The sequence below is a fragment of the Oncorhynchus clarkii genome, chromosome 5, assembly GCF_045791955.1.
Source record: "Oncorhynchus clarkii lewisi isolate Uvic-CL-2024 chromosome 5, UVic_Ocla_1.0, whole genome shotgun sequence".
Taxonomy (NCBI): domain Eukaryota; kingdom Metazoa; phylum Chordata; class Actinopteri; order Salmoniformes; family Salmonidae; genus Oncorhynchus; species Oncorhynchus clarkii.
Genome location: NC_092151.1, coordinates 50,711,964 through 50,827,368, shown reverse-complemented (window position 1 = coordinate 50,827,368; position 115,405 = coordinate 50,711,964). Strand labels below are relative to the sequence as shown.

Genomic DNA, 115,405 nt, shown 5'->3' with positions numbered 1-115,405 from the left:
GCAAGAGAAGGACACCACCTTACTAGGACCACCTAGTAAGGTGGTGAGGATCTGGGAGGAGTTGGGCGAGGCAGAGACAAACAGGGGTCTTGGATTGTTGTCTCGAGGGTCTCTGATCCTCCATAGGTTGCTGTTCTGATCCCCACTCTCACCCTCCCCGCATCCCTTCCCTCCACATCCCCTCTCATTCCCTGTCTTGTTCTCTATATCACCCCCTGTGGCCACAGGGTGTAGCTTTGGCAGTTAAATAGGTGCATCCTGGGATACCAAGCAGGACACATGAGGTGGGCAGTTGATGGGGGGAGGTCAAAGGTTGAGAGGCTTTGGATGTGACCCTGTTAACCGCCTTGGCCTTACCCCTCTTGGGCTTGGAGGACATATTGGGGAGGGTGAAGCCAACCTCCAGCACTGTGTCACCCACCCTGGTCTGGAATGAAGCCCTTAGGCCCAGGCAGTGCCTGTATGCTGCCCTCCTCTGCCTCAGCCTCACCCAGCACTTTATCTGGCTGTACAGTGCCTTCAGAATGTGTTCACACCGCTTGACTTTCCCCCAAAAAAATTGTGTTACAGCCTGAATTTAAAATGGCTAAAACTTAGATTTTTTTGGTCACTGGCCTAAACACAATACCCCATAATTCCAAAGTGGAATTAGATAAAATGAGAAAACTATAGAAGCTGAAATGTCTTCAGTGAATAAGTACTCAACCCCTTTGTTATGACAAGCCTAAATAAGTTCAGAGGTATAAATGTGCTTAACAAGTCAAATAATAAGCTGCATGGACTCACTCTGTGTGCAATAACAGTGTTTAACTTCATCTCTGTACCCCACACATACAATTATCTGTAAGGTCCCTCAGTCGAGCAGTGAATTTAAACCACAGATTCAACCACAAAGACCAGGGAGGTTTTGAAATGTCTCACAAGAAGGACACCTATTGGTAGATGGGTAAAAAAAAAAGCTGACATTGAATATCCACACATGCTAGAGGGAACTCCTCAGGGATTCCTGATCCTTGGGATCCCTGCAGGCCAGGTTCAAGACACTACTGGTGATGAAGAGCTTGAAGATGAGGAGCTGGCTGTGCTCAGTTGCAGCAATCGCGGGACACTTAGCAGCATCGGAGTGAGCCGTTTGGGTTCAACATTCGCGGTAAGGATGGACCCTCACTGGCCCCTCTCCAGTAGCCAGCAGGCCAGGTTCAGGTGGCCAAGAGACGCAGCGATGTAAAGCGCCACTCGGAGTTGAAACTTCTTAGTAATAATACAAGGAGCCAAGGGGAACAGGATTGTATGATAGTGCTGCGTGTAGATGTGTATACTGACCTCATCACAGGTCTCTCCTTAGGAAGGTGACGTTGGATGGTCAGCTTGTGTCCCAGGAAGCAGCCTCGAAGGAACTCCGCCCCCCATCCCAGGTGTCCAACCGTAGAGTAGCACCTAGGAGACAGGAACATACAGTATGATAGGCTAATCACAGGATAATCAATATATACAGTATGCAGATTGTCCCACTGGTTGCCATGAACCAAGAATCTGTACTATATGTACTAAATAATCCTCCATCAACAGAACATCTTAATTATTATGTGGATTATAATGAATCTAAAAGGGAAAATAAAGTCTGAAATTTCAGAAATGTTTGAGTATTTTGTCTGTCTATTTCACTGGCATGAACTCCAATGCAACGTATTTTGTAATAACTATTTTGCAATTTCAAAATACAAAATCCTTTTCTATACCATTTTTAAACACGGCTCACAATTTTGTGGCCCCTAACCCCAAATGTACTGCATTGGTGTCAGAAGTGTGATGGCACTATGTTGATATTAAAGCGTCTGTTAAATGACCAAAAAGTTATGTGAAAAAATGAACACATTGGGTATTATGCTAATGATCTCCATCCTCAAACAAGGCCACATTTGACTATAATACAAATGATTTAGACAATAAGCATTTGTGCCATTTTTGATTGAAATTGGTTCAGTGGGTACTGAGGGAACATAGGGCTGAGGGAACATACAGTTGAAGTCGAAAGTTTACATACACTTAGGTTGGAGTCATTAAAACTCGTTTTTCAACCACTCCACAAATTTCTTGTAAACAAACTATAGTTTTGGCAAGTCAGTTAGGACATCTACTTTGTGCATGACACAAGTAATTTTTCCATCAATTGTTTACAGACCAATTATTTCACTTATAATTCACTGTATCACAATTCCAGTGGGTCAGAAGTTTGCATACACTAAGTTGACTGTGCCTTTAAACAGCATGGAAAATTCCAGAAAATTATGTCATGGCTTTTGAAGCTTCTGATAGGCTAATTGACATCATTTGAGCCAATTGGAGGTGTACCTGTGTGTGTATTTCAAGGCCTACCTTCAAACTCAGTGCCTCTTTGACCTCAATCCTATAGAAAATTTGTGGGCAGAACTGAAAAAGCATGTGCGAGCAAGGAGGCCTACAAACCTGACTCAGTTACAGCAGCTCTGTCAGGAGGAATGGGCCAAAATTCACCCAACTTATTGTGGGAAGCTTGTGGAAGGCTACCCAAGTCGTTTGATCCAAGTTAAACAATTTAAAGGCAATGCTACCAAATACTAATTGAGTGTATGTATCTTCTGACCCACTGGGAATGTGATGAAAGAAATAAAAGATGAAATAAATTTTCTCTACTATTATTCTGACATTTCACATTCTTCAAATAAAGTGGTGATCCAAACTGACCTTAGACAGGGAATTGTTATTAAATGTCAGGAATTGTGAAAAACTGAGTTTAAATGTATTTGGATAAGGTGCATGTAAACTTCCAACCTCAAATGTAGGTCTTCTGGAATATAGGGCCCAGGGAACATAGGTTGAGGGATTATAGCGCCCAGGGAACATAGGGCTGAGGAAAATCCTCTCCTTCCATTCTATAGGTAACTGCCAAAATAAAGAAAACACTTGAGTGAATGAGGGATACGAAGTATATTGAAAGCATGCAGTGCTTCCACACAGGAAGTTCCAGACACTTGAAGAATCTATGCCGAGGCAGTTTGTGGTGGTCCAATGCCCTATTAAGACACTTTATGTTGGTATTTTCTTTATTTTGTCAGTTACCTGTAGCAGCAGGCTACACAAAGAATGGAACAGTTGGATAGGTGAAAAAGGAATATAACGTTAACGGATAAAGTCTGGAATAACTCAATTTCATGTGTACAACATCTAAAGAACTGCATCACTATACTGAGAGCTTTGCCGTTTCAAAAATACGCATTTGGTTGTAGGATTACAGGTTTGGATCTGGCAAGAATAAACTGATCCTTGATCTGTGCCTATGGGCAATTTCTACCTAGTGCCCCTATTACCAAAGAAGAGATAATGTTTGCAATTGAGAATCTGCAAAATGGTACGGCCCCAAGGATGTCGTTGGATATGTCATTTTAGGCAAATTGTTTTTTAAAAGGGTCAGATCCTTGACGCTAGAAACAAATCAGAGGTCCGTGCAATATGAGCTTGTGATCTCCGCCATCTTGTGGCTCAAATTCATATCACTGTTGTGCTGTATTGAGCTTTACTCTATCAAATTGAACCGGGTGCTAACTACTCTGGGTGCCAAGATTAAATTGTAAAAAAAAAAAACTGAAAACAAATGAATATGTATTTCAAGGAGCCAATAGGGTATACGGCCTCTTTTACAACTACTGTTCAGCGAACACCAGACTGAGGTAAAAGCAGTTACATGGGGAAAGGTCTTATGACTATATGGGTGTTGGGTACAAGGACAATGCTGCATTGGGCCACATTCCAGCTCTATCCCTGGGCAACCATACCCTACTATAGACTTCTACTCTAGTCAACCAGCAAGTGAGAGAGACAGACAGGTCTGGCATTGACTCTTTCAATGATGGGATGTGAACGTAAGGAGTAAAGCACAGAGCACGGAGTCCAAGATAGAGGCATAATAATGAAAGAGGGGTGTTAAAAGTGTAATTCGCTACATGCTAACTATAGTTTTGTTACAATTTACAGTTTGAACTAAAAATATAAACAAAAGCCCATGATGGTTAAATTTGCACTTTGTTATGTAACCACTCATCTGTTTGAAAACCTTTCACAGATCTTGTGTAACAGAGTAAGTTCTGTTCCTGAACTGACCTGGTATCGAACCCGGGACCCTCTGCAAAACAATACTTCATACTCACAAAGCAGTGTTCTTACTAAGCAATTGCTCTACCATAACCATGGTCTTGGTTGAGCAAGGGCAACGTTACTTCAAGTCTCAAGGTTGACTTTGACAGCAAGTGAAGCAGATAGTATGGTAAGGTCACTGTTTAAAGCAATAACCAGTACACTATTTGTAGTTGTATTTATTAAGGATCCCTATTAGCTGTTGCCAAGACAGCAGCTACTCTTCCTGGGGTCCAGCAACATTAAGACAGTTATGTGCAATTTTAAATATTACATGACATTACATTTCATAACACTTTTCACAACACATTACATGTGTTCCCTCAGGCCACTACTCTACTACCACATATTGACAATACAAAATCCATGTGTACGTGTGTGTAGAGTGCGTGTCTTATCATGTGTATGTGTGGGCATGCAAGAACCCTTTTCACAGAGGGTTCAACCTGGAACCCTAATGGCTTTGTCAAAGGGTTCTTCCATGGGCAAGCTGAAGAACTCTTTGGAACCCTTTTTTCTAAGAGTGTACAATTCATGTGACTTAACAAATTTAAATCAATTATGGGGTGAATGATTGATCAAATACACCTTTCTCATTCATTAGTGGCCATTTACAAGGATTTATATGTATATCTGTCTGTTGTAATGTGGCTAGAGTTATATGCCTGGCTGGTACCTTTAGTAGGCAGCGGATGGCACTGCCAGGGGTGATGCCCATGTCGGTCAGGGCCCAGCTGTCCTGAAGGATGGCATCCGTTCCAGGAAGTGCCTCGCCTGCTTGTCATCTGACAGTTGTACATGGAAGTAATCCTGCCAGAGAAGGATGGAGTGTCCCGTACAATCAGAGAAAGAGGGCTCAATACTGATGGAATAGTAATGGAGGGTGTCCCACACATACAGAGCCATTATGGAGGGTGTTCCACTCAGACACAGGTCAATGGATGGTGTGCCATACAGAGAGAGCCATAATTGGAAAAGATTACACTGGTGTACAATAGTAAAATAGACAACTAAATCTACATAAACATCATTGATCATCATCATTTCAATCCCCATCACATAACCATGCCTCCTACTGTAAGCACTACTCACATAGGGCCCGATTCCGACTTAGGAAACTACGCATTTCTTACGTACGCCTTTCATACGTACTTCTCAGTAGTTGGTATTCAGACTTACCTTATGAAGGTGTGTAACGGCCTTTGCAGACGTGATTCCCTTGTGTGAGCTGAATAAATGTAATTCAACCTTTGACACCTTTCCACTTTCTGGCCAACAGATTTTGTTGTGGAGTTTTCATTCAATAGGGTTTTCAGTACATTTATCTTAAGCCATCCCTCTAAATACGGTGTACCTCTAATTAGAATTTTGTTGACAGACTAGAAGACATCGAAAGAACGGGTTCAGAAAATAGAGATCAATGAAAAAAAGACATCTAAATATATGCATATTCTTCTCAGTTTCAACACCAACTGGTAGATTTAAAAATACTCTGATCTTGTAGATTATTTAGGCAAATTATAGGGTTAGCAAAGTATTAAACAGGGTTGGAGAGCCTTTACGCACAAAATATTTGATGAATAAAAAATAGTGATTTGAGTGATTCTGAAAATTGCCGCATTCAGTTTGTTAACCCATTGTATTTTTGGAAATGAGTTTATATAGAATTATGATAGGGAGAATATTGTACAATAGTAGGCTATACACTCAAAAGGCCACTCTAAAATGTGCAGTTTTGTCACACAACACAACACCACACATCTCAAGTTCTGCGGGAGTGTGCAATTGGAATGCTGACTGCAGGAATGTCCACCAGAGCTGTTGACCAAAAAATGTTGTGTTCATTTCTCTACCATAAGACGCCTCAAACGTTGTTTTAGAGAATTTGGCAGTACGTCCAACTGGCCTCACAACCGCAGACTACGTGTAACCACTCCAGCTCAGGACCTCCACATCTGGCTTCTTTACCTGCGGGATTGTCTGAGACCAGTCACCCAGAAAGCTAATTAAACTGTGGGTTTGCACAACCAAATCATTTCTGTCAGAAACGGCCTGAGTGATGCTCATCTGCCTGCTCGTTGTCCTCACCTACAGATCGGTGTGCACATGCTCACCTTGGATGGCCAATGGTACGCTGGAAAAGTGGGCTCTTCACGGAAGAATCCCGGGATTTAACTCTACCAGGCAGATGGCGACATGTGGGCAACATGTGGGAAAGTGGTTTGTCAACGTTGTGAACAGAGTGCCCCATGGTGGCAGTGGGGTTATGATATGGGCAGGCATAAGCTATGGAATTTGAACAATTTGATGGCAATTTGACTGCACAGAGGTACCGTGACGAGGTCCTGAGGCCCCTTGTCATATCATTCACCCGTCGCCGTCATCTCATGTTTCAGCATGGTAATGCACGGCCCCATGACGCAAGGATCTGTACACAATTCCTGGAAGCTGAAAATGTCCCTGTCCTTCCATAGCATGCATACTCACCAGACATGTCACCAATTGAGTATGTTTGGGATGCTCTGGATTGAGATTTTCAACAGTGTGTTCCAGTTCCCGCCAATATCTAACAACTTCTCACAGCCATTGAAGAGGAGTGGGACAACATTTCACAGGCCACAATCAACAGCCTGATCAATTCTATGCGAAGGAGATGCTGGATGAGGAAAATGGTGGTCACACCAGATATTGACTGATTTTCTAATCGACCACGCCTGTACCTTTTTTTCTGTATGTGGACATGATTGCAGTATATTGTAGTAATTACTGTAGTGTTTTTGAAGACATTACTGTAGCATTTAGTTACTATAGTGTTTTTGTTTTATTATCTTTGACATAGAAGTGGGGGCTTTCTCCTTAAGGAAACCTACTGGTCAAATACTAAAAGAGCAAATTTTCCATAACCTGTAGGTAGGTAGGTAGGACTGGAGTCTGAACGGATATTTCAGCGCTTCTGCACTTTTCAATAACCTTTATGGAACATCATGAAGAACAAGGAACACACCAGGCAGGTCCGAGATACTGTTGTGAAGAAGTTTAAAGCCGGATTTGGATACAAAAAGATTTCCCAAGCTTTAAACATCCCAAGGAGCACTGTGCAAGCGATAATATTGAAATGGAAGGAGTATCAGACCACTGCAAATCTACCAAGACCTGGCCGTCCCTCTAAACTTTCAGCTCATACAAGGAGAAGACTGATCAGAGATGCAGCCAAGAGGCCCATGATCACTCTGGATGAACTGCAGAGATCTACAGCTGAGGTGGGAGACTCTGTCCATAGGACAACAATCAGTCGTATATTGCACAAATCTGGCCTTTATGGAAGAGTGGCAAGAAGAAAGCCATTTCTTAAAGATATCCATAAAAAGTGTTGTTTAAAGTTTGCCACAAGCCACCTGGGAGACACACCAAACATGTGGAAGAAGGTGCTCTGGTCAGATGAAACCAAAATTGAACTTTTTGGCAACAATGCAAAACGTTATGTTTGGCGTAAAAGCAACACAGCTGAACACACCATCCCCACTGTCAAACATGGTGGTGGCAGCATCATGGTTTGGGCCTGCTTTTCTTCAGCAGGGACAGGGAAGATGGTTAAAATTGATGGGAAGATGGATGGAGCCAAATACAGGACCATTCTGGAAGAAAACCTGATGGAGTCTGCAAAAGACCTGAGACTGGGACGGAGATTTGTCTTCCAACAAGACAATGATCCAAAACATAAAGCAAAATCTACAATGGAATGGTTCAAAAATAAACATATCCAGGTGTTAGAATGGCCAAGTTAAAGTCCAGACCTGAATCCAATCGAGAATCTGTGGAAAGAACTGAAAACAGCTGTTCACAAATGCTCTCCATCCAACCTCACTGAGCTCGAGCTGTTTTGCAAGGAGGAATGGGAAAAAATGTCAGTCTCTCGATGTGCAAAACTGATAGAGACATACCCCAAGCGACTTACAGCTGTAATCGCAGCAAAAGGTGGCGCTACAATGTATTAACTTAAGGGTGCTGAATAATTTTGCATGCCCAATTTTTCAGTTTTTGATTTTGAGTTTGAAATATCCAATAAATGTCATTCCACTTCATGATTGTGTCCCACTTGTTGTTGATTCTTCACAAAAAAATACATTTATGTTTGAAGCCTGAAATGTGGCAAAAGGTCGCAAAGTTCAAGGGGGCCGAATACTTTCGCAAGGCACTGTACATCCAGATACGGTTAGAAAACAATGCATTTGGTGGACTCGGTAAGAGTCTATTGTCCTGTTGATAGCCCATCGAGGTTGGATAGGATGATAGAATGATAGAATTGTTCAACAAGCGTTTTGTACTCATGAATTCATATTTCATTAATCTTGGCTTAACAAGTCCGTATAATTCACCCTGTTACTGTCACGTCCTGACCTTAGTTCCTTTTTTATGTCTCTATTTTAACGAATCATCCAGCGATCATACACTGTTTACCAGGGGGCAGGTCTACCGACATTAAGGCTAATCTGAAGATGGTGCTGGCTAAAGCTAAAACTGGCGAGTGTAGAGAGAATAGAGATATTGTTATCCACGTCGGCACCAACGATGTTAGGATGAAACAGTCAGAGATCACCAAGCGCAAATAGCTTCAGTGTGTAAATCAGCTAGAAAGATGTGTCGGCATCGAGTAATTGTCTCTGGCCCCCTCCCAGTTAGGGGGAGTGATGAGCTCTACAGCAGAGTCTCACAACTCAATCGCTGGTTGAAAACTGTTTTCTGCCCCTCCCAAAAGATAGAATTTGTACATAATTGGCCCTCTTTCTGGGACTCACCCACAAACAGGACCAAGCCTGACCTGCTGAGGAGTGACGGACTCCATCCTAGCTGGAGGGGTACTCTCATCTTATCTACCAACATAGACAGGGCTCTAACTCCTCTAGCTCCACAATGAAATAGGGTGCAGGCCAGGCAGCAGGCTGTTAGCCAGCCTGCCAGCATAGTGGGGTCTGCCACTAGCACAGTCAGTGTAGTCAGCTCAGCTATCCCCATTGAGACCGTGTCTGTGCCTCGACCTAGGTTGGGCAAAACTAAACATGGCGGTGTTCGCCTTAGCAATCTCACTAGGATAAAGACCACCTCCATTCCTGTCATTATTGAAAGAGATCATGATACCTCACATCTCAAAATAGGGCTACTTAATGTTAGATCCCTTACTTCAAAGGCAATTATAGTCAATGAACTAATCACTGATCACAATCTTGATGTGATTGGCCTGACTGAAACATGGCTTAAGCCTGATGAATTTACTGTGTTAAATGAGGCCTCACCTCCTGGCTACACTAGTGCATCCCGCAAAGGCGGAGGTGTTGCTAACATTTACGATAGCAAATTTCAATTTACAAAAAAAATAAAATGACGTTTTCGACTTTTGAGCTTCTAGTCATGAAATCTATGCAGCCTACTCAATCACTTTTTATAGCTACTGTTTACAGACCTCCTGGGCCATATACAGCGTTCCTCATTGAGTTCCCTGAATTCCCATCGGACCTTGCAGTCATAGCAGATAATATTTGGATCTTTGGTGACTTTAATGTTCACATGGAGAAGTCCACAGACCCACTCCAAAAGGCTTTCGGAGCCATCATCGACTCAGTGGGTTTTGTCCAACATGTCTCTGGACCCACTCACTGTCACAGTCATACTCTGGACCTAGTTTTGTCCCATGGAATAAATGTTGTGGATCTTAATGTTTTTCCTCATAATCCTGGACTATCGGACCACCATTTTATTACGTTTGCAATTGCAACAAATAATCTGCTCAGACCCCAACCAAGGAACATCAAAAGTCGTGCTATAAATTCACAGACAACACAAAGATTCCTTGATGTCCTTCCAGATTCCCTCTGTCTACCCAAGGACGCCAGAGGACAAAAATCAGTTAACCACCTAACTGAGGAACTCAATTTAACCTTGCGCAATACCCTAGATGCAGTTGCACCCCTAAAAACTAAAAACATTTCTCATAAGAAACTAGCTCCCTGGTACACAGAAAATACCCGAGCTCTGAAGCAAGCTTCCAGAAAATTGGAACGGAAATGACGCAACACCAAACTGGAAGTCTTCCGACTAGCTTGGAAAGACAGTACTGTGCAGTACCGAAGAGCCCTTACTGCTGCTAGATCATCCTATTTTTCCAACTTAATTGAGGAAAATAAGAACAATCCAAAATTCCTTTTTGATATTGTCGCTATGCTAACTAAAAAGCAGCATTCTCCAAGAGAGGATGGCTTTCACTTCAGCAGTGATAAATTCATGAACTTCTTTGAGGAAAAGATCATGATTATTAGAAAGCAAATTACGGACTCCTCTTTAAATCTGCGTATTCCTTCAAAGCTCAGTTGTCCTGAGTCTGCACAACTCTGCCAGCACCTAGGATCAAGAGAGACGCTCAAGTGTTTTAGTACTATATCTCTTCACACAATGATGAAAATAATCATGGCCTCTAAACCTTCAAGCTGCATACTGGACCCTACTCCAACTAAACTACTGAAAGAGCTGCTTCCTGTGCTTGGCCCTCCTATGTTGAACATAATAAACGGCTCTCTATCCACCGGATGTGTACCAAACTCACTAAAAGTGGCAGTAATAAAGCCTCTCTTGAAAAAGCCAAACCTTGACCCAGAAAATATTTTAAAAAACTAATCGGCCTATATCGAATCTTCCATTCCTCTCAAAAATTTTAGAAAAGGCTGTTGCGCAGCAACTCACTGCCTTCCTGAAGACAAACAATGTATACAAAATGCTTCAGTCTGGTTTTAGACCCCATCATAGCACTGAGACTGCACTTGTTAGGGTGGTAAATGACCTTTTAATGGCATCAGACCGAGGCTCTGCATCTGTCCTCGTGCTCCTAGACGTTAGTGCTGCTTTTGATACCATCGATCACCACATTCTTTTGGAGAGATTGGAAACCCAAATTGGTCTAAATCAAATCAAATGTATTTATATAGCCCTTCGTACGTCAGCTGATATCTCAAAGTGCTGTACAGAAACCCAGCCTAAAACCCCAAACAGCAAGCAATGCAGGTGTAGTAGCACGGTGGCTAGGAAAAACTCCCTAGAAAGGCCAAAACCTAGGAAGAAACCTAGAGAGAAACCAGGCTATGTGGGGTGGCCAGTCCTCTTCTGGCTGTGCCGGGTGGAGATTATAACAGAACATGGCCAAGATGTTCAAATGTTCATAAATGACCAGCATGGTCGAATAATAATAAGACAGAACAGTTGAAACTGGAGCAGCAGCACGGCCAGGTGGACTGGGGGCTTTGAGATATCAGCTGATGTACGAATTTGCTTTGATTTTAGTTTGGTCAGTGTGTGAGTTGGGGTGGGCATTCTACGTTTTGTGTTCTATGTTTTCTATTTCTATGTGTTTGGCCTGGTATGGTTCCCAATCAGAGGCAGCTGGCAATCGTTGTCTATGATTGAGAACCATACTTAGGCAGCCTGTTTTCCCACTATGGGTGTGGGTAGTTATTTTCTGTTTAGTGTTTTTGTTGCACCTTGCAAAACTGTTTGTTTGTCGGTTTGTTGTTTTGTTCAGTATTCATTCTTTATTAAATTATTACGAATACGTACCACGCTGCACTTTGGTCCTCTTCTCCTTCTCCCGACGACAATCGTTACAGTTACAATACATTCACTCCATTACAATAAGCTGCCATGTCTTTTAACATTTAACGCTTTACACCATCATTTGATAATTTCCTCATTATTCAGTTGAGGTATTAATCTTTAATTGATGTCGGAGATGCACGGTGCCAAACGCTGCATAAATGTTTTACATGTGACTATGACTATCAACGTGTAACTGTTTTAATCATTGCGGACTGTCGCCTACATTTGACATAGCAAAGATTGTTCAGAAGTCAGTGATATAGGGAAACTGGTTGACAATTACATTGGTAGATGTTTTTATGATTTTTTATTGCTTTTCACAGATGGATTCAAGGACCCAGATAGTGAACGCACAGGAGCGGGTGTTTACAATTCTGAATTTGGTATACAAATATGTAGAAGACTAACAGATGAACTGTCAACATACTCAATTGAACTGTTGCCGATAGTAGTTGCCCTCCAGTGGGTGGAGGATGTACAACCTATTAGAATTATAGTGTGCTCAGATTCTCTGTCTGTATTGAAAAGTTTATCATCAGGTAAATCTAATAGGAATGATCTACTATTGGAGGTATTAATGTTATTATGGAGAATTGAGACGGAGAAGTAGTGAGATTCTGCTGGGTCCCAGCACATTTGGGTGTTGAAGGGAATGAAATTGTAGACCAGTTAGCCAAAAGAGCTTTGAAACTAAATAATATTGATATTAATGTTCCACTGGGTAAAGGTGAGGCCAAATGTAAAGTTAGAGCCATTTGGATATGTGCAACCAGAGGAAAAGAAACTGCAACTGAAAAAAAACCTCTACACCTCCTTTACGCCACACACAGAGACTCTACCCCACCCTCCATTTGGTAAATCTGACCATACTTATATACTCCTGATTCCTTCTTACAAGCAAACACTAAAGCAGGAAGTACCAGTGACTTGCTCAATACGGAAGTGGTCAGATGACACAGATGCTATGCTACAGGACTGTTTTGCTAGCACAGACTGTAATATGTTCCGGGATTCATCCAATGGTATTGTGGAGTATACCACCTCAGTCACCGGCTTCATCATCAAATGTCGTCCCCACAGTGACCATACGTACATATCCCAACCAGAAGCCATGGATTAAGTCAACATCCGCAACGAGCTAAAAGCTGCTGCTTTCAATGAGCGGGACACTAATCCGGACACTTATAAGAAATCCCGCTATGCCCTCAGACGAACCATCAAACAGGCAAAGCGTCAATACAGGACTAAGATTGAATCCTACTACACCGGCTCTGACGCTTGTCAGATGTGTCAGGGCTTGCAAACTTTTATGGACTACAAAGGGAAACCCAGCCACGAGCTGCCCAGTGATGTGAGCCTACCAGACGAGCTAAATGCCTTATGTGCTCGTGTCGAGGCAAGCAACACTGAAGCATGCATGAGAGCACCAGCTGTTCCGGACAACTGTGTGGTCACACTCTCTGAAGCCGTTGTGAGCAAGACCTTTAAACAAGTCAACATTCACAAAGCTGCGGGGCCAGACGGATTACCAGGACGTGTACTCAAATGATGCACGGACCAACTGGCAAGTGTCTTAACTGACATTTTTTTTTTTTTCCCTTTTTCTCCACAATTTCGTGGTGTCCAATTGCTGTAGTAGCTACTATCTTGTCTCATCGCTACAACTCCCTGAAGCCTGAAAGGCTGGTCATGGCTCACATCAACACCATCATGCCGGAAACTCTAGAACCACTCCAATTTGCATACCGCCCCAACAGATCCACAGATGACGCAATCTTAATCGCACTCCACACTGCCCTTTTCCCACCTGGACAAAAGGAATACCTATGTGAGAAAACTGTTCATTGACTACAGCTCAGCGTTCAACACCATGTTGCCCACAAAACTCATCACTAAGCTAAGGACCCTGGGACTAAACACCTCCCTCTGCAACTGGACCCTAGACTTCCTGACGGGCAGCCTCCAGGTGGTAAGGGTATGCAACAACACATCTGCCAAGCTGATCCTCAACACTGGGGGCCCTCAGGGGTGTGTGCTTAGTCCCATCCTGTACTCCCTGTTCACCCACAACTGCATGGCCAAGCATGACTGATCACCGACAACGATGAGACAGACTATGGGGAGGAGGTCAGAGACCTGGCAGTGTGGTTCCAGGACAACAACCTCTCCTTCAATGTGAGCAAGAGAAAAGGGCTGATCGTGGACAATAGGAAAAGGAGGGATGTCCTTGTCCCATCCCACTCTAGCGACTCCTGTGGCGGGCTGGGCGCATTCACAGTGACTTTGGTCGCCAGTTGTACGGTGTTTGCTCTGACACATTGGTGCGTCTGGCTTCCGGGTTAAGGGAGCAGTGTGTAAAGAAGCAGTGCGGCTTGGCAGGGCCGTGTTTCGACCTTTGTCTCTCCAGAGTCCATACGGAAGTTGCAGCGATGGGACAAGACTGTAAACTACCAATTGGATATCACGACATTGGGAAGAAACAGGGGTAAAAAGTACAACAACAACAACAACAAAAATTCTACAGCTGCACCACCGAGAGCATCTTGACCACTTGCATTACTGCCTGGTATGGCAACTGCTCGGTATCTGACCATAAGGCGCTACAGAGGGTAGTGCGTACGGCCCAGTACATCATTGCGGCCAAGCTTCCTGCCATCCAGGACCTACAGTTGAAGTCGAAGGTTTACATACACCTTAGCCAACTACATTTAAACTCAGTTTTCACAATTCCTGACATTTAAACCTAGTAAAAATGCGCTGTCTTAGGTCAGTTACCACTGTATTTTAAGAATGTAAAATGTCAGAATAATAGTCGAGAATTATTTATTTCAGCTTTTATTTCTTTCATCACATTTACAGTGGGACAGAAGTTTACATACACTCAATTAGTATTTGATAGCATTACCCTTAAATTGTTTAACTTGGGTCAAACATTTCAGGGAGCCTTCCACAAGCTTCCCACAATAAATTGGGTGAATTTTGGCCTGTTCCTCCTGACAGAGCTGGTGTAACTGCGTCAGGTTGGTAAGGCCTCCTTGCTTGCACACGCTTTTTCAGTTCTGCCCACAAATGTTCTATAGGATTGAGGTCAGGGCTTTGTGATGGTCACTCCAATACCTTGACTTTGTTGTCCTTAAACCATTTTGCCATAACTTTGGAAGTACGCTTGGGGTCATTGTCCATTTGGAAGACCCATTTGCGACCAAGCTTGAACTTCCTGACTGATGTCTTGAGATGTTGCTTCAATATATCCACATCATTTTACTGCCTCATGATGCCATCTATTTCGTGAAGTGCACCAGCCCCTCCTGCAGCAAAGTTAAACTGTGATTTACCACACACTCCAGCACAGCTGGTGACGATATGCACCTTTAACTTTTGTTTGCGGACCACCATTATATCATAGAAGAAGAACAAGAAGAGGAAGCTAGCTAGGGATTATTGTTGACATTCTGTCGTACTGACATGTCTAACTAACGGAATTAAATTATTGGAAATTATTGCGATTCTATTGATAGATAGTAAATAATTGTAATATCCATATTAGTAGCATCTTTTTTTTTTTAAACAGATGATTCGGTCTGATTTAAAGGTAAGGATCCACTATCTAGCTAACTGTTATAGCATTTGTAGCTAGCGTTGGTTGCTAGCTAACGTTAGCAACGCAAACAATGCTTGTGGCTAGACTCGAGGCATGTCATAATGTAACGTTAGCCAGTAAAGATTTCCGACCCGTACGCTTGTTTATAGCTGCATTGGGGTCGGGTAGATTTCCTGTTTAGATTAAGACACCACGGAGTCGGCGCGAGATATGACTCGGAAAACGTCATTTGAGAAATAGCCTTCTCATCCCTGGATTACAATTTGCAAATTGGGATAGTGGGACAATTCTGTGTACAACACGATTTCTCATCCCTGGATTGAGGTACGTTTTGTGAGCCACATCTCACGCCATCTCTGCAGTTTTTTAAACTAAGGAAGTATGTTAAGCAAGTGTAGGGTCAGAATATATTCTGGCTTCAAATGTAACAGTTGCCTAATTGTATTTTAGCGTGCTAATAATGGCAGTTTGCTTCATTGGGTATGTTTAGAAGGCTTGCAATAGTTTGCGAAACAGGGTTGGACCAGATTTTCCACTTTGCCACAGTGTTTATGTTAGCAAGATAGAGGATTTGTGACTAGCATAACATTAGCTCGTAAATTCTCACTTGCCAAATGAAGATCACCAAAAACAAATTATAGTTTGGCTAACTAAATAGGTTGTCATCCAAGAAGGCCATGTGCAGTGTTGGGGTTAAAGCGTTACAGTAATAATATAACTTAGTTATTGTTCCAGTTTGAGTAATAACACGGATTTAAAAAAATTATACTTTTATCATTCCCTTCCTATTACAGTTATTGTGATATTTGTGATTAATATTCCCTCTCTGTTGGAGCAATATTTTATCCCCTTGCCCCAGATTCTAATTGTTTTCGTCCTCACCAAGTTCCTGATTACTCAGGCACGCACTACTAGTGAGGGAGATGAAAAATGGCAGAAGCATCGAAAACATTGACTTTAACAGCATGGAAGTACTCCCATTACTTCGATTTGGTAGGACAAAGTGACAAGAATATTACTGTAAACTGTGCCCAGGTGAGAAACTACTTGAAACACAACTTCCAATCTCTTGAAGCACCTGTAAAGGCAACACGCCAACACATAATTTATAGCGAAAGACGCCTGAGACCTGACCACTGTTGCTGAAGATGATTGTAGGCCTACCTCATCCAAACAGTTAAGGCTTGATTTTAATCTTTCAGTAGGACAGGCTGTAACCCTTGGAGAGCTGAACAAGCTTGTAACTGGGTATGTAGTAGAGGAAATGCTGCCCTTATCCATGTTATTTTAAGCTACTTGTGCTGGTGTATAGGCCTACATAATTTTGACATTGTTTAAATTGAGTGAGGATATGCAATGTTTTGGAGTGTAACGCAAAAGTTATAACGAGTAGTGTATCAAATTACTTTTCCCAGGGAGTAATATGCAAAGGTATTATAAACTGGGTGGTTCGAGGACAGAATGCTGATTGGCTGACAGCTGTGGTATATCAGACCGTATACCACAGGTATGACAAAACATTTATTTTTACTGTTCTGTTTACATTGGTAACCAGTTGATAATAGCAATAAGGCACCTCGGGGGTTTTGTGATATATTGCCAATGGCTGTGTCCAGGCACGTAAATATGTTTGTTTTTTTGTTCAGATCTAAGTTGATTAAAACACAAGAACTACAGTTATATTATGCGTCTAGCCAAAAAAATAAACCTGATGAATAGCAATGATCAGTTTTTTAAAATAACTTTAGGGGAGATTAATATAAATCTAATTTTACATAAGAAATTACAGTTTATACATTTTAACATTTTGGAAATGAATTGAAATAGATTATTTAAGAGGTCGGCTTATTTGTAACACCCATGGGATAAAAGGAAAGACAAAGTACGAAAGGCAGGGCCTGAAGTTATTTATAAGACTTCATACTAAGTCTTTTCTCAATACTCTTTTGATGAAGATTTTAAACATGCATCTTGGTCTGATGTGTATAAGGAGCAGAATCCAGATGCATGGAGCATTTGTAAAATTATTCTTGCCAATTGTTGACAAACAGTCTCTCAACAGGTGCATAACTGTGAGAACTGTTAGAGAGCCCCCTGGATCGATGATGAATTGAAAAATTGTATGGTTCAAAGAAATTATGCTAAAAATGTGGCAAACAGGTCAGGCTGCTCAGCTGATTGGTTGAAATACTGTCAATTGAGAAATGTTGTGAAAATACTTTGGAGCATCTTAAATTATATTATGGGCAGAAAACCCAATTAATCTCCATCGTTCATTAAAGTTAATGGGTCATTTATAACAAAACCTTTTGATATAGCTAAAATCTCAATGATTATTTCACAGGTAAAGTAGACAAACTGAGAAGTGAAATGACATTGAACTGTGAACCATCATATTTGCGTATTGAAGATCTAATAATGAAAGAGGGATTGTGTTGAATTTGTCCAAGTTTGTGTGGAACAGGTGGAAAAACTATTGTTATCCATCAGTAATATACAGTAAGCTACCAGGTATAGACAACCTAGATGGGAAACTATTGAGAATGGTAGCAGGCTATTACCACCCCTATTTTCCATGCATTTAACTAACATCTAAAGGAGTGTGTGTGTTCACAGGCGTGGAAGGAAGCTGAAATAATTTCACAATCTAAAAATAGTAAAGCATCCTTTTCTGTCTCTAACAGCCAACCAACCAGTTTTCTGCCTGTTCTTAGTAAATTGATGGAGAAAGTTGTGTTTAAAAAAAAATGCAGTGCTATTTTTCGAAGAAGTTAACTGCTGACTTTCATCATGCATATAGGGAAGGGCTCTCAACTTGTATTGCACTGACTCAGATGACTGATGATTGGCTAAATAAATGGTTAATAAGATGATACCAGTTGCTCAGGAGGGAAAGGGGAAGTCAGATGTGTGGAAGACATTTGATGTTGTTATGGAAACTACTGGGGATCAAGAAAAAGGAGGGTATAGGAGCAAGTGCTGCATGCTTATTGTGTGCCGAACAGGTGTTGTTAGTTTACACAATAATTTTTTGGGGACCATTTGGAACAGTGCAAACGACACTAAATAAATTATAAGTGTACCAGAGAGTCTGTTCTATTGAAAATAAAATAAAAACATATATATAAATCCATTACAGCAAAGACTTTAAAAAAAGTTCCATGCATTTGTGAATTGCCGTTTTATTTATTGTTTAGGCTAATTTTCAAAAGCTCTCTTTGTAATTTCAATTTAAAGCAAAAATGCTGGATTGCATTTCAAAGCAATAATTACTTGTATGCTGTGTGATGACATGAACGAATGATTGACTGATTGATTGATTGATACAGTAGTCTATATATTGAAATCTAGACCTAAGTAAGTTACGGTATTAAGACTAAACAGGACACACTCTTAGGCCTACAGCTCGATGGTGGTTATACAAGGCTACGACTATAATAGTTATATAGTTGCCATGGCGCCCTAGTTGCAGCCTAAGCACAGAGCTCCTGTAAATGTGTAGATATTTTAAATGTTTTTAATTGTTTTTTTAATCAGCTATTTTGTTTTTGATAACATTGAGATTTTATTGCATTTAGCTGGCGTTTGAGCGTATTTTAACTGACAGGTTAACACTTAGGCTTGGCTAGCTAGCTTTTGTTTAAAAAATGCATCTGGACAGTACAATCTTTTTTGTTTCACTTGGCTGCCAATTCCTGATCCTTTGAGAACATCATTTTAGGAGTCGCTCATGCTGCCAAACATACCCACGTAAAACTGACTATCCTACCGATCCAACACTCTACTCAGCAAATTGGATGTAGTCTATCACAGTGCCATCTGTTTTGTAACCAAAGCCCCATATACTACCCACCACTGCGACCTGTATGCTCTCGTTGGCTGGCCCCCGCTTCATATTCGTCGCCCAACCCACTGGCTCCAGGTCATCTATAAATCTTTGCTTGGTAAAGCCCCGCCTTATCTCAGCTCACTGGTCACCATAGCAGCACCCACCCGACACATGTGCTCCAGCAGGTATGTCTCACTAGTCACCCCCAAAGCCAATTCCTCCTTTGGCCGGCTTACCTACCAGTTCTCTGCTGCCAATGACTGGTACGAACTGCAAAAATCACTGAAGCTGGAGACTCATATCTCACTCACTAAATTTAAGCACCAGCTGTCAGAGCAGCTCACAGATTACTGCACCTGTACATAGCCCATCTGTAAATAGCCGATCCAACTACCTCATTCCCCATACTATTATTTATTTGATTTATATTCCTTTGCACCCCAGTATCTCTACTTGCACACTCATCTTCTGCACATCTATCACGCCAATGTTTAATTACTATATTGTCATTATTTTGCCACTATGGCCTATTTATTTTACATTCGGTACCCATTAAATCCAATCCAGACTTTTCAAATATTTTATAATAAAAAGTGTAGCTCCCTCCAGTAACCACAAGCACAACTGTTCCATGATTTTAACTGGCAGTTTTATTCTGTAGTTTTAGTCAGAAATGTCACCTTCCGTGAGAACTATAAAGTAAATGACAATACAGTTAAGCACACTCTTACAACTTTCTTGTCTTATGAGTAACTTATTAGCTTGATGTAACTCTGAAGTGCTTACATACATAAAAACAGTTTAGCCAGAGGTATAACAGTATCAGATTAAACGCATGAATAAAGAAAATACCTCATTGGCTGCTTATTACAGAAGGGAGGAAATCAAAAACACCACACTTCTTATTCCTGGCATGAATTCACGCTTCATCCTTAATTATTATAATGTTACCATCCTAACATAGACGCTTCAACCTTTACGAACTACACTCGAAGACACAAAAAACCTAGCTAATACAGTGTGGGATTGCCGTCATTCCAAAAGTGTGTTGCTACGATAATAATCCTCGTTACAACAGTTCATAGCCACGTAGTTCCGCTTGTCTTACCATTCCCCCCGCATAGTGAACACGTAAACAATTCAAACAAAAAACAACAGACTGACAGGTTAATTGTCAGTTACAAAAAGTAAAGTCGTACAACTTCACATGAGATACATTTTCCATTTTAGCTTCACTTTTCCTATAAAAATATGGCAGTATATGTTAGAAATGTCTAATCCTTCCAATTGTTACATGACTGTTCAGAATCTGCAGAATATAACGATCCAATAGGCTGAATTAAGGTGTCGTTAAATTATTTGCTCCATCACACAAACGCATAAAAGTACACACACCAACAGAATAAAGAATGTTTATTCAAATGGTCATTAATTGATAGAAAAGCTAAAACCAACTACATACTCTGGCAGTGTGCAGTATTAATGACCAGTAAGCTCAGACAATATCCATAATGACTATAAAAAGTACGAACACTTCAAGACCCTATGGTCAGATGTCTTTTCCTAAAGGCGGCATGGTAAGTAATGGAATTGAAGTTTCTGGGTGTGTAGGAATAATAAATAGTGTTGCTGTGGACACTGGATAATCTGGCTAACACACACACACATATTTAACATAGCTGTGATACTGCACTTATGTTACTCAGTTCAGGTAGCATTCAATGTCCTGCGTTTGTGTTAACCATGGCAGCCAGTATTGCAAATAAAGACATTCGTAGAACCATAATCAACCTCTTTCTGTGGATCCTTTCCCCTTAATGTAATTTTCATGTCAGCCAGGCCAATCTTTTAATATAAATACATTTTATTTGACGCTTTAGTTGAGCAAAATAAGTAGTGTTGCTCGGTTGACAAGGCAATTGAAAGAGTGCCTGAGTCGTGCAGAAAAATATCAATGCTTTATCCTCAAGAGAGAACAAGTTGTTGTTTCCCTGCTACCTACAGTATGGCTGCTACTCAGAAATGCTATAGCCTAACAGTAAATTAATATATGACATAAACTGCAATTATAAACCTGTCTCCAGTATAACGTTACATACACAGACAGACCCACTGTGGATCTTTGTAAAATAAATCTGTATGAAAAGGCATCCCAGGTCTGTTTTGTCAACGGGCACAACTTTGACCCTTTTCAGGAAACTAGGCGTATGTTACGGGTCACTACTTCACAGGAGAGCCATTTGAACGTAAACTTATTTTTATTTATCAAAATTGTTTTTTGGGCAGAAATGCCTTCTGTAAATACGAATACAATTGTTAAATTATGAGCCTAGTTAGTTTAGCCACAGAAAAAGGGAGCAACCTTCCCACTAGCCATGATTGGCTGAGATAATGAGTGGGATGCCAAGATTTGTCTGCCATATAGCACGCTTCTGTCTATTTGAGCTGGTCAGTATGTGTAGGTAATCCTGTCTAATGCGACTTTAAAATGTTTTTTTATTTTTATTGTGTAGTAAAACGTAACAAAAGACTTCTATGTAAGTGTCCATTTCAATAGAATGTCACTGCAAAAACTGTTTCAGAGCACTCGTCTGAGTGGGACAGAGCGCAGAATACCTGATTAATTTGCCAATGCTCAACACCCGTTGAATACGGCTGGTGTCAGTAAACGTCGGCAAAAAAGCATAATTAAATTGTTGCGAGGAGCACAGTTAGTCACCAACACTCTGGATAACATAAAAACAGCCTAACTAGTTCTGCTAGAGTGAGTAAAATGGTCAGAGTTTGGGTGGGGGCTAAAGCTTAAGATGATTCTCATGGGATTGCACACGGTCAGTGTGAACCAGAGTGACTTGACACAACAACGGGCCAAGCAAGCTGTACCAACAAAACGGAAACAACACAGGACGTCTTATTTAACGAAAGGGGTTGCAGTCTGCAGTGAAGTGTTCATCCATGTATACAGGTAAGAGTCTAGCTACAGTTTCAGATATTATACGTTTCTAATTTTGTCAAAGTTGTTTTCATTGCAAGTTAAAGTTTACTGTTAGCTAGCTAGCTGACGTTAGATGGCTGGCTCGCAAGCTAACATTCCGTTTATGGTCTGTGTGTAGTAATGTTATCTCAGAATGCCATTTCGCATTACTAGTTATAGCCTAACTAGCTAACATTGAACCTGTTTGGTTAACCTTTTAGCTAGCTATGACAATCGGTTTGTATTGCTAGTACTCTATGGATTAGGATTATGGTTAATTGTTTAGCTTGCATGTCTAAACAAAAGACTCCACTTCGCCAGATGATTACATGACCCATCAAGTTAGCCAGGTGTGACTGACGGTGATTACGGCTATCTATTGTATAATGCCAAAATATTTGTATCTGGAATTTGTCTTTCAGCATCAGTAGAACACGCCTGACTCTCCTCCACCAGTCATACAAGGAGAATGGTCTAATGCCACCCATCAAAAAGAGATCTGGTCCAAGCAAGCACAGGTTACAGCTGAAGCATGAGGACTTGCAGCAAGTTGTGAACTTCATCAACAACTACGCAGAGGACAATGCAATAGTATTACCAGGATGCCACCCAGGACGCAAACGTTGGAAAGCTGCTGACATCCCATGTGACAAAAGCAGTGACGTGGCGTCTCTACACGGAATCGATGACAACACTTGGTATGTTGTATAATTTCTCTCCAACATGATTGGCACTACTTTTATTGATCTCACAATCTTTTTTGTTGTTTCCTGTTTTACAGCGTCGGTGCTCTGGAGCCTGGTGTTGTCACCAAGGAGCGTTCGTACTCCGTCGGGAACAGGTTTCAGCTGCTGAGCAACGCTGACATCCTTCCTCCCATAGATGGTCTCCCTGTACAAGCACCACCTGGACTGGACACAGCTAGACAAACTTATCTTTTTGAGAAGATCAGGAAGTTTTGTAACTAAGAGGCTATTGTCATCACACGCCCTGCACCAAAGTCAAGGGCAGGACAGAATCGGGCTCTCCGAATATAGATTCCCTTGTTCATGCGTGGTTCGGACGGATTCCCAGTCATCAGCACTATCTGCAGTGCCTCTATTCAAATGACTGTGATAAGAAGAATGGCGCCGGAGAGGATGGTTGATGTTTTACGTGCTCCTAACCAACTGTGTTATCTTGTTCGTCTTTTTGCATTGTTTGTAACTTATTTTGTACATAATGTTTCTGCTACCATTTCTTATGACCGAAAATAACTTCTGGACATCAAAACAGCGATTACTCACCACAAACTGGTAGAAGCTTTATCCTTTAACGAGTTCCAACGAGAATGAAATACTTCTTTCCCGGGAACGGGCCCAAATCCCCGTCATTTGCATGAAGAGAAGGGAAAAAGGGGGGCGGAGGCTGCCTCCTGAGAATTCGTAGGCGAGCGAGTAAAACCCCACTACCATCTGTTATATTGGCCAACGTGCAATCATTGGAGTAAACATTTTTATGACCTACGAGCAAGATTAAACTACCAACAGGACATTAAAAACTGTAATATCTTATGTTTCACCGAGTCGTGGCTGAACGACGGCATGAACAACATGCAGCTGGTGGGTTTTACACTGTTTCGGCAGGATAAAACAGCGGCCTCTGGTAAGACAAGGGGTGGGGTTCTATGTATATTTGTAAACAACAGCTGTTTCACAATATCTCATGAGAAGCTGTAGACCACACTATCTACCAGGAGAGTTTTCATCTGTATTTTTCGTAGCTGTCTACATACCACCACAGACCGATGCTGGCACTAAGACCACACTCAATGAGCTGTATACCGCCATAAGCAAACAGGAAAACGCTCATCCAGAGGCAGCGCTCCTAGTGGCCGGGGACTTTAATGCAGGGAAACTTAAACAGTTTCACCAAATTTCCACCAGCATGTTAAATGTGCAACCAGAGGAAAACAACTCTAGACCACCTATACTCCACATACAGAGACGAGTACAAAGCTCTCCCTCGCCCGACATTTGGCAAATCTGACCATAATTCTATCCTGATTCCTGGTTACAAGCAAAAATTAAAGCAGGAAGCAGCAGTGACTCAGTCAATAAGAAAGTGGTCAGATGAAGCAGATGCTAAGCTACAGGACTGGTTTGCTAACACAGACTGGAATATGTTCTGGGATTCTTCCAATGGCATTGAGGAGTACACCACATCAGTCACTGGCTTCATCAATAAGTGCATCGATGATGTCGTCCCCACAGTGACTATACGTACATATCCCACCCAAGAGTCATGGATTACAGGCAACATCCGCACTGAGCTAAAGGGTAGAGCTGCCCCTTTCAAGGAGTGGGACACGGAAGCTTATAAGAAATCCAGCTATGCCCTCCGACGAACCGTCAAACAGGCAAAGCGTCAATACAGGACTGAGATCGAATCCTACTACACCGGCTCCGACGCTCATCAGATGTGGCAGGGATTGCAAACTATTACAGACTACAAAGGGAAGCACAGCCGAGGGCTGCCCAGTGACACAAGCTTACCAGACGAGCTAAATTACTTCTATGCTCGCTTCAAGGCAAGTAACGCTGAAACATGCATGAGAGCATCAGCTGTTCCAGACGACTGTGTGATCACGCTCCTCGCAGCTGATGTGAGTAAGAACAGGTCAACATTCACAAGACGGATTACCAGGACGTGTACTCCGAGCATGCGCAGACCAACTGGCAAGTGTCTTCACTGACATTTTCAACCTCTCTCTGTCTAAGTCTGTAATACCTACATGTTTCAAGCAGACCACCATAGTCCCTGTGCCCATGAACACTAAGGTAACCTGCCTAAATGACTACCAACCCGTAGCACTCACGTCTGTAGCCATGAAGTGCACACTATTATCCCAGAAATCCTAGACCCACTCCAATTTGCATACCACCCTAACAGGTCCACAGATGATGCGATCTCTTGCACTCCACATTGCCCTTTCCCACCTGACAAAAGGAACACCTATGTGGGAATGCTATTCATTGACTACTACACCTGAGACTTAACACCTCCCTCTGCAACTGGACTTCCTGATGGGCCACCCCAGGTGGTAAGGGTTAGTAACAACACATCTGCCACGCTGATCCTCAACACGTGGGCCCCTCGTGTGTGTGCTTTGTCCCCTCTTTTACTCCCTGTTCACTCATGACTGCACGGCCAGGGACGACTCAAGCACCATCATTAAGTTTGCCAATGACACAACCGTGGTAGGCCTGATCAACGACGAGACGGCCTATAGGGGAGGAGGTCAGGGACCTGGCCGTGTGGTGCCAGACAACAACCTCTCCCTCAACGTGATGAAGAAAAAGGAGATGATTGTGGACTACAGGAGGAGGACCGAGCACGCCCCATTCGGCATCGATGGGGCTGTAGTGGAGCAGGTTGAGAGTTTCAAGTTCCTTGGTGTCCACATCACCAACAAACTAACATGGTCCAAGCACACCTAGACAGTCATGAAGAGGGCACGACAAAACCTATTCCCCCTCAGGATACTGAAAAGATTTGGCATGGTTCCTCAGATTCTCAAAAGGTTCTATAGCTGCACCATCAAGAGCATCCTGACTGGTTGCATCACTGGCTGGTTTGCCAACTGCTCGGCCTCCGACCGCAAGGCACTACAGAGAGTAGTGTGTACAGCCCAGTACATCACCGGGGCCAAGCTTCCTGTCATCCAGGACCTCTATACCAGGCAGTGTCAGAGGAAGGCCCTAAAAATTGTCAGACTCCAGCCACCCTAGTCATAGACTGTTCTCTCTGCTACCGGAGCGCCAAGTCGAGGTCCAAAAAGCTTCTTAACAGCTTCTACCCCCAAGCCATAAGACTCCTGAACAGCTAATCAAAGGGCTACCCAGACTCCTCTTTTACGCTGCTACTCTCTGCATAGTTACTTTAACTCTACCTACATGTACATATTACCTCAACTAACTGGTGCCCCCGCACATTGACCCCCTTAATATAGCCTCGTTATTTTACTGCTGCTCCTTTAGTTGTTACTTTTATTTCTTATTTTTATTTTTGTGTTTTTTTATTTATTTGTTTTTTTTTTAACTACATTGTTGGTTAGGCCTTTTAAGTAAGCTTTTCACTAAGTTCTATCTACCTACCTGTTGTATTCAGCGCATGTGACAAATAACATTAGATTTGTTTGATGTTAATAGTTACCAATTAATACTTAACAAATGGTAGGACATTTCTGTTCTGTTTAATTCTGCGTTTCTGTAAAGAGATGGTTTCCTGCAGTTAGTCTGGGCTTATGGTCAAGTAAATGCATTTTGCTAGAGATAGCTTGGGCTGACAATGACTTGGTGATAATTACCTAAAGTTGGCATTCTATAGACAAGATGTGGTATGTGTGTGACCCGAGATAGCCTGGAAGAGTTTAGAACAATGCCTCATTGTCTGACCATCCTGGCATCTGGGAAACTAAGCCGGGTTGGAAGAATAACAATATCCTCTGTAGATAACCAGGTGATGAACAAGGTGGCTTATGGGAGTTGGAACCAGCCTGACTAAGCATTTTTAGGTCCTATATAACATCCATTTTTTTCCCATTATCAGTTAAGCACTCGGCAACACGTGTGGGGTCGACGGTTTCATTATTGCAATAATGAATTGATTAAATAAAAATGATTGTTTTTCAAGAAATGACTGTCTCTCTCAATACTGAATACTGATGAATACTGATGATTCTCCTAACACACATTGCTGCTACTATTATATATATTTTTATCCTGCTGCTCAGGGACTTTACCCCTGATGGTATGCTTATAACTAACTACCTCATCTATCACTGATATTGTTCTTGTACATACTGTATATTATTTTCTTTATATTGACACTGTTTCTGATATTGCTACTATGCAAGTAAGCATTTGGCTGTACCATTTACACCTTCTGTAGAGACCCATCCACTTAGCAAGATGTGGCTGGGGGTTATAGCATTTATTTCACATTACCCATCAATTTAGACAAGTGTGTCTGGGTAAGCGTGATCTATACTTATAAAATATTTTATCTGGACACTTTGTTTACCTGGAATTTTTCCTTATTGTAGGCTACTACCTTCACCACTTTTAGTCTTAATCTTTACTACACTACTCTCTGTTTAGCACATGACCTCACATGTGAATCCTTAAAGAGATGGGTGTGAACAATGCTGAATGGATGTAGATAAAGGAGAGCTCTCCAGTAGGTACCAAAACTTTAAAATGCCATTTTCTCAAAAGTGAGGTTACAAGTTTATCAAACTTCAAAGCAGAATTACTTTCTCATTGTTTCTCAAATGCAGTGGATGAGATTCCAGTTTGTAGCTTTGTGTCTCAGCTTTTATCCAATGTAAAAAACACAATTTCAAATTTTCCTACATACCACCGAATCAAGGCGGTCGGTCACAATTTATTCGAAACACTGGAAGTAACCAGATAATCCAAAGAATTTAGGTAGTTAACAATGCCCCCCCCCTCAGGCAGAATATTTTCTCATGCGAACTGTCTGCGACACGTTTACCTGTTTGCTACTCTACAATATTTAACTTATCAAGTCGAAGACAAAATTAACTGCAATACACTTGTCTCAAATATATTAGCATAACTACACAGAGCCACCATAAAATGAGGCCTATCTCCGTATTAAAATGTGTCCCAGTGCAACATGCCTTGATCCGTCCCACTGGACGTGGTTTATGGAGCGCTCTTTGAAATAGATGGATTGGCTGACAACGTCTCAAAGGATGCACTCGCATCAATGTGACCGGAGTACACAAGGGGGCGCCAAAAAGGCAAAAACCCCATTGGGCATTTTTTACCAAAATGCTTACAAAATTAGCACATCTCAAGAGGCTGCTAGCTACATATGCTAATGAGATGAAAATAAACGAATTGCAAAGACAGGCAATACAGCTCATAAAGTTATACATATATAGAAGCTACTGAATGTCATGTCATTTTTGGTCATCAAATCAAATCAAATGTATTTATATAGCCCTTCGTACATCAGCTGATATCTCAAAGTGCTGTACAGAAACCCAGCCTAAGACCCCAAACAGCAAGCAATGCAGGTGTAGAAGCACGGTGGCTAGGAAAAACTCCCTAGAGTTTGGACATTTACAAGCGACTGTGAACGAGAGACATACAAATGAAAAAAGTTTTGACATGCTTGTCTGAAGGAAGAGCAGTACTGGCTCTGGAGCAGCATGTGTAGGATACAGTTGCTAGTGCAACGGACCTGCCTGCTCTGCTCAGAGAAGAGGGAAGAGGAGAAGGCTGTGGAGAATGGAGAGGAGAAAAAACGTAAGGAAATCAAGATCGTGGCAGCTGTACAAATATACCGCCAAAGACAAATTTTATGTCAATGCTAATATGCCAAAAAATGTGTACAGTTGAAGTCGGAAGTTTACATACACTTAGGTTGGAGTCATTAACTCGTTTTTCAACCACTCCCCAAATGTCTTGTTACAAACTATATTTTTGGCAAATCGGTTAGGACATCTACTTTGTGCATGACACAAGTCATTTTTCCAACAATTGTTTACAGACAGATTATTTCACTTATAATTCACTGTATCACAATTCCAGTGGGTCAGAAGTTCACATACACTAAGTTGACTGTGCCTTTAAACAGCTTGGGAAATTCCAGAAAATGATGTCATGGCTTTAGAAGCTTCTGATAGGCTAATTGACATCATTTGAGTCAATTTGAGATGTACCTGTGGGTGTATTTTAAGGCCTACCTTCAAACGCCTCTTTGCTTGACATCATGGGAAAATCCAAAGAAATCAGATAAGACCTCCACAAGTCTGGTTCATCCTTGGGAGCAATTTCCAAATGCCTGAAGGTACCATGTTCATCTGCACAAACAAAAGTACGCAAGTATAAACACCATGGGACCATGCAGCCGTCATACCGCTCAGGAAGAAGACACGTTCTGTCTCCTAGAGATGAACGTACTTTGGTGCGAAAAGCAAAGGACCTTTTGTACCTGTTTCCTCCAGCATCTTCACAAGTATCTACAGTGCTGTGAAAAAGTATTTGCCCCCTTCCTGATTTCTTATTTTTTTGCACATTTGTCATACTTAAATGTTTCAGATCAAACAAATTGTAATATTACACAAAGAAAACCCAAGTAAACACAAATGCAGTTAAGTGATTATTTGATTAAGGGAAAAAAGCTATCCGAACCTTCATGGCCCTATGTGAAAAAGTAATTGCCTCCTAGACCTAATAACCGGTTGTGCCACACTCAGCAGCAACAACTGCAATCAAGCGTTTGCGATAACTGGCAATGAGTCTTTCACATCGCTGTGGAGGAATTTTGGCCCACTCTTCTCTGCAGAATTGTTTTAATTCAGCCACATTGGAGGGTTTGAGCATGAACCGCCTTTTTAAGGTCACGCCACAGAATCTCAATAGGATTCAAGTCCGGACTTTGACTAGGCCACTCCAAAACCTTCATTTTGTTTTTTTAAGCCATTCAGAGGTGGACTTGCTGGTGTGTTTTGGATCATTGTCCTGCTGCAGAACCCAAGTGTGCTTCAGCTTGAGGTCACGAACTGATGGCCGGACATTCTCCTTCAGGATTTTTTGGTAGAGAGCAGAATTCATGGTTCCATCAATCACAGCAAGTCGTCCAGGTCCCGAAGCAGCAAAGCAGCCCCAGACCATCACACTACCACCACCATATTTGACTTTTGGTAGGATGTTCTTTTTCTGAAATGCTGTGTTACTTTTACGCCATATGTAATGGGATGCACACCTTCCAAAAAGTTAAACTTTTGTCTTGTCAGTCCACAGAATATGTTCCCAAAAGTCTTGGGGATCATCAAGATGTGTTTTTGCCAAAAGTGAGATGAGCCTTTGTTCTTTTTGGTCAGCAGTGGTTTTCGCCTTGGAACTCTGCCATGGATGCCATTTTTGCACAGTCTTTCTTATGGTTGACTCATGAACACTGACCTTACCTGAGGCAAGTGAGGCCTGCAGTTCTTTAGATGTTGTTGTGGGTTCTTTTGTGACCTCTTGGATGAGTCGTCGCTGCGCTCTTGGGGTAATTTTGGTAGGCCGGCCACTCCTGGGAAGGTTCACCACTGTTCCAAATTTTCTCCATTTGTGGATAATGGCTCTCACCGTGGTTCGCTGGAGTCCCAAAGCTTTAGAAATGGCTTTGTAACCCTTTCCAGACTGATAGATGTCAATTACTTTGTTTCTCATCTGTTCCTGAATTTCTTTGGATCACGGCATGATGTCTTGCTTTTTGAGATCTTTTGGCCTACTTCACTTTGTCAGACAGGTTCTATTTAAGTGATTTCTTGATTCAACAGGTCTGGCAGTAATCACGCCTGGGTGTGGCTAGTGAAATTGAACTCAGCTTTCCAAAAAATGTGATTAACCACATTAAATTCATGATTTAACAAGGGGAGGCAATTACTTTTTCACATAGGGCCATGAAGGTTCGGATAGCTTTTTTCCCTTAATAAATAAAATGATCACTTATCACTTTGCATTTTGTGTTTACTTGGGTTATCTTTGTGTAATATTTAAATGTGTTTGATGATCTGAAACATTTAAGTGTGACAAATGTGCAAAAAATATAAGAAATCAAGAAGAGGGCAAGTACTTTTTCACTGCACTGTATATCCACAGTAAAACGAGTCCTATATTGACATAACCTGAAAGGTCGCTCAGCAAGGAAGAAGCCACTGCTCCAAAACCGCCATAAAAAAGCTAGACTACGGTTTGCAACTGCACATGAGGACAAAGATTGTACTTTTTGGAGAAATGTCCTCTGGTCCGATGAAACAAAAATAGAACTGTTACACGCTACAAAAGTATTTCCTCCAACGTTATAATGAAAAGGCTCCCCCCTCTGTCCCAAAACATGTTTTCTGGAGACTTGTGAGTGGAGTGCTGATGACATCGCCCACTATGCGTTTTCGGTAACCTGATTGTGTCCAGACTGAGGAGAAATCCGCACACAATGCATCCCTGACCAACTTCTGAAGTGGTCAGCCAGATCGGAACACAATCAGACCACAAAGCGACTTTTGTGCATCTAGACCAGGCCTGGGAAATGGCCAGCCCAGGGGCCATATGCGGCCCACAGAATCATGCTCAGATCACATAAAGAATTTGCGATAGTAAAGTTTTGAAAAAGTATTTGTTAATCAAATTAAAAGCCCAATGAATACTCTCCTTTGTGTAATGATTTAACTCCCACCGCTTGTGGGACATTTATTTTGAAGGCACGTATAAATAACAACTGCACAAGGACAGACAGTGACTGACAGGCTGACACACACGTCACAGTTAGTAGCTAGCTAGAAATTGCGCAAAAGTGAGTTTTTCAAAAAAATTCAAAGGAAAGTAGACAATGAATATAGGATGTTCCAGTAAGAGTGGACATTTTATTATTGAAATATATTGAGGTATCAGAGAAAGTTGTGTGCTTAATGTGCAAAGAGAGCATCGCTGTCTTGAAAGAATACAACTTGTCCTGACACTTTCAGACGAAGCATGCAGAAAAATATAAGAATATGTCTTCTGAGCAGAGGGCAAGTGCATCCAAAGAGTTGCTTTCTCAGTTGCAAAAGAATAAATGACTTTTCACAAAACTGCATTCAGCAAACAACGGAATTGCAATAGCTAGCTACTAGCTATTGCAGTTTAACTTTTTGGAAGGTGTGCGTCCCGTTACATCTGGCGTAAAAGTAACACAGCATTTCAGAAAAAGAACATCCTACAAAATTGCTAAACATAGCAAGCCATTCGCTAAGGGCAAATTGATTAAATAATGTTTCATTGACTCTGCAGTAAGACTTTGCTCCGACAAGAAAGAGCTGTTTGAAAATGTTTCCCTGTCAAGACGAACAGTGACACGGTTTGTTGAGGACATCTTAGAGAATATGGAACAACAGTTGAAAGACAGGGTAAAGGATTTCACATATTTCTCCTTGGCCCTGCATGAGAGAAGTGATGCACGTGACAAGACGCAGTTGTTGATATTCTTACGAGGCATAACCCCAGACTTTGAAATTACAGAGGAGCTTGCTTCAATGCAGTCCATGAAGAGCACAACCGCAGGGAAACATTTATTGGAGGAGGTGTGGCAAAGCTGGGACTGAGTTTTGAAAACGTATCCAGTGTGACCACTGATGGGTGCCCAAACTTGACAGCAAGAGTGATGAGAGAGCGGATACTTGCACTTTCTCTTCAGTCAGGAGTGGGACGATTTGCAGGCAGAGACAATAAATGGGTTATCAATATTTATTTCCAGAAAATGTAGTAGGCCTAAAGTATAGCCTGATCATATTAAGTTAAATTATTTGGAAAGATTACTGCACTGTGCTTCTCCACCCATGCGGAGGGTTGTTAAGGGAAGGTATATTACTGAAAACATTCAAAGTTTGCCAGTAAACTACCAGATTTTTGGTTTCTTTCAAGTTATGGGTGGAATTTATATATCTATTGGCCTTTTGATTTAAGATTATCACAGGTGTCTAATTATCCCTGGCCCTTAGTGTGTAAAATATTCAAATAAGATTGTTTTTAAAATAATAATATATATAAAAATATATATGGCATTCCAGATTTTTAAAACATCCTAAATATAAACTATCAACTAGGTGAATACCATTGGTGTTTCATATGAGGGTTTCAACATGAGATATCCTTTTTTTTTTTTTTTTACACACTTATTTATGTAAATTTCTCTTTTTTGTAAATGTTTTGGCGCCAAACTGGTGGTAGTTGTGAAAAAAAGTAAATAGTATGAAAGTTGAAAGTAAATAGTTGGAGTTCATGGAAAATTATTCCATTGTTTATTAGAAAAAAAAAATCATTAATTAGGCATTTTTTTTCTTAAATCACATGGTCTATCCACTAGAAACTAATAGACGATATGGACACAGATATAAAAATGAATACTATATATCTGAAAAAAAAGTTATTAAAGTATAAATTACCAAAGTTAACATAGATTGCCAGAAATGAGGTATTTGAACCCAGGTGGGGTGTGTTTATGTTTTCTGTTCTGTGGGAGGCTGGGAGAGCAGATGTAGGCCTACAGACAGTGACAAACCTGTGTTTCTGCGTGTGTGTACACTCTGCAGGTGTGAGAGCCGCCAGCACTGGGACAGTCCATCCGTGTGTCAGTCTGTGCAGGTGTGTGTCAGTCGACTGGCACAGCTCGGAATGCAAGATGCTGTTCTCCCTGGGGATGCTGATGCTGTCCGCCACACAGATCTACACCATCTTTACCGTGCAGCTCTTTGCCTTCCTCAACCTGCTGCCCGTCGAGGCCGACATCTCTGCCGTGAGTCCCGCAGACTGAGAGACGGACGGGCGCGTGGGTGGGCGGGCAGGCATGCATGCAGGAAGGCAGATAGACGACAGATACACAAACAGACAGACGTTGTCTACAGACATTCAGACAGACTGACTGACTGACTCACTGGTTTACAGAAAACATATTTTGTCTCTGTGCTTGGAGCTTCTAGTTATTAACACCACCAAGTAGTTCATGATACGATTTGTATTCTTATTTCTCTTTCAGTACACATTTGACAACAAAACGGGAAACTTTGATGACCTGCCTGCACGGTTTGGGTACCGGTTGCCCAGCGATGGACTCAAGGTGGGTACAACAATGGTCCATATGTTGACTGTTTACATACCCAGTCATTTCACTGCCATTGACACAAGTTAAAGTATAACCATCATCAGAATATGAACGATAAGCATGGAATCCAATTTTCGTTGCCATTTTTTCTTGAGATAGTTTTTCTGAGATGGGCATTCTAATGTAAAACTAAAAATGTGTAACAGAGTGAATTGATTATCAAAAATGATTACTAATGCATATACACTGAGTGTACAAAACATTAGGAACTCCTTCCTAATATTGACTTTAGGGCTGACCTCAATTAGTCGACTGGTCGATTGTTTGGTCATTAGGCTGTTGGTCGACTGAGATTGTTTTAGTCGAACAATAACAAATATAAATGTTTTAGTAGAGCAATAACAAATAAATATATATATAAAACAATCTCGGTCGACCAACTGCTTAACGACCAAACAATCGACCAGTCAACTAATATACAGTACCAGTCAAAAGTTTGGACACACCTATTCATTCAAGGGTTTTTCTTTATTTTACTATTTTCTACATTGTAGAATAATAGTGAAAACATCAAACTATGAAATAACACACATGGAATCATGTAGTAACCAAAAAAGTGTTAAACACCCCTTTTATATTTTTTTGGTAAACAGAATGGCAACCGTATGTTTTTCATGTTATGTTCCTCATTCTAATCGAGTGGCGTCCTCTGACTTCCACTCTTCTTAAATATAGACTGAACATCGAAACCAGCGTTTCCTGTGGAAAGTTTATGATGCGACACATGCCCATACAAACCAAGCAAAACTGGTCAAGCCAACCAAAACCAAGCCAAATTGAAGAAGCAAAACTGGTATTAGACTAGGCCCAGTTTACTTTGGGGTAGCCTAATCACTGATCTAAAAGAATAGATTGCTGTAGGTTATGCGTTGGAACCCCTGATTTCTCCTATCCAGTCATGTCAGATCTGTGACTAGTCCATGCTTTGGATGCAGGAAGGGGAGTGGCCTGGGAAAGCTGAGGGTGGTAGCTGAATTCGGCCTGCGTCTTTGGAGTGGGGCTGTGGCTATGTACACGTCTTTCCCGTGCGAAACATGGAGGGAGCTGAGGGTGAGGTTTTGACAAAGACTGGGAGCTAAGCTGGACCTAAACGGACTGACTGACTATCTCTGTGTTCTTATAGTCATCCAGTACATAATGACAGATCTCTTTAATGGTGAACTAATGCCCATTGCTCCTGACTATTTTAGGTGGTCTCTGCTTTTCTGAAAACTCGTCAAATAACTTATAAACAAAGTCGTTTTGAATAATTCTGTGCTGGTTTAAGCAAAATCATGCTGACCGATTTCCTGTCCACAGATCTACTGCCAAAATCTATACAACCAATCCATGGTGACAAGTTACACATTCCTGTAACATTACCTGTGCTTTAGTCAGTGTGTGGGTATTTTCATCCCTTGTTGTTTTTGTCCGAGCCAGTGCTTGCATTTACAAAAGGACATTTTTTGGTAGCCTACTTAGAGACTGAACCCCATGCACTCAGATTCTGGTCTGGAGCATGACTTACATTTCAGCACAGCCCAGTAGCTGCTATCTATGCCACTGTGTTAGAGCATTGGTGCTGGCACTCCCAGGATACGTCCCAAATGACACCCTATTCCCTATATAGTGCACGCTTTTGACCAGTGCCCATAAGGCTCTGGTCTAAAGTAGTGCACTACATAGGAGAAACAGCCATTTCCTCACAGCAGAGCAGAGAGAGGCCTGAATCCAGATACACTATATATCCAGAAGTATTAGAGGATTTGGCCATTTTTGCCACACCCGTTGCTGACAGTTGTCTAAAATCGAGCACACAGCTATGCAATTTCATGGACAAAGATTGGCAGTAGAATGGCCTTACTGAAGAGCTCAGTGACTTTCAACATTGCACCATAATAGGATGCCACCTTTCCATCAAATCAAATTGTATTTGTCACATGCGCCAAATACAGCAGGTGTAGTAGACCTTACCGTGAAATGCTTACTTACAAGCCCCTAAGCAACAATGCAGTTCAAGAAATAGAGTTTAGTTTATTTAGTAAATATTTTCTTAAGTAAAAAATTAAATAAAAAATTACAATAAAATTACATAACAATAATGAGGCTATATGTCACGTTCGTTGTATGGATGAGACCAAGGCGCAGCGTGATGTGAATACATCTTCTATTTTAATGAAACAAAGAACACTTCAACAAATTTACAAAACAACAAAACGAACGTGACAGCTATATAGAATAAGTGCAGACACAGGCAACTAATACATAGACAATCACCCACGAATTACCCAAGGAATATGGCTGCCTAAATATGGTTCCCAATCAGAGACAACGATAAACAGCTGCCTCTAATTGAGAACCAATCCAGGCAACCATAGACATACAAAACACCTAGACTAGTGAACAACCCCATAAACATACAAAAACCCTAGACAGGCCAAAAACACAACAAACCACCCCATGTCACACCCTGACCTAACCAAAATAATAAAGAAAACAAAGATAACTAAGGTCAGGGCGTGACACTATATTCACGTGGGGTGCCGGTACCGAGTCAATGTGCAGGCGTACAGGTTAGTCGAGGTAATTTGTAGATGTAGGGAGGGGTAAAGTGACTATGCATAGATAATAAACAGCGAGTGGCAGCAGTGTAAAAACAAAGGTGGGGGGTGTTCACTGTTAACAGTCCGGGTGGCCATTTGATTAATTGTTCAGCAGTCATATAGTTTGGGGGTAGAAGCTGTTAAGGAGCCTTTTGGACCTAGACTTGGCGCTCCAGTACCGCTTGCCGTGGGGAAGCAGACTGTTCTCTCTATGACTTGTGTGACTGGAGTCTTTTACAATTTTTTTGGGCCTTCCTCTGACACCGCCTAGTATATAGGTCCTGGCTGGCAGGAACCTTGGCCCCAGTGATGTATTACTGTACACACACATACCGTACACACTACCCTCTGCAGCACATTACGGTCGGATGCCGAGCAGTTGCCATACCAGGCGGTGATGCTCTCAATGGTGCAGGATCTGGGGATCCATGCCAAATCTTTTCAGTCTCCTTGGGGGACAAAGGTGTTATTGTGCCCCTTCACAACTGTCTTGGTGTGTTTGGACTAGAGGTCGACCGATTATGATTTTTCAACGGCAATACCGATACCGATTATTGGAGGCCCAAAAAAAGCCGATACCGATTAATCGGACAATTTCCTATATGTTTTATTTATTTGTAATAATGACAATTACAACAACATTGAATGAACACTTATTTTAACTTAATATAATACATCAATAAAATCAATTTAGCCTCAAATAAATAATGCAAAAACAAAGTGTTGGAGAAGAAAGTAAAAGTGCAATATGTGCCATGTAAGAAAGCTAACGTTTAAGTTCCTTGCTCAGAACATGGTTCCTTTTAAAATGAGTCTTCAATATTCCCAGGTAAGAAGTTTTAGGTTGTAGTTATTATAGGAATTATAGGACTATTTCTCTCTATACCATTTGTATTTCATATACCTTTGACTATTGGATGTTCTTATAGGCACTTTGGTATTGCCAGTGTAACAGTATAGCTTCCATCCCTCTCCTCGCCCCTACCTGGGCTTGAACCAGGAACACATCGACAACAGCCATCCTCGAAGCATCGTTACCCATGCAGAGCAAAGGGAATAACTACTCCAAGTCTCAGAGCGAGTGACGTTTGAAACGCTATTAGCGCGCACCCCGCTAACTAGCTAGCCATTTCACATCGGTTACACCAGCCTAATCTCGGGAGTTGATAGGCTTGAAGTCATAACCAGCGCAATGCTTGAAGCACAACGAGCACAGCTGCTGGCAAAACGCACGAAAGTGCTGTTTGAATGAATGCTTACGAGCCTGCTGGTGCCTACCATCGCTCAGTCAGACTGCTCAATCAAATCATAGACTTAATTATAACATAGTAACACACAAAAATACGAGCCTTAGGTCATTAATATGGTCAAATCCGGAAACTATCATCTCGTTTATTCTTTCAGTGAAATACGGAACCGTTCCGTGGCATCCATAAGTCTAAATATTCCTGTTACATTGCACAACCTTCAATGTTATGTCATAACTACGTAAAATAGGCGGCCCAAACTGTTGCATATACCCTGACTCTGCGTGCAATGAACGCAAGAGAAGTGACACAATTTCACCTGGTTAAAATTGCCTGCTAACCTGGATTTCTTTTAGCTAAATATGCAGGTTTAAAAATATATACTTCTGTCTATTGATTTCAAGAAAGGCATTGATGTTTATGGTTAGATACACATTGGAGCAAGGACAGTCCTTTTTCGCGAATACGCACCGCATCGATTAATGCAACGCAGGACACGCTAGATAAACTAGTAATATCATCAACCATGTGTAGTTAACTAGTGATTATGATTGATTGATTGATTGTTTTTTATAAGATAAGTTTAATGCTAGCTAGCAACTTACCTTGGCTTACTGTATTCGCGGCAGGCTCCTCGTGGAGTGCAATGAGAGGCAGGTGGTTAGAGCGTTGGACTAGTTAACTGTAAGGTTGCAAGATTGAATCCCCGAGCTGACAATGTAAAAATCTGTCATTCTGCCCCTGAACAAGGCAGTTAACCCAAGTTAGCTGACTTGCCTAGTTAAATAAAGATTAAATAAAAACTAAAAAAATTGCCAAATCGGTGTCCAAAAATACAGATTTCTGATTGTTATGAAAACTTGAAATCAGCCCCAAATAATCGGCCATCCCGATTAATCGGTCGACCTCTAGTTTGGACCATGATAGTTTGTTGGTGATGTGGACACCAAGGAATATGAAACTCTCGACCCATTCCACTACAGCTTCGTCAATGTTAATGGGGGCCTTTACGGCCATCCTTTTCCTGTAGTCCACTATCAACTCCTTTGTCTTGCTCACATTGAGGGAGAGGTTGTTTACCTGGCACCACACTGCCAGGTCTCTGACCTCCTCCCTATAGGCTGTCTCGTCGTTGTCGGTGATCAGACCTACCACTGTTGTATCGTCAACAAACCTAATGATGGTGTTGGAGTCGTGCTTGGCCACGCAGTTGTGGGTGAACCGGGAGTACAGGAGGGGATTAAGCACGCACTCCAGAGGGGCCCCATTGTTGAGGATCAGCGTGGCAGATGTGTTGTTGCCAAACCTTACCACTTGGGGGTGGCCCGTAAGGAAGTCCAAGATCCAGCTGCAGAGGGAGGTGTTTAGTCCCAGGGTCCTTAGCTTAGTGATGAGCTTTGTGGGCACTATGGTGTTGAATGCTGAGCTGTAGTCAGTGAACAGCATTCTCACATAGGTGTTCCTTTTATCCAGGTGGGAAAGGGCAGTGTGGAGTGCAATTGAGATTGCATCATCTGTGGATCTGTTGGGGTATGCGAATTGGAGTGGGTCTAGAGTTTCTGGCATGATGGTGTTGATGTAAACATTGCCAGCCTGTCAAAGCACTTAATTGTTACCAACGTGAGTGCTACTGGGCGGTAGTCATTTAGGCAGATTACCTTCACATTCTTGGACACAGGGACTATGGTGGTCTGCTTGAAACGTGGGTATTACAGACTCTGTCAGGGAGAGGTTGAAAATGTCAGGGAAGACAGTTGCCAGTTGGTCCGCACATGCTCTGAGTACACGCCCTGGTAATCCGGCTGGCCCCGCGGCCTTGTGAATGTTGGCCTCTTTAAAGGTCTTGCTCACATCGGCTACAGAGAGAGTGATCACACAGTCGTCCGGAACAGCTGGTGCTCTCATCCATACTTCAATGTTGCTTGCTTGCCGAAACAGGCATAGAATGAATTTAGCTCGTCTTGTGGCTCGTGTCACTGGGAAGCTTGCGGCTGGGTTTCCCTTTGTAGTCTGTAATACTTTTCAAGCCCTGCTGCATCCAAAGAGCATCAGAGCCGGTGTAGTAGGATTCAATCTTAGTCCTGTATTGACGCTTTGCCTGTTTTTATGGTTTGTTTGAGGGCATAGCAGGATTTCTTATAAGCGTCCAGATTAGTGTCCCGCTCCTTGAAAACGGAAGCTCTAGCCTTTAGCGCGGTGCGGATGTTGCTTGTAATCCATGGCTTCTGGTTGGGATATGTCACTGTGGGGACGACATCGTCAATGCACGTGTTGATGAAGCCGGTGACTGAGGTGTTATACTCCTCAATGCCATTGGATGAATCACGGAACATATTCCAGTAGGTGTTAGCAAATCAGTCCTGTAGTGTAGCATCCGCATCAACTGACCACTTCCGTATTGAGCGAGTCACTGGTGCTTGCTGCTTTAGTTTTTGCTTGTAAGCAGGAATCAAGAGGATAGAATTATAGTCAGATTTGCCAAATGGAGGGCGAGGGAGAGCTTTGTATGCGTCTCTGTGGATTAAAGGTGGTCTAGATTTTATTTCTCCTCTGGTTGCACATGTGACATGCTGATGGAAATTAGGTAAAACTGATTTAAGTTTACCTGCATTAAAGTCTCTGGCCACTAGGAGCGCCACTTCTGGATGAGCATTTTCTTGATTGCTAATGACTTTATAGCTTGTTGTATGCGGTCTTAGTGCCAGCATCGGTTTGTGGTGGTAAATAGACAGCAACGAATAATATAGTTTAGAACTCTCTTGGTAAATAGTGTGGTATACAGCTTATCATGACGTACACTACCTCAGGCGAGCAATACCTCGAGACCTCCTTAATATTAGGCATCGCACACCAGCTGTTATTGACAAATAGACAAGACAGCAGCTCCCCTCATCTTACCAGACATAGCTGTTCTGTCCTGCCGATTCACAGAAAACCCAGCCAACTGTATATTATCCGTGTCGTCGTTCAGCCACGACTTAGGATAGTCTCGACCATAGATCATCGAGTTTGTTTTCCAGTGATTGCACTTTGACCAATAGAACCCATAGTAAAGGCGATTTACTTACTCGCTTACGAATCCTAACAAGGAACCCCGACCTATTCCTTTGGTATCTCTACCTTTTCTTCACGGTAATGACAGGGAGTGGGCCTGTTCTCCGGAAGCAGTACATCTTTTGTGTCGGACTCGTTAAAGTAAAAATTTAGTTAAGTTCAAGGTGAGTAATCGCTGTTATGATGTCCAGAAGCTCTTTTTGGTCATAAGAGCCATTTTATGTATAAAATAAAAAGTTACAAAAATGTGAAAAAACGAAGAAAATAGCACAGTAGGCATCCCCTCCTGCCCCATTATTATTAACAAGTCACTTCATCAAATTTCTGCCCTGCTAGAGCTGCACGGGTCAACTGTAAGTGCTGTTATTGTGAAGTGGAAACGTCTAGGAGCAACAACGGCTCAGCCGCAAAGTGGAATGCCACACAAGCTCACAGAACGGGACCGCCGAGTGCTGAAGCGCGTAGTGCGTACAAATTATCTGTCCCCGGTTGCAACACTTACTTCCGTGTTCCAAACTACCTCTGGAAGCAATGTCAGCACAAGAACTGTTCGTCGGGAGCTTCATGGCCCGAGCAAGCCAAAGATCACCATGCTCAATGCCAAGCGTCGGCTGGAGTGGTGTAAAGCTCACCGCCATTTGACTCTGGAGTAGAGGTCGACCGATTAATCGTAATGGCCGATTAACAAGTTTTCATAACAATCGGAAATCGGTATTTTTGGGCACCGATTTTGCCGATTTTTATTTTTTTAAATTCTTCTTCTTCTTTTTTTTTCCTTTTATTTAACTAGGCAAGTCAGTTAAGAACACATTCTTATTTTCAATGTCCTAGGAACGGTGGGTTAACTGCCTTGTTCAGGGGCAGAATGACAGATTTTTACATTGTCAGCTCAGGGATTCAATCTTGCAACCTTACAGTTAACTAGTCCAACGCTCTAACCACCTGCCTCTCATTGCACGCCACAAGGAGCCTGCCTGTTACGCGAATGCAGTAGAAGCCAAGGTAAGTTGCTAGCTAGCAGTAAACTTATCTTATAAAAAAACAATCAGTCAATCATAATCACTAGTTATAACTACACATGGTTGAGGATATTACTAGTTTATCTAGCGTGTCCTGCGTTGCATATAATCAATGCAATGCTGGGGGATGATTTAACAAAAGCGCATTTGCGAAAAAAGCACAATCGTTTGACGACTGTACCTAACCATAAACACCAATGCCTTTCTTAAAATCAATAGACAGAAGTATATATTTTTAAACCTGCATATTTAGCTAAAAGAAATTCAGGTTAGCAGGCAATATTAACCAGGTGAAATTGTGTCACTTCTCTCGCGTCAGGGTATATGCAACAGTTTGGACAGCCTGGCTCATTGCGAACTAATTTGCCAGAATTTTACGTAATTATGACATAACATAGAAGGTTGTGCAATGTAACAAGAATATTTAGACTTAGGGATGCCACCCCTTAGATAAAATACCGAACGGTTCCGTATTTCACTGAAATAATAAACGTTTTGTTTTCGAAATTATAGTTTCCGGATTCGACCATACTAATGACCAAAGGCGCGTATTTCTGTGTGTTATGTTATAATTAAGTCTATGATTTGATAGAGCAGTCTGACTGAGCGATGGTAGGCAGCAGCAGGCTTGTAAGCATTCATTCAAACAGCACTTTAGTGCGTTTTGCCAGCAGCTCTTCGCAAGCACAGCGCTGTTTATGACTTCAAGCCTATCAACTCCCGAGATTAGGCTGGTGTAACCGATGTGAAATGGCTAGCTAGTTAGCGGGGTGCGCGCTAATAGCGTTTCAAACGTTACTCGCTCTGAGACTTGAAGTAGTTATTCCCCTTGCTCTGCAAGGGCTGCGGCTTTTGTGGAGCGATGGGTAACGCTGTTTCGAGTGTGGCTGTTTTTGCATTATTTAAACCAAATTGAACATGTTTCATTATTTATTTGAGGCTAAATAGATTTTTATTGATGTATTATATTAAGTTAAAATAAGTGTTCATTCAGTATTGTTGTAATTGTCATTATTACAAAGAAATAAATAAAAATTGGCATCTGCTTTTTTTGGTCCTCCAATAATCGATTTCGGCGTTGAAAAATCATAATCGGTCGACCTCTACTCTGGAGCAGTGGAATCTGGGTTTGGTGGATAACAGGAGAACTATACCCCAATGCATAGTGCCAACTGTAAAGTTTGGTGGAGGAGGAATAATGGTCTGGGGCTGTTTTTCACATTTTGGGCTAGGCCCCTTAGTTCCGTTGAAGGGATATATTAATGGTACAACACAAGGTGAGGTCCATACAGAAATGGTTTGTCGAGATCGGTGTGGAAGAACTTGACTGGCCTACACAGAGCCCTGCCCTCAACCCCATCGAACACCTTTGGGAAGAATTGGAACGCCGACTGCGAGCCAGACCTAATCTCCCAACACCAGTGTCTGACCTCACTAATGCTCTTGTGGCTGAAAGGAAGCAATGTTTAAACATTTAGTGGAAAGCCTACACAGAAGAGAAGAGGCTGTTATAGCAGCAAAGGGAGCACAAACTCCAAATGAATGCCTATGATTTTGGAATGAGATGTTCAACGAGCCGGTGTCCACATACTTTTGGTCATGTAGTGTACATCAGAAGTCACATGAGCTGTTTTTTGGGGGATTGAAGAGGCCTAGACATTGTCCAGTACAGTTGAAACAGTGTAGCTGCTACACCTTTGAGTGCAGTGTGTCTATGAAACCTACTCTATTACTCTGACTCTCGATTCATTTGTTTTAATCTTAACGCAGCACATGCTGGAGGCAAATTAATTATTCCTGTGTTTTCTTCTGTCGATACCAGGGAAAATCTGTGTTATGCTCTGCATTTGTGACATTTCCCACTTGGATTAGGTAGAGATATGTGAAGAAAGAAGGATATTTGAAATAATTTGAAATCTTAATCTGTGCTCGATTAAACTTTTAATCTTTTTAATCTTTTAACTTTTAATAGAACAATAGAATAGTCCCAATCTTGCATTCCAGGTAGGCTAGAGCAAACACTCAAAGTATTTGAAAGATTTCAAATAGTATTTGAACCGAAGTCTGATTAGGTATCACGACCACCGTGCAATGCCGCAGTGCAGGAGGAAGATGACTTTATTGTCCAATGTTCATGAATGGCCAAGAGATATTAGTATTTTGCTGTATCCCAAACCCTTCGAAAGACACACAGTTTGGTGAGGGTGTACAGTAGCAGAGGGCAGCCATACTACAGCACCCCTGGAGGAGGAGCAGGAGGAGGTGTTGGTGGTGGTTTAGGAGAGGGGTAAAGGCTTAATCGGTGGCATGATCTAGTCATGCTCTCCTCTAGAGTGGAAAGTCACTGAACACTGAATCACTATGCTAAAGCGAAAACCCTCCTCCGGAATTGAAATGGTTCCTCTTCTAGGTCTATATGTTTAGGGAATGATTCACCAACATTGGCCCCGGATTCAAAATCTGGAACTAACAGTTGGTTGTTGAACTTGAAGGTGTTTTATTGAATTCCTCCTCAATTATACAATGCTCTGTACGGTTGTGGTTAGGGATTTCCCTCTGGGTTTCTTTGTGGGTCCATTGCCAACAGGGGGAGCTATTGTAGCTTGTTTTGAACCATGTGAAAATGTGAGACAGTGGCATTGTCTTTGTGGAAGGTATCCAGGAATTCCTTTTGAAAACAGGAGTCCAGATAAAGTAGATAACAGCTTCCAGTGCCAGTTCTTCACCATCTCTTTGTATGAAATCAAGAATGTAACAACAAAAGCTTTTGGAGTTTCTATCCATCCTATTGAAAAGCGATGGTATGTTTTATACATTTTACTGTTTAATTTTCCATTCCTGTCATTTGGAAAGAATGGCAGCTTGCAATAGGTGTGTAGGTACCATTTAGACGTGCACACACACACACACACACACACAGACACAGACACACACACAGACACAGGTCTTTCTAATGTTCCTCCTCTTGAGGGACACCAACCAGTCTCAGCATTGTGTGCGTGTCAACGTGTACTGTGTTCACACAAAAATGAAAAGGGCTGACGATCCGGAAAGGCTGGGTCCTTTTTGAAGCGCTCTGTACTGGCACTGCTCCAGAGAGCGAACTCTAGCTCCTCCACTAAAATGAACTCATCACTTTCACAGCTGACTGTAGCTGCCGAGTCATGGGCCCACCCCCACCAAATCCCGCAGCAATTTACACCTTGTTTGTGTCCTGAATGGCACCCAATTGCCTACATAGTGCACTACTTTTAACCAGGCCCCATAGGGCAATTTTTTTGTTGTTGTTGTGAACTATAAAGGGAATATGGTGCCATTTGGGACATAGGCTTCATCTTTATCTCTGACTAGCCTACCACCCCTGACTACAATCTGACTACCATCTGCACCTGATAGGATATGAAGACGCATTACACTGGATTTAATAGTGCAAGGAAATGGGACAAATATGATAAAATCAACATATCCCCACATAACACGGTTATCATTTAATCTGGAGCTAATGAATTATGTCAGCTCTATTCATGACATTTCTGTCTGCAATGTTATGAACGTTTCACTCACTCGGGACACCTCTCCCTACATGGAAACACTTGAACAGAACCTCAGTCATTGGACAACAGCAGGCCCTCAAATTCAGGAAGTATGCTTGTGATTGGACAGTGTCTCTGTCATTCTCAGCTGGCCTGCGGGTGATTGGCTTCGGCCTTGGGCCTTCCCCTTTGGCTATGTTCTGACAGGCCGAGTCATGCCCGAGGCGGGTCCCAGACTCCCAGAGCTGTAGGACCTGCTAGGTTTCATTGATGCAGTGCTCTGTGTGGACTCCACAGTCCATGTTGGCACCGTTATTCTGTTGAAAATAGCATTCTGACACAAGTACTTTAGGTGCCAATATGGTTAGCTATCTCAAACAGTACCAGCCAAACTCTGAGCGGTCTCTGGCTTTTGGGCTGATCCTACACTCTCTGTCTTTCCCTTTTGCTCTCTCTCGCTCTCTCTCCTCTCTGTCTCTCCCGTCCTGCAGCACAGGACATCTTAGGCAACCAGAAGAACTCAATGCCAAGATATGATCTCTTGTTTGGGTTTGTTTCATCTGTGGATTTTACCGTGTATTTGATCAGTCTTAGGGAACCATTTGGAACTTAGATATCTCGTGCACTACTTTTGAACCTGTGGGCCCTGGTCAAAAGTAATGCACTAAAAAGGAATTGGGTGCCATTTGGAACATTACCTTACTACTCTCGTGGCAAGGGAGGGTTTGAATAAAGCATTATGTTTCTTAATTTAAACATAATTCTGGCTCCGTGCTGTTATTGCTGTAGTTGTAGCCATTTTGAATTGTTTAGCCTATTTCTAAATTCTTATTTCTGTGCTCTTTGTTCAGTGTCTCACTAGCCTGCAGATTCACCATTTCTCTCTAGATTCCAATGGATTTAATTTTTAGATATTTTACCTTCCAGTGGATTTTTATTTAGGTTCCAGTTTCTGCTGAGGAGAGCCAACTATGAATATGCACACCACCACACCTCTGTTTGTGGTGATGATTCTAAACTTGACCTGTTTTGTGGGTGTTGTTCAATTGAGTGATAGTCACATAACTGATGCTCTAACTGTGCTGTGATGTCACACCCACAGGGCTTTCTGATTGGTGCACGGCCCCAAAATGCCTGCGAACCCATTGACCCGCCCCCTATTCGGGACAACCTCACTGGTGCCTTCATCGTGCTCATCAAGCGCTTCGACTGCAACTTTGACATCAAGGTAGGGTGCATCGCAATCACACAAACCTCCCCATGTGGTATATAATTTGTTGCCCCGAAGTTGCTAACTACGTACACAAGATAAGACATTTTGGCATCCGTCTAATGGTTAGGGTAATCTGATCCTAGATCTGTGGTTAAAGGTAGTTCCTACCTAAAGGCTCCCTTATGGTCTATAATGAAGTTGCCTGCAATTAAAAAAATATATATATTTTATTGAACCTTTATTTAACTAAGCAAGTAAGTTAAGAACAAATTCTTATTTACAATGACGGCCTACCCCGGCCAAACCAGGACGATTGTGCGCTGCCCTATGGGACACCCTATCACAGCCGGATGTGATGCATCCTGGAATCGAACCAGGGACTCTCTTGCACTGAGATGCAGTGCTTTAGACCGCTGCGCCACTCGGGAGCCCTGAGTACTGATCCAAAGTCAGTTTCCTTTTTTACCTCCTGATGGAAATGGTTAGGGATGGGATTGGGAAAGCTGATCCTAGATCTATACTTAGGCACAACTTCTACCTCGAGCCCTTCTTACATGCAGCACCAGTACACAGGAAATAGCTGTTGCCCAGTCAGGACTTCCTGTGCTGGCACTGAACCATATCTCCCTCTTTCCAATCCCCCCTTCCCTCCCTTCGCTCATCCCCGGCTTCTCTGGTTCGTCTACTGATGTGGTGCATTAACTGGGTGCCCTCAGCAGCTCGCTGCAGAAATGCAAAAGCATTGTTGTCGTTTTAACATGGTATGGAAAATACACCTTTACCTTGCGCCAACATCACAACCAAAGAGAGAGGAGGGCAGGGTTCTTTCCCTTTATTAAGAAGGGGGAAAGCATAATTTGTTATTACCGAGTTACAACATTTTATGCATGGCAAATCCACGAAGACTTGAGTGTAGCGGAATATTAGGCCTATTTTCTTCTTCTCAGCAACAAAGGAGCCATTTCGTTTTTACGGTGCGGCACTCCGAAACGTCTCGACTCTAATGTGTCTGTCTGCGGAAAGTGTATGTGTGTGGCGTGCTCAAAGTCGAGAGGAGGAGTTGTTTTCCTAATAAATCCCAGGAGCTGTGGAGAGCACCACTCGATCCATCCAACCTTGAAGTGAGGCCGTGTGCAGCAAACAGGAGTAGAGCGAGGAAGTTAGGAATGGAGAAAGAGGGGGAAGTGGAAGGATACAAGGAGAGGGACAGTGCATTCGGAAAGTATTCAGACCCCTGGACTTTTCCACATTTTGTTACGTCACAGCCTTTTTCTAAAATTGATTAAATTGTTTTTTTTCCCCCTCATCAATCTACACACAATACCCCATAATCAGAGTTGGAGAGTAACGGATTACATTGTAATTTTTGTAATTTTTGTAATTTTTGTAAGGGATTACAAAAAAACGGTAAATATCTGTAAACAGATTACAGATACTTTTGAAAAACTAGATGATTACTTCGAGGATTACTTTTAATCCAAGCCTATGGAATTAAAGGGGGGCTTTTATTGCTCAATCTAATTAATTCTGATAAAAATAAATAAATCCATAGGTTTAATGGACACATGCTTAAACTTGTATACTTTTGATAGACATGAAGTGGCAATCTGTAGTTGCTACATCAATTTTGGGATTTATACACTTTATTTATATATACATATCTCCATGGATTCTTGAAGAATAGTTTAACTGTCACACTCCATGAGAACCCAAAATATAAGCTTGTTTTACAGTAATAACAAACAATTATTTTTATATAATGGATGGTCTGTCCTTGCATCCATAGCTCTGTCTATTTATCTGAGAGTGGTTACATTTCTCCAGGCCCATCCCTCAGCTTTTTACCAAAACAGAGGCAGGGCGACCATTTTGTTATTGTTTCATCTGTGGATTTACCCTTTAAACAGCTGCATATTATCAAGACATCAAAGTGTCACCAACAAAAAGGTCAACAATAGGCCTTTAGCAAATGCAGCATATGGCATTCATTTTTCACATGTAAATCACACTTTTCAGTAGTGCTCAAAGAATGCCATTGCTTGAGCTCCTAATTTATTTTTCAACTCCAATCAATGAGTCCAATCAGTCCTCCATGACAACAAAATCATAAACAACAGAGTAGGGCTGGATAATAAAGTCCTTAGCTTTGGGGTCATGCTCGGGTAAAACAATTTGGCTAATCTATACTTCCATATTTCCAAGTGGGGTATAACATTTATTGGAATGACTGGAATTCTGATAGGCTTTGGTTTTTTAATGTAAAGATATAATTTAATCGTATTATTATATGTAGTAGAAAGCGATGGGTTAGAAGAAGCCTACATATCCAGCCCATAAAGTCAAATTTAACATCCATATATGGCCAGCTATGTAAACTTTAACATTGATTTATCCTGCAATAGATGTCGTTCAGTTGGTAACATACATTTTTGTCTTCTACTAATGCCTCTTAAGGGGAAAGTAATCTAAAAGTAACTGAATGTAATTAGATTACGTTACTAAATTTAAGTAATCCCAAAGTTACATGGCTGATTACAATTTTGGACATGTAACTAGTAACTGTAACAGATTACATTTAGAAAGTAATTGACCCAAACCTTCCCATAATGACAAAGCAAAAACAGGTTTTTAGATTTTTTTCAAATTTAGTATTTTAAGTATTCAGACCCTTTACTCAGTACTTTGTTGAAGCACCTTTGCAGCGATTACAGATTTAAGTCTTCTTTAGGTAGGACGCTACAAGCTTGGCACACCTGTATTTGAGGAGTTTCTCCTATTTTTCACTGGAGATCCTCTCAAGCTCTATCAGGTTGAATGTGGAGCGTCACTTCACAGCTATTTTCAGGTCTCTCCAGAGATGTTAGATCGGGTTCAAGTCTGGGCTCTGGTTAGGCCACTCAAGGACATTGAGACTTGCCCCGAAACCACTCCTGCGTTGTCTTGGATTTGTGCTTAGGGTCGTTGTCCTGTTGGAAGCTGAACCTTCGCCCTAGTCTGAGGTCCTTAGCACTCAGTCTCCCATCCCCATAGCATGATGCTGACACCACTGTGCTTCACCGTAGGGATGGTGCCAGGTTTCCTCCAGACATGATGCTTGGCATTCAAACCAAAGAGTTCAGTCTTGGTTTCATCAGACTAGAGAATCTTGTTTCTCATGGTCTGGGAGTCCTTTAGATTGCCTTTTGGCAAACTCCAAGTGGGCTGTGGTGCCTTTTTACTGAGGAGTGTCTTCTGTCTGGTCCACTATAAAGGCCTGATTGGTGGAGTGCTGCAGAGATAGTTGTCCTTCTGGAAGGTTCCCCCATCTACACAGAGGAACTCTGGAGCTCTGTCAGAGTGACCATCGAGTTCTTGGTCACCTCCCTGACCAAGGCTCTTCTCTCCCGATTGCTCAGGAAGAGTCTTGGTGGTTCTAAACTTCTTCAATTTAAGAATGATGGAGGCCACTGTGTTTTTGGGGACCTTCAATGCTGCAGACATTTTTTGGTACCCTTCCCCAGATCTGTGCCTCGACACAATCCTGTCTCTGAGCTCTACGGACAATTCCTTTGACCTCATGACTTGGTTTTTGCTCGGACATGCACTGTCAACTGTGGGACCTTTATATAGACAGATGTGTGCCTTTCCAAATCATGTCCTTCAGCTGAATTTACAGGTGGACTCCAATCAAGTTGTAGAAACATTTCAAGGATGATCAATGGAAACAGGATGCACCTGAGCTTATTTTCGAGTGTCTGAATACTTATGTAAATAAGGTTTCCTTGTTATTTAATTTTAATACATTTGCAACATTTTCTAAAACCTGTGTTTGCTTTGTCATTAAGGGGTATTGTGTGTAGATTCATGAGAGAAAAAAACTATTTAATCCATCTTAGAATAAGACTGTAACGTAACAACGTGTGGAAAAAGTTGAGGGGTATGAATACTTTCCGAATGCACTATAAATGAGTGAAGAGTAGGCTAATGATAGAAGTATATATGGATTGATGGAGGGAAGAGGTGGAAGTTGGGGAGGGGGTATGAGATGTAAGGAGTAATGGATTCTATGATAGATGGAAGAGAGTGAGTGGGAGAGAATGAAAGCTAGAGGGAGATGAATTGATTTGATCTCTAGAACAGGCAGTATGGCTGTAGTGTGTGGGACTTTCTCTCCCTTGTCCCTCTCCTGCTCCATGCCTTATAAGGCCTTTCTGCATCACACACACACCACTCAGCGAGGTGTTCCCGAGGCAGGACTGAAACCGGATGCCCCCCTGCCCTCTCCAGCTCGCCATGCGTCAGCCAGAGACAAACACGCTAGCACACACACTAGGCCTGACCTCAGATCAGCCTGTTCCATGATACAAACTGAACCCCTTATCAGTCAGCATTACAGACAAACTGATCTAAGAACAGCCGATACCACACTCGGCCAGACATTGGATCACTTAAAGGGACTCTCCCACTCTTCCCTTGGACCACAGAACAGCAGATGTCAAAGGTTTACAAAGCATTAGCAGAGAGTCTGGCTCTAAGATCTGTAGAATCAGTCCTTGAATTTTAACTCCTACCTATAGTCAAACAGCACAGAGCTACCGATCCTGACTCAGGATCAGCCAGACAGATGTGTTCTCTACAGCAGTTGAGTTACCTAAGAGCTGGGGAGGGACTGGCATGCGCAAGAGACTGTGTTCAGGAAAGGGCAGGGATATAATGTACGGGGACGGACCTTAGGTTTGAGATGGGGCGTGTGTGTGTGTGTGTGAGAGAGAGAGAATGGCTTAATGTCTTACGTTGGCCTCCAGGCTTTTGATTGACCATTAATAAATCTCTAATCAAGCAGGTGGGAGGGTACAGAAAAAGGAGATCCTTAAATACACTGCTCAAAAAATAAAGGGAACACTAAAATAACACATCCTAGATCTGAATGAATGAAATATTCTTATTAAATACTTTTTTCTTTACATAGTTGAATGTGCTGACAACAAAATCACACAAAACTTATCAATGGAAATCAAATTTATAAACCCATGGAGGTCTGGATTTGGAGTCACACTCAAAATTAAAGTGGAAAACCACACTACAGGCTGATCCAACTTTGATGTAATGTCCTTAAAACAAGTCAAAATGAGGCTCAGTAGTGTGTGTGGCCTCCACGTGCCTGTATGACCTCCCTACAACGCCTGGGCATGCTCCTGATGAGGTGGTGGATGGTCTCCTGAGGGATCTCCTCCCAGACCTGGACTAAAGCATCCGCCAACTCCTGGACAGTCTGTGGTGCAACGTGGCGTTGGTGGATGGAGCGAGACATGATGTCCCAGATGTGCTCAATTGGATTCAGGTCTGGGGAACGGGCGGGCCAGTCCATAGCATCAATGTCTTCCTCTTGCAGGAACTGCTGACACACTCCAGCCACATGAGGTCTAGCATTGTCTTGCATTAAGAGAAACCCAGGGCCAACCGCACCAGCATATGGTCTCACAAGGGGTCTGAGGATCTCATCTCGGTACCTAATGGCAGTCAGGCTACCTCTGGCGAGCACATTGCGGCCCCCCAAAGAAATGCCACCCCCCACCATGACTGACCCACCGCCAAATCGGTCATGCTGGAGGATGTTGCAGGTAGCAGAATGTTCTCCACGGCGTCTCCAGACTGTCACGTCTGTCACATGTGCTCAGTGTGAACCTGCTTTCATCTGTGAAGAGCACAGGGCGCCAGTGGCGAATTTGCCATTCTTGGTGTTCTCTGGCAAATGCCAAACGTCCTGCACGGTGTTGGGCTGTAAGCACAACCCCCACCTGTGGACGTCGGGCCCTCATACCACCCTCATGGAGTCTGTTTCTGACCGTTTGAGCAGACACATGCACATTTGTGGCCTGCTGGAGGTCATTTTGCAGGGCTCTGGCAGTGCTCCTCCTGCTCCTCCTTGTACAAAGGCGGAGGTAGCGGTCCTGCTGCTGGGTTGTTGCCCTCCTACGGCCTCCTCCACATCTCCTGATGTACTGGCCTGTCTCCTGGTAGCGCCTCCATGCTCTGGACACTACGCTAACAGACACAGCAAACCTTCTTGCCACAGCTCGCATTGATGTGCCATCCTGGATGAGCTGCACTACCTGAGCCACTTGTGTGGGTTGTAGACTCCGTCTCATGCTACCACTAGAGTGAAAGCACCGCCAGCATTCAAAAGTGACCAAAACATCAGCCAGGAAGCATAGGAACTGAGAAGTGGTCTGGTCACCACCTGCAGAACCACTCCTTTATTGGGGGTGTCTTGCAGAAGTGTGATTGACTTGGAGTTACATTGTGTTGTTTAAGTGTTCCCTTTATTTTTTTGAGCAGTGTACAACCCCCGTCCACCCCCAAAGCTGTACAGCTCCCAGACTTTTAACAGAAGCTCAAATGTCAGAGAAACAAAGGAGGAATCCAGGAATCGATTTTGGCTCAAAATAGGGGAGCAGAGGGAGGTAAAAAAAAAATGGCTGGAAATGTTTCGCAGCATATGTGTTTTTTTTTGCATTGCGCTAAACAGTACCGTGTGATCAAGTGAATGAAAACGGATTGTTTCTGAGTACCATCAGACATAATGGGAGATACAGTAATGCACGCTCTGTTGAGTGTCCGGGGCTGTCTGAGAGCTTGTGAGTGTTGGGTTTGATGTGCCGGGGAAGACATGCCACTCTGTGGGAGTGTGTGGTGGTGTGGGATGGGGAGCAAGAGAGCAGGTGATCAAGTGAGGGGACTTCTAGCGTTAATGGGTGAACTGGAGAGTGTACAGTGCATTTGGAAAGTAATTCAGTCACCATCCCTTTATCCAAATGTTGTTATCTTACAGCCTTATAAGTATAATTTGCAAATAAATTCATAAAAAATCCTACAATGTGATTTTCTGGATTTTTTTTCTTCTCATTTTGTCAGTCATAGTTGAAGTGTACATATGATGAAAATTACAGGCCTCTCTCATCTTTCTAAGTGGGAGAACTTGCACAATTGGTGGCTGACTAAATTATTTTGTGCCCCACTGTACAGTTGAAGTCGGAAGTTTACATACACCTAGGTTGGAGTCATTAAAACTCGTTTTTCAACCACTCCACAAATTTCTGGTTAACAAACTATAGTTTTGGCAAGTCGGTTAGGACATCTACTTTGTGCATGACACAAGTAATTTTTCCAACAATTGTTTACAGACAGATTATTTCACTGTATCACAATTCCAGTGGGTCAAAAGTTTACATACACTATGTTGACTGTGCCTTTAAACAGCTTGGAAAATTCCAGAAAATGATGTCATGGCTTTAGAAGCTTCTGATAGGCTAATTGACATCATTGGAGTCAATTGGAAGTGCACATGTGAATGTATTTCAAGGCCTACTTTCAAATGTAGTGCCTCTTTAGTTGACATCATGGGAAAATCAAAAGAAATCAGCAAAGACCTCAGGAAAACAATTGTGGACCTCCATAAGTCTGGTTCATCCTTGGGAGCAATTTCCAAACGCCTGAAGGTACCACGTTCATCACTACAAACAATAGTACGCAAGTATAAACACCATGTGACCACGCAGCCGTCATACCACTCAGGAAGGAGACTCGTTCTGTCTCCTAGAGATGAACGTACTTTGGTGCGAAAAGTGCAAATCAATCCTAGAACAACAGCAAAGGACCTTGTGAAGATGCTGGAGGAAACGGATACAAAAGTATCTATTTCCACAGTAAAACGAGTCCTATATCGACATAACCTGAAAGGCCGCTCAGCAAGGAAGAAGCCACTGCTCCAAAACCGCCATAAAAAAAGCCAGACAAAAAAATCCAGACTACGGTTTGCAACTGCACATGGGGACACAGAATGTCCTCTGGTTTGATGAAACAAAAATTGGATCTGTTTGGCCATAATGACCATCGTTATGTTTGGAGGAAAGGGGGGGGGGCTTGCAAGTCGAAGAACACCATCCCAACCGTGAAGGACGGGGGTGGCAGCATCATGTTTTGGGGGTGCTTTGCTGCAGGAGGGACTGGTGCACTTCACAAAATAGATGGCATCACGAGGAAGTAAAATTATGTGGATATATTGAAGCAACATCTCAAGACATCAGTCAGCAAGTTAAAGCTTGGTCGCAAATGGGTCTTTCAAATGGACAATGACCCTAAGCATACTTCCAAAGTTGTGGTAAAAATGGCTTAAGACAACAAAGTCAAGGTATTGGAGTGGCCATCACACAGCCCTGACCTCAATCCTATAGAAATTTTGTTGGCAGAACTGAAAAAGCTTGTGCGAGCAAGGAGGCCTACAAGCCTGACTCAGTTACACCAACTCTGTCAGGAGGAATGGGCCAAAATTCACCCAACTTATTGTGGGAAGCTTGTGGAAGGCTACCCGAAACGTTAGAATCTACCAAATACTAATTGAGTGTATGTAACCTTCTGACCCACTGGGAATGTGATGAAAGAAATACAAGCTGAAATAGATCATTCTCTCTACTATTATTCTGACATTTCACATTCTTAAAAAGTGGCTATCCTAACTGACCTAAGACAGGGAATTTTTTACTTGGATTAAATGTAAGGAATTGTGAAAAACTGAGTTTAAATGTATTTGGCTAAGGTGTATGTAAACTTCCGACTTCAACTGTAAGTTTTCAGACCCTTTGCTATGTGACTCGAAATTGAGCTCAGGTGTATCCTGTTTCCATTGATCATCCTTGAGATGTTTCTACAACTTGATTGTTGTCCACTTGTGGTAAATTCAATTGTTTGGACATGATTTGGAAATGCACACACCTGTCTATATAAAGGTCTCACAGTTGACAGTGCATGTCAGAGCAAAAGCCAAGCCATGAGGTTGAAGGAATTGTCCATAGAGCTCTGAGACTGTATTGTGTCGGCACAGATCTGGGGAAGGGTACCAAAAAATGTCTGCAGCATTGAAGGTCCCCAAGAACACAGTGGACTCCATCATTCTTAAATTGAAGAAATTTGTAACCACCAAAACTCTTTCTAGAGCTGGCAGCCCGGCCAAACTGAGCAATCAGGCGAGAAGGGCGTTGGTCAGGGAGGTGACCAAGAACTCGATGGTCACTCGAACAGAGCTCTAGAGTTCCTCTGTGGAGATGGGACAACCTTCCAGAAGGACAACCATCACTACAGCATTCCACCAATCAGCCTTTATGGTAGTGGCCAGACCGAAGACACTGCTCAGTAAAAGGCACATAACAGCACACTTGGAGTTTGCCAAATGGCGCCTAAAGGACTCTTACCATGATAAAAAAAGATTATCTGGTCTGAATGCCCAAGTGTCACGTCTGGAGGAAACCTGGAACCATCCCTGGAACCATCCCTACGGTGAAGCATGGTGGTGGAAGTATCATGCTGTGGGGAAGTTTTTCAGAGGCATGGATTGGGAGACTAGTCAGGATCAAGGCAAAGATGAATGGAGAAAAGTATAGAGAGATCATTGATGAAAACCTGCTCCGGAGCGCTCAGGACCTCAGACTGGGCTAAGGTTCACCTTCCACCACGACAACGACACTAAGCACACAGCCAAGACAACGCAGGAGTGGCTTTGGGACAAGTTTCTCAATGTCCTTGAGTGGCCCAGCCAGAGCCCGGACTTGAACCTGATCGAACATTTCTGGAGAGACCTGAAAATAGGTGTGCAGCGACGCTCCCCATCCAACCTGACAGAGCCTGAGAGGATCTCCAGAGAAGAATGGGAGAAACTCCCCAAATACAGGGTGCCAAGCTTGTAGTGTCGTACACAAGAAGACTCGATGCTGTAATCGCTGCCGAAGGTGCTTTAAGAAAGTACTGAGTAAAGGGTTTGAATACTTATGTAAATGTCATATTTCATTTTTTATACATTCGCAAACATTTCCAATAACCTGTTTTTGCTTTGTCATTATGGGGTATTGTGTGTAGATTGATGAGGGAAAAAATCTATGTAATCAATTTTAGAATAAGGCTGTAACGTAACAAAGTGTGGAAAATGTCAAGGGGTCTGAATATTTGATGAATGCACTGTATGTGTGTGTGCGTGTGGGAGGCGAAGGGGATTCCAGCACTGCTGCTCTTTTTAGAACTCCAGCCTCCCGAGGGAGAGGGCTCGCAGCTAAAGGGGAAGTGGGGAAGAAGCGTGAGGAGGAGGAGGAGGGGGTAAGGTTAACACTTCCTGCTTTCTGGGCCTCTGAAATAGGAGAGAGAGGGAGGGGGGGGGGCTCGCTGGTGACCCATCTGACCCCAGCTGTGGGGGAAGGAGACTGGGAAGGAAACCTGACACTACACCCCTCTCCCACCCACACACACCGCCCCCCTTTCTCCGACCCCCCTCACCCCTGTCCGCCTGTGTCAAAAGAGTCCCTCCATCCTCCCTCCAGCCGGCGAACCAACCCTTTTCCTGCCACTCTCTTGACACACACACAACACATTACACACTCATACACTCTCAATATACATTCACGCTGGCACACAATGGTTGTGTTATATAATTACGTGCTCTCTCTGGTTACCGTGACACACACACACACACACACACACACACACACACACACACACACGTGTTTGCCTAATCCACAATGGCAGAGTAGCCCTGTTGTCCCTTTGTCTCCCTCTCTCATTTCATTAAACCTATAGAGAGAATGACAATGGGATTCCCCTGTAGCCTACTCTACTAGCCTGACATCTATTATGTTTTATGACAGTTTGGGACAGTTTCCCATTAACATAGAAAAGTACACACAGCCTATGTGTAGGACTAGTCTGGATCAGGGGAGCGTGAGCCAGGATGTGGCTTATCTCCTGTTGTGTCCCTGTTGTTATGTATCTGCTGTTTGGTATCAACACAGTCTGCGCTGCTGCTCTGCTCTCCTGACCTTAATGACATGTGGCCTTGTGATGTCATCTCCACGGAGTGGCGGACACACACACACTTGCACGGTTGTTTCAGTGCTGTAGTATTATCAGTTGCAAAGCCACTACTTGCAGTTTGAATAGCTCTTATCTAGTCAGAAGTCTGAACCTTGAAACCAAGCTCCACTTTGCACCAGAATCTTCCTATAAGCAAATGAGAAAGAGAGCGAGAGGGCGAGAGAGAGATGAAGAAAAGTCTAGAGAGGAATTGGCAGGGAAGGCAAAAGGTGTTAATGCAGAGTGAGCGAGAAAGGAGAGAGAGAGGGAGGGGTGGATAAAAGTAGAGGAATTGGCATGGAGGACAAGACGTTGATGCAGGGGAAGGGGGGAGAACTAAAGAAGGAGAGAGAGAGAGAGAGAAAGTGAGCGATGGCAGACTGAGCAAGTGCAAGAGAAAGAGAGTGCGAGAGAGATCAAGGAGTGTGAATCCAGCCTAGTGGAGAGAGGAACTGATGTGTAGCTGCTGTATAAACAGTAGGGGGAGGGTGATGGGGACGGAGAAAGCCTCAGTTGGAGAGGAGAGGCTGACAACTTGGTTGTTGTTTGCACCACCGTTGGAGGAGCCATGATTCAGCAGTGCTGGCTTACAACGCAGCAACACAGTAACACACACACACCCTGATGCGGCAGTAATTACTGATGCTATCGGCTGTCTCTGTCTCACCACCAAGGCTATGGATCCCACTGTTGTACCCACTGTCTCGCGTAAGGTCGTGTGGGTGTGTGTTTGACTCATTAGAGCAGTACTTAAACATTCCATATTCTTCATTTACCTTACTCTGAGAGTACTCTTTTTTTAAATAATATTATTTTAAGGGTATATCGGCTTTAATATTGCAGATAGTGTGGTGTCCATCAATGTAATTGTCTGCATCATTTCCAATCCCCCAGAATTTTTTACATTTTATTTTTTATATATACAGTATCAGTCAAAGGTTTGGAAACACCTACTCATCCTAGAGTTTTATTTTATTTGTCTATTTTCTACATTGTAGAATAATAGTGAAGGCATCACAACTATGAAATAACACATATGGAATCATGTAGTAACCAAAAAAGTAACAAAATCAAAATATATTTTAGATTCTTCAAAGTAACCACCTTTTGTCTTGATGACAACTTTGCACTCTCTTGGCATTCCAGCTTCATGAGGAATGCTTTTCCAACCGTCTTGAAGGAGTTCCCAGATATGCGGAGCACTTGTTGGCAGCTTTTCCTTCACTCTGCGGTCTTAACTCATCCCAAACCATCTCCATTGGGTTGAGGTCGGGTGATTGTGGAGGCCAGGTCATCTGATGCAGCACTCCATCACTCTCCTTCTTGGTCAAATAGCCCTTACACAGCCTGGAGATGTGTTTTGGGTAATTTTCCTGTTGAAAACCAATGATAGTCCCACTAAGCGCAAACCAGATGGGATGGCGTATCGCTGCAGAATGCTGTGGTAGCCATGCTGGTTAAGTGTGCCTTGAATTCTAAATAAATCACTGACAGTGTCACCAGCAAAGCACCTATACACCTTCACAACACCTCTCCCATGCTTCACGGGGGGAACTACACGTGGAGATCATCCGTTCACCTACTCTGCATCTCACAAAGACACAGCAGTTGGAGCCAAAAATCTCAATATTGGACTCCATTGCTCGTGTTTCTTGACCCAAGCAAGTCTCTTCTTATTATTGGTGTCCTTTAGTAGGGGTTTCTTTGCAGCAATTCGACCATGAAGGCCTGATTCACGCAGTCTCCTCTGAACATTTGATGTTGAGATGTGTCTGTTACTTGAACTCTGAAGAATTTATTTGGGCTGCAATCTGAGGCTGGTTAACGCTAATGAACTTATTCTCTGCAGCAGAGGTAACTCTGGGTCTTCCTTTCCTGTGGGGGTCCTCATGAGACCCAGTTTCTGTTACGGTGCGTGAATGAGGACCCAAAAGCGAATTAACTTAAACAGAGCTTCTTTAATTACCAAACATAGGTAGGCTCAGACGGACCGGCAGATTCCGACAGGACAAGACAAGGTTACAGGAAACATGACGACAGTCTGGTTCAGGCATGAAACACAACAAACAAGAATCCGACAAGGACAGGAGCAGAAACAGAGAGAGATATAGGGACCTAATCAGAGGGAAAAAGGGAACAGGTGGGAAAAGGGGTGACGAGGTGGTTAGGAGGAGACAAGGCACAGCTGGGGGAAAGAGGGGGAGAAAAGGTAACCTAACAACGACCAGCAGAGGGAGACAGGGTGAAGGGAAAGGACAGAGACAAGACACAACATGACAGTACATGACAGTACCCCCCCACTCACCGAGCGCCTCCTGGCGCACTCGAGGAGGAAACCTGGCGGCAACGGAGGAAATCCTCGATCAGCGCACGGTCCAGCACGTCCCGAGAGGGAACCCAACTCCTCTCCTCAGGACCGTACCCCTCCCAATCTACGAGGTACTGGTGACCACGGCCCCGAGGACGCATGTCCAAAATTCTACGGACCCTGTAGATGGGTGCGCCCTCGACAAGGATGGGGGGGGGGGGGGGGGAAGACGAGCGGGGGCGCGAAGGACGGGCTTGATGCAGGAGACATGGAAGACCGGGTGGACGCGACGAAGGTATCGCGGAAGAAGAAGTCGAACTGCGACAGGATTAATGACCCGAGAAATACGGAACGGACCAATGAACCGCGGGGTCAACTTGCGAGAAGCCGTCTTAAGGGGAAGGTTCTGAGTGGAGAGCCAAACTCTCTGACCGCGACAATATCTAGGACTCTTAGTTCTACGCTTATTAGCAGCCCTCACAGTCTGCGTCCTATAACGGCAAAGTGCAGACCTGACCTTCTTCCAGGTGCGCTCGCAACGTTGGACAAAAGCCTGAGCGGAGGGGACGCTGGACTCGGCGAACTGAGATGAGAACAGCGGAGGCTGGTACCCGAGGCTACTCTGAAAAGGAGATAGCCCGGTCGCAGACGAAGGAAGCGAGTTGTGGGCGTATTCTGCCCAGGGGAGCTGTTCTGACCAAGACGCAGGGTTGCGAAAAGAAAGACTGCGTAAGATGCGACCAATAGTCTGATTGGCCCGTTCTGCTTGACCGTTAGACTGGGGGTGAAAGCCGGAAGAGAGACTGACGGAAGCCCCAATCAAACGGCAAAACTCCCTCCAAAATTGAGACGTGAATTGCGGACCTCTGTCCGAAACGACGTCTGACGGAAGGCCATGAATTCTGAAAACATTCTCGATGATGATTTGTGCCGTCTCTTTAGCAGAAGGAAGCTTAGCAAGGGGAATGAAATGAGCCGCCTTAGAGAACCTATCGACAACCGTAAGAATAACAGTCTTCCCCGCTGACGAAGGCAGTCCGGTGACAAAATCTAAGGCGATGTGAGACCACGGTCGAGAGGGAATAGGAAGCGGCCTGAGACGGCCGGCAGGAGGAGAGTTACCGGACTTAGTCTGCGCGCAGACCGAACAAGCAGCCACGAAACGACGCGTGTCATGCTCCCGGGTGGGCCACCAAAAACGCTGGCGAATGGAAGCAAGCGTACCCCGAACGCCAGGGTGGCCGGCTAACTTGGCAGAGTGAGCCCACTGAAGAACGGCCAGACGAGTAGGAACGGGAACGAAAAGAAGGTTCCTAGGACAAGCGCGCGGCGACGGAGTGTGAGTAAGCGCTTGCTTTACCTGCCTCTCAATTCCCCAGACAGTCAACCCGACAACACGCCCCTCAGGGAGAATCCCCTCGGGGTCAGTGGAGGCTACTGAAGAACTGAAGAGACGAGACAAAGCATCAGGCTTGGTGTTCTTAGAGCCCGGACGATAAGAAATCACGAACTCGAAACGAGCGAAAAACAGCGCCCAACGCGCCTGACGCGCATTAAGTCGTTTGGCAGAACGGATGTACTCAAGGTTCCTATGGTCAGTCCAAACGACAAAAGGAACGGTCGCCCCCTCCAACCACTGTCGCCATTCGCCTAGGGCTAACCGGATGGCGAGCAGTTCGCGGTTACCCACATCATAGTTACGTTCCGACGGCGACAGGCGATGAGAAAAATACGCGCATGGGTGGACCTTGTCGTCAGAGAGGGAGCGCTGAGAAAGAATGGCTCCCACGCCCACCTCTGACGCGTCAACCTCGACAACGAACTGTCTAGAGACGTCAGGTGTAACAAGGATAGGAGCGGATGTAAAACGATTCTTGAGGAGATCAAAAGCTCCCTGGGCGGAAACGGACCACTTAAAGCACGTCTTGACAGAAGTAAGGGCTGTGAGAGGAGCTGCCACCTGACCGAAATTACGGATGAAACGACGATAGAAGTTCGCGAAGCCGAGAAAGCGCTGCAGCTCGACGCGTGACTTAGGGACGGGCCAATCAATGACAGCTTGGACCTTAGCGGGATCCATCTTAATGCCTTCAGCGGAAATAACAGAACCGAGAAATGTGACGGAGGAGGCATGAAAAGTGCACTTCTCAGCCTTCACAAAAAGACAATTCTCTAAAAGGCGCTGGAGGACACGTCGAACGTGCTGAACATGAATCTGGAGTGACGGTGAAAAAATCAGGATATCGTCAAGGTAAACGAAAACAAAGATGTTCAGCATGTCTCTCAGGACATCATTGACTAATGCCTGAAAGACAGCTGGAGCGTTAGCGAGGCCGAAAGGAAGAACCCGGTATTCAAAGTGCCCTAACGGAGTGTTAAACGCCGTCTTCCACTCGTCCCCCTCCCTGATGCGCACGAGATGGTAAGCGTTACGAAGGTCCAACTTAGTGAAAAACCTGGCTCCCTGCAGGATCTCGAAGGCTGAAGACATAAGAGGAAGCGGATAACGATTCTTCACTGTTATGTCATTCAGCCCTCGATAATCTATGCAGGGGCGCAGAGACCCGTCCTTCTTCTTGACAAAAAAAAACCCCGCTCCGGCGGGAGAGGAGGAGGGGACTATGGTACCGGCGTCAAGAGCTACAGACAAATAATCTTCGAGAGCCTTACGTTCGGGAGCCGACAGAGAGTATAGTCTACCCCGGGGGGGGGTGGTTCCCGGAAGGAGATCAATACTACAATCATACGACCGGTGTGGAGGAAGAGAGGTGGCCCTGGACCGACTGAACACCGTGCGCAGATCGTGATATTCCTCCGGCACCCCTGTCAAATCACCAGGCTCCTCCTGTGAAGAAGAGACAGAGGAAACAGGAGGGATAGCAGACATTAAACATTTCACATGACAAGAGACGTTCCAGGAGAGGATAGAATTACTAGACCAATTAATGGAAGGATTATGACAAACTAGCCAGGGATGGCCCAAAACAACAGGTGTAAAAGGTGAACGAAAAATTAAAAAAGAAATGGTTTCACTATGATTACCAGAGACAGTGAGGGTTAAAGGTAGCGTCTCACGCTGAATCCTGGGGAGAGGACTACCATCCAGGGCGAACAAGGCCGTGGGCTCCTTTAACTGTCTGAGAGGAATGTCATGTTCCCGAGCCCAGGTCTCGTCCATAAAACAGCCCTCCGCCCCAGAGTCTATTAAGGCACTGCAGGAAGCTGACGAACCGGTCCAGCGTAGATGGACCGACAAGGTAGTGCAGGATCTTGAAGGAGAGACAGGAGTAGTAGCGCTCACCAGTAGCCCTCCGCTTACTGATGAGCTCTGGCCTTTTACTGGACATGAAGTGACAAAATGACCAGCGGAACCGCAATAGAGACAGAGGCGGTTGGTGATTCTCCGTTCCCTCTCCTTAGTCGAGATGCGGATACCTCCCAGCTGCATGGGCTCAGCACCCGAGCCGGCAGAGGAAGATGGTAGTGATGCGGAGAGGGGGGCAACGGAGAACGCGAGCTCCTTTCCACGAGCTCGGTGACGAAGATCAACCCGTCGCTCAATGCGAATAGCGAGTTCAATCAAGGAATCCACGCTGGAAGGAACCTCCCGGGAGAGAATCTCATCCTTTACCTCTGCGCGGAGACCCTCCAGAAAACGAGCGAGCAAAGCCGGCTCGTTCCAGCCACTGGAGGCAGCAAGAGTGCGAAACTCAATAGAGTAGTCTGTTATGGATCGATTACCTTGACATAGGGAAGACAGGGCCCTGGAAGCCTCCTCCCCAAAAACAGATCGATCAAAAACCCGTATCATCTCCTCCTTAAAGTCCTGATACTCGTTAGTACACTCAGCCCTTGCCTCCCAGATTGCCGTGCCCCACTCACGAGCCCGTCCAATAAGGAGAGATATGACGTAGGCGACACGAGCAGTGCTCCTGGAGAAAGTGTAGGGCTGGAGAGAAAACACAATATCACACTGGGTGAGGAACGAGCGGCATTCAGTGGGCTCCCCAGAGTAACACGGCGGGTTATTGATTCTGGGCTCCGGAGATTCGAAAGCCCTGGAAGTGGCCGGTGGATCGAGGCGGAGATGGTGAACCTGTTCTGTGAGGTTGGAGACTTGGGTGGCCAGGTTCTCAACGGCATGTCGAGCAGCAGACAATTCCTGCTCGTGTCTGCCTAGCATCGCTCCCTGGATCCCGACGGCTGAGTGGAGAGGATCCGAAGTCGCTGGGTCCATTCTTGGTCGGATTCTTCTGTTACGGTGCGTGAATGAGGACCCAAAAGCGAATTAACTTAAACAGAGCTTCTTTAATTACCAAACATAGGTAGGCTCAGACGGACCGGCAGATTCCGACAGGACAAGACAAGGTTACAGGAAACATGACGACAGTCTGGTTCAGGCATGAAACACAACAAACAAGAATCCGACAAGGACAGGAGCAGAAACAGAGAGAGATATAGGGACCTAATCAGAGGGAAAAAGGGAACAGGTGGGAAAAGGGGTGACGAGGTGGTTAGGAGGAGACAAGGCACAGCTGGGGGAAAGAGGGGGAGAAAAGGTAACCTAACAACGACCAGCAGAGGGAGACAGGGTGAAGGGAAAGGACAGAGACAAGACACAACATGACAGTACATGACAGTTTCATCCTAGCGCTTGATGGTTTTTGCGACTGCACTTGAATAAACTTTCAAAGTTCTTGGCAATGTGCGGATTGACTGATCTTCACATCTTAAATTAATGATGGACTGTCATTTCCCTTTGCTTATTTGAGCTGTTCTTGCCATTAATATGGACTTGGTCTTTTACAAAATAGGGCTATGTTCTGTACACCATCCCTACCTTGTCACAACACAACTTGATTGGCTCAAACGCATTAAGAAGGAAAGAAATTAAACAAAATAACTTTTAACAAGGCACACCTGTTAATTGACATGTATTCCAGGTGACTACCTCATGAAGCTGGTTGAGAGAATGCCAAGAGTGTGTACAGCTGTCAAGGCGGCTACTTTGAAGAATCTAAAATATATTTCGATTTTTTTTAAACACTTTTTTGGTTACTACATGATTCCATATGTGTTATTTCATAGTTTTGATGTCTTCACTGTTATTCTACAATGTAGAAAATAGTACAAATAAAGAATAACCCTTGAATGAGTAGGTGTGTCCAAACCTTTGACTGTTTGTATATAAAATCTTTATTAAAATCTTTTATGTTTTATTTTCCCCTAACCCTGCCACACCTCCCCCAATTGGAGTAAACTAATGGATAACAACACTTAAGATTCTACTTCCAGCTTATACATACTATATACATTTTACTGACAGAGTATATTTTAAATTAGTTATAATTTGTTTTTAGTCCCAAACATCAGCTACCCTAAACCCCTCCCATCGGTCTCTGAAGACCATCTAGTTTTGATTTCTATTTGCAATATAAACTCAGCAAAAAAAGAAACATCCTCTCACTGTCAACTGCGTTTATTTTCAGAAAACTTAACATGTGTAAATATTTGTATGAACATATTAAGATTCAACAACTGAGACATAAACTGAACAAGTTCCACAGACATGTGACTAACAGAAATTGAATAATGTGTCCCTGAACAAAGGTGGGTCAAAATCAATAGTAACAGTCAGTATCTGGTGTGGCCACCAGCTGCATTAAGTACTGCAGTGCATCTCCTCCTCATGGACTGCACCAGATTTGCCATTTCTTGCTGTGAGATGTTACCCCACTCTTCCACCAAGGCACCTGCAAGTTCCCTGACATTTCTGGGGGGAATGGCCCTAGCCCTCACCCTCCGATACAACAGGTCCCAGACGTGCTCAATGGGATTGAGATCTGGGCTCTTCGCTGGCCATGACAGAACACTGACATTCCTGTCTTGCAGGAAATCACTCACAGAATGAGCTGTATGGCTGGTGGCATTGTCATGCTGGAGGGTCATGTCAGGATGAGCCTGCAGGAAGGGGGAGGAGGATGTCTTCCCTGTAACGCGCACAGCATTGAGATTGCCTACAATGAAAACAAGCTTAGTCCGATGATGCTGTGACACACTATCCCAGACCATGACGGACCCTCCACCTCCAAATTGATTCCGCTCCAGAGTACAGGCCTCGGTGTAACGCTCATCCCTTTGACGATAAACTCGAATCCAACCATCGCCCCTGGTGAGACAAAACCGCGACTCGTCAGTGAAGAGCACTTTTTGCCAGTCTGGTGTCTGGTCCTGTCTGGTCCAGCAACGGTGGGTTTGTGCCCATAGGTGACGTTGTTGCCGGTGATGTCTGGTGAGGACCTGCCTTCAACAGGCCTACAAGCCCTCAGTCCCGCCTCTCTCAGCCTATTGCGGACAGTCTGAGCACTGATGGAGGGATTGTGCATTCCTGGTGTAAGTCAGGTAGTTGTTGTTGCCATCCTGTACCTGTCCCGCAGGTGTGATGTTCAGATGTACCGATCCTGTGCAGGTGTTGTTACATGTGTTCTGCCACTGCGAGGACGATCAGCTGTCCGTCCTGTCTCCCTGTAGCGCTGTCTTAGGCGTCCCACAGTACGGACATTGCAATTTATTGCACTAGCCACATCTGTAGTCCTCATGCCTCCTTGCAGCATGCCTAAGGCACGTTCACGCAGATGAGCAAAGACCCTGGGCATCTTTCTTTTGGTGTTTGTCAGAGTCAGGAGAAAGGCCTCTTTAGTGTCCTAAGTTTTCATAACTGTTACCTTAATTACCTATCGTCTGTAAGATGTTAGTGTCTTAACGACCATTCCACAGGTGCATGTTCATTAATTGTTTATGGTTCATTGAACAAGCAAGGGAAACAGTGTTTAAACTCTTTACAATGAAGGTCTGTGAAGTTACTTGGATTTTTACAAATTATCTTTGAAAGACAGCGTCCTGAAAAAGGGCCGTTTCTTTTTTTGCTTAGTTTATTTTTAAACTGTGCTGTTTCACAAATGTTCTGAACCTATATATATTTTACGGACATTTTTAGTCCCTCCCTTCAGCTCCACTCAACCCCTCGCATCGATCTCTGAACACCATCCAGGTTTGATTACCATTTGCCATATATTTTTCACAAATGTGATGTTTCACAAAAGTTCTGAACCTTTATATTCTCATAGTTTCTGCAGTAGTCTGATTTTATTATACAACTTTCTGCACTCTCTGCCCTACCCATACACTGTGGCACTCCAAGGGTTAACTGTACTGCACTAGTGAGTCATGAATCTCCAGGTGGCACAGTTTATACAGCTCCATCAATCCATGACCAATGAGAGAGATGTCTGATAAGCTTCCTCTTAACTCCTCATGCCCTACCTAGCTGCTCCTGCACTGGAAAACTACAACATGTTGTAGACTCTCATGAATGCACACACACACACACACACACACACACACACACACACACACTACCACCACTGCAAATGCTCCGGTTACCTCCGCCCTTCAAAACTGATACGAGATCAGTTTTCCCTCCCCTAAGTTCAACATTAACATTACATTTGTTACACTTTCTGATTTCTGATTCTGTGTTTTTGGACTAAAACATAACCAGATAAATACCTAGGATACTGTTTTGTAGCCACATGGTATTTAAGTAATAAGTGTCAGTAAATTACTACATTTGGGAAATGATTTACTAGTGTTACCTTTTTAAATATACCATTCCATACCATTGCCTTGCCTTTTCTGCCCAGTGCTCTAATTTCTCCCTCATATGTTTTCTCATATGAGGGAGCACTGAGGCAGAAAAAGCCAGACACAATTAATGAAATTAGTGTTAATTGCAAAGTTCTGTTAAATAGGCTATCTAGTAAACTACATCTAGATCAAATTGGCATTGAAGGTTAAAAGGGTGCACATGTACGATGTATCGCTGTCAGCATGGGTTCGAATCCGGTCCACTGCTCTTTCAGCACTCTCTCTTTCCTACATTTCAGCTCTCTCTCTCTCTCTCTCTCTATCCAATACACATACAAAATACTTAAAGGGGCAGTGCAGTCAAAAACATGATTTCCTTGTTTAAAATATATATATATATTTCCACACTATAAGTTTTTTTTGCCTGGAATTTCAACCTGTTCAGGTGGGATAGAGTTTTGACATAATATCACAATCTGATCCAGGGATTTTTCTGCCATTGAAATCCTTGGGCGGGCTGGAAAGATGCTTTCAGTGTAAACTTAACTGACTGAAACAAGATTTTAAATACAGTGCCTTGCAAAAGTATTCGGCCCCCTTGAACTTTGCGACCTTTTGCCACATTTCAGGCTTCAAACATAAAGATATAAAACTGTATTTTTTTGTGAAGAATCAACAACAAGTGGGACACAATCATGAAGTGGAACAACATTTATTGGATATTTCAAAACAATTTAACAAATCAAAAACTGAAAAATTGGGCGTGCAAAATTATTCAGCCCCCTTAAGTTAATACTTTGTAGCGCCACCTTTTGCTGCGATTACAGCTGTAAGTCGCTTGGGGTATGTCTCTATCAGTTTTGCACATCGAGAGACTGAATTTTTTTCCCATTCCTCCTTGCAAAACAGCTCGAGCTCAGTGAGGTTAGATGGAGATCATTTGTGAACAGCAGTTTTCAGTTCTTTCCACAGATTCTCGATTGGATTCAGGTCTGGACTTTGACTTGGCCATTCTAACACCTGGATATGTATATTTTTTAACCATTCCATTGTAGATTTTGCTTTATGTTTTGGATCATTGTCTTGTTGGAAGACAAATCTCCGTCCCAGTCTCAGGTCTTTTGCAGACTCCATCAGGTTTTCTTCCAGAATGGTCCTGTATTTGGCTCCATCCATCTTCCCATCAATTTTAACCATCTTCCCTGTCCCTGCTGAAGAAAAGCAGGCCCAAACCATGATGCTGCCACCACCATGTTTGACAGTGGGGATGGTGTGTTCAGCTGTGTTGCTTTTACACCAAACATAACGTTTTGCATTGTTGCCAAAAAGTTCAATTTTGGTTTCATCTGACCAGAGCACCTTCTTCCACATGTTTGGTGTGTCTCCCAGGTGGCTTGTGGCAAACTTTAAACAACACTTTTTATGGATATCTTTAAGAAATGGCTTTCTTCTTGTGACTCTTCCATAAAGGCCAGATTTGTGCAATATACGACTGATTGTTGTCCTATGGACAGAGTCTCCCACCTCAGCTGTAGATCTCTGCAGTTCATCCAGAGTGATCATGGACCTCTTGGCTGCATCTCTGATCAGTCTTCTCCTTGTATGAGCTGAAAGTTTAGAGGGACGGCCAGGTCTTGGTAGATTTGCAGTGGTCTGATACTCCTTCCATTTCAATATTATCGCTTGCACAGTGCTCCTTGGGATGTTTAAAGCTTGGGAAATCTTTTTGTATCCAAATCCGGCTTTAAACTTCTTCACAACAGTATCTCGGACCTGCCTGGTGTGTTCCTTGTTCTTCATGATGCTCTCTGCGCTTTTAACGGACCTCTGAGACTATCACAGTGCAGGTGCATTTATACGGAGACTTGATTACACACAGGTGGATTGTATTTATCATCATTAGTCATTTAGGTCAACATTGGATCATTCAGAGATCCTCACTGAACTTCTGGAGAGAGTTTGCTGCACTGAAAATAAAGGGGCTGAATAATTTTGCACGACAATTTTTCAGTTTTTGATTTGTTAAAAAAGTTTGAAATATCCAATAAATGTCGTTCCCCTTCATGATTGTGTCCCACTTGTTGTTGATTCTTCACAAAAAAATACAGTTTTATATCTTTATGTTTGAAGCCTGAAATGTGGCAAAAGGTCGCAAAGTTCAAGGGGGCCGAATACTTTCGCAAGGCACTGTATGTAGAGAAGATACTGGACCTATATATTTTTTGAAAATTCCCAAAACAATGAATTTAACCGTATTGATTTTATGTTTGAGCAAAAGAACAAAGCATTAGCTCTCTGAATGTTGCCCTGTTTAAATAATTTATTTCAGCTAACGAGAGCGTTATCACACAGTCGTCCAGAACAGCTGGTGCTCTCATGCATGCTTCAGTGTTGCTTGCCTCAAAGCGAGCATAAAAGGCATTTAGCTCATCTGGTAGGCTCGCGTCACTGGGCAGCTCGCGCCTGGGTCTCCCTTTGTAGTCCATAATAGTTTGCAAGCCCTGCCACATCCGACGAGCATCAGAGCCGGAGTAGTAGGATTTAATCTTAATCCTGTATTGACGTTTTGCTTGTTTGATGGTTCATCTGAGGGCATAGCGGGATTTTAGTGTCCCGCTCCTTGAAAGCGTCAGCTCTAGCCTTTAGCTCGATGCGGATGTTGCCTGTAATCCATGGCTTCTGGTTGGGATATGTATGTACGGTCAGGCGAGCAATACTTCAATACTTCTTTAATATTAGACATCGCCACCAGCTGTTATTGACAAATAGACATACACCACCACCCCTCGTCTTACTAGACGTAGCTTCTCTGTCCTATTACCCGTGTCGTCATTCAGCCACGACTCAGTGAAACATAAGATATTACAGTTTTTAATGTCCCGTTTGTTGGATAACCTTGATCGTAGGTCATCGATTTTATTTTCCAATGATTGCACGTTGGCCAATAGAACGAATGGCAGTGGGGGTTTACTCACTCGCCTACGAATTCTCAGAATTCAAAGGCCCGACCTCCGCCCCCTTTTTCTTCATCTTTTCCTCACGCAAATGACAGAGATTTGGGCCTGTTCCCTTAGAAAGCAGTATATTCTTTGCGTCGGACTCGTTAAATTATTTTTCATTAAATAAACACTCACAGTTGTTTATTAGTCATAGAGTGATGGTTTAAAAATGTAATTAAAAAGACTGCATGGGAGCTTAAACATATTTAAATTAGTAATTTTGCTAAATTCAAAAGTTTTAGCTGACTTCACTGCACTGAAAGTCAACCTGGAAATGGGATAAAAAGCAGAGAAGAAAATAATTATTATTTTGTGAATTTGTCATTTATCGTCAACAGTCCTCAGTGCACTTAAATGTTTGTGCATGGGAGATGGCTAACAAATTTCTTTGGTGACTAACCAGTGACCACCAATAAATATTCATTGGTTGACCCAGTTACTTGTGATTTATAAATTCACACATCCATTCACAAACACACATGCTGACAGTTATCCTTTAGACTCAAAGATTTTGTTTCTGCCTATGGACCTCGGTTGAGAGGTATAGACTTCAATAAAGACACTGTCAAGCTAACTGCAATGGAAGTGCATCATTAATCATTGCTTTTGATTGTGTTACTATTTACATTTTTCAAATCTTTTTTTAAAACTCTGCATCGTTGGGAAGGGATCATAAGCAAGCGTTTTACGGTAAAGTCTACACCCCTTATATTCGTAGCATGTGACAAATATATATTTTTTTATTTGATATGATTTTTCTTCCGGGGATTACAGTAATTAACAAGCACAACAAGTGCTGTTAAATTGTGATCGAGGATGTTGTTGTTGCTCCGTCGTTAGTTTGCAGACATGTCGTGCCTTCAGTCTGGGATCAAGAAAATAGCGATTTGCTGTGTGTGGTTGTGGTTTCCATCCAAGCATGCGTGCGTATGCATGCTATCGATTTCTCAATGTGAAGGTTTGTGTCTTGGTAGTCTCTGATTTTGCACCCCCTCTTTTTTCATCTTCTTTCTCTTTCTTTCTTTCTTTCTTTCTTTCTTTCTTTCTTTCTTTCTTTCTTTCTTTCTTTCTTTCTTTCTTTCTTTCTTTCTTTCTTTCTTTCTTTCTTTCTTTCTTTCTCTCCCTCTCTCTTGTCCTGCAGTCTGAGAGGAATGCACTGAATGTCCTTATCTCTGCCCATGCAAACATTCTGTGAGCCAGTAGAGGTTGAATTCCTCTCAGATTGCAGGCAGACCACATGCTGGCTTCAGAGGTGAAGCAGCCTGAGGGGCTTCTCACGATTACACTGAAAAACAAGGACACTTAAAAACCTTAAAGAACATGAAAAAAACACGTATAAAGAATAGAAAAAACATAACCCCAAAGTCAAGCTCCTTACTTCCGCCACCATAGAGTTGTCAAAACACTAGCAGCATTCTTAGCTCAAGATATCATACCAAAACAGCGTTTTTGTAACTAACCGCCTACAGTCACAATTTTGAGTACACAAATCATCTGTTTTCTCAGTTTTTATGTTTGTGACGAATCTCCTGTTGTCACAGTAAATATAGGATTATGTAGATTCCAGTTTCTTAGCAGGGCCTCAATGTTTTTGCATTTGTCTCCTCTGTGGGGGATGACTGTTTCTCTCATAGGAGACTTTAATGCTGTGGGAATGAAGGGTATGGGGGAGAGACTGCGACAGGAATCATCTGCTGGCTCGCTAGTTCTCTGTCTCTTCTCAAAGACAGCCTCATACATATGGAGACACAAACCAGGAAGCACACACACACAGATGCGGCGCACAGACGTTCACACACAAACTCACACACAGACGTGTACACATTGTGGCCTGCGGTAGCTCTCAGAACACACAAAAATTATTTATTCCTGCGTTGACACTCGCTGTTGCAGACACATTGTAGTCATTGATGCACACACACACACACAATACACCCTCACAGGCAAATACTTGGCCTTATACAGCTTTGCACTCAACACAAACATGTGTACACTCACACACACAGAGTGCAGAAAATTCCAGTGACAAACAAAAAGGCAGCCCTGCGCTAATGTCTGCTAGCATCTCGATTCCCTCAAACAACCATCTCTTCTCTCATCCTCTTTGTCTGAATGAACAATACATTTTGTTAGCGTAGCATAGCTACAGAAAATGATACCAGAATAGAGTGTAGCCCTAGCTTAGCCTAGCCTAATCTATAGCCTTAGGTTAACGAGCACTAGGCTAATGCTAGTCCACTGTGGTGCAGTCAAGGGATGGGGACACTCTGGGCTCATAGCGAGTCAGAGAGGCAAACTGATTCCTCACCCCTATTCTTTACATAGTATCCTCTTTCCTCTGCATCATCGTCTCACTTTCACCGCCACGGCGGGGTGTAACTTTACTCCAAGAATAACACGCCTTTACCCAAATTATTTATGAGGGAACATCCTAAAAGGATTTTACGTGAAGTTGGATTTAGGCATATGATTATAACATCTAAGTGTAACATCCTTTCACTTTAGACTACACTAACATCCCTCACTTAGTCTAATTGTAAATTAAATATTTGATTTGGTCTTGATTGAATGTCAAGTTTAGGATTGACGAGAGAGGGGGAGAGAGAGAGATGCTACTAACAGCTTACTAAACAACATACACTTAGTGTTAATTTCTTAGCTACAGTATACATATTTCCCCGGTATATTACTTATGCAGCAACATACATGACATATGTTTGGACTCATCGTTGTTGTGCCGTGCTCACGTGAACAGGTAGGTGGCCCGGCTGTCCTGGTTGTGGGCAATCTTCTCAATTACTTTGTCATCAAAGTCTAGTATTCTCTGGATGAAGTCATGCTGGATTGACAGCATGGCCAATTACATTCAACTTTTTCTGGCCCATGGAGTTGCGTGTGAAGTAAAAAAAAATATTGAAAAAAATTTTTTTTTAAGGGTGTAAAAGTTTCTCTCTGACTCGACGGTTGTCATCGGATTAGTGGTGATAATGATTTTGTGAAAAGAGACCGTCTCAGACAAAGCCTTTTGCAGGTTGTTCTCTTGGAGTGATTTCAATAAAGAAAGTGACATATTTCTAGTGTGCAGCTCAGGATTCTGGTAGGGATGGACAGCACCGTTTTCATGCCGGTAGAGAGCTCCGTTTCCCACGGGCCATAGCTTGGTAGAACACTGGAGCTCTGTGGTCGTAAATGGAATGTTCATATTGGGGTAAAAGCTAGTTGTCTACCAACTTTGCCACAATTAAGTGGTCACTTTCAGAAAACCTTTCTTGCACATGAGCAGCGATTGTGTCGCATGCCTCCATCACAGGTGCAGTGTTAAGGTTTCTCTGCCCTGGTTCAGTGGCATCAACATGTCCTCTTGGCCAGTGCATCAGTTTGCTCGCCAATTTTTTTAATGTTCACCTTGAAGTTGCCGATTGCTCCGGCATTTCCTGCTGCATCAATGGTTCGTTTCTGCATTAAGTTGTACTAAACATCCACCTCTGACATGACCAAAGAAAATAACTTGAGCAGTTGCAGAAATGTGTGATCCTTAAGTTTCATGGCCAGGTCATATGCCTCACTGATGGTGATCTCATTCCAGCCAGGGGGCCAGTGCCTCATGGTCCTCCCACACAACATTGACGGTTCTGCTTTTGAAGTTCCATTGTGTATCCGGTGGCCTGGGGACCCATCTGTTCGCTGACTCCGCGAGAGTGGAGAGTCTTTTAGGTGTGAGTGAGAAAAAGGTGAAAAAGTAGGATAGGTCTGCAAAAAAACACTTTGTAAGTACACTTACTCGCCCTGCACAGAGTTGGTGAAGTGTTAGATTCTGTTGGTGTGCGTAACAGTGCACAAACTGCGCGTTTGGGTAAGTCTCCTTAAGTAGCGTTTGGACACCACGTGCATTACCACATCACCGCTGACCCATCGTAAGTTTGTGCAACCAGCTTCTCCTTCATGTTCAGTGGCGCTAGGACTTGTTTGATGGTGTTGGAGAGGCAAACACCAGTTTTGTTTGTCCTTCACCTCTACAAACTCCAAAAAGCTCACACACACTCTGTGGTCTGATAAAATGTAGCGCAGCACTATTGCCATATGTGATTTACAGGAGACAGCAGTGGTCTCGTCCTTAACTATTAAAAGCATACCCATAACATGATGCAGCCACCACTATGACTGAAAATATGGACTGTGGTTGTATTGGATTTTCCCAAAACATAACACTTTGTATTGTACAGATGCAAAAGGAGTCATACATACAATCCAAAGGTTTGTTTTGGATCGTGCTTAATGTACCCTTAAGAAGGTGTTGGTCGTCATAATGGCTTTGTAGCCAGTAATCTCCTTCACGCATGCTCTCAAAAATACACCTGAAAATGCCCTTGTGCTGACTCACAATTACCACACAATTTAATGCATGCTATAATTCTGGCAAGCACGTACCTATTCTCCTCCGATTGTTGGTTGTGAAGGACATGGCACGTCTATATGTCTAGCTGAGCCACAATGTTTGATTTTCCCAGTAATCCCAGGTTAACAGCATTGTCTACATGTGATGCACAATTCTCATGTTTTGAGAGACTTTCAGATGTTTTAAATCCTTAAACCCAGACTTGGACCACACACCCTCTCCACCGAAAAGCAGGCAGGGGAAGCAACACTCACAGTCAGCCACTGCTTCCTTCCAAACCTCTCATTGTTGAATTTGCGATTTCCGACTTGTTGTGTGACGTTTATGTCCAATGGCACAGAGACATTTTATCTCTAATTTCTCGTCATATGACAAAGATTGTAGATCGTCAAGACAGTAGATCGTCAAGTGATTCATGATGATGACTGCTTATCTAATTTGCTAGCTAAGATTTTGAAAGTATGATGTTGACATGATCAGTCCAATCACAGCTACGGGAGATCTAATGTGATTTGATGTAATTTTATATGTGGCCAATGACCTTAAGCCTTCTTGGAAGGGCACTTTTACTGTAAATCCATGGCAGCACACAAGCGGGGTTGAACTGCCTATCTCTCCAGTAGATTCTGTGGTGACGTAGTGTCCCCATGAGTGACAGAACCCTGAGCCAATCACGGCACAACCAGATAAGATTAACAACGCCTATGCTCTGTGCTTTTGCTGGCTGCTCCTCCACCACAGAAAGCACTGAGCTAGGCTGAAATCAATGCATTTTGGAGCTGCCTTACTCAAGAAATAGACTAAGTTTGTATGCTGCTTTATTACTCAAGGATTGTTTTTTTTTTTACATTGTATGCTGAACTGATATTTGACACGAATTAATGCAAGAATAACACTATAATTTAACAAAACAGGTTGGCCTCTGCTCCGCCCCACCTGCCCTGAATGATGGGTCACCACTGATTACATACAAGCTACTATGTCAAATAAGTTATTTTAGCCATTGATTTCTTTCAGAATGCGGTGTGTTAAGCTACATTACATGCTATGCAAATTCTTGCCTTTTTCTCCTTCATGTGGTGGTGTGTCCATGTAGCATGTCATTATCATTATACGCACATAGTATACAAATGCATGGACATTGACAAATATTCAACTGAACCACACACTCCCTGTCCTGAAGTGATGTCAGTTACAAAATAGTTACGGAGATAGCTGTCACAGAATGGATACAGTATAAAGATACTTAGATATTTGGGTGGGATGGGCTAGCTGAACACACACTGATCCATAGAAACCACACACACACACAATGAACACAAATGTTTTGTCTCCCGCAGGTCCTTAACGCCCAGAAGGCCGGGTACAAGGCGGCGATTGTTCACAACGTGGACTCTGATGACTTAATCAGCATGGGATCCAATGATCGTAAGTTTCCCCCCTCTTCCAATCCTTCTCTTCTGCACTGCACACACAAACACAAACACAAACGTGCAGCAACACTGCACACAGTTGTCTGTTCATGTGTCTCCTCATTCGGGGTCAATACAGCTTTGATTCCCAAATCCTGAGCCTAGAGGACCTTTCGGACTCGCTGGGGCTTAGAGATACTGCAGCAATAGCGCCAATTCCGACTCTTAATGTCGTTGTGGAGGAATGTGGTGCTCTGGTTTTCAGTACGTCGCCAAACAGTTCAACCCTGTCCAAACGGCTCGATCGGCCTGGAAATTCACAGTGCCCTATTTACAATCAAATTAAGTTTTGGGGAGGAGGGATATCTGTGCAGTTTCTCTTTTCTCAACAGGTTACTCTTCACATAGTTTGTCGCTTGTCTCCCGCCTCTTGCTCTGGGGTGTATGACTATGTATCATGAATAATCCAGACAGCACCTCATGCTGGTAATTGCTTAGGACAGATCATCCATTTGAATGGGTTCTTTTCAAACGTTGGTCAGCAAGCCATTTGTTAACTTATCAGCCATCCAAGAGATTTATGTCACCGGGGTTCTGTGAGCCCTACCAACTAGTAATATACCCACAATATGCCCACAGTCGTGCATGAGCAGAATCATATATAAGATGGTGGCACAAGTGGGCATCAGCCTCAACGCAGGGGCAGAATGGAATCATAAATCTGCGCACCAGGGGCAAATAGTCCGTTCTACTAAACTTCTTTGGGCTGGTGTCTGAATGGGACAGCAGCCCATTAGCCAAAATGGTAATTCTGCCCCAAAAAATTATGTTAAAATTTCTTAACAGACTCATTATAAAAAAAACAATACCCATTGGCCTAAAGATGGATCAGCCCACCAGGCATTTGCCCCAAATTCCCTATGCCAGTCCGTTTCATGCTCAGAGGGTCCCATAGACCCTGGAAATTACCCTATCTAACAGCTTTAAAGATCTGTGGTTCGCCATAGTTATGGTCTGTCTAAATAAAGGATTTCAGAAATGCCAGATGTTTTACTGTAGTGCCTCGACAAACATACCGTTCTTTCTATTTTTGTATCTTTCACCGATAAGTGAATCGAATCTTAATTTCTTCCTTCGAACGTGTTGTTATTTCATGATGGTTTAGATTTTATTTTATGATGGGCATCAATATGTGGCCACCTCATGTATAAATATATTTTCCTTCACTTTTCCCTTTTAGTGGATATTTTGAAACAGATTGACATTCCATCAGTGTTTGTGAGCGAAGAGACTGCCGACTCCCTGAAAAAGGACTACGCATATGACAAGGGGTGAGTCGCGGACCAAGATCTAATTTCCATGTCTATCAACATCAAGGCTAATTCAAGACGGAGACATCCAAACTGGCGTGCTCTATCCATACTGTCTAAGAATCCTGTCCAAATAAATCTGTCAGCGTTATTTAAAAAAAAAATATATATATATTTATTTATTTATTCTATGAATGCAGTGGAAAGACGACGTAAAATGATATTTTTCTCTTTGTGCTACATTACTCTGTCATAATGGCCTCAATTGACGTGCTGGCATCGTAAAGCAGATCTGCCTCATGCTGTCATCACATTCCCAGAGCTATGCAGTAACAGTAGATAATCAGGGAATTACTGTTTTTTCTTCCCACCATGCTGTCAGTAATAGACCTCTTTCTTTGCTCTGATATCAATCATACATTCGGGTTAGTACCTCTTTTGTCCTGGCATGCAGACATACCAAAATAGTACATTTCCAGTCAATTGCCTGGCAATATTGTAATGTTCTTCACAAAATGTTATTATAGAAACGTCTTATCCATTATTTCACTGTGTGAAATTACATTAGTCAGATGGGAGGGCGTTTCTGTGACAGGACGTCATGAGGTGTAAAATGAAAACGAGTCGCCTCATGTGACATGCTATAGATGATGGGCCATGTCGACACGCTCCAATCGTAAGGACTCCTTGTAGGTCACTATTGGAGTGTATCTAATTGTCAGTCATAAACACTTAATTAAATCTCCATAATGGCGCTGTTGTTGTTTTTCAGGGGTCATGTGGTTCTCATGCCGGACTTCAGCCTGCCTCTGGAATACTACCTGATCCCCTTCCTCATCATCGTGGGAATCTGCCTCATCCTCATCGTCGTTTTCATGGTAGACAAATGCACTATCTTCTCAACAATGTCAATAAAGTTTATTCATTCATTCATGTACACTGAGAATACAAAACATTAAGACCATCGGCTCTTTCCATGAAATAGACTGACCACGTAAATCAATGTGAAAGCTATGATCCCTTATTATTGTCCCTTGTTAAGTCCACTTCAACCAGTGTAGATAAAGGGGAGACAGACAGACTAAAGAATGATTTTCAAGCCCTGAGACAATGGAGACATGAATTGTGCATGAGTGCCATTCAGAGGATGAATGGTCAAGACAAAAGATTTACAATGCATTCGGAAAGTATTCGGACCCCTTGACTTTTTCCACATTTTGTTACGTTACAGCCGTATTCTACAAAAACAAATCTCATCAATACCCCATAATGACAAAGTGAAAAACAATTTTTTAGAAATTTTTACAAATGTATAAAAAATGAAGACATACCTTATTTACAGAAGTATTCGACCCTTGCTATGACACTCGACATTGATCTTAGGTGCATCCTATTTCCATTGATCATCCTTGAGATGTTTCTATAACTTGATTGGAGTCCACCTGTGGTAAATTCAATTGATTGGACATGATTTGGAAAGGCACACACCTGTCTACATAAGGTCCTGCAGTTCACAGTGCATGTCAGAGCAAAAACCAAGCCATGAGGTCGAAGGAATTGTCCGTAGCGCTCCAAGACAGGATTGTGTCAAAGTACAGATCTGGGGAAGGGTACCAAAAAATGTTTGCAGCATTGAAGGTCTCCAAGAACACAGTGGCCTCCATCATTCTTAAATGGAAGAAGTTTGGAGCCACCAAGACTCTTCCGAGAGCTGGCCATCCTGCCAAACTGAGTAACCATCTCTGCAGCATTCCACCAATCAGGCCTTTATGGTAGAGTGGCCAGACGGAAGCCACTCCTCAGTAAAAGGCAAATGACAGCCCGCTTGGACTTTGCCAAAATGCACCTAAAGGACTCTCAGACCATGAGAAACAAGATTCTCTGGTCTGATGAAACCAAGATTGAACTATTTGGCCTGAATGCCAAGCGTCACGTCTGGAGTAAACATGGCACCATCCTTACGGTGAAGCATGGTGGTGGCAGCATCATACTGTGGGGATGTTTTTCAGCGGCAGAGACTGGGAGACTAGTCAGGATCGAGGGAAGGATAAACTGAGCAAAGTACAGAGAGATCCTTGATGAAAACCTCAGGGACTCAGACTGGGGCGACGGTTCAAACAGGACAACGACCCTAAGCACACAGTCAAGACGTTTTTTTATTTTATTCTACCTTTATTTAACAAGTCAGTTAAGAACAAATTCTTATTTACAACCCCGGCCAAATCCTAACCCGGACGACACAGGGCCAATTGTGCGCTACTCTATGGGACTCCCAATCTAACCTGACAGAGCTTGAGAGTATCTGCAGAGAATTGGAGAAACTCCCCAAATACAGGTGTGCCAAGCTTTGTAGCATCATACCCAAGAAGACTCAAGGCTGTAATCGCTGCCAAAGGTGCTTCAACAAAGTACTGAGTAAAGGGTCTGAATACTTATGTAAATGTGATATTTCCGTTATTTCTTTTTAATACATTTGCAAAAATGTCTAAAAACCTGTTTTTGCTTTGTCATTATGGGGTATTGTGTGTAGATTGATGAGGAAAATGTTTTATTTAATCAACTTTAGAATAAGGTTGTATCGTAAAAAGTCAAGGGGTCTGAATACTTTCCGAATGCACTGTATATGCCTTTGAACGGGGTATGGTAGTAGGTGCCAGGTGCACTTGTTTGTGTCAAGAACTGCAACGCTGCTGGGTTTTTCACGCTCAACAGTTTCCCGTGTGTATGAAGATGATATCATCAAGCCTGCTACAACAACAAAACATTTTATTTTATTTTTTATTTAACTAGGCAACAAATAACATAGAACTTGCTCATTAGATTTGTCTGATTAGTTAAAAAGCAGTCTCAGTTACCCAAATCATCCCACTTCCCAAAGAATTGGCACAAGAACGTGATAAATGTAATTATTTTAAATGCCCATACAATTATTTTGAGTACTGGTTGTGGTATTATTTAACTGCAGAGAATACTTATTTCGGAAATAACTATCAATGAAATGGTGACGTCAGACTTTTGAAAAGAAGGTGCATGGTTGAAGTACAAGAGCGTTGCCCGGTTAAAAAAAAACTGTTGGGGTATTCATCAGGATTTTCGGGTAAGGTTAAGTGACTCACAACTCCCCAACTTACTTGACTTTTCCCTTCTCGCTCAGATCACCAAGTTTGTCCAGGGCAGACACAGGGCTCGGAGAAGCCGTCTGCGCAAGGACCAGCTGAAGAAACTTCCCATTCACAAGTACAATAAAGGTAGGGAGGGATATAGCTATCAACAAAGCTATCTTGACATCAGCATTGAGAAGTGAGATGGGCCAATAGTTTTGTGTTTGGTTCGTAAGCATTGACAACACTGATCTTTTTTAGATCAGTGTATTGTTGTGGGGATGTAAGGTATGTTTTCCTCACTTAGTGTGAATGTATGGATATGTCAAAGCTGGTTGCTTCAACACGGGTTCAAGTTGAGGGAGTATCTGTGTATATTGGAATTTGTCATTGGAGAACAAAGAGTCTAAAAATTGTTTTGTGTCAGTTTGTTTGCCCGACTATGTGTCAACAACACAAAGATTGAAACCTGGCTTTATGATCGGAAGGCACACTTACCCTTGTATGAGATCATTTAGAATGGTATTATGACTCACTCACAGATCTATCGACCTTTGTCCTCAATGAACAGTTGACCCTAAACGCTCACCCTAACCCTCGACCTAGATGAGAAGTCCAAACTGACCGTATATCTCCACCGGGTCTAGCCACGCTATGCCTTGTGTCATACGACTGGGCCACAATGCGGGTGACATTTTGAACGAGTTATGACACCTCAATCTGCTCCAGCGCTTCGTGCCATGAGCTAATGAGATGAATACAGCTTGATTTTCCACAGAGCCTGCTCCCCAGATTAAGAATGCCGTTATCTCAGATATGAGAAGGCTCTATATAAATACATATTCTGTTTACCTCGAGGGAGGTAGATTTGAAACTCCTTAATTGGAAGTCATGGACTTGAAGAGGGTTTCTCCATTTTGTGTTTCTCCCCTCGGTCAGCTCAGGAGGTTTTATAGCCCTGCTTTTGCCTTGCAAATACTGTTTTTCTGACATCTGCACCTGGTCACATGTCAGTCCTGAGTAGAATGTTGGCTGTATTCACACTTGGAAGGAGTTTAGAGGCTTGGTTTGGGGTAGGAAGCCCCTTGTTCAAAAATTGGCTGTGCAGGGGACACTGAGGAGATCTTGACAGAATCTAGGTGATGCATATTAAGTAGCTCCCTATGTGGTTGTGTGAGACGGTGTGTGTGAGTGGCTGTGCGACAACCCTTGTCTGACTGACAGTTTCCACAGGCATTAGAGGGAGTTCATAAATTCAGGGAATGTTTCCATCAGCTGCAGTTAAAATATTTTTTATTATTATTGGCCCAACCACTACAGCCTCCTCTTCTGAGGACAAAAATAAAAATGTTTTTACAGCTTTTTCTTTTTTTGTTACATGTACATTCTAAACACACATTTTACATACATGGCACTTCTCACTTTTCTTCACAGTAGTTACATGGCATGAGTATAGTTACTTGACATGCATCACATTCGGATAGATTATATCCAAACACATACTGTACCAGTCAAAAGTTTGGACACACCTACTTATTCAAGGGTTTTTCTTTATTTTTACTATTTTCTACATTGAAGAATAATTGTGAAGACATCAAAACTATGACATAACATATACAGAATCATGTAGTAACCAAAAAAGTAATAAAAAAATAAAAAAATCTAAATATGATGTATGTTTTAGATTCTTCAAAGAAGCCACCCTTTGCCTTTATGACAGCTTTGCAATCTCTTGGAATTCTCTCAACCAGCTTCACCTGGAATGCTTTTCCAACAGTCTTGAAGGATTTCCCACATATACTGAGCATTTGTTGGCTGCTTTTACTTCACTCTGCGGTCCAATTCATCCCAAACAATCTCAATTTGTTTGAGGTCGGGTGATTGTGGAGGCCAGGTCATCTGATGCAGCACTCCATCACTCTCCTTCTTGGTCAAATAGCCCTTACACAGCCTGGAGGTGTGTTGGGTCATTGTCCTGTTGAAAAACAAATGATAGCCCCACTAAGCGCAAACCAGATGGGATGGCGTATTACTGCAGAATGCTGTGGGTAGCTATGCTGGTTAAGTGTGCCTTGAATTGAAAATAAATCACAGACAGTGTCACCAGCAAAGCACACACACACCATCACATATCCTCCTCCATGCTTCACGGTGGGAACCACACATATCATCCATTCACCTACTCTGTGTCTCACAAAGACACAGCGGTTGGAACCAAAAATCTCAAATTTGGACTCATCAGACTAAAGGACAGATGTCCACCGTGTTTCTTTACCCAAGCAAGTCTCTTTTTCTTATTGGTGTCCTTTAGTAGGGATTTCTTTGCAGCAATTCAACCATGAAGGCCTGATTCACGCAGTCTCCTCTGAACAGTTGATGTTGAGATGTGTCTGTTACTTGAACTCTGTGAAGCATTTATTTGGGCTGCAATTTCTGAAGCTGGTTACTCCTCTGAATTTATCCTCTGCAGCAGAGGTAACTCTGGGTCTTCCTTTCCCGTGGTGGTCCTCATGAGAGCCAGTGTCATCCCAGTGCGGTTTTTGCGACTGCACTTGAATAAACTTTCAAAGTTCTTGAAATTTTCCCGATTGACTGACCTTCATGTCTTCAAGTAATGATGGACTACTGTTTCTCTTTGCTTATTTGAGCTGTTCTTGCCACAATATGGACTTGGTCCCTACCTTGTCACAACACAACTGATTGGCTCAAACGCATTAAGAAGGAAAGAAATTCCACAAATGAACAAGGCACACCTGTTTAATGAATGAATTTCATGACATTTTATTTTTGTGTCAAATCGCCAATTGGCAACCCATCCCTTATGGGATTAATTGACACATAAACAAACATTACAATAATTTACTATGGTAATTAAATGATCATTCTTCTTCCGGCGTTCTCTGCATTGCGCATCACATAAAGAGTGAAAAAATAAATCAATACATAATAGTAAATAAGGTTATCCAAACAATAATTACATCCCTAGAGCAGTAAAATAGTATACATACATTGGGGCAAAAAAGTATTTAGTCAGCCACCAATTGTGCAAGTTCTCCCACTTAAAAAGATGAGAGAGGCCTGTAATTTTCATCATAGGTACACTTCAACTATGACAGACAAAATGAGAAAAAAATCCAGAAAATAACATTGTAGGATTTTTAAATGAATTTATTTGCAAATTATGGTGGAAAATAAGTATTTGGTCACCTACAAACAAGCAAGATTTCTGGCTCTCACAGACCTGTAACTTCTTCTTTAAGAGGTTCCTCTGTCCTCCACACGTTACCTGTATTAATGGCACCTGTTTGAACTTGTTATCAGTATAAAAGACACCTGTCCACAACCTCAAACAGTCACACTCCAAACTCCACTATGGCCAAGACCAAAGAGCTGTCAAAGGACACCAGAAACAAAATTGTAGACCTGCACCAGGCTGGGAAGACTGAATCTGCAATAGGTTTGAAGAAATCAACTGTGGGAGCAACCAGCAACAGTGTGTGAAAACCTTGTGAAGACTTACAGAAAACGTTTGACCTCTGTCATTGCCAACAAAGGGTATATAGCAAAGTATTGAGATAAACTTTTGTTATTGACCAAATACTTATTTTCCACCAAAAATTACAGGCCTCTCATCTTTTTAAAGTGGGAGAACTTGCACAATTGGTGGCTGACTAAATACTTTTTTGCCCCACTGTACGTACGTACAGACAGACAGACAGACAGACAGACAGACAGACAGACAGACAGACAGACAGAAGTCACTTGAACCCAGTCTGACACTAAGAGAAGATTCATATGGTAGACAAGCCTATACACAATCTATATACACAAACACCATTAACCACATCGACGCTAAATATTTTTACAATTTAATTATAGGTAGCCCTTTTTCCTTTATCCCAGGCTTTATCTAAATATTCTGCGAACGGAAATACACAATGGACAAAAAAAAAACATTTCAATTTCTCCTCATCACTCAGCCACATAATGCCAGGGTATATCTGGTGGGCTATCTGGAACAAGAGCAAGCGGATATCATGATAGAAAGGGCAATAAAATGAGTTTCATTCTCTATTTCTTCGAGGTCACAATAATTACATAATTCTACTTCACCACAGTACCGCCCTGTTTCAATACGCAGAGGCAATATCCCTGATCTTACCTGTGCACATAGCAATCTATGGTTTTTAGATAGGTAATACATAATATATCTCTCACACAAAAAGTCACCCTTAATCAAACAAAAGGTTCTCAATTTGGGTTTATGATTAATCTCCTCCACCCATTTTTTGTAATATATATACAGTTGTTTTTTAATCATATCTATGTCTCCCTTAATTTGGTTTTTCGTACAGATGTTCACAGTTAGACTGTTGAAAAAGGTCAGACATTTCAGTTGCCCAGGCTATGGATAGATCCCATTGAAAAACTTTACTAGCTATTCTGGTAGTTGTCATATCCCACAGTCTATTCCAAAGTCTCACCATACATGCCTTCCATCTCACCTCACAGGGTTCCCAGCCCATGTCCCCAGTTATTGCAAGAACAGGTGCAAACTTGTGTACACCTAAAAAGTAACGTACTGCTCTGCTATGAACATGTTCGTTTTTAAGACACCTAATGGCACCCCACACTCTTGCTGAATAGTACAGAACAGGACACACGCATGTCTGACACAGTTTGGAATACGTAGCTTAACCAATATCTTTGAGTGTTTTTGTTTTTTCTATTACCCCCCCGTATAGAACATTTGTGGGCAGAACTGAAAAAAGTGTGTGCGAGCAAGGAGGCCTACTAGCCTGACTCAGTTACAACAGCTCTGTCAGGAAGAATGGGCCAAAATTCACCCAACTTATTGTGGGAAGCTTGTGGAAGGCTACCCAAGTTAAACAATTTAAAGGCAATGCTACCAAATGCTAATTGAGTGTATGTAAACTTCTGGGAATGTGATGAAAGAAATAAAAGCTGAAATAAATAATTCTCTCTACTATTATTCTGACATTTCACATTCTTAAAATAAAGTGGTGATCCTAACTGACCTAAGAGGGAATTTTTACTAGGATTAAATGTCAGGAATTGTGAAAAACTGAGTTGAAATCTATTTGGCTAAGGTAAGAAAAATGATCTAGATCATCTATAAGGCTGATCACGGATCAATATTGCAGATTTAAGAGGAAACTTCAGTCATCAGCGTACTATGACACCTTTTTTAAGCCCTGGATTTCTAGCCCCTCTATATTATTGTTGGATCTGATTTTAATAGCCATAATGATGGCCATAATAAATAGATATGCCGACAGTGGACAACCTTGTTTTACTCCTCTTGACAGTTTATTACTTTCTGAGAAGTAGACATTATTTATTATTTTACACCTGGGGTTACTATACATAACTTTAAGCCATTGTATAAGAGATTCTCCTAAATTAAAAAATTCCAGACATTTATATACAGGGGTGAAAACTGGTGAGGGCCAAAAAAGGTGGCTTTTTTTTTTTTGCACTGAAACATGTAAAAATAAAAATCCCTCCAAGGGGAAAAGCAGGTTTTAACTAATTAAACAAAGAATTTGATATAAATGATCAGTCTGTCTGTAAAATAAAAAGTGGTTAATGTGAACTTAACTCACAGCTAAACAAATGTAAAGAAAGCAGTCCAATGTTATTTGTTGCCTAGGCTTTACTAAATGACACTCAAGCCTAGAGAAAAAAACAATTCACTAATATTGCAGTTAGCCATGACAGCCTTTATAATAGAACACTTGTTACCACACACATCTAAATATTGCACTTGGGAAAAAAATATCTTAAGTAGAAATATAATCATTATAGTGGCCACTATAGTAGACATTGATCAAGTGTACAAGGCTACATGTGTGCAAAAAATTATGTTTTATTGAGTAAAAAATGTAATAATCCCCTCTCACTCACACACTTGTTACTGTCAAGTTCAACACAACAAAAGCAATATCTTTGGGCTACACTGCATTGTACACTTTCTGCCTGTGGACATCTGTTCTACAATGTGCCAGCAGAGCATGATACCCTTTGTTGGCATAATTGCTCTTTCAGGCAGCGAGTACACCTAACATAACCCTTTTGTATCCACTGTATTGAAAAAGTGAGAAAGAGGGAAAGTGTGTGGTGTTCCTTTTACCTAGTGGCATCCAGCTTAAGCCAGGCCCTGCTCCAGCTACACTAAGTACGTTACCTTACATGTTATGTTGGCTGACAATTTGTTAGCTACGCTGTCCTTATGAACCACATAGGATATCATTACAACAGTATGTACCGGTATGTTAGCTAGCTCCCTAACGTTAGTTGGCTACTTATACATCCAATTTGCCAGTATATTAACTATAGGCTATCTAACTAACTACCAAATGTTTATTGACTTGATTATTCCCGTCATTCCGAGCTTAGCTAAATTGTATAGTCATTGTGCGTTCTCAATGTACATGCTGGTGCTTTTGTAAATTCGCTCTGGCTATATACTCCGATTTCAAAGCACTCTCTCTGAGTGTACCAGAGCGCAGAATAATTCATTTAATTTAACCTGTTGAATATGGCTGGTGCCAGTAAACGTTAGAAAAAAACCACAATTCAGCAGCACAGTTACAGTCACCAACGCTCTGGATAACATGAAAACTGCCTAACCAGCTCTGCTAGGGCGAGTAAAATGGTCAGAGTGGTCTCATTTGTGTCTGGAAGTAGCTAGCATGCTAGCCAACATTAGCTTCGGTGCTTGACTGCCGTTGTAAGGCAGCCCTACTGTAAATCAACCCTACTCCTCGGCTCGAGCGTCCAGTGTGCTCTCCGAGAGCGAAACGGTCTGAATGTCAGTATGGGTATTCGAACACAGCTCTGGTTTCTCAATTTTTCATGGTGTTCTATTGTTTCCAGTATTTGTCTTATATTATCTCCAATGTATCATCCATGTAAAAAACCTGTCTGATCAGGATGAATTATCTCCAACAACACCTTTTTAATTCTATGTGCTATGCATTTTGCTAGGATTTTGCATCACAACACTGAAGTGTAAAGGGGCCTCCAGTTTTTTAGTTGGACTGGATCTTCATACTTAGCACATGGGTCCTGTTTCAGTAATAGTGAAATCAGACCTTCTTGCTGAGATACTGATAGTACCATTTTATAGGAGTGGTTAAAACATGCTAATAATGGATCTTTAAGTACATTTGAAAAATGTTTGATATACAGTGCATTCGGAAAGAATTCAGACCCCTTCCCTTTTGCCACAGCCTTTTTCTAAAATGATTTACATCGTTTTCTCCCCTCATCAATCTACACACAATACCCCATAATGACGAAGTGAAAACAGGGTTTTAGACAATTTTTCAAATGTATTAACTTAAAACAGATACCTTATTTACATAAGTATTCAGACCCTTTGCTATTAGACTCGAAATTGAGTTCAAGTGCATCCTGTTTCCATTGATCATCCTTGAGATGTTTCTACAACTTGATTGGAGTCCAGCTGTGGTAAATTTAATTGACTGGACATGATTTGGAAAGGCACACACCTGTCTATATAAGGTCTCACACAGTTGACAGTGCATGTCAGAGCAAAAACCAAGCCATGAGGTCGAAGGAATTGTACGTAGTGCTCCGAGACAGGATTATGTCGAGGCACAGATCTAGGGAAGGGTACCAAAAAATGTCTGCCGCATTGAAGATCCCAAAGAACATAGTGACCTCCATCATTCTTAAATGGAATTCATTTGGAACCTCCAAGACTCTTCCTAGAGCTGGCTGTCCGGCCAAACTGGACAGCCGTGGTCAGGGAGGTAACCAAGAACCAGATGGTCACACTGACAGAGCTCCGGAGTTCCTCTGTGGAGATGGAAGAACCTTCCAGAAGGACAACCATCTCTGTAGCACTCCACCAATCAGGCCTTTATGGTAGAGTGGCCAGACAGAAGCCACTCCTCAGTAAAAGGCACATAACAGCCCGCTTGGAGTATGCCAAAAATGCACCTAAAGGACTCTCAGATCATGAGAAACAATATTCTCTGGTCTGATGAAACCAAGACTCAACTCTTTGGCCCGAATGCCAAGCGTCACATCTGGAGGAAATCTGCCACCATCCCTACGGTTAAGCATGGTGGTGGCAGCATCATGCTGTGGGGATGTTTTTCAGCGGCAGGGACTGCGAGACTAGTCAGGATCGAGGGAAAGATGAACGTAGTAAAGTACAGAGAGATCCTTGATAAAAACCCTTACCAGAGGGCTCAGGACCTCAGACTGGGGCGAAGGTTTTACCTTCCATCAGGACAACAACTCTAAGCACACTGCCAAGACAATGCACGAGTGGCTTCGAGACAAGTCTCTGAATGTCCTTGAGTGGCCCAGCCAGAGCCCGGACTTGAACCCGATCGAACATCTCTGGAGAGACCTGAAAATTGCTGTGCAGCGACGCTCCCCATTCAAACTGACAGAGCTTGAGAGGATCTCCAGAGAAGAATGGGAGAAACTCACCAACTATAGGTGTGCCAAGCTTGTAGCGTCATACCCAAGAAGACTCAAGGCTGTAATCGCTGCCAACGGTGCTTAAACAAAGTACTGAGTAAAGGGTCTGAATACTTATGTAAATGTGATATTTCAGTTTTTTATTTGTTATAAATTTGCATAGAAATTCTATAAACCTGTTTTTGCTTTGTCAGTAAGGGGGATTGTGTGTAGATTGATGAGGGGAAAAAATATTTAATCCATTGTAGAATACGGCTGCAACTTAACTCCATCCCTCTGTGTTCCTGCTTGCTCTTTTTATTTATTTTTATTTCACCTTTATTTAACCAGCACAGAGTTACACATGGGATAAACAAACGTACAGCCAATAACACAATAGAAAAATCTATATACGATGTGTGCAGATGTCGTAAGATTAAGGAGGTAAGGCAATAAATAGGCCATATTGGCAAAATAATTACAATTTAGCAATTAAACAGTGGAGGGATAGATGTGCAGAAGATGAATGTGCAAGTAGAGATACTGGGAAGCAAAGGAGCATAAAAATAAATAACAATATGGGGATAAGGTAGTTGGGTGGGCTATTTACAGATGCAATGATCAGTAAGCTGCTCTGACAGCTGATGCTTGAAGTTAGTGAGGGAGATCTAAGACTCCAGCTTCAGTGATTTTTTTTGCAATTCGTTCCAGTCATTGGCAGCAGATAACTGGAAGGAAAGGCGGCCAATGAGGAGATACTTACTTACTTACTTACTTACTTACTTTATTGTCCCCATGGGGAAATGTTGTTGCAGTGTCATGTACACGTATAAAGTGCCGTTTAAATACAAAACAAAATTGACACTACTACTTTCATAACAGTTACATACCAATATATATATATTTTTTTAAAGACTAGCCTGCTGGCCTTACTGAGTCGATAGGAACATGAGCCCGATCTATTTAGAAGGGATTTCACACCTGGCACAAATTATTGTCTAGTTCTGTTTTTCCTGCTGCGTCCAGGGGGGAGTAGTTCAAAGTCCGGGTACAGGGGGTGGCTTGGGTCTAAAATGATTTTGTGATCCTTGCGGAGGGCCCTGACCTTAAAGATCTCATCCAGGCCTGTCTGTTTGACTCCAAGTACATTGCTTGCTGTGGTGATAATCCTTCTCAGTATATTTCTCTGGCTGACAGTGGCATTGACCAGTGAAATATACCTGCTGGAGCGCGTGCTACGGGTGGGTGCTGCTATGGTGACCAGTGAGCTGAGATAAGGCAGCGCTTTACTAAGCAAAGACTTATAGATGACCTGGAGCCAGTGGGTTTGGCGAAGAATATGAAGCGAAGACCAGCCAACGAGAGCATACAGGTCGCAGTGGTGGGTAGTATATGGGGCTTTGGTGACAAAGCGGATGGCACTGTGATAGACTACATCCAATTTGCTGAGTAGAGTGTTGGAGGCTATTTTGTAAATGACATCGCCGAAGTTAAGGATCGGTAAGATAGTCAGCTTTACGAGGATATGTTTGGCAGCATGGGTGAAGGATGCTTTGTGGTGAAATAGGGAGCCGATTTTAGATTTAATTTTGGATTGGAGATGCTTAATGTGAGTCTGGAAGGAGAGTTTACAGTCTAACCAGACACCTAGGTGTTTGTAGTTGTCCACATATTCTAAGTCAGAACCGTCCAGAGTAGTGATGCTAGACGGGCGTGTGCGGGCAGCGATCGGTTGAAGAGCATGCATTTAGTTTTACTTGCTTTTAAGAACAGTTGGAGGCCACAGAAGTAGTATTGTATGGCATTGAAGCTTGTCTGGGGCCAGAAGTATACAGAATGGTGGATCAGAGAATCACCAGTAGCAAGAGAGACATCATTGATGGATACAGAGAAAAGAGTCGGCCCGAGAATTGAACCCTGTGGCACCCCCATAGAGACTGCCAGGTCCGGACAACAGGCCCTCCGATTTGACACGCGGAACTCTATCTGAGAAGTAGTTGGTGAACCAGGCGAGGCAGTCATTTGAGAAACCAAGGCTGTTGAGTCTGCCAATAAGAATGTGGTGATTAACAGAGTCAAAAGCCTTGGCCAGGTTGATGAAGACAGCTGCACAGTGTTGTATTTTATCGATGGTGGTTATGATATCATTTAGGACCTTGAGCGTAGCTGAGGTGCACCCATGACCAGCTCTGAAACCAGATTGCATATGGGAGAAGGTACGGTGGGATTCGAAATGGTCAGTGATCTGTTTCTTAACTTGGCTTTCGAAGGTTTTTAGAAAGGCAGGGTAGGATAGATATAGGGCTAGAGTGTCTCCCCCTTTGAAGAGGGGGATGACTGCGGCAGCTTTCCAATCTTTAGGAATCTCAGACGATACGAAAGGGAGGTTGAACAGGCTAGTAATAGGGGTTGCAACAATTATGGCGAATCATTTTTAGAAAGAAAGGGTCCAGATTGTTTAGCCCAGCTGATTTGTCGGGGTCCAGATTTTGCAGCTCTTTCAGAACATCAGCTATCCAGGATACCCGGGCCAGGTCGATTAGAAAGGCCTGCTCGCTGACATGTTTTAGGGAGCGTTTGACAGTGATGAGGGGTGGTCGTTTGACAGCGGACCCAAGGCAATGAGGCAGTGATTGCTGAGATCCTGGTTGAAGACAGCAGAGGTGTATTTAGAGGGCAGGTTGGTCAGGATGATGGCTCTGTCAGACTGTTTGGCAATACCAAGCGGGGACACCAAAGCTCTACCTAATCACCCTTTAAGCCCTGCACACCGGATCTCTGCTTGCATTGCGTGGAATAGGCCTGTGGGGAGTCCGGAAGGCCTGTACCTCGCCGTCTTATGGAGAGTGAATAAGTACTGGTAGGTAAGGGGAGGAAGTGTAGTCAATGACCGAGATTGGACAATTTATCATTTAAAGCAATGATCTGAGCGTTTCCTTGCTTTTTGATTGGCCTGTTAGGCCTGAGGGGGAGTATACCAAACCTTGTTAGTTGATCCTAATAGGCTGGAGCGAGTTTGCCAGCTTGGCGCCATTTCAACATGGAAGGTGAGGTAGCTGGATAGCTAGGCTGACAGTGCTGTGTTCCGGGATGGAATGGCATCCCAGATACACACTCGTCCGAGGCTGAGTCTTGCAGCCGTCCCATACATCTCTCTACATGGGGTGGGCGATGACAAGCGTGAATCACGGAGCCACCTTTTAGATCACTCGTTGGACTCGTTCTGCGCTAATTGTTTACAGTGTGCCAACACGAACGGACCTCTTTTTATACCTTTTATGCAGAACTCAGAGCTCACGTTCTCCAGCCCAGGGTATTTTTAGCTGTCTCTAACACCACTGTGTGACCGCAGCAAGGCAAAGCTGAGTGCTTCTGTCTGCTGCTTCCCTTTCTCCATGACCTCACTCTCTTCCACTTGTCTATTCTCCCGGCGGGCTGTGTTTGGGCAGGGTGCCCGTAACCAGGGGTCAGTGTGTGTGTGTGGGAATGGTGCCCTTAGTCACCATCCTCAGCTACACCTGATGCTGAGTCTGGTTTTTAACTGAACCTACAGTAAGTGGATGCCTGGTCTTCACTGGCACTGTGTGTGCTTGTCTACATATGTGCGTGGACAATTAAAAGAGAAGGCCTGTCACTAAGGGCTTTGGATTGGAACCAGTCTGTGCCCACTGAAAAATGTTACACGAAGATGGGAACCATGCGCCACAATGGTTTAATCGCATCATCTCCCAGAAGTGCCTACAAGTCACAGACAATTAGAAGCAACTTCTCTCTACACTGGCCTCTATGTCCTCTGGCTGTAGGTTAGTTGTGTTATTATCAGCAGTGTTAGCGATGCTAATGCTAATCTAATGGTATCACATTGTAGTGTTAGCGCACTAGGCCTTTTAGTTGTTTTCCCTGTCATTCTAGGCTTGGTTTTATGGACTCGTCACAACTCTAGGCTAATCCCAGAGGAGTGCAGTGTGTGCTGATGCAATTATATATCTGGTGGTGTGAATAAAGTGTGTATTCATTCCCTTAATTGAGCGATGCAGGCTTCTCTGGGCAGGGGGATGACATGGGGGAGATGCTAGCTGATTAGCCGGCCTACCGTATTGTCTGTGCGTTGAGGTGTGGTGCTTCTAGCCTGCAGCGCTAATGAGGAATTTGGCAGGAAGGGGGGGGGGGGGGGGGGGGGGGGGGGGGTCTGAATAGGCTTAGAGTACCTATCTCAATGCAATGTACAATAGCAGCGTAATTAGCACACAATACCAGTCTGAGGAGTATTACCGTGCCTTCAGAAAGTATTCACAACCTTTGACTTTTTCCACATTTTGTTGTGTTACAAACAATACCCCATAATGTCAAAGTGGAATTATGTTTTTGACTTTGTTGCAGCCTTGTTGCTAGCCCTTGCATAATCCATATGAAGTTAGCCTCATATACAGTGCATTCGGAAAGTATTCAGACACCTTGACTTTTTCCGCATTTTGTTACTATTTTTGCTTATGGGGTATTGTGTGTAGATTGATGAGGGAAGAAAAACGATTGAATCCATTTTAGAATACGGCTGTAACGTAACAAAAAGTGGAAAAGTGGAAGGGGTCTGAATACTTCCCGAATGAACTGTAAGCTTACCATGTGACTGTGCGCTTTTTGTCTGGCTTTCTGGCTCTGGTTAAGACTGAGGGGCCCAGCTGTGTGTGTGGTTTCGCCACCAGACGGAGAGCAGACACAGAAACCTCAAAACCAGCAGTTCCAGAGAAAGAGAGAAACAGAGGAAGCCAGGGAGATTAATTTTCCCTTGCTCCAGTTCACCCTCTAAAACCACTGAACCTAAGATGGTACCCCATCGCCCCGTTTATGAGATGGACCGGGCTCTCCCTCTGACCCCTGCCCTCCCGTCTCTCCCCAGGGCTCTCCGACTGATGAGTCACTGTGTGTGCTCCTCCCCTCCCTCTGCTCTGTTCCAGCCCTGGGCTGAGTACACACACACTCACACAGAGCGAAAGCAGCTGCGGAGGCTCTGACACTGTGTGAACAGTGAGGCAGGAGTATTGTGATACAGTCCCTTCTCGTTACAGATAAGTACAGCAAGTAGCCTTACCACAGCCATGTTGGCTCTAGCTGTAGGTAGCTGTGCAGATCTGTGCGCATCACAAACACTCTTGTCTCCTCGCTCTGATTAGTTTAGTAAGGGAGCGTGATTCCTCCTGAGATCCAGGAATGCTGGCTGGCTGACCGGAGCAATTCATTGACAATCTGGCTCTTTTTAAACTACTGGTCCCCAAAGGCCCTTAGGGGCCACTTCAACAACGATGTCAGATAAGGGTAGTGTTGAAAAGAGTCTCTCGCAATCAGCGATAATGGGATAATAACCAGCCAATCAAACCGTATAGAGTTTGATTAACATTATTGTCTAAAGATAGAATCTTACAAACATGGTTGAAGGTTGGATAAAAATTCTTCAATAATTAGTTTGTATGCTAGTCAGTATGCTGCTGTGTAAGAACAGTTTTTTCATTCTCGGATGACATGGTCATGCATGGTCTGTTCCGACATTTGTTGACGTGATGTATGTGAGGTAATTAGTAATGTCATTAATAACTTTGCCCAGTAGAAAGTTCCAGGAAATGGAGTTAGTGATTAATGTGCCCACACCAGCTCCTTTGATCAGCCTGAGTAGTTTAATTCCATGCTTTCATGAAAAGAGATGACCAGACCGTGAATTCTGCTCAACCAGAGAATTCTGCTGCCGTGCTTCTCTCTGACCAACAAACACAAAAAAACTTGAACTGCTTGATATGGGCATTTGACTGGAAGATTACAAAATCTAACAAGGCTCTCATAGTAATATAATTTAGAAATCAGAAAATTAAGAACGGAAAAGGTTCATTAATAATCTCAATGGAATAGTAAAGAACACAAGTTTAAAAAATGATATATGCATGTGGACACCCCCTTCAAATTAGTGGATTCTGCTATTTCAGCCACACCCGCTACTGACAGGTGTATAAAAATGAGCACTCCGCCATGCAATCTCCATAGACAAACAAGTGCTCAGTGACTTTCAAAATGGCACCGTCATAGGATGACACTTTTCCAACAAGTCAGTTTGTAAAATTTCTGCTCTACTAGTGCTGCCCTGGACAACTGTAAGTGCTGTTATTGTGAAGTGGAAACATCTAGGAGCAACAACGGTTCAGCTGTGATGTGGTAGGCCACACAAGCTCACAGCGGGACCCCCGAGTGCTGAAGCACGTAGAACATAAAAATCGTCTGTCCTCGGTTGCAGAACACACTACCGAGTTTCAAACTGCCTCTGGAAGCAACATCAGCACAATAACTGTTAGTCAGGATCTTCACAAAGTGGGTTTCCATGGCCGAGCAGCCGCACACAAGCCTAAGATCACCATGCGTGATGCCAAGCGTCGGCTGGAGTGGTGTAAAGCTCGCCGCCATTGGACTCTGGAGCACTGGAAACGACAAATCAGATACCTGCCCCAATGCATAGTGCCAACTGTAAAGTTTGGTGGAGAAGGAATAATGGTCTGGGGCTATTTTTCATGGTCGGGCTCAGCCCCCCTAGTTCCAGTGAAGGGAAATCTTAATGCGACAACATACAATGACATTCTAGACAATTCTGGTCTTCTAACTTTGTGGCAACAGTTTGGGGAAGGCCCTTCCCTGTTTCAGAATGACAATGCCCCAGTGCACAAAGCAAGCTCCATACAGAAATGGTTTGTCAAGATTGCTGTAGAAGAACTTGACTGGCCTGCGCAGAGTCATGACCTCAACTCCATCAAACACCTTTGGGAGGAATTGGAAAGCCGACTGCGAGCCAGGCTTAATCGCTCAAAATCAGTGTCCGACCTCACTAATGCTCTTGTGGCTGAATGGAAGCAAGTCCCCGCAGCAATGTTTCCGACATCTAGTGAAAAGCCTTCCCAGAAGAGCGGAGGCTGTTATAGCAGCAAAGGATGGACCAACTCCATATTAATGCCATGATTTTGGAATGAGATGTTCGACGAGCAGGTGTCCACATACCTTTGGTCATGTAGTGTATGATACTTGTGTTTTTGCTTACTTGGCTATATCAGGTTGTTAAATTGAGTTATACTGGAGAACTTCTCGGGACAAGTGAGGAACAGGTCTTAGATGTCACCGTTAGTGAATGTGCCTTTGTGCTATTCTGTATGTCTTACTTAGCAGTGTACACACCCTTTGAGTTTGTGGTGTCAAAGTATTTTTCTGCTTAGTGCTCAACCTCACTCAGAACAGCCCAGTGCCACAGTTCAGCATTTTCTGAGTTTGTGCTGGAGCCATGCCTTTATAAATGCTCCCCCCCTCCTGTCCAGCACTGGGTTCAAGTTCGGACAGAGAGAGGAGGAGAGAGAGGGAGAAATGGATAAAGACAAGAAGTGACAATGACAGACAGAGAGAAAAAAGAAAGTTGGAGACAGGCAACAAAGACAGTCTGAGAAAAAGAGAGCACGAGACAGAGGAAAGAGAGAGGGGCAGAAAAAAGTAAAAAACAGGGAGAGATTGAGTCTGTGACTTTAGTGAAGGGGGGGTGGACATGACTCCCCATCCTTATACGGTTACATGCAATCCTGGCACGGGTACTGAGGAGCAGCAAAACATGCTCATTTAAAGCTTAAATAAACACTGGCCCACATATCCGGCACCCTCCACAGCACAGCACCTCGTCCTCCCCACAAGGGAAGGGGCAAGAAAGAATGCTGTGGAATTTGAAAGGGAGTGCATTTGTTTGTTTTTTTACCTTTATTTAACTAGGCAAGTCAGTTAAGGTTTGGCCCAGTTTGGTAGCCACATACATGGCGGGAATGTGCTTGGAGTGGAATTTTAGAAAGAGTGAGAACTTAGTCCAAAACAAATGTAGGGAAATGACTTGAAAGCGGAGGTACAGTGGCTTGCAAAAGTATTCACCCCCTTGGCACTTTTCCTATTTTGTTGCCTGACAACCTGGAATTAAATTAGATTTTTGGGGGGTTTGTATCATTTGATTTACACAACATGCCTACCACTTTGAAGATACAAAATATTTTTTATTGTGAAACAAACAAGACAAAAAAACAGAACTTGAGCGTGCATAACTATTCACCCCCCCCCCCCCCCCTCCCCCCCTCCCCCCAAAAAAAGTCAATACTTTGTAGAGCCACCTTTTGCAGCAATTACAGCTGCAAGTCTCTTGGGGTAAGCTTGGCACATCTAGCCACTGATTTTTGCTCATTCTTCGAGGCAAAACTGCTCCAGCTCCTTCAAGTTGGATGGGTTCCGCTGGTGTACAGCAATCTTTAAGTCATACCACAGATTCTCAATTGGATTGAGGTCTGGGCTTTGACTAGGCCATTCCAAGACATTTAAATATTTCCCCTTCAACCACTCAAGTGTTGCTTTAGCAGTATGCTTAGGGTCATTGTCCTGCTGGAAGGTGAACCTCCGTCCCAGTCTCAAATCTCTTGAAGACTGAAACCGGTTTCCCTCAAGAATTTCCCTGTATTTAGCGGCATTCATCATTCCTTCAATTCTGACCAGTTTCCCAGTCCCTGCTGATGAAAAACATCCCCACAGCATGATGCTGCCACCACCACTCTTCACTGTGGGGATGGTGTTCTCGGAGTGATGAGAGATGTTGGGTTTACGCCAGACATAGCGTTTTCCTTGATTGCCAAAAAGCTACATTTTAGTTTCATCTAACCAAATTACCTCCTTCCATATGTTTTTTTCTGGCCACTCTTCCTTAAAGCCCAGCTCTGTGGAGTGTACGGCTTAAAGTGGTCCTATCGACAGATACTCCAATCTCCGCTGTGGAGCTTTGCAGCTCCTTCAGGGTTATCTTTGGTCTCTTTGTTGCCTCTCTGATTAATGCCCTCCTTGCCTGGTCTGTGAGTTTTGGTGGGCTGCCCTCTCTCAATCTGATACACGTCAAATCAGTTTTCTTGATCTTTTGATCTTGTGTGAAGATAATGTTCTATACACTGATTTTTACAGGAAACCTACTAATCGTAACATTTAGTTGAGGGCTGATAGTTGTCATCCACTTTCCTTGAAAAACAGTTTGCCCTACAGCCAATTCTATCAAATCAAAAGAATTTGTAAAAAAAAAAAATCAGATTTCGAAAGAAATATGGCTGAGACGCAAAGAAAATTCAAGGAGAGGGGGTATAAAAATGGTCAGATTAATACTGGCATTGAGAAAATTCTAAACAAAACATGACCTTTTTCAAGGTCAGTCTCGCAAAAATAAGCATTCTTGCGTTCTAACTACCCACTATTCAAAGTGCTCGGAACAAATTAAGGGAATCGTTCACAAACATTGGCACATTCTAAGATCCGATGATAGTATCGGTAATGTGTTTTCGGACCTTCCCTTGGTCGTATTCTCGCGGGGCAGAAACCTCAGTGATCAATTGGTAAACTCTGATTTACCACCCCAAGATATTGCTGCACAACATCTATTTGCACCCCTACTGGATGGAAACTACAAATGTAATGGCTGTGGTCAATGCAATGGCACTTATAAATGTAGATCCTTCAAACACCCCCAAACAGGGAAACAGACCCCAATCAAAGGTGTTATCACGTGCTCCACTAAGGCAGTTATTTATCTTATAACTTGTCCTTCTGGTAAAAATGATGTGGGTAAAACAAAGAGCGAATTAAAAGTACGTATCTCGGAGAATCGTAACACCATTAGGTGCAAAAACTCGACTTACCCAGTTGCGGCCCACTTTTTGGAAGAAAACCACTCGATTTCGTCTCTACGTTATATTGGCATCGAACATGTCATGCCTCCCTTAGAGAGGGGGTGACCTCGACAATTTATTGTTAAAACGAGATGCTGCCTGGATCTTTAATTTAAGGACCCTTGCTCCCTTCGGTCTAAACGTAGACTTTGATCTGAAGCCATTCTTGTGATTTTGCTATTGTAAATGTTTGTAGGCTTATGTAGCCACATTTGATCTATGATCGTACGCTATCCATTTATGTTTTTTGTATGAGAATTAACCAATGATATCAGGCCACACCCAGCCATGATTACAGACACCTGTGTGTGTCTTTTGACACTATATAAATGAGTCATCCCGCAGTGTTTATCATTATACCCTGATGAAGACAGCTTGTCTGTCAACATTGGACATAAATATTTTTGCATCTGAGCTCCTAGAGTGTGCGACTCTCTTTTATTTTTTAAGGGTGGCCCTCTCTTGGCAGGTTTGTTGTGGTGCCATATTCTTTCCATTTTTTAATAGGATCGATTTATTGGTGCTCCGTGGGATGTTCAAAGTTCTGATATTTTTTTATAACCCAACCCTGATCTGTACTTCTCCACAACTTTGTCCCTGACCTGTTTAGAGAGCTCCTTGGTCTTCATGGTGCCACTTGCTTGGTGGTGCCCCTCGCTTAATGGTGTTGCAGATTCTGGGGCCTTTCATGTGAAACTTAGATTGCACACAGGTGGACTTTATTTAAATAATTATGTGACTTGTGAAGGTAATTGGTTGCACCAGATTTTATTTAGGGGCTTCATATCAAAAGGGGTGAATACATATACAAACAAGTCATTTTTTTCACTTCACCAATTTGGACTATTTTGTGTATGTCCATTACATGAAATGAAATTTAAATGACAGGTTGTAATGCAACAAAATATGAAAAATGCCAAGGGGGTGAATACTTTTGCAAGGCACTCTGAGTCAGTTGACAGTAGTTTGACTCAGCTCGTCATTTAAATAAATACGGGCTACACAATTGAGTAAATTAAAATGTCTTTATTAAGAGGACTTTTCTGTATTTTGTTCTACCATTGAACCGTGTTTCTTTTGTACCTAGGGGACGCCTACGATGTGTGTGCCATATGCCTGGATGAGTACGAGGAGGGAGACAAGCTCCGGGTCCTGCCCTGCTCTCACGGTGAGGCTTGGCCTGCCATGCCCTCTACCCCCTCCTGACACACACACAACAACCTACTACCCTAAACCCATCGACTTGCCACCTGTGCTCCTCCACTGCAGTCCTCTAGATCAGTGTTTTCCAACTCTAGTCCTCAAGTACCCCCAAAAGTACACATTTTTGTTGTAGCCCCAGACAAGCACACCTAATTTAAATGAGTCAACTAATCACTAAGTCCTCAATGAGTTGAATCGGGTGTTTTTGTCCAGGGCTACAACAAAAATGTGTGCTGTTGGAAGACTAGAGTTGGGAAACACTGCTCTAGATACACAAAAGTATGTGAACACCCATTCAAATGAGTGGATTCAGCTATTTCATCCACACCCATTGCTGACAGGTGTATAAAATCAAGCACACAGCCATGTAATCTCCATAGACAAACATTGGCAGTAGAATGGCCTTACTGAAGAGCTCAGTGACTTTCAATGTGGCATCGTCATAGAATGCCACCTTTCTAACAAGTATGTTCTTCAAATTTCTGCCTTGCTAGAGCTGCCCCGGTCAACTGTAAGTGCTGTTATTGTGAAGTGGAAATGTCTAGGAGCAACAACGGCTCAGCCGCAAATGGTAGGCCACACAAGCTCACAGAACAGGACCACCGAGTGCTGAAGCGCATAAAATTTGTCTGTCCTAAAGTTGCAACACTCACTACCAAGTTCCAAACTGCCTCTAGAAGCAACGTCTACACAAGAACTGTTCATCGAGAGCTTCATTAAATGGGTTTCCATGGCCGAGCAGCCACACACAAGCCTAAAATCACCATGCGCAATGCCAAGCGTCGGCTGGAGTGGTGTAAAGTTCACCGCAATTGGACTCTGGAGCTGTGGAATCATGCTTCACCATCTGGCAGTCCAACGGACGAATCTGGGTTTGGCGGCTGCCAGGATTTGACAGGCTACCTGCCCTAATGCATAGTGCCAACTATAAAGTTTTGTGGAGGAGGAATAATGGTCTTGGGCTGTTTTTCATGGTTTGGGCTAGGCCCATTAGTTCCAGTGAAGAGAAATTTTAACGCTACAGCATACTGTGCTTACAACTTGGTAGCAACAGTTTGGGTAAGGCCCTATCCTGTTTCTGCATGACAATCCCCATGTGCACAAAGCAAGGTCCATACAGAAATGGTTTGTCGAGATTGGTGTGGAAGAACTTGACTGGCCTGCACAGAGCCCTGACCTCTACCCCATCGTACACCTTTGGGATTAATTGGAACGCCAACTTCGAGCCAGGCATAATCGCCCAACATCAGTGCCCAACCTCACTAATGTGCATGGCTAAATGGAAGCAAGTCCCCGCAGCAATGTTTTCCAACATCTAGTGGAAATAGTGGAGGCAGCAAAGGGGGGACTAACTCCATATTAATGCCCATGATTTTGGAATGAGCAGGTGTCCACATACTTTTGGCGATGTAGTATAAAACACCAGGTCATGTGTTGATGTCTCAGTGGGAGACAGTCTGAAGGGCTCTACTGCACCCTGTGCTGTTCCTTGAACCATGCCTGTCTGTATCATCCCAGAAAATCATCTATTTGGCTCCAGCTCACTTTGCTGCATCTAATATGCAGCTGGCCTGACCGCTAGTGTTCTTAGAAAACCGCCGTAGCTTCTGGACACTGTCAAGCTATACTAATACTGTATACAGTACTGGTAATGTAGAAGTTAAATAGACTAAATGCCATTTTCTTGTTGAAAATGGCTGGTTTTAAAGCATTATTTCCTGAAATGTCCACAATCCCCTATTTGTAAACCTATTAAGCTTAAATCCTAGTATTCTAATACATTAAGCTAGGTTTGCCTTTGAAATTCCCCATTACCCTGTCCAGGTGTTGTAGCCAAACCTAATCAAAATTGTCCACCCTTATATAGTCAGTAGATAACAAGCACACCCTTAGGATTACCTTGTGTGTTGTACCTTTGATTGTGAGTGTCATGACCTTTTTCCCTGTCCTCTCCCTCCCTCCAGCTTACCACAACAAGTGTGTGGACCCCTGGCTGACCAAGACCAGGAAGACGTGTCCTGTGTGCAAGCAGAAGGTGGTCCCCTCTGCGGGCGACTCAGACTCCGATTCGGAGGAGGGCGACAGCGGGCCCGATGAGAACGAGGTGTCAGAGAGCACCCCGCTGCTGCGCTCCCTGGCCTCCACCAGCGGCCACTCTTTTGGCACCATGTCGGGCGCCTCACGTTCCGAACCCGATCAGGAGTCCTCCGAGTATGAAGACGACCACCTGGACACCAGCGACGACAGCGAGGTCACCGTGGAGACAGTGGTGCAGCTGCAGGAGCCTCGTCCTGACGACCACGACCCGGTCCACGCCTGATTGGTTGGCCTGAGTTGACAGACAGGTGGCCGGTCCCCCGCCCCTCTCTCCCACTCACCCTATGGGGTTGCAGAGACTCACGCTGGTGGCGTGGTCACGAGGATTTGTTTCATTTTTACATCTCCCTCCAAGTTTAGAATGCAAATCACCTTAATTCTCCATTTGTTGTATTTTTAACCTGATTACTGAAGGGTGGCGTCGTCATGTGTTTTGGGCTAAACGGCGTCGATTTCACAGGAATGTTGCCGTACAGTAGACTGTATTTTACTCTGGTTTGTCAGTATGGGGTGGTTTTCTGCAGACATCCTCCGACTAGGGTTATACTCTATTCACTGTGAGAAAGGGCTCGATGCTCTCGTGTGCACGAGCATGCTTGACACCAACTGTGAAAGAATGCATTGAGTATATAAATAATGTATAGATCACCATAATTAACATCTTAAAACATTGATTATTTTGTAGCCTGTATATCTGTAGTCTGGGGAAGCAAAAAAATATGTTATATTGTATATATTTCTGCTGTATAGAAATATCTAAATCAAAGTACTATACAGCAGCCTTTTATAAAATCGATTGAACTGACCTTTTCCATGTGAATATATAAAACGATTGGCCATGGGAACTGGGTTTTGACAATCGGTCTCTACCCTGAGATCCGGGAGCCAGTCGCTCATCTCAGAGTATGATTTTGATGCGACTGATATGTTACGTTGACCTGCACAGACAAAATTAAGCCAAACCGGTTATGCATTCAGCCAAAGATAGGTTTGCTGTGTGTTTGCCCAATGTTATGGGTAACCTCTCAGCAGTCGTGTAATACAAGCAGAGGGGGTGGGGAGAAACAGTTTTGTTCAGGTAGTACCCGCATCTACACTGCAACAAGCAACCTGCTGTATACTTCATTTGGCTAATCTAGAGCCATCACATACCACTTCTCTGAAATGCATGATGCCATTGGTGGATAGGTCTTGCAACATGTATTTGGTTTCACGTCATATTGTACGTAGGACGTTCTACAAGTAAAAATAGTTTTTTTAATAAGACTTGAATGTTGAGTCCTGTTGCCTTTTTATTTGATGTCTTGTAAACATCTTATGCTCACACATGCCTGTATTCAATTTAATTCCACTTCAATAAAGACACTGTTTGTCAACAGAATGCTGAGGCCTTCCATCCATTTCAAGAGGTTTGTGATCAAGGCACAAAGCTACAGTGATTTAATGAAGTGTGTTCTTCATCGTCAATAAGTTTTATGATGGATCAGATGGATCAATTTTAGAATAAGGCTGTAACGTAACAAAATGTGGAAAAAGTCGAGTCTGAATACTTTCCGAATGCACTGTATAGCCTAGTTGATTTTATTAAAACACATAGGGTGTTTCTATATATGGATAAATACAAGTTTTAAAATTTGGTTGGTCAAAAGAAGGCTGCTCTTGGTTGACCAAGATCATTTTTTGTCAGGGTCAGCTCAAGTAGAAATGCAGGAAATGAACTTAAGATGCTCCAAAAACTTCTGAGGGAGAACCACCAGACCAGTCGCCAGTTGACACCCCACTTCTAAAACCAAAGTTAAGCCACTGGTAATGATCATGCTGTTTAATCAGTTTCTTGATATGCCACACCTGTCAGGTGGCTGGATTATCTTGGCAATGGAAAAATGCTCATTAACAGGGATGTAAACAAACTTGTACCAACAATTTGAGAAAAATATGTTTTTTGTGCATAAGGAACATTTCTTGGATCTTCTATTTCAGCGCATTAAACATGGGACCAACACTTCACATGTTGCGATCATATTTCTGCTCAGTATAATTCAAATTGATTTTAGGGAAAGTTTAGCTTCCCCTAGATTTATGGACGCACCACCTATGCTTACATATTAAAAACATAACCCCACATAACATCCATTTGCTATTCAAGTGCAGGCTACGGATTACAAGTTTTTGTTTGTGGGCTATTCGAAAATAGTTCCACACATATTAGTAGGCTATATGTAACATAACAAATTAAATTAAGAATAGTCTAATAGGGGAGAATATTATCAAGTGCTTGTCAAATGGCAGACTTGGCAAGAAATAGAGCTGAGCTCATGCCTATCATGAGACTTTTTTCAAATCGTCATTCGAGGCACATCATGCAGCCTTAGAATGTATTACAAATCTAAATTTATAGCCTAACATTTATATTACAATTTAAGTTGCATAAATTAAATTAAGCATATACAGTTGAAGTCGAAAGTTTACATACTTAGGTTGGAGTCATTAAAACTTGGTTTTCAACCACTCCACAAATTTCTTGTTAACAAACTAGAGTTTTGGCAAGTCGGTTAGGACATCTACTTTGTGCATGACAAGTAATTTTTCCAACAATTGTTTACAGACAGATTATTTCACTTATAATTCACTGTATCACAATTCCAGTGGGTCAGAAGTTTACATACACTAAGTTGACTGTGCCTTTAAACAGCTTGGAAAATTCCAGAAAATGATGTCATGGCTTTAGAAGCTTCTGATAGGCTAATTGACATCATTTGAGTCAATTAGAGGTGTACCTGTGGAAGTATTTCCAGGCCTACCTTCAAACTCAGTGCCTCTTTGCTTGACATCATGGGAAATTCAAAAGAAATCAGCCAAGACGTCAGGAAAAAAAATGGTAGACCTCCACAAGTCCGGTTCATCCTTGGGTGCAATATCCAAACACCTGAAGGTACCACGTTCATCTGTACAAACAATAGTACCAAGTATAAACACCATGGGACCACGCAGCCGTCATACAGCTCAGGAAGGAGGCGCGTTCTGTCTCCTAGAGATGAACGTACTTTGGGGAGAAAAGTGCAAATCAATCCCAGAACAACAGCAAAGGACCCTGTGAAGATGCTGGAGGAAACAGGTAAAAAAGTATCTATATCAACAGTAAAACGAGTCCTGTATCAACATAACCTGAAAGGCTGCTCAGCAAGGAAGAAGCCACTACTCCAAAACCTCCATTAAAAAAAGCCAGACTACGGTTTGCAACTGCACATGGGCACAAAGATCGTACTTTTTGGAGAAATGTCCTCTGGTCTGATGAAACAAAAATAGAACTGTTTGGCCATAATGATCATCGTTAAGTTTGGAGGAAAAAGGGGGGGGGCTTGCAAGCCCGAAGAACACCATCCCAACCGTGAAGCACAGGGGTGGCAGCATCATGTTGTGGGGCTACTTTGCTGCAGGAGGGACTGGTGCACTTCACAAAATAGATGGCATTATGAGGAAGTAAAATTATGTGGATATATTGAAGCAACATCAAGACATCAGTCAGGAAGTTAAAGCTTGGTCGCAAATGGTCTTCCAAATGGACAATGACCCCAAGCATACTTCCAAAGTGGCAAAATGGCTTTAAGGCCAACAAAGTCAAGGTATTGGAGTGGCCATCATAAAGCCCTGACCTCAATCCTATAGAACATTTGTGGGCAGAACAAAAAAAAAAGTGTGTGTGAGCAAGGAGGCCTACACCAGCTATTTTTTTTCTTCTTTTACACCTTTATTTAACAAGTCAGTTAAGAACAAATTCTTATTTTCAATGACGGAGGAATGGGCCAGGAGGAACGTCAGGTGGAATGGGCCAAAATTCACCCAACTTATTGTGGGAAGCTTGTGGAAGGCCACCCGAAATTTAATTTTCAACGCTGATACCGATTATTGGAGGACCAAAAAAACCCGATACCGATTAAATCGGACGATTTTTATATACATATATTTGTAATAATGACAATTACAAATACCTTAATTTCTTTGTTCGACGTGGGATTTTTATGCATCTGTAAAACGTAATATGCAAGAAATGGCAGTGGAAACACCTATGTGCAAATATTGATATAAAAACCACCATATCAAAGTAAACTTGGGAGTCACACGATTATATGGTGTGTGCTACTCCCACTATGCCTCAGGAAACCATGCAGTTTATTAGTCTACAGATTAAATAAATTATGAACATCACAGGATGGTGAAAGTGCACAATGATCTTAACACTCCTTTCCAAAAAATATCGATGGTCTGATTTGACTGCCGTTTGACAAATACAAATATTCTCGTTTATCCAATAATCTCATGTAGACCAGCCCACCCGCACAGTATTTGTGAGCTGTTGGCTAGTGTACATGCCAAGACCAGAGTACGCATATTTGCTATGCAACCCAACAGTTTGTGACAAAACTAATGGCAGTTAAAAATGCGATGGAAACACTGAACTTCAGATTTTTATTCGGTACATGAAAACATATGCGAAAAAGTACATTGTCACCACTACATCACACTAATTTTTTTGTCAGTTTGGGGTTAACTCTACTGGTGGGAAAATGTGCATTAATTCTTTATATAGATTTGAATATTCACAAAATCTGTCACCAATAGGATGTAAACATGGCTATAGTTAAGACTTCATAACTGTGCATTGAAATAGCGTAGGAACTGTCCACACTTAGGGAGGCCTGTGGCTACTTGAAGACACCAGTCAGTGTTTTCATTGAAACCCTTGTACTTTTGTTAATCTCATGTTGCACCTACCCCACATTTTTCAGGAAGTCTTATGTAAATGAACATATCCAGAGTATTTTCTAATATTATATACAAATGCGGTGAAAAGTATAGTAAATGTAACAGTAATGTAAAAAATCAACAGTAATGTTTGGATTCAGTCTCATGTCAGGCGAATTGTGTACGCTCACCTTCGGTCTAATAATTTATCTCCAAACTGTTTCCTTTCAGTTGCTACCATGGTTATGCATATTCTCTTCATATTTCTGTAAAACTAGAGCCCTACCGATGGGTTTGTCAGATTACATTTTTGCCCCCGCCCCCCCCCAAAAAAATATACGAGATAGCTGCCAATATACTGTTTTAGTCAGGAAATAGTTTTCCGCAATGAATTCTCATAAATTGCCATCCAAAATTGCAATTGTCCAATAAACCATGCTTAATGTTGATTTCATACATTGTGACAAGATAATGTCAACAAGCATTCAGATAAACATGAGATTCCCTTCCACCCCCCATCCCATTTACTGAGTACAGGGTGGAATTGTCAGCCAGTTGATATGGGCTTTCAATCAGCCGGGCTCTAATAAACATTTTAAATTTAAACCTATGCATATAGGCCAATTCCCCAAAGTGTAAACTTAATGGAACGTTGTGAAGCCAATAAAAATCACTTGTCAAGTTGTTGCAGTGAATTCCCCCAGTTTGGTTACTGCTACAGAAACCAAGACGTTAACAAGATTTGACGCATTTACCATCAGGTTGATATTTCAAAATGACAAGTCTTCAATAGTCTACTACAAAGAAAGTAATTTTTTGGGACCCTCTATATATGGCGACGGGATGAAGACGCACACCCCGAATTAGTCCGGGATGCAATCCGACCACAGGTTGTGAAAATGGCTTTAAGAAAATGTTCCCACTTCACGGAAATCTCATTCACGGTAAACGCTGCCTGTTGGCTGAATCGGAAATTGCCTTCAGAAGCTGCGTTGTCGACAATTGAATCCAGACCAGTTTAATAATTGTTGCTTCCCCAATTCTGATACGAAAGGTCAGGCCTAAGCCAATGTTTCAGACCATCTAGCCCAGTGGTTTTCAAACCTCTCCTTGGGAACCACCAGCCATTCCATGTATTTGAACTATTTCAGAGCTGGCACACTGTATTCAACTAATTACAAAGCCCTGTATTAGGCCATCAGGTGAGCTAGGTAAAGGCTACAGCAACATTTTGAAACATCTGGGTGTCCCACAGGAGGTTTGAAAACCACTGATCTAGCCAATAAACACCCACTGTCAAGGAAATGCACATTTTGGTATGTTACCATCAGGCCCTGTGGGGGCTCCCAGGCCTAATTCTGCCACACTGACTCGGCCAACATCCACATACCTTTCAACAAAAGGAACATCTCCACCATGTTTACCTGCTACATACCTTTAAAGACTAACCAAGAGCATCTCAGTTTAACTATTCATCTCCAGGCCAGGGTAATAGGAACCTCCAGACCAATTCCAGTTTAATAAAAAGAAAAAATTAAACTGCTGCTCTGGCTCAAACACTTTCCTCCAAAAGAGAAAACATTTCAACTTGAGAAGCAAGAAAGTACATACAATCAATCTGGTTGGAATAAATTTATTTGATCGGTCTGTAAACAAGGTGATAAATCAATTTATGGCATTTATTGGTTTATGCATATGAAATCCAATGTGTTAGACTATCCCAGGTGTAAGAAAGGTGTAGGGGGAAGAAATTAACAAAAATCAGCAAATAAGATTTTAATTAGTACACATGCCACAAGGCCTGAACATTGGAGCAGATGCTAAAACACCCCTAAAAAGTGCCAATGAAATTACCCCTTACTGGGCAGCAGTTAAAATCCGTCACACAATAGCAACAGATCTCTACATTATGGCACAGGAGACCCATGTTTTGTACTTTAAGTTTCCACAAGACAACCAAAGTGTTCTTATTCCAACCAATCCCATCTCCCATTAAATTGAGTGTCATGTCTAGTGTAAGTTATTTTCAATTGGAGATTACATTAAGTACCGAGCCTCACAGTTTGATACCACATCTTAGTTGATGACTAGAGAACAAGGCAATTTATTCCACAGTTGTTTCTTCACACAGCATGGGTTTTCAAATGCAGTAATTCATTTCTTAAAAAAAAAAAAAAAAAGCAAAAAGGTTGACAAATGAGGAAATAGATTTCCTCCAATTACTACCCCTCCCCGCAGCTTTATCTGGTGTCATATGATAGTGTGGTTTTATGTTAGTGTTGTTTTGCCTTCAGCAGAAAGAGGAGGCTAGCAGTCGTCCTTCACAATGATAGAGCTAGAGCAACTGTATAAATACCCAAGCTGCAACAAAAGTTGGTCCTATGAAAAATTCAAACTGGACACACTCCAGATCGTTATGCTGGGATATCTACTGTCCAAAATGGCAGCCTTAAAAATAAAATAAATATTACAGGAGCTGGCAAACAATATTTTAAGTGCCTGAGCCATTGCAACGATGGAATGTCCATGGTGTTCATGTAGTCAGAAAGGTCATGAAGAGGGCATGGGAGGAGATTCTACCTGCGTCAGTGCTGTTTTGCCATTTGATTCAATCAATACCAAAATGGACCCCCCCCCCCCCCTAAAAACCCCATATGGGAGAGGGGGCTACGGAGGACTTTAAGGTGTAGTGGTTGGAGGAATATGCCTCCTGAGTACTGATGGAGTGTCACCTATGAACAAACAGGATGGGAAAGAGGGAGGGAAGGAGGAACAGACATTTGGCAGGAGTTACAGGGCACGCGGGGCAGACGGAACAGTATTTCAGTAGGCTCAAAGATATGCATGCAGTTTCCCCTCCCAGACATGCTCTAGAAAAGGAAGACAATATGAGCTTGATTACTGCTCAAGTGCTCCAAAGGCATCGGCTGCTCAAGGGTCTGACCTACCGGGCACCATCATATGAAATCTCAGTTTAATTTAGGTTTCCTTTACTTTAGGGTTTTCACTGAGCATTGGCTAGAATGGTGCAGGTCTTTATAAGTACAGATTTGTCACAATGTCCTGTTAACAACATGCTCATCTTTAACTATGGTGCAACAGTAGTTCTAGAATGGGATAGAGTACACAGTGTGAATGCATAAAGATGACTGGAAAAGGACAAGAGAAAAGGGGATAAATAAAAAAAGGGAGCAAAAAAATGGGAGGGGGCAGAGGAGAGAAAAAAATAAGCAACTACCAACTAGAACTGGAAGTACTGAAACGCAAGAGGGTGGTAAGGGTGAGCTGCTAGGAGGCTGGGCAGAGGCTGCTTTAGTATCCAGACTTCCTCAGGTAGTCAGCCATTGTATACGCTTTCTTGTTGAGCTGCCCTCCATGGACACCTTCCTTTCCCATGACTAAAACCAATGCTGGAGTACACAAGAAAAAAAAAAGAACAGAAATGAACAGACATGGTGGTGGGGGGGATAAGAAACCACTTTTCCCCACTAAAAGTGGGGCTACATTGTTGACTGCAGGGTCATAAACATGTGGCCCTGCACTGCCACTAACACTGCCAGGGCTCATTTTAAATAGGACTGCTTGAAAGGAAAATGTTAACAGCAATCTTTGCTTTAACATTTCTATTTTGTGTTTTTTCTTTACTTCTCTCCTCTTCCTCAACTACTACACTTGGGCTAAGTCAAGACAAAACTAGAACCCTGAATCCCTTAAGTATTTTGCCATTGAGTATGCCTTCTTATTCAATCCGCCTCCATGGACCCCTTCTTTGCCCAATACAAGAACCAAGACTGAAAGAAAAGAGAGAAGGGAAATTGAGAAAATGTGAAGTTAGATCATTTAATATAAAATAAATTGTCAAATCGAAACAAGGTGGTGGACAGGGCTGGTTAGTATGAAGGAAGACATAGGAAGCTCACCAGAGGCCCCATCCATGGCCAATACACAAGCATTCATTTTCTTATTATGGCTGCTGCCCTTGGACTGGAAGAAAACATGCAAAGCGCTCACTAAAATTATGCAATAGTGGTGACCATTCAAGCCCATTAGCCTAGAGTATAATAAAACACATCTAGCCTACTCTTCTGAACTAAGGAATGTCTGAATCATCCGCTTATGTTAACAAAGTCCATAAATGGCTTTTTTTAATACCCAGTCAGAAGCTATGACAATAACAGCACAAATTGCTCCATTCTAAACTTGTGTAAAAGGTGGCAATGACAAGTTCTGTAAATCAGAAACAAAACTCTGGCCTAACCCTATCCTTTACTTTATCCACTACTTAGCTATGAGTCTACATGGCATGCCAACAGCAGGGAGGAATAGGAAAGTGAATGCTTCTACTCACTACCACCAACACTAATGCAGTACACATGCAGTCAGCATGCTTGTAGTACCTCTCCTCAATACATATGAACAGCAGCAAAATCCTTGAGTGCCACTATCAGAGTGGAAATGCCTAAATTGACAGGGACTAGGGTTAACATGTGATGGGGAGTAACCTGAACTTGACACTTAAGCATTGATGTGAGGGGAAAAGGGCATCAATTACAAAGGGATAGGGAATATGCATGTAATTCAAGGTTGATTCCATCAGGAAGAAGACCAGAAGAATGAACTCAGAAAAGGTTGCCCAGCTTGCCCTGTGACAGAAACATACACAGAAGGGAGGTTGTGTATTGCAACTAGGAGTGTCATGGACTTAAAGCTGCTAGGGATATAGGAGAATAGGGAGCATAAAGGCAAAATGAACATTGGCAAAACTCACAGGCATCTTGTTTTTCGAATGGCAGGGCATCTCCCCTTCAATTGGGTGGCCCATCAAGACTTGTGGCTCATTTTACTAGCTAGCAGTTGATCAAATATTGTCCCCGAATCCGATCTGATGCAAAACTAACCTATTCTTTAAATCAAACGGTATTTGATTGGCTTTCTTAATCTGAAAAATACCTGAAATTGAACTTAAGTCCATTATACTGCATAAACTCCCTTTTCCCATACATAATAGCTCTGTGCTTAAAAGGGAAATTCCACTCAAACCATATTTTGGTTCATGTTTCACTAGTCCACCGTTTGGGATGTCAGCAAAAAATTAAGTTACAAAACTTTTAAAATATAGAAAGCATCATTACGCATTAACTACATTATATATTGAGGAGGTGAATACCAGAATATTGTACATGCACAGCAAACTATAATTACAACCAAACCTATGAACTACATAGAGCCTTAAATGTTTGAGCAGTGAAGAAATGGGACAGGCATTACCTTTGCCGGCTTTGCCTATGGAAACGTTGTATGTGGGCTCTCCTCCTTGACTCTTTGTCCTGATGTCCATTGTCCAGTCCCCATCGGAGTGGAGGCTGTCTCTGATGACAGAGAACTTCTTTTGGCCTAGGATCAGCCCGCCGCAGAAGAAAGCTTCTCGGTCCTTTCCTACTATGACGTCGATTTCGTCAACCTATGGATGAGCATTGATGGACAAATGTCAACCATGTAAAGTTAGAAAGTTATGCAATTTCATATGCATAAAAACATTTGTCTTTACACTACAATAAGACAAGAGCATGTGTGACAACTTGTTTATTCTCTCCAATACTCTACAATGTCTAAAACTGCAAGAATCAAAGTTGGGTGAAAATTAGCAAAGCTTCAGAGGGAGCATTATTTTGTTAAAACATTTCAAAAGGGCAGTCAAAAGCGGGCAGAATTTTGGAAAAAAGTTACTTTTGGTTACTTTTTTAATCACTGTTGGGAGAACTTGGCAATTTAAGAAGTATTGCAGTTCACATTTGTCCTAACAGGCAGAAAGGAACATGCTGAAAAATAGTTTAGAGTACTGTGTGATAGAGATTAATACTGTAACCATCTCAGCTCTCATAGGCCAGTGTCCATATTTGACTCTAGACCATTGAATGTACCCTTTAAATCATGTGTACAGTGAACAATTTAAACAATCCAATACAGTTATGTATTGCAGAAAAATAAAACTTATCAGGCATTGCTTGGCTGTCATGGTCAGCAACTGATGCCTAGCTAGTCAGATTTAGTATGGTTTGCCCATACAATTATTCATTGAAAGCAGACTGGCTTATTCTCAGGTTCCAAATAAAAATGACAGCACAAAGGCTTCACCCTCATATAGAATTGCACAATTATACAACAGTCCCTTCCTTTTCAGAAAAAAATGAAGGGAATTCAGCGTATTCAATGCGGCCATCTAGCAAGCAAAGTAGCTAGCCAGCTATGCCATAACGCCTTGGCAAAGCTAGAAGCTGGCCTCCTCGTGGAAGTCTCTAGAACACTAACGTGAGAGGCTAGTAATTCACCAAGGCAACACAGCAGGACAACTGATTTGACAGCTTGTCTACATCCTGTAACATTTGAACATAAACCTAGCAGAGTAACTGCTAACTTATTTATGTCACAGCTATGAGAATGTGCCCAGACCCTGGGTACAAAACATCTAATGGTTTAACCATAGCTTAGCAAAGCCAAAGGAATCAGACTGAAAAATGCCCTCCAATATCCGCACGGCAATCTCTAATTGTTCTGCACGCGCGTGAATTGACATATTAAACTGGTTTTGACAACACAAGCAACTTCAAATAGTTGATTTACATGCATGCTTGCTAGCTAACAAAATGGAGGGCCCACGAATGACCGGACTGATGCAATATGTAAAATAAACCTGCAGGCCAATTGGATGGTATACTATTGTACAACCAATTTGCCTCGAGCTGGTGCATCCAATTTAGGTTACAATCCGATCAAATTGCGTAGACAGGAGGAAAAAATAATAATAAATGCAGAGTAGAGGCGCCATCTTGGGAAATCAAAAGGGGCGAGAGCGAGGGCCTGATTCACAAATGCATCTGAATACCGTTGAGTGTACAAAGCAAATTGTGCATGTAACATATGCATGCAGCGAAATGAGCCAACAATTTTGCTTAATAACTTTCGAATCTGGGTGGCAGGCCTGATTTATGACATTTTTCGCTCCCGGCACTCCTTCTCCCAAAGCCCGCATTGCCGGCTAGACATAACAGTAAACGCTACAAGACGGGAAACCGGTCTCCATTTAACTTTCCCATATCCCATATGGGGTATCAAATTGCTGAAAGCACGGTTGTGTTTCAGTTGCAAGTTCTAGTTCATAGTTAACACACTAGCCAGGCTAACTAAACATGTTAGCTAGCGGATTGCCTCCTACACTTTCATGTCGAACAGTCAATGTTTAACTCAAAAGGAAAGCTTTAGACCTTAGCTATATTGATAACACCATGACATTTTGAATGTAGTTGTGGTTCTGAGCCTAAGCACTTATATTTCAAATAAAACGTGCAACAGTCTCTGTAAAAGAAAACACCTAGATACCATGTGTGCTAGCTTAGCCAACATTCAATGCCTGGCTCGAGCCTAACATTACCTTATTATTCCATCTAGGGCTTCCCCATTAGGCAAGGCCTTTTTCCCATATTAAATGAACTGACAGCATAAAATGGCGGCATTTCCCTATGTTTGTAGATAATCAAATAATTACAGACCTATGTCCTTACCGTTATGTTAACAAATGTACCACCGGGAAACGATGCCCAGACATACTTAGCGTCCGTGTACCCAACAATGGCGGAGTCCTGGCAGCTGCCATCGGCCATCAGGTTATCCACGTAGCTTTGCCAGGACATACTTGCGTATTAGTTCAAATATGGAAAAATCGTAAAAATATATATTTGACGGGTACTCTCGCACAACACTGAGGTTTCTGTAATCTATATTTTCGGTGATTCTGGGACCTCCGACAATTCCCCAGTTCCGTCACGACCCCGCTTTCTTCTGGGTTTGGGCAGAGAAGAGGACCCACTGCATTCGGGTAGCGCCTGGGTGTAGTCCTTAAATAAATCACTCCGCGCAGTCGTAGTTAGGTTGAACTTCATAGCAAATCGTTGGTTGTCGCGGATGAATAAAATGGGTGTTACAGATCCAAAGAATGATTTGGACCGTGTCTATTTTACTATCTTGTCAATATGCCGCTAACTACTATCGTTTGATATCTTCTGTGATATTTTGCGCAAGCAGTATGTTTCCGAATCAATTAATGGTAGACTTAATTGGACATATGACGTGTGCATACGTAGTCCCTATTTTCCCGCCACGATGCCCTTTTACCAGTATGAATCAAAGTTACAAAGTATCAGTCTTGGGAAATTGTTGATATCATCATCGCTCATCATCAGAAGATTCTAGTGCGATAATTTGTTAGAACTCTATTTCTTGAAAGCATGCAAGAGTTACATTTAATTTTTGTGTTAGATTATATTCCTTCAGTTTAGAATGTTACTTATTTTACAACAAACAAGTCAGAGATCTTAATGACAGTTAAGAGAAACAAATCTAGCCCATTTAGCACAATTTTGATTTTAAAATGCCAGTTTCGGGTTAGTTGGTTCTTCAAATAAGCCTCCCCGTGTACCCCGCACATTATTAGAAAATAGAGGTTGCCATATTAGCTGATGTTTAATGCATGTGATTAAACTAGCCA

The 115,405-nt window shown here is 42.7% G+C and overlaps 3 protein-coding genes and 1 non-coding gene across 6 annotated transcripts; 2 read left to right on the top strand and 2 right to left on the bottom strand.

Annotated features, from left to right (window-relative positions):
- Positions 1–7,013: 7,013 nt before the first annotated feature.
- LOC139410308 (U7 small nuclear RNA) lies at positions 7,014–7,068 on the bottom strand. Its single transcript, XR_011634471.1, has one exon. It is a non-coding gene; the product is annotated as a U7 small nuclear RNA (small nuclear RNA).
- Positions 7,069–15,188: 8,120 nt separating this feature from the next.
- Positions 15,189–104,125, top strand: LOC139408966 (E3 ubiquitin-protein ligase RNF13-like). 2 transcript variants are annotated; one of them, XM_071153498.1, is made up of 10 exons: positions 15,189–15,400; positions 33,344–33,546; positions 33,787–33,867; positions 46,450–46,575; positions 76,123–76,210; positions 77,435–77,525; positions 78,277–78,382; positions 80,659–80,752; positions 99,908–99,988; positions 101,988–104,125. In XM_071153498.1, the coding sequence occupies exons 2-10, from the start codon at positions 33,433–33,435 to the stop codon at positions 102,341–102,343; spliced, it is 1,137 nt and encodes a 378-aa protein (XP_071009599.1). In that variant the 5' UTR covers positions 15,189–15,400; positions 33,344–33,432; the 3' UTR covers positions 102,344–104,125. The 2 variants fall into 2 exon arrangements, with proteins under 2 accessions (XP_071009599.1, XP_071009600.1); XM_071153499.1 differs by lacking the exon at positions 15,189–15,400 and adding an exon at positions 15,562–15,733 and having other exon boundaries at positions 101,988–103,520.
- LOC139408967 (uncharacterized) lies at positions 21,938–26,889 on the top strand. The gene is made up of 3 exons (XM_071153500.1): positions 21,938–22,203; positions 22,635–22,910; positions 22,994–26,889. The coding sequence occupies exons 1-3, from the start codon at positions 22,046–22,048 to the stop codon at positions 23,178–23,180; spliced, it is 621 nt and encodes a 206-aa protein (XP_071009601.1). The 5' UTR covers positions 21,938–22,045; the 3' UTR covers positions 23,181–26,889.
- Positions 104,126–108,480: 4,355 nt separating the features above from the next.
- LOC139408973 (profilin-2-like) lies at positions 108,481–114,768 on the bottom strand. Of its 2 annotated transcripts, none has more exons than XM_071153512.1 (3): positions 114,423–114,768; positions 112,132–112,324; positions 108,481–110,654 (listed from the first exon to the last, which is right to left on the bottom strand). In XM_071153512.1, the coding sequence occupies exons 1-3, from the start codon at positions 114,549–114,551 to the stop codon at positions 110,557–110,559; spliced, it is 420 nt and encodes a 139-aa protein (XP_071009613.1). In that variant the 5' UTR covers positions 114,552–114,768; the 3' UTR covers positions 108,481–110,556. The 2 variants fall into 2 exon arrangements, with proteins under 2 accessions (XP_071009613.1, XP_071009612.1); XM_071153511.1 differs by having other exon boundaries at positions 108,481–110,273; positions 114,423–114,751.
- Positions 114,769–115,405: the final 637 nt, after the last annotated feature.

What these genes read in the sequence shown, in the direction of transcription:
- LOC139408967 (XM_071153500.1), top strand. Translation starts at nt 22,046, where the DNA reads ATGATTCTCATGGGATTGCACACGGTCAGTGTGAACCAGAGTGACTTG. An exon ending in GTGTTCATCCATGTATACAG is followed by an intron (nt 22,204 to 22,634) that starts GTAAGAGTCTAG and finishes TTTGTCTTTCAG; the next exon opens with CATCAGTAGAACACGCCTGA. An exon ending in GGAATCGATGACAACACTTG is followed by an intron (nt 22,911 to 22,993) that starts GTATGTTGTATA and finishes CCTGTTTTACAG; the next exon opens with CGTCGGTGCTCTGGAGCCTG.
- LOC139408966 (XM_071153498.1), top strand. Translation starts at nt 33,433, where the DNA reads ATGCTGTTCTCCCTGGGGATGCTGATGCTGTCCGCCACACAGATCTAC. An exon ending in ACTGCAACTTTGACATCAAG is followed by an intron (nt 46,576 to 76,122) that starts GTAGGGTGCATC and finishes TGTCTCCCGCAG; the next exon opens with GTCCTTAACGCCCAGAAGGC. An exon ending in CATTCACAAGTACAATAAAG is followed by an intron (nt 80,753 to 99,907) that starts GTAGGGAGGGAT and finishes TTTTGTACCTAG; the next exon opens with GGGACGCCTACGATGTGTGT.
- LOC139408973 (XM_071153512.1), bottom strand. Translation starts at nt 114,551, where the DNA reads ATGTCCTGGCAAAGCTACGTGGATAACCTGATGGCCGATGGCAGCTGC. An exon ending in GTACATTTGTTAACATAACG is followed by an intron (nt 112,325 to 114,422) that starts GTAAGGACATAG and finishes GCTCATCCATAG; the next exon opens with GTTGACGAAATCGACGTCAT. An exon ending in CATAGGCAAAGCCGGCAAAG is followed by an intron (nt 110,655 to 112,131) that starts GTAATGCCTGTC and finishes CTTTTCTTTCAG; the next exon opens with TCTTGGTTCTTGTATTGGGC.